We start from the raw sequence: 125,111 nt of genomic DNA on the forward strand, positions 1-125,111 counted from the left end.
CATTAAAAATTATTAGAAGTGAAAGTGCAGAAGTGTTATCATCAAAATGTACTTAAGTATCAAAGTGAAAGTACGCTTCATCTGAAATGACCTAATTCAGACCATATTACATTATATTATAGCATTAAGTGATTACTATGACTGATACATTAACATGTAAGCAGACATTTAATGTTTTAGCTGTAAGGTGGAGCTAATGTTAACAACATTTATATATTGTTGTGTGGTTAAATCTATAATAATTAATTATATTTTATAATATATTATATATATGATATATTTGGGAGTTTTAACAACCTGATGAGGAATTTATAATAGCGACACACAGATTACCCTCTTTTAAAAGCTGATTCAGATATATTTAGATTAAATTAGATTCAACTTTATTGTCTTTGAATAAGTTTAAGTACTTAACAACAAGATGCACTTGGCATCTAACCAGAGTGCAATTAAGGCATATAGTGCTGACATGCAGGATAACTATTTTGAATTAGTATCTAAATTGTAGTTTTGTGTTTTAGATTGACAGCATGTAAAGAAGTATAAATTAAAGAAAATCCAGCTATATAAACTAAACTTGTTGACAGATGTTGAGGTTGCTCTGGGGTAATCTGCACTCATGACATCAATATTTCTAAAAAGTCCTGGCTTTGGCCCAGGTCAGAGTGACCTATTAGGGGGCCCTGGAAAAGAAATATAATGGCAGGCCCTTGTTGACAACCACAGATTTATTTATACTATGTACCTCTGAGTGCAATACAAACTAAAAATAACAAAGGATAATGCTAGTCTTGTTACAGCCCCCCCACCACCCCCCACCCGCTTTAGTGCTGGCAGTACAATGGGAATGACTTATCTGGCAGATTTGATCCTCTCTGTGCTATTTTTCATAATATCAGTGACTACACAGGTAACTTGTAATCTTGCACCAATTTTTTAATCTACACAGTTAATGCCCTGTCATGCAATTGAAGCTAACGTTATTGTTAACGTTAGCATACAGCCATTAGCTAATGTTACTTTGTTAAGTTTGATGTTAACGCTATAACACACAAGACTACCTGAAAAGTAACAACACTACATTGAACATTTTGCTCATATTAAAGTATAAAAATATGCAAAAAGTAACATGTAACATTTCAGTTTGGTAATTCACCCTTTCCTGGAAGTAGCTTTAGTAGTTGGATACATGTTGCAGAATGAAAATGATACTTTCTCTCTGAAATGTAGTTAAGTAGTGTAGAGTATAGAGTAGCAAAACATAGAAATCCCTTCAACCCTACACAGCGAATACCACGAGATTTCATTGTGTGAGATCTTGAAAATGGCGGGAGCTGCTCCACTGAAGGCACCACCAGACATGTTGCACAAAAGCTTTGTGAGAAAATGACAACACAATGTATGTTTACCTGAGGCATTAGTGATGTTTACATTACAGATGGTATGTTCGTAGCCACCTCATTCACACTGACTGCCTGGTGATTCCATTTAAAATCTAAAGTTGTTTACACTGCACTAAAGAAAGCATTTATCTGGCCACTCAATACAGACTGACTGTAGAGTCTATAGAATTACACCATGCTATGTTGACTTCTGTAGTGTATTAGTGTGTACACTAATGTAACTGCTTTGGGGTCAATTCTTAATGTAAATAATATTTTTAATAATGCACCAGGTAGAGGACTCTGCACAATTTACAGCATTAGTTCTCTTTCATATCCAAGCAAAATTGGTATTATTACTGAAATATCCCAAATTCAATTTGATATTTAATCGATATCAAATCAAGAATCGAATCAGTACCTTGTGAATTGGAATCGAATCGATTCAGGAAATTCGAATCTAACTGTACTTGAGTAAACATACTTTCCACCATTGTCAAATGCTTGATAAATCACAGTATACATACACACTATATCTTATAAAACAGGTGTAAGAACAGAGGACATCCAAGTATGAACACATATGACTATCAGGTTAAAGCTAAATCAAATATAATTTTCTATTTGGATAGATCCAGCAGTTATCTAATTGTTTAATCAATGAATGTGCAGCACTGCTGGCTGTAATGTTTGGATCAATACAAATTGATTTACATGTGTCTGCAGAGAAACACATCCTCCTCGCCACTCGTCTCCCTCCCTTCACATTATTTAGAGGACAAGCTGTAAAGCTCATTTTCAGGCCTTTGTCCCTCATGCCCTCCTGTTTCTATAAATTGTATAAGACCATTTAATCTCCCTTAGATGAGAAACCATTTACTTTGCACCGTCCTTCAATAAAAATTAAAAGCTCTCATAAAAACAGGAATGAGAGTGGAACGCCCTCGACTAAATCAAAGAGTGCTGTTCGTTTAAAAGCAGAGCCAGAACGCTTCATGGCCCTCTTTTATTCTGACATTTGTAGATTACTTGAAGTGTTACAAAGAAAATAAAATGCTGATGAGAGCTTGCCATCATAAAGGTTACTGATCTGTAAATGCAGCTCTCCATCTTCCCTCATAATAGATGTAAAATTGTAAACATGCTGAGAGATGTCCTGCAGCTCCTTTAGGATTGTATAAACATTAATCATAGAATCACTCGGCCATGATGAATCATAAGTACTTGATCAAACTGATCTCTGAGAGGGAATAAGAAACTCATCATTGCTGTCTCATAACACAGACTGTCATTTACCGTACACAAGAGGCTAATTTTAATCTCAAGAAAGTGACTTTATCATCATTTATCAGCATAAATACATGTGCAGCCTATTGGAGAGGTGAAAGGTATGACATTCATTTCATGTGTTGCTGACCAAAGAAACTCAATAAGTGCAATACCTCCTTTACAAATACAATATATATAATATTTATGTTTAGCATTAGCATTAGCATCTTGGTTGAGCATGTTAGCATGCGCCTCGAGGTGATGCTAGAGGAGGAGTCACAGGATTACTAAAGCCATTAGAATTCAACAACTGGGGACAATGAATGTGTGTACAGAATCCATCCATTAGTTGTTAAGATATTTCAGTACAGAGGATTTACCACTTTTCTGTGTTCACTATGTTGATTATCTTTGAGTCAGGTAATATATGATTGAATCCCGGCCAAATCCTACATATGGGGGACCCTGGTATGAGAGTGGGGTTTTGATTACCTACCTCATGTGAATTAGTGCTCCATAGTGGAAAGTATCATGTATATTTCTGGGCTGTACTGCGTATTGTCTCACGTTGAATCTTTGTACATCATAAGCATTGCTGGATGGTACTGTGTAGTTTTGTGTACTTTTACAAAGGATTTATGCAGTGTGTGGACATTGTCTGACTTGTTGATTTCTTTATTAGTGTGCGTATACATGTTGTGCACACACTGCAAACCAGTTTCCATTTAAATGTAATAATGTGTTATCACATGACCCAACTTCAGTCATGTGATGACATCTGAATTACTTCCATTTGCTGAAGAAAGCAGCTCTGGAGAAAGATGAAAAATGAACCTTGAGTTATTATATTGGTGTTACTAGCCTTTGATATGTGAGGCTTTGTTACTTTTTCTGCTTTATATATATATATATATATATATATATCTTTACAAATTAAATATTTGGGGGTTTTGAACTGTTGGTCAGACGAAAGATTCAACTCTCATCTTAATCTCAGATAATGTCCACCTGTCAGGTTTTGTCAAAATGTACTGCCAAGACCTGAGGCAAGCGCATAATAAAGACCTGGCAACTTCTGACTGCGTGAGTAGAAACTGTACATCACCTAGAAAAAGACAGAGCGCAATTAACATGTTTTTGGGAAACAGTAAATCTTTCTTAAGCAAACGCTGTACTTGAACTCACGGGAAAGGCCAAAATTCCACACAGCGAGAGAGTGAATACTTGGTGAAGTAAATCACATGTCAGACCTTTAACCTGTGCTTGACAGATATAAATCTGATGCTGTCAATCTGACTTTTTCTTGTTAAATTTACCATTGAAATCTTAAGGGATTATGGTCTTCTAATCATCTTGTGCAGGGTATCCTAAAATTCTCTTGGGATGGACAGAGCAGGCACACACCTGGGTGGGAGAAGCCTGATAAGAACTGGCTTACCCCTTTCCGCCCTGTTACATTTAGAGGGTCGGGAGTTCACGCCCCACTCTTCAACTCTTCAGGCAGGGCTTTGAACTCCTGACCCACTAGTGGGGGTGAGGGGGTGGGACTCCATGCACAGTAGCTGCATTTACAAATGCATGCTGACTTTCCGCCAGCAAAGCGGAATCGAGAGGAGTCTGATAACATCTCGCTTTAGAAGGAGCTGCTCAGCCTGCCTTTTGTATTTATGGGCAAGTCTCATGGTTACCCCCGACCATAAATCATGTTAATTGGTTTACTGATAAAATGTCTGTCAGGCCCCATTCACATTGTTCTGTGGCACCCCCAGTTACTGTTTAATCTTTGTCCTGCAATAGTTCATCTGTTTAACTGACTGTAGGGGAGGAGGAGTAGGAAAAGGGAGTTATCCTCCATATCACAGCACTGCACAGTGTGATGCAAATTTGCAATGATAAATGACATGACTTTCACTTTTAAACAATTGACAACAGAGGTTAACAAATCTGCAGATCACCTTTTGAGGTCATCAGATAGACCCTCCCCCCCCCCCCCCCGATTAAAATCAATTTCTTGAAACAAAAACAAGCCTCTAATTGCTATTCGTCATGCACATCTCATCAGTATATTGACTGATTGTTCTGTGATTTCTTCAAAGATGGCAATATTTCTTTCTTCGGGGTGGTGGTGACAAATAGAAATCGTCTGAAAAGATGCCTGGGTTAGACTTCTCAGTAAATGGTATTGACTTTCTGGCAAGGACATTGAAGCCCACAGGACTAAACTGTCCCTCGTCAACAGATAGACCACACACAGACTCTCATTTACCTGTCAGATTAACATTAAGAGTGACTCCGCTCCAGGCCATATGGCAAGAAACCAGGAACAGTACTGTGAGACAGAACTATTTGTCTCAGAAAATGTCAAAGGCCGTTAATATACGAAAATCTAGACAAATTAGCAAGCAAGGCCTGCAAAGGGAGGCAACTCTTTTTCTCTTATGGAATAAGAAAAACCACAAGTACACAAGTAGACGTCAATTCAGACCCTACTGTGAAACTTTTCTTAACTTTATTAAATGCAAGTGGTGAATAAGAAAACCAGCTGTGCCAATAGTTCATCGTTGCAGATAATTATACACAAGTTACTTTCCAAATGGACCGCTGAGGCAATGCAATGCAATCCACTCTTATTTGGCTGGCGTTGATCTTTGCATGATTAATGGTTTGAAAGGATCCAGAAAAAAGGTCAAATGCGGAGTTGGGGATGGAGCAGCTATGCAGGGTAATTAAGACAAACATGATTAATAACCCTAAGCTGCCACTGTGTTCTGTAAACAAGATGCAGCCAGATGGGATGCATATTTTGAATATTGTACATTAGTTTTCCAGAACATAAGGGCACACAGCTATCAACGCATTTTTTAAATAAGCATAATATTTATGTTGTTATAACACTGTAATAGCTCATGATGTATGATGAGAATGCATTAACGTAACAAACTTTATCCCTCATTGAGGCTCCACCATCCATCTAAAATAGTGTTACATCAATGACTACAGTAATGGAATAGAAAAGTCATTGGTTTTAATTGCTCCTAAGCTTTATTGTCTCTAAAATACAAGCCGTTGATAACACGAGTACAGTATAATAGCTCCATCATGGAGACTTTTAAGACAAGCTGTGATTACAGTCCTGACTGAGAGGGGTAAAGTCTCCCACTCTTATTCAATCCATTATCTCCCCTACTCTGCTCTCTCTCTGCCCACCAGTGTGACTGACAGTATAGAAGGATCAGGTCCAGCTTCTGGGGAAAGCAGGGAGACAGGTGTCAAAATGGTCCAGCAAGCAAATCTAACCCTCACTAATCAGCCCTGTTGTTCCTCTACAATCCATGTCTAGTCCGCAGCTCTCATTCCGTATGAAAAACAATTACGCCGGTTTGAAGTTGAGCGCGCACTAACTCACCTGTCTCTTCTGATAAGTGTAAAGATGGAGCAGAGGGAGGGAGTTGGAGGAGGGGGTGGATGGGGACGTATGAGAAGTAGGGAAGGGATGTAGTGTGCAACATCAAATGTGTTTGGATATATCACTTCTCAGCCCTCCCAGATCAGCGGGACTACATCTAAAGATCTGACCGATACTTGATTAACAGGTCATGTTTTTAAATTGGAAGACACAACGTTGAAAAAAATCAATCCACGAGAAGTTAGAAAACATGAAACCAAGAAGATGCAAATGATCTGATTACAGAACAGATCTGAGCTCATTAGCATCATCGAGGACCTTATATTGTCTGTCCCATTTGTCTGCAGGATTTCAATTAAATTATGTACAAATTTAGGGAAGAAGTCAAGAAAGGAGGGTTCATTTTTGCTTGATGTTAAGAGAGGCTTGCTGAAAATGGCAAGGTATTGGATTATCAAACATTTTCACTATTTTCTCTTTATGTATCGTGCTTAGTTTGTGGATTTGCAAATCAAAAACATGTAGATTACAACATTAGACTTAAAATTAGACTTACTATTTTGTAGTTAAGACCTACTTCAAACAAATAAAATCATTTCAATTACTTTATTTAAAATAACTTTAATCAAATTTAACCTGGATGTCTTAAAACATTCATCTTTCAGAGAGATTTAGATATAGACCTAGATATCCAGATGTCTTTTAATCATATTTCTTGATAATTGGATTGAGTGTCTATTTGAGTGTATTTTGATGCAGATAAAGATCCAGATGCAGATTAAAATGAACTATTATCTGAATCATTATCTAGTTTATCTATTAAATATATATTGGACTGCAGCCTTGGCGGACATGTTCGCTCTTGGATATAATATAAAGTACCATTTTCATAATGTACAAAAAAGAAAACAAGAGGTTAATTAACTATCAATATCATAGAGCTATTCCCTTTACTTCAAAGGGTAGTTATGCCAAGCAGGAGGAGGAGGATATGGGAACTTCAAAGAAACTAGGATGGACAAGGCACCACACACTCATGTATTGAAATAATAGCTGACAAAGATCCTCAGCATTTGTGTCAGTGTAATGCTCAGTGGCACCAAAAGCAGCGCCACTACCAGAGCCTCTGGTTTAATTCGTGGTGATGGGCCTGGGACTCTCTGCGGGCCGAGGAGGCCCACTGATGCGGTCGGCAGTCGGCCCTAATGCACCGGCTTGATGGGAGATGAGCGAGGGGGAGCGATCGCAGCCAATGGGCACTTGCTGAAGTAAGACCACAGTGACAGTTAGCAGCTGTGAGAACTTTCATTCTCACTCACCAGGAGTCAGGGCTAAGTAAGAACATTTGAGAGGTTTGACAGAGGGGTGTCGCAGGGCCGTGATTAAATGACAACTATGTGCCGACCTCTACAAGTGGCTGCGGGTAGGTACGAAGGAGTTTGACCGGTCAGGAGGACGGTGATGTCATTTCGGTGACTCTTTGATTCACCATTCAAGAGTTTGGTTTGGATCCAGCTAACTCCGTTTTTAGTTTGACTGCAGCAGCAACACCAGCCCTATAACAGCGTCTGTCACTGAGTCACTGACTGACTGAGTGATGAGGTTACACCAGAGTTACGCATAAGCCAGCTGAAGTCTGTCAAAACTAAGTATCCAAGAATGCATTTCACACCAGCCAAAAACGTCAATTTCCCCACGTGTCTCTTGTCTTTAATGTGTTCATGGTAAATAAAATAAAATAGTAACGCATCAACAGTCTAAAACCCAAAGATATAAAATGTCACAGCTATGAGTAGGTGACAAATGTTGGTCATATTTATTTGATGAAGGCCCCAAATGATTAATTGATCAATGTTGTTGCCAACTAAGTTTCCTTCTCAACACTATAGGGGTGGGCTATGGGGTTGAAATCATTATTACAATATTAGATGTTTTCCAGCTTAAGACTCCTTTAAAATTGTGCCTGTTGAACATCTTATGACAAGGGCAACGGAACAAGAAATATGTGGGACTATTTGGTTCTTTCACAGAGTTTTTGATCCAACTCACTGGTGAGCAAGAACTTTGTAAAATTCATCTATAAAATAATCAAACTGATGTTCAAACATCAGTTTCAAAAGCTATGCTCCAGTTTGGCATTATGACACAAAATTCTTCATAACTTTTAAACAAAAACTTGAATAACAAAGTTGTTTAACCGCTTCCTCTGAATCACTAATTTGTAGAATGGTTACATGATGAGATTTATATCATCACAATATAATTCCACTGAAAGTTGATCATATTTAGTTATCATCCACCCAATTCAACACTACTTATGGTATACTATTATAAAACAGTGACAAATTGCAATTGACTCCACTTCAGTGTGTGCAATCCAACCCTCCAGGAAAAAGAGCAATAAAAAAGCCACAATTCCCGGCGTGGGATGGCTTCACTTTCAGGGTCAGTAGACTTTCCAAAGTAACAAGCCGAGCATATGCCGCAGCGGTTCCCCTTATGTCCCAAGAAAGACCCAATTAATTCATCAATCTGTACACCTCTGTCACTGCCTAGTGCATTTTAGCCCCTTGCCAGCAGAGCTCCATCCATTACTGGCCAGGTTGTTCAGCTCTCCCCCCAGTCTGCCTGCCAAACAGCCAGCCAGGGTGGCTGCTGGGTAATTACACATTGCCTTGACAACGCACATGATTGTTTTCCTAGCAGTATATTACTTCATTAGTACTTCCCAATATGCCGTATTTTTTAAATGTCACTTTTTTTCACCCAACTCAGTCCAATCTCGACTTGTCTGTATATCATAACAATCATTAATAACTGTCAGTCGTCGGCATCAGTTCAGCACTCAGGCTGCCTCATTAGCATGGCCCAGCATTTGTTCTGCAGAGAGGCTGATTATTTTCTACAACAAGCCAGGCCAATTACTTTAGTGAAATGGTATCACATAAATCAAAACTTAACAAGGTGGCAAATTTGAAGTTATCAGATTCCAAGAGACACCATAACTAATATGTCACTGTCACAAGTGCTCTCTGCAGGTATGCCGCCGCCATACCAAATATATCATCCCAGAGGATCTCAGAGGCTTTCTCTGGGAAATTACCATATTCAGAAAAGTGGGAGCACAAGTGGTAGGAAAATGTAAACGGTAAAGTTCAAGCAGGCTGGCTTTGGGCAGTGGAGAGACTGAAGTGGATAGAAAGAGACTGATCCTGCTGTAATGTCTTTTCAGTTCATCTTGGGCAATACAACATGTCGGCTTTCTCTTGGAGCTCAGACCTCTGCTTTTACTCTTTACATGATGATGTTCATCCATCACATCATGACAGCTGCATCAAACCAACAACAAACATGCAAACCCAGCAATCTAAAATATGCTGACGCCACGCGCAGACTCATAAATACAGACCACTTTAGCTCCGCACTGAGTGGCTTTTTTTCTCTGTTTAAACTAGATTTTCCATCTACTGGGAATTCCCACAACCCAGAACGTGTGATAAAGTACACTTCTGTCCGTTAGCCAGTGACACGAGAGCGATTGCAGAAGCTGTGTAAATGGGTTTCTGTTTGTTTGCCCTTGTTTCTTCTCCCTCCTCTCACAGAAGCTACAGTATGTGCTGCACAATGACTGGGCTTCACTCGCTGTTAGTTAGAGAGGGATTACCTCTCACTAAAACATTCACCTCATCTTGATGTTATTTGCTCCATTTGTTTTCCACTGTCTGCAGCACCACTTCTGCTCGTTTCTCATTTTTAAGTGAGGATTGAGGACAGATGGATGCAAACTCCAAGTTTCTGATCTTTAGCAGAAGTTATGGAGGGTTATCTTTGGCTGTATATCTCTGCTCTGGCAGCGCTCCCCTGGTGATGAAGGATTAACCACCGCAGCTGTCTCTTCCCCAGGATGATGCAGTGCACTGCTCCCCGACACGACAGCATCACTTAATCTTAATGTCCGCTTCTCCAGAGCGGCCGCACAGGACAAAGCCAATCAGCATCACATGCCATGGGGATGGACCTACAGCTTGGCCCTGGAGTTTCTCACCCTCGCAGGCCTATTCATCAATTTCAGCCACACCAATCCCAGAGTTCTCCCCTCGCAAACCACAGCTGAGCCGGCCAGTGATGTATAGGACGAGGGATGGGGTGTTGGGGGGGGGCTGGCATGCGCAAGAGAACACTTATCAGATTGCACATTATGCACTGCTTTGTGTTCCTGAGGAGAAAAAAAAGAGGGAAGAGAAGTAATGAATGCACTCAGCCTTCCTTCCAGCCCAGACCACCTATTTGCTGTGTTTAAAGAGATATCTGCTCAATAGTGCTCTAGCATTAAGGATGGGGTAGATCTAGAATAGTGATCACTGTTCATTTAGATAAATTGCACTCAAAGAATCCATTTGTAAAGATTTGAATTCAGCTGAAAGCAGAAGGGGGGAATCTTCATTTGTTCAGCATCCTCCCAGTAACCATTACTGGATGTACAGGACGTGCATGCATAGCTATACAGGGAGAGGCATCCCATAATCCCATACAGATTGCAGTCTTCAAGATATGATAGAACACACAAAGGCCATATGCAAGACACATGTTAATCATTCACTTGAAAGGAAGAACATGCTCCTTTTCAGGTCAGCATGTAATTCTGTTAAAACCAGAATATAAATCAAGAAGTCAGCGCACGGATTGGATGCATGCAAAGTGAAGCAGATGTAAAACATTCAGAACAGATCATTCAGAAGACACATCCATCCAGTATCAAAGAACAAAGTAAGAATAGATACAGCAAATCCTTTAAAGTCAAAGAAATTTGATCGAGAGGCGATAATTTAAAAAAAAAAGTGATATCTCTGGCGTATCGTGACCTAAGCTCATAATGTAAAATTATGCTAAACAATACCATGATGATAGCCTTCCTGTAGCAACGCGAGTGCTTTGCCAACACCAGCCATCAACCCCCATTCTGAACCCGATAATAAAGAGATGACACTTTTATGATACCATAATTAACAGTGCTCTAGGATGAAATTAAATCAATATGCCCATCTAATATCATTTTCTCTAGTTATGCAAATCAAACATTCAAAGCCCTTGGAAAGTGATATGAATTGCTTTCACATTTCAGTTCACACATATCATATCAGACCTCTTGGGTTTGATGACATGGAGGATGGGGGGAGACTTAACGATGTGAGGACTGCGCTGAGGAGGGAGAAGAGAGCGGCACTGACTGCTGATTAGCTCGCAGAGACAACTGGATGATAATGTGCAAACCGAGCGCTTAGATTAAAACAATTCTGCTTATATCCAAGATAAAATAGTACATCAAACTAAAGAGAAGAAGAGAGGATGTTGCAGAATGATAAACATCAAGATTAAACACCTCTGCTGCAGAGTAACCAAACCCCTTCCATACCATAATTACATAAATTATAACTTTAATTCCCCAGAACACATGCTAGCACCTTTTTAGCATGCCTGTATCTCTGCAGTGGGAGGTGAGGTGAAAGTATACGGCCTTTCCCTTTATGGATATGAAACAAAAGGGAGGCTGTGATGGCTGGGCGCAGACAAGGCGAGCTGCGGTGGAGGGGGGAGCCTAATGGCCGTGATTAATGACAATGGGCCAGAGGAGAGCTGGGACACAGGCGCTACATATATCATCCCTTCTCATCAGTCTATGCACCTCTGTGGCCTCTTCTCTGCAAAGCAGCACACTACAGTAAGAAAAAAAACAAAAAAAACCCCCAGCTCATCTGCTCTCAGTCAGCGTGTACCACAGAGAAGCTTCCCGTACGATTCTTTATGGGCCTCGTAGATGATAGCTGAGCAGGGAAATGACATGTAGAATAAGATATAATGAGTAAAGGGGAGACGGCTGTGTGTGTGATCACTCATGTTTTTCATGAACTGAATACTTCCTGTGCTTAAGTCACATTTCCAAGGTCTAATCTTCCATATGGAGAGAGATGAGTTATTGGCTATTTATGAATAGAAGTGATGATGAATGGTGCTGCATTTATCTGCATAAGTAACTCCAAGGGCTGGCACGAAGGTTCAGGCGGCTATAATAAACATAGTTTGCACTCAGGGGCAGCTCTTTATTTATGAGGCTCTGTGAATAGACATTATGTGGCCATCATAAGTTCCTCCCGTTCCCTTGAGGGGAGGACAGGAAATAGCTTCTATATATGCAATAGTTTTAGAGCTTAAACTACTCTGACCAGGCTCCACACCATCACTGTAATCAACTCTACACAGGCTTTAGTTATGACCAATTAATGGACTACATTCTTATGGGAATTATAACACTCTCAGGGACTTGCGGTTTTAATTAGGAGGCACCTTGTTGGATCCTAGTTAATGCCTTCAACTTACTGAAAACATGGCAAATTAATCCCTAATCAACTCTACAGGCAGATTTAGTCATTATGAAACTGCTTTAAGCATAAAGGGGTTGAAAATATCCCATATGTAAACGGTTTAATCGTTATTCTATGATTGGAGCCACATGTCCACATCCTGAACACCCAGTGCAGGGCCAAAACAAGGTCAGCTTCTTCCTGACCTCCACTTCTCTTCTTTTATAACATGGCACACCAAGCTAGGAGCTGTCTTATGTGAATGATTTATGACTAAATAATCCTTTACCCAAAATCTCAACTTTACAACATGCACCAAAGTGAGCAGTTATTGTATCAATTAATGTACACAAACATGACAAACATGTTGTGTTTCCTACATGCTCTCAATACAGCATATTACATCTGAGGGATTAATACCTACATGAAAATCAATACTAATACCAATACCAATTACTTGATATAATAAAAGGAAATTGTAAATCTACAGCATCCAGGCTCCTCGGCTTTCTAGCACTTTATTACCAGGTAATCGAGTAGTGACGTTAGAATTTGTTAAAACTGTGCATGGGTGTTGGCTCACTGTAGAAACTCAATGTTTCCTCCGGGCTTTGTTGCATTTATTAACAAGTTTGAGTAATTCCACTTTTATAGTCAACTGCTGCAGATTTAAACCCCAAATCGCATCATTCCGACTTTACAATGAAAGTGAAACGGACATTTTCTTCATCAACACAGCAGTAATTCTATCAGAAAAAAACATTGTTCACGTTAGCTTTCAAACAGTACATTTTCCTGCAATTCATTCTGGAGGTTTTGCAGTCTAGGACTACATTATCAAATATTACAGTGAGGGTGAAGTGCTGTACTGTAACGCTCCCAGGAGAAATTGATTTGCATCTACAATTTTTTTCCTGAGAGCAAATTGTTTAAGAAAAGACTGCTTTAAAACTGTTCTCCTCAGCAATCCTTTCTAATTCTCAATTCGAATTCTTGTTTAATTTTGGAAAATGAAGTAAAAGATAGTCATTAATCATGTTTCTAAACAGTTTGCTACTGCCAATAGTCAGAATTACCCCCCACCCCCCTTTTCCTTCTTGTGTTTATTGCTTATTATTAAATGCCTGATGCACAAATAGGGGATCATGTGAGAAAACAAGGCGTCTTTTGTCTTACCAACTGTTTTCACATATTTTCCACGGGTGCTGCATATAATTAATATCTCAGCAGTGCCGGGGGTTGTCATTTTTCAAATGGTTTCCCTGGAAATGTTCTACACCTCTTAATGGCCCTGCTAATGCTGTAGCTGTCATGTCTTGGACAGCTGCACTTTTACAAGACAAACTCAGCTGTGCCACGGGCCTCTCTGTGGACTTACTCACTCAAAGGCTTAGAGGCTGGTGCTGCCAGCTGGTGATAGTACACATAACATTTGATTAATCTTCACCTTGTGTCCATGACTGGCGAGTCACCTTCCAATAGTGCCCCTTGTGAATCAATATTTTTTTGCTATTTTGTGATGGATGACAGATCGGCTAAATGGCCCCAAACACAAATGAAACCAGATGACCACTTATAGGTGGCCCCAAGTGTGTCTGAACAGCAAGGTGAGAAGATTTAGATAAAGTAGTTTAGGCATTTAAAATGACCAATAAAATATGTTATTGTATTGAGAATCAAATTGAGTATATTTACATAACATTTGTGAATATGCAATACAAACAAACACATTACACTTAAAAGCAGTGGTTCCCAACCTGAAGGGCAAGACTCATAAGGGGTTACTACATAGGTCAGAGGGGTCGCAAGATAATTAATAATAACAATAAGCCACCAAAAGCCATTAAAACAGGACATATAGGGCCCCATCTTGTGGTCGGTGCACAGCGGATGGCGGGCGTGGCACATGTGTCTTTGTTAGTTTCCCCCTGCGCAGTTGTCATTTTCTCACCCTGCGCCCACGTTGTCCAAATAGCAAATACACTTGCACCAGTCTGTGCACCTATGAGCGTGTTGGTCTCAAAATGAGGTGTGGTCAGGCGCATTGGTGACGCATTGCTATTTTGAGGTAGAGGAAAGTGATTGTGCTAGCCTACTGACCAGTCCAGTCCTAGATAGGTGGGCGCACAGCAGCACACCAGGGGCCCCATTTTAACGATCTATTGCGCATGGCAAGTCCGACCCTTTCAGACCATGCGCCTGGTGCAATGACAATTGTTTCTGCCGTTGAAATAGCAAAAGTGGATTTGGATACGCCCCAAAGGCACTTACACCACGCGCTTCACGCCATGTGCTATAGATCGTTAAAATAGGGCCCATAATGTTTACCTGTGGTGTTCACCTATTAAAACAATTTACAATATACACATTGCACATTGCTCAAAGGCTATGCACATTCACAGAGAGTATTTTCGAACACACATTTTACTCGTAACATTTTATGTATTCAGCCAAAGATTCAAAACTGCTTTTATTACTGCCGAGCAACTAAAGACGAGCAACATATTCTTAGCCAACGGAAACAGATCAAACATCAAAGCTCACAACAATACTAAAAAAAAATACAATAAAGGCAGTAAAAGTGCAAAAACAATGATTTTAACATTGATTTAGTACCATTATATCCTTTAAAACTGACTTGCTTTCTAACCATCCTCTTTGAATCAGCAGTAACTGATATATTTGTCCTTTTTGCGTGAAACCCTGAGGAAAGCTCAGCTAACATTCCTCCATCAGAGAACAGAAAATACAAAGATCACTGAAGTCAAGATATGCCAGTCGTGATAAGTAAATCACCATGATGTGTGATATAATCACTGGAGAAGCACAAGTGCTGCTGTTTTCTTCATTTTAAACACTATCTCTCTATTCCTTTCCTGAAAGCAGATATTGTTGACTGTGAGATGGTTATCATAATTCAAGAGAGTTCAGCTCAAGTTCAGGACAAACACTTCATACGCTTGTTACTTCCTAACAAGATGACACAGCACAGATAAAACCACTGTTTGGACATGTGGATCATGCATACAGTGTGTATAGACAGTGGTGAGGCGGTGGCAATAAAGGCTCCATTGTAACACCCAAGTCTTGCTCAGGGTTAGAAAACCATGTAATAGTGTTTATCATAGATGAAGGAGTGTGTGGTCACAGGACATAGGGGGCAATATGACAACAAGTTTGCAAAAAGGACATGACCTGAAAAACCTTGAAAATGTCCCTCTAGAGGTTTGAGCTGATGTCTACAAACTGCAAGATGGAGTTGGTTTATGTCTCCATCTTTGTTTGAAGCACAGCATGATGGTGGCCCTTCAACCCCATTTTCCAGAAGCTTAGACCTGGTTGTTTGATGAGGGCTTATCCCTCAGCTGACATATTATCGTTGGACAGGCCTCTGGCTGCGCCAAAAGAACAAGCTACGCAAAGGATTAGCCTGCACACTCGTGCTAATGCAGTCAAACTGTCAGAGAGATCAAAGCCACTCACTCCAGATTAAGACCAATTAAAGTAGGTGGCCCTACACAAATTAATAGCTGGAGCACTCACCTGTTAAAAGGAGGAATAACAGCGAGGGCCTTTGTTCTCTCAGTTGAAGTGAGAAAACACCTAGATGGCTGTTGTCAGTTATGCGTTACGGCAAGCAGTCAGCAAACAGAATCATTTGTTTCGCAAGGTTATGTAAAAGTGAGCATTTAACACTTACACCCAAATGAACTTTCATTATTAGAAGTGAGCCAATATGTCCAAACGCTAACATGACAGTTATGATTGCTGCCTTTAATAGAGCAATTTAAAATAATTGACACTTTGCTTTAAGGCCACCTCCCAATTAATAGACTTTGATTGGACTTTCAGAGCACTGTACATTCTGTTACATGGCACGCTGCACAGTTTAGAGCAGCAGCCAAAAATTATCTAAATCTAGGCTACAATTAAGACGTCTTATTTCCTCCTTAAAGGGTTGGTTCCTCCAAATCACACAAACAAAACATATCACTTAGCTCTAGTGGTATCTAGATATGCAGATAGATTCACCAGCCATGTTTTGAGGTATCAGCCTCTGAGATTTCTGCCACCCCCACAATACAATGAAAGTCAATCAAAATTTGTTTGTGGTTTAAAAACTGAACTTTGGGAAACTCAACAGCAACACTGTTTTCCAGGAGCAATGTTTGGTTATTTTTGGGTAATCTGCAGACTCGTTGAAAACACTTTTCACTTGAACAGTCTCCTATCAGAGAAATAGTCCCTACTGTAGAAAGGTACAGTCGACTGAGGCTGCCGTTGTGCTGAAGGGGTTAATAGTCTCAGTTATTACAATAATGCGAACATCTCAGACTGAGGCATCTGAACCACAGCTGGTCAGATAGGCTGCGGGTCATCTGAGGGCCAACGGAGGCTCTGCTGATCAAGGCCTCTGGTCTTGACAGGGGATGAATGATGACTGCAGAGTAAATGCCAAAACTATAAATTTCATCCCACAGTGACCCAAAGCTCCTCTAAAGTTTATTTACATTTTCACATAGCATCTACCCTCCAACGTCAATGCCAAAGTATCTCAAGGTAGGGTGAATTAGTGATTGCAGCGTGTGCGCTCTAAAACACACATTGCCAGGAAAATACATTTCGCTCCAACATGTCTGTTGTGAACACCGCTGAGGAGCACACTGAAAGGATCTTTCATTAGCTTGTCTTTTCTTGTTACTCGCTCTAAATCTCGCTTTCTACTGGATCCAGAAGAGCTGAGTAGAAACGGGTGATGTGTCAAAACCTCTCTTTAAATACAGCGTTGTCCCGTCAATTACAAACGTTAATGAGCAAATTTTGGTTTCTTTTTTTTTTTTTTTAATCTGAAGCCAGACACATTTTTATATGTGGAAAATAAATAAATAAGCTCAGCACCCCATGGTTAACTTTCCAATGGGCTTCATAGAGAGGTCTATTTGATGTGGATGCCTAGAGTCAACTGTGTTTGGACAGTCATGGGGTGGAGCTGCCAGGCTTTTAACTGCTCCAGAGAACACAACCCACCACAGAGAAGCACATAGGAGTCCCTCTGTCCTGAGGCTGGACACTAACTATCAACTGAGAGAATGAGAGAGAGAACCACAGAGGGATTTATTCCGGCACAGGCCTGGAGGCTAACATAGCAGAGCTGCTAAAACAGTGAAACTGCCCTGAAGACGTTTGTGGCAGATTCTAAAAAAGCAATTCATTAAGTCTGCTCTGCAAAGCTGCAAGAGATGAATATTACATCTTTTATTCAAAACGTTTCATTTCCCAACACTTGTCAACTGCAGGTGATGTGACGCGGGCAACAAAAGCAGATGTTGTGAACTAAAAAATGATTTCAACTCAGATATGTCAAAGCAGGGAAATGTATACTAAGATATATATTCAAAGGGGGTGGAAAGAAGTCATTGCTCCTGTTTTGTGGTGTGGGAGGCATGCAATGCCTAATTTGAGAGAACGAACGTGCTTAAGTTATTACTGCAGGAAGTCAATCTGTCAAAGGCGGGCTGTTTTGGCATGTTGCATACCGCTGCTGAGATCATAGAGTCAGATTCTGCTTGCAATTACTGCTGAAGGACCTTGGATGCAGGCAGGCGGCCATTAATCCTGCTTCTGGCCCTGGACGCTTTGACATGTCAAAATTCCCACTATCCTCCGTGCCACAGCTCTGGGAAAAATGCACCACAGCAGCCAAACCACACCAATGGAGTAATTGATGCCATCATTAATGTAATTATGTTCACTTAAGTCAGCAGTGCTTCATGACTAACTTTGTACTGTAATGTATGGCAGGTTACGGGGTAGAGAACATCAGTGAAATGTACTTTATTAACAGTTAAGTTACTGCAGCTGACGATGAAAAATCTGTGATGATCTTAAGCAGATGACCAAAGTTTTCAAAGCCTCTACTTAAAGTAATTTTGACCCTAATTTATTGCATTCATAATATGTAATTCACCAATGGAACTGCTAAGATCTAGGGATCAGACTACACAAATTTTGCCAGATTTTGACAAATTTACAGCATTTATGGGCCTTGTAGTGTGACAAGAACAGCAATGTGGCATCTGGGAAGTCCGACAACATCTCAACGAAAAGTCTAGCATGTCCGAATTTTTTATATTTTCCTGGCTGGTTTGACATATCCTATGGCATGTTCCTTGATGTTGACCAATAGAATGACAGCTCTCTGGTGCACATATGTAAACACACAGAATGTCAAAGCTGCTCTCAGCAGCCACATTCACAGTGGGGAGAGCAGTGGCTCATCTCTGTCGCCTCCACAGGCTGATTCAGGCAGGAAAACCTCCCATCAGTCCTCAGTGACCATTTTCTTGATTTAAGTTAACGGTTGCTGATGACTGACAGTAGGTTTTCCTGCCTGAATCAGCCTATGGAGGAGGCGGAGATGAACCTGTGCTCTCCTTGCTGTCTGAGACACTAAATTCGGCTCAGCTACACTGAAAACCCACTGGAGAACAGCTTTGACTTTTTATGTCTGTGTTTACATATGTGTGCCAGACAGCACTTCAGTTACAGTGATTGCGAAATCACCCGCTATTAAAACATATCTTTGTATCTTCATTTACCAGAATATATAATCCCCTTCACGCAATGTTCTGTTTACATACAGTAAACCTGATAGCTTTATCAGGTTCTTGACATGTTAACACACTTGTTATCACAAGTTCTCTTTGAAGATACTGTACTGTCCTCTTTGTGAAAGCCAGGAATAGGTCTACAATCATTTTTTCTTTCTTTTCTTTTTCTTAGAACGTCTGTAGCCATGACTGGCAGTATCTTGAACCTCCTCTCCGACAACCTATGAATGCAAGAAACCTCATGCACGGTCATGACCTATGATTGGTTAGGGTCATACTTGTAGTATTTCCAGCCTCTCGACCAAGACATGGCTAATATAGGCACTATGATTGCCTCATCTGACAAGGTGATCATTGTCAAAAGAATAATATATTGTCGTCTGATCGCAGCATAAAACAAAGTCCAATGGAACAATAAAAACGAGCTGTCAGATATTCATAGGGATTGTTAGCAACACCTGAAATGACATAATAATCGTTCATTGCACAGAAAAACTGCACACACAACGCTATAGTACTGTAGTTTAGAACCAAGTAGTAGGCCTGTACAATGTGATGGATGTTAACAGTCAGTTTGATAAAGACTGGCCATGGTTTTCTCTTCCAAATATGTTTGGCCAACCTTGGAATTTGGAAAAAAAGGAAATACGATGCATCTAAAAATATATATTTTACCATACAACAATTTAAAAATGCACTATTACAAGTTAAAATAGTCATTTAAGAAGAAGTATTAACAGCTAAATATATAAAAGTATAAATAAGTAAGAAAAACGCACTATACATAATGGTCACATAAATCTAAAATTATACATAAAAAAAAAAGATTATCTTTATTATCTAAAAAAGGTGCTACTGACAAAAATATTGGAAGGTCAAAAATACAAAAAGAAATGTATTGTGATAGATGTAGAAGTGTAAAATGAAAATAATACAGTAAAATACTGTAATAGTATGTAAGTACAGTAGTTGAGCTAATATACTCACTTACTTCACTTACTTTCCACCACTGCAGCAGTAAGTGTATAGCACTGCTCAGTGTATTCATGGTCCTTCCAGTTGACATCCATATATGCAACAACAATAGAGTCCCTTACAAACCTCTATTCACTCTTTGTTCCTGTCACAAAACCATCTTGTTTACCATACAAAGAATGTGGTTTCATCTGAGTGAAAGCAGCGCAGACAAGCTGGAGAAAAAAAAGAGCTTCAAAGGAAGAGATTCATCACCATGTGTCGCCCCTCCCACCCACGCTACACCTACACATCGCTGTGATCAGGTCATTTAGCTGTTTAATGTGGTATGACATTTTATCCCCACCTTAAGCATCTTGAAGCAGTGTGTTATGAACAGTGTAATTTGAGTGTCAGCAAAAGCCTCTAGAGTTTCTTTTACCCCCTGGTTTAGTCTAACAAATAATAAAAAAAGGAAGTAAATGTTTCACACACTTTGAAATTAGCTCTCAAGTTAATTTCACAAAAACAGTAACACTGGGAATTTACAATGATAAAAGAAAGCAGCATGTTGATGAATAACATAAATGAACCTGTATAAAACGTTGGCAAGTTTAAATCCACTTGACATTCCATGGACTGTGGCATTAAACATTTTGTCACGCATCCAAATATCTGCATAGAGGCTCATGTTATACCCAAGCATCTGTGTCCGATCTGAATAACTAGCATGACTCCCATGCAGATGGTCACAGGATGTGACCATCTCGTATCGCCTGTTCCCATCCATCTACCAGTAAATAGCTCCTTTGACACCCTGTTCTCGCTTTTTGTCCAATGTGCCTCACATGATTGGCGCCATTTTGAAAATACCACAAGGAAGAAGAGATGAGCATTTCTTTAAGCAGTCTTTTTTTTCTGGAAAGTTGCAAAACATCACACCACACGCATGGTACATCCCACAAGAACTTTTGACCTGTTTGCGGCAGACCGTGAGTCATGAGTTAGTCCTCTTGATATCACTCCTTTGAAATCTTAATGTCCAACTGCCCTTCTTCATGGCCCCTGCTGCAGCTAAATCAGATTTATAACTACTGTCAAAGGCAGGGATGACAGATAAATTAATCTTCCCTTCACAAGTTTACATCTCGGGCATCTGGACCGCTGATCTTGCCCTAACAAACGCAGAGGTCTCAGCGAGCTGTCTTTTAATGTTGATGTGTTCATGGCTTGAGATAAATGGCTCTGTCATATGAATCTATTTATACAGTCGTTATATGGCAGTGCCACCAGATCCAGGACATTGCACTTCCACGAGACGAGCACCAGCATCTGTTAGTCGAAGTCAGCAGCAGATGACACTTCTTTGGATTTGGAGCACTGTTAAATGCAATGTGTGTCAGTTACTGTGTTGTTAAAAAAAAACACCTGGAGAATAAAAACAACGTAGACATTTTCTTTCCTTCAACAAACAGTGTATGTACTAGAGAGCACTACTAGAATGCACAATTCTCTATTCTACTAAAGTAAATGCTTAGAATTTTTTTTAATCGGAATCTGGATACAGAACTGCATCAATATACACAGTGATAGAAATTCAAGCTGATTGGCGAATGACGGACAGGATTTTTACATACTGTACATACTGTCTGGGAATGTAAGGACTTTGTAAAAGGTTAATGTGCAAAACTTATTTTAGACCCATGACCACATTTAAATATAGACTTAAATTCTTGCTGTAGCGACATGTGATTGCTGTTGTAAATTGTGATTATTGCATGAATTATGCCAATCTATGTCAAATGGGCCACACATACAATATATTCGCATGAATGTAAAAAAATGAATGTAAAAAAAATAAACTTAATTCAGGCTGATCCAAAAATCGTATGTACCATATTTGGTTGAAATATGTGACATATGGGTGAAAAAAGGGCTTTGACAGAAAAAGGGAAAAAAGGTCTGTCTTGGTGAAAGCTGGCGGTTCCTCCACTTGTAGATTTACTTTTATTCAATTCAAAATTATTTATACTGTACTTAAAGATACATCTTTATCTATGCTGTTGTCATCAAATCCCATGATAAGACCAAAACTAACAATGCCTGAGTCTTTCTCTCAACATTTTCCGACTTCCCCAGTTTGTCTATGGCATCCAGCCCCAAGCCCATAGGGTTATTTTACATGCAGCTCAGTAATTTCCTAAACAGCTGGGCTCTGTTGTGTTTAGTAAACTTTACTCAAGCTGGTGTAAATTGTGCATTTGTTGGCAGGTTAATTCACATTTGTTGCCCTGATGAGTATTTACAGCAGCAGCAGGACGGTGTATGTGGAATTGACTTATAATAAACTACAGTGCCCATGTTCGTCATACTGAAGGAACGTGTGAACCACTGCAACAGTGTAACTCACAGATTTGCTTATGTTTGTTTGTTGTTGTTGTTTTTTCAGGCCTATGGCACAGAAGAATAAGACATATCAGATTTTGGTTAAAAAGAGCATGCTTATTAACCCTTGTAGGTCACACCAAGAAAGTGCCATTTAAAAAATAATTTCTTTGCTTTTCCTAACTTTTTGAGGCCATGATAACATAAAACATGATTTTTTTTTGTTTTGCAAACCTCTACAGACCTTATTTGTTCAAAACTTTAAAAAAAAACATTTTAGAGACTCATTCTGTTCATGCAAAAGATAAAAAAATGAAACTCAACTTCAAAAGTGTCTCCAGCAGGATCTCTTACATCAGCAGTGATATGTGTTATTCTTCGTTCATACACTAGCACAACCTTTATCTAGCAACCATAACGCAATCTGATGGTCTTTTTGTGCATTACATACCTCATACAAGTTGTAAACAGATTTTCATTTCGACCAGATATCATGACACAAAGTGACCTCTACCAAACGGTTGAGCAGACCTACAAAGGGTTAAAATGAACTCATTACTGATTTAGCTTTTCTTGATGGAATTTGATGATTTCATGAATCTCTGTTTACTGCTTTTTAAGATATTTCTGGATATCCACACGCATACACATTCAACGCCCACATACTGGCTGATGAACATGTCACTATCAAACTATTTTGTAGAGAATAGCAGAGTAAAGTTATTTAAAAAAAAACAGCTGATGGACAGGACCACCAACACTGCAGAACTCAAGCTTGTCATTGTCGGGCCCACCCTCCTCAGTACCTACCACACCTCCTCACCCCATCACATGAAACACAGCCACCACCCTCCACTGCCTCTGCAACAAAAGATGCTTTGAGGTCATGCTCTTCTTCTTTGTGCCCACCGCAGCGCGTGAACAGAGAGAGAACAGAACCACTCGGGACAAGGAGGACTTAAGAGGAGCTTATAAAGAAAATATGTCCATCACAAGAGAAAACACATGCCATGATTGAAGAGCCGCTGGGGTGATGTTTAAATAAACTGGCTTTTTAAAAATGTGTAATATTCTGAGTAACTCTTCCCCGGTCTAGACTTTGGCTGTCCTCATCAAACAGGGTAACGGTCTTCATTGATGATAATATGCCTGAGCTTTAAGCTGCACCCCCTTTTTATATTCATCGCCCCCAAAATCCTCTGTGGGGGTTTAAAACTTCAAACACTACCTCATGAAAAAGTCAGGAGGTGTCAGACATGTGTTCCCCCTCCTTGCCCCCATCCCCACTGGCTTCCCAACACCAAAGGCCAGAATTGATTTTGTGTGAAGCAGGACCAGCTCCACCCCCGTCAGGGATCACCTGCCTAACCCCTGCCTGTGGCTCTGATACAGCACTAACAATTAGGAAAAGACAATAAAATATTGACGAGGTATCAGCGATTTTCAGAATAAATATTGTTAATTACATATCACATATAGCAACTTTCAGTGCACGTTTCTTTCGATGTGATTTCCTGTCAGAACATCTGAAGGAAGTTAAATTGTCACGGTTGCATTTTTTGCTTTAATTCAACATGGATGATCCTTGTGTATGAGCTCATAAAGTGAGGTTTATGGAAGATTGAGGACAGATTATCTAAGGTAAGAGCACTGTCCTGTGACTGAGCGGGCTTTAAAGTTAGCCCAGCTGTACATAACAAAATGCGGTATGAAAGGTCATACAAGAGCCAACAGAGATAAAAGTCTGAGGTGGCTTTCTTGTCTTGTGATCCATTTACGATCCCCTTTAAATTAAACATTCCTTCCTGTTTGTCTGCATGTGCTCATCCTTGCAGGTAACAGCAACAAAGAGCAGGTCAATTTCTGATTTTCATCTCTGATCTTTGTGTTTTTGATTTTTGAAAACATTTATCTGAACCAGTAATTTGAGTCTAGTTGGATAGTCTAGTTTTTTTTTATCTCACTAGTCAAAGGTTGATACGCATTTACAAATCCAGATTCTCTACATGAGTGTTCACATTCGCTGAGAGAGACTGTAATGATTTATTTTTAAAGGAAAATAATAGCTGTGCTTCGGCAACCATTTCTTTCTGTTATGATAGTATTCTACTCAATGAAGTAATTGTTGATCTTGGAACAATGGGTCAACCCCCGCCCAAAGAAAAAAAAAAGCTGTCAGACATTTCAAAAAAGGTTGTAAACATGCCAACAGCTTAGTCAGATTATCTAAACCACTTTATTTGAAGGGAAAACACATAGACTCTAAATAAAGACTTTATATAAAGAAACTACTATAAAAAGATGTACATATAGCGAGGTGTGGTGTAACCCATTGGTTTGCATTGGAGCCAGTTTGAATTGCAGTTTATGGTTGGTATCGCCATATTTTTCGTTTAAAAGCCAGAACCTTGCAAATAAGGAGGGCAGGAAACACGACCTGCTACCTCGAACCAAAGCAACCACTGGCTTACTGGGAACATTAAGTGGAGCATATTAGGGCTAAGGTTAGCTAGTTCAGCTAAATTGTGCTGACAAGGCAGGTATTGTAGTCACATAAAACTACACTTAGTGAAATATTGAGACAATAGTTCAACTCAGTGCAAATCCCAGTGCTGGAAAGGACAGCATCAAAATCACTTAATATCAATATCAGTTTAATTACACACTGTATTTAGAATATTTTCACCGCTTTAAAATCAGATTGCCCTTTCCTTTGGCACTACACAACCACAGAACTTCAATATTCCTGCACATGCCATCATCATACGTTTGGGTCAGAAAGTGATGCTGTGTAATAAAGTGCACGGCATGGTTAGGAATATGGAAAATCTCTGGCTGAGAAAATGTAGCCCCGAAATTGGTGTCTGACAGCAAGGTAAAGTGGTGAAATATAAATATAGCTTACACTTAAAATAATATTGATTTTTTGTTATGTGGGCCTTTTATTTAGGTGGCTAGCATACATTTTGCTGCTGACCCATCCACAGAAGTACATTACTCGGCTTACGTGCCGGAACATGTCAGCTTCTCCAAACTACAAGCGTGCCAACCCAAATCTACTGGAGGTAATACTTTGACCAAGGATAAATACCTTATACATCCCCACTTCAAAAAATCTGAATTATCCCTTTAAGGTACTTCAGCATTGGCTTCAGCTTCAAGTTGTGGTAGTTGCTACTTGGAAAAAAATCACTGGTGTTTGCCAGGTATGACTGAAGTCAGCACTAGTAAACCGAGTGTGTGAGTGACACCCAGCCCATAAACACAATACAAAATCAAAGCTAAATATAAAAACCTAATGACAAACTAATGTTTAATTATGTGTTTAAGTGCTCAGACCTCAGTTTATGTACTATAATAAAGCACCTATAAAAACACAGTCTAATGCAGCTGATTCCATTAAGTGCTAATACCTGTTAATGGATTTGACAGACTTTCATTTTTCCAAGTGCCTACTGTGGACATGTGTCATTTCCGTCACTCAGCAACAGTGTAATATTTGTCCACAGTAAATGACTTATTGAAGCAGTGCTCGAAGGGCAGCGTATGAAAAGACAGGAGCAGACTGGAAAACAAGCAGCTATGAATGTGTTTTGGAACAGAGGTTTTTAAGAGCCTGGCGTCTACGTGTAAGACACGACTTCCTTATTTTTAACAGTGGGCACTTCAACCACTGGCTTGATGTCAACCTCCCAGTCTAATGGACAGCCACAACGCTGACAGGCCGTAGATCAGGGGGACTATAGAAAGCCATTAGTCCAGGGATACACAATAAAAAAGCGGTAATGGTCTCATAAAGCCTGCAACACCACAGCAGACATTCTGATTCTGTCTATTAAAGGCTGCATGGAGCCTCAGATGAGTGAAAATAAGGAAGCCATTTTTCTTCTGTGCATTGTTGCCTGGGGTCTCGTGCTTCTGATCAATGTAAAGTAAGATGCACTCTGCTGAGAGCTATTTATTTACACTGTACCCCAGCTGAGTGAATATCAGAGGAGAATGCTGTGATTATGAAGTGGTTCTATTGAGCTACATGTTATAGACGCCTCATTGATTTACAGCAAGCAGCTTATAAATGCCAGATGTGCTTGGAGTGCTGGTTATAAAATCAAGAACAGTTTACATTAGTTGTTATAGTGAGTGCAATCTGGGCCTCCGAGCCGAGTTAAAGTCATATCATACACAAATATATTCTCCCTCTTACTCTAGTGGTGTCTAGCATGCTATATTAATAAAAGTGTTAAATAAATGTTATTAAAAATAGAAACGAGTGTGCTGAATAAACCAATGATCTTATAGATTTATGTTATGACCGCCAATTTCATTTATTTCAACTTACAAAACAAGAAATCATGTTTTTTCAATCAGTTTGGCACCGCAGATGGCATTAAATACTGCAGTACCCATGAGTCTCAGCAGCTGTTGCTATGGAGAAGAAGCCTGTCAGAGGTGTGAATCCAAGCAGTAAGAAATTCAAAATGCTTCACTGTTGCAGTTGTGAACAAAACATGGCGTCATAGTTACTGAATTCATCCAAAGCTAACCCAGAATTAGTTTTCTTAATATTTAGCTTCTACCTGCTGTTAGCAGGACATGAAACTGAGTTTTAAGTTCAGTGATTGGATGTTTTTTGCTGAAAAGCACCATGGGAGTCGTAGTTAAATTAGTCTACACATTTTTAAATTAGACTTTTCATCAAAGAAACAGATATTTTTCTAACACATTATTTTGTACTGGTGATTCAACCAGAAGTTTCATGTCTATCCAAAACCTTATTTTCAGTACCAAGCATGCTGGAAATAGCTCTTCCTTTAATGTTCTGTCAATACAGATACTATTAGCACCTCCACTGTGTTAGGTATGGAGGTAAATGTATATCTTTAAGCCTAAGCAAATAAAACAAAAACTGCCGGCATGCCTAAATAATTACAGGTACATGAAAAAATATGTTTTGTATACATTTTTGTATAAATGTTTTTGTATAAAGTTTTGTATAAATGTTTTGTATAAATTTTTGTATAAATTTGAGTGAACCAAACCTTTATGTATATATTTACCCAATATAATGATTGAGCGTCTCCCAGCAAAATTGATGAATGGATAATATGACTAATTAATTTGGTACATGTGGAGCTACAGATGTTAAATGTTTGGAATATCATGGCTGGAAGCTCATGATAGCTTTCTATGTAATAAATCTAAATTACCAGAAAGAATCTTCATGAAACAATGCCAACTTGTTTCAGCTATTCAAAACCTGAAGTGTTACCACCTAAAATTTCACCAAATCAAATGTCTCCGCTCAGGGTATCCTGAGTGACATTTCAACAGGCTGTTCCTAACTTACAGCGAGATTGAACTCGCCTGAAGACAATGACAAGCTCCTCTCTGTCTAATGTCACTTCCCATTTCCAGGCCGACTGCTATCTGCTACTGGCTTCTGCCAATAATAGCTCATCAAAACAACACAACCCTTCTTGGCACCAAAATAAAGGCAGCAGTCCACGTCTGTGCCACTCAGTTGTCAATTAAGAGTCCTCTTCACACTGACACTTGTGACTTAAAAGAAACAGTCGAGAATGTGATGAATTTGAGCCGACAGATGAGAAGGCAGTACGCTGCGTTGCAGTACCATAATGCGCTTGAGATATGGATAACAACTGACACCACTGGCAGGTCTTATGAAGTTTGATTTCATTTGTCAGGCCTCTTCTACTTTGTCTTTTAGCTCACTCGCTCCCTCTCTCCTCAATCATTGTGGTAATAGCTCATTCTGATAGCCTGAAGACACTCATGCTCACTTCCATTTAAAATGCAAAGCCACAAATATAGTAGGTGCTGCTATGGGCTACACATCAAGATGGCATCATGTGTTTGGTCTAATGTTTTACTGCAAATGTGTATGCAAATGTATAAAAAAAGAAGTCAAATGGATGTCCACGAGGTGTTCTGATGTCTGAAATTCACACAGTTTTGTAACATGAAAACACATACAGATGAACGCTTATCACATAAACCACAAACGACAGAGAAATAACCATCAACCTCAGTATTTGATCACTAAGTAGACAAATGGAGCAGTAAGTGTCCAAGCCTGTCTCTGCGAATACCTTGCATGCTTGTCTCCAGCCGACCACATGACGCTAATTCCTGACTGAAGCGCTCCTCCTGCGTATCCCTAATCCTGCCTGTGAAATGTGACAAGATCATTCTTTAGGCCTACTTTAGTCTGAATAATCTGCCCATCACAGACATTCATCCCAACCTGCACAGTGCTTCCAATGTCATAACACGCTACCTGTACATTTTCACCCCAGCTTAGGCTCCATAAATTAAATCTAGACAAGTAAATGTGAGGGATCAGCATTTGGAGCTGCATGTGTGAGGATGTGGAGAATGTTGATTTTACACGGACCGCTACAAAAAAAAAACAAATGTACGTTGTGTGGCATCTTACTGACTTTGAGGTTCAGTTCTTAGATGAATCAAGTAATTATCAATGGCTAAAATGGTTGAAATGATTAGATTAATCGATTAGTGGAGTGACAGGAAGTTATGATCATTTCCAGCTACTCTTATGTGAGGATTTTTTCTGTGTTGGTCAGACAAAACACCTTGATTAGCATTAGCATGGTGATTAGCATCTTACATAAACTTCTGTCACGATTCATCAAATAATCGAAAATACAAAACATTTATCGATAATGAAAATAATCATTAAATGGAGCCCAGATTGTGATCAAAACTAGCTAAATGAAGTCACGTGCCACACATTAATGTCTTCAAGCGTGGAGATGACGGCAGTGTCTCTTTTTTGCTAAAGCCACCAGACGAGTACAGTACAGTAGGTCTTACAGGAGCTTCGTGAAGTTTCCACAAAGTTCTAAGCCAGTAATGTGGCAGCTGTCAGGTTGAATTGAGCCATTAGTTCCAGTGCTAACGGGGAGGATAGGTGAAGTTAACTCCTCTCTACAGCATGACTACAACCCGTCAGGATCCTCACCTACCTGATGGCAAGTGGACGACAGCATATAATCTCCATAGGCTTTACTTGCTACTCCTGACCAACTTTAACTAATTGAGGAGACAAAGTGAAAAAGACCCTTCACCGCTGTGATCTTGGCTGCACCTCGACTTTTCTAACTCTCTCTGTCATGCTGCGCCTCCATCGTCTGACTTCCGGCGAGATAGTGTAAGTTCTTCATGTCAGCTCCGAGTTGAGCTCTTGCAAATGATGTCAGTGCTACAATATTTGACACAGACGGGGGAAAAAAGATCTTGGGTGTAGTCAAGGGGAATGGGTATGACTTCTAAGTATCTGAAATGTCCTGTCTTAAACACATAATATCCGTAATACTTCCTGACACTTTCTCCTATAACCTCTTATTCTCTGCCAGCTTCTGTGGGGCCTTTTTTTCCTCTCAGGGCACAGAAGAAAAGCAGTCTATTTTCTTGTCATATTTGGTTGAAAGGCGACTCTCAACTTGGAGTCTAATTTCCTGCACTTTAAAGACAGTCCACATGCAAGGTGCATTACCATGCTATCAAGGTGATGGGAGCAATTTCAAGCTGTCAGTCAGTCATGGAAATATCAGAGACTTGATGTCTACTGCAACCTGTCAAAGGCTCCTGTGAAGTGTCGGAGAGTGTAATTTGAGTCTTATTCACTCAACACCATTTACTTGTCAGCATAGCTCTCTGTTTTACTCTGGATGGTAGTTCATAATGAGAGGGCGATATAATATATATATATATATATATATACACATATACATATACATATATATATATATATATATATATACATAGACTTAAATGTAGAGGTCAAACTGTGGCAGGCTTTTAAAAAAAATATATGAGGAGAAAAAGAACATGTACAGTTACAGTTATAACATTAATAGTGCAGTTATATTCTAAATGCCTCACCCACGTATAAAACTGCTGCATCTCATATGATCACACAGTTCTTGCTTCACAGACAGCAGTTAGTTAAGGCTGTTAATTTCCCGATAGACGCACCACTCTGGGTGACACACTGGGGCTGTACTTAACCATTATTAATGTGACAGGCCTCAGTGCAAAGCAAATCAATTAAACAGGAGCAATCACCATAGTTCTGGATAACGGCCCTTTAAAACTGTTTTCATGTGACAAAGAGGTCCTCGATCCAGGCCTCTGCGCCAGGACCTGACAGGTCAAGAAAGCGGCATGAAACAATAGCACCTTCTAACCATCATCTCCCCTTTTTACCTGTCAGATCCAGTCGGCCTGTCTGGCTGCCGACGTGGCGTGCCCTGCGCCGGCTGCCACAAGGTGAATTTTCGTGTCATGTCGAGGGAATTTCTTATTCCATTTGCTCAGCATTACAATGCTGCATTTATCGACCATATCCTTTTTTGAAAGCTATATGTCAAGGGCTTTTCCACCTGAATTTTTCATTTTTTTTCTAATAGTTTCTGTTACAGGTCCTTTGGGATGTTTTTAATGTACATGTGCAAGTCAAAAGAGAGCAGAATATTCAGACTGGAGCAGTGACTTACCCCCATGCTTCTGTTCCACTACTGCCTGCAACATCCAGTGCCTGAAAAGGAAAAGCCAATGGCACAAAAAATGTCACTTCATCATTAGGTCAGATATCTTACACTGGAACAAATACTGACATAAGTGCTCCAAATTTGATGGTTCTTTAAAGTGATGTGACCTACACTATGATATGCATTTGTTTAATAAGCCCTGTATTAACCATCCTACTTGCAGGACTGAATTATACAGTACAAATTATACAATTATGCATTATACAATACAGTCACAACAGCAGCTCTTGCCACTGTGACTTTAATTGCCATTATTTTAAAATTTTAATCAACTCCAATGATGAATTGTGAAGTTGTCTAAAGCACACATAGCTATAACAAGGTGTAGTTTGGGCTTGCCCAGTATTTTATTTATCAGTTTGTTTTGTTTTTCTGTCAAGAACACTGAGAGCAATAAGAACAACATATGGCCAACTATTTGACTAAAGAAATACAATAAAAGTTTTTTAATGATTGTTATTGAAAATGAGTCTTATAAACACATTTATACATTTTTATTTATTTATTTTAACTGAATAAAAATATGTGTGGTGGATGAAAAGGTTATATTTTGCATCTTGGCAAGAAAGTTTGCATGTTGCACTTCATTTGCAAAAGTGAGTTTTGAGCTCTAAGGAACTTTGAATGGAAAAAAAAACTCTTATTAAAATGCAAATTATTTAATGTTATATATCCTATACATAGATGCCTGTTTTCTGTATAATCATAGACTTAAAGTACCCAGTCCTGCTTGTAAACGCGTGTATTTGCGCCGTCTCTGGATGATTCATAAACGTGTCCCTGTGTGAAATACTAGCAGGAGATTTCAAGCTTTCTGTTTAAAAGTAATGAATAACGGCGACGAAAAAATGTGCAGCCATTTAAGGATAAAGCCGAGAATTTGGTGTCTGCTGCCGCGAGCCATCCATCACGTCCACAATAAAGGAGTTTTTGCCTGACGGTCGAAATTTATGGTCGCCCTTCTCTGCCCTAATAACTCAAAGCGCTGTGTCAGAGCCTGACAGCCGTTGCCGAAAACAGCACCCCTGTTATCAATCAAAAAACACTTGCATATGTTTAACTTTCGCCTGATCAGCAAGACATTTATAGGCTATTGAGTAATAAGATAAGTGGGTCTATTTCAATGGGAAGAAATGTGGAAGCTTTAATGATTAATGGCAGCCACAAGAGGGCTTTTTAAAGCGCTCTTGGAATAAAAAAAATATATTTTTTGGCTTGAATGTGGCAGAATATTTTTAATTTCAGAGACAAAAACACTTGGAAAATCACATGCTATTAAATAGATGCATGTAGCAGAATCGAGACTGTGTGAAAATGCCTTCGAGCTTATCTTAAATTAAACAGTCTTTGAATTATAAGACCGGGCACAGTTTAACAGGCCTAAATGATGATGCGGCAGTGCGTGAGGGACACACATGCCTTCTTCTCTCTACTTTTCATGGATTCGTTTTACAGTGGTTGACCTGAATCTGACTGAGGAGAGGCGAGAGGACAGCTGACAGATAACTGGCGTCCGGGACAGAGAACTGACAGATGACAGGCTGTGTGATTGAGAGGAGTAAGTTGCAGAAAATGTGAGACATGCCGATGGATATCGATACACGTTGGAGGGAATATCTGACCAGACATTTTTTCTTTGTTTTCGAGCTAAAAGTTATCAATTAATGAGTCATGTGATCCAAAGACTCTTATGCCATCTCTTAAGCATTAAGATGGGTATTATTCATATGAAAAGGATATGAAATTCATGTAAACGTTTAATAATTTGACCTTATGTTTCAATTTACTAAATATCGTAAATCGTAAATATCGTTGAGAAATTGTGTTGATTAAAATGTGTCTAATGTCACCTTTACGTAGCCAAAACCTATTCATCTTCACACCGTAGTTATCCTGATCCACCTACTCTGAAACCACACAGGACGGGGCGGCGCATGCGTCAAAGTGCCAATTACGCAAGGGCGCATATGAAAACTCAAAATTAAAAGCGCTCGGAGTGGGTGAAATGTGAAATACACACCAGTGTGATGAGGAAACGTCACATTCCCTCAACCCTGCGATCACCTCGGGGTCTCTTTTTGATTGGGAGGCGGCAAAAGGCTGTGATCTGCGGACTAACTCAGATGCTGCTACAGAGGAGGCGGAGTGATCCCTCCTGCCCTACGAATCACGTATACCGAGTCTGCTCTCGGACCTGCAACCACACTGTCAGAGCGACGGCGGGGATGAAGCAACACGGCTGTGATACGCACGGATCCTGCTCACACACTCTGCGTCTCTTTTGAGGATTTAACATTATTGCTTTTTATCTCTGGCAAAGGCTACAACTGTCTGACGTCTTCAGTGTTTTTGGCTTTCTTTACCCTACACATGTATTTGTCAACCATTTCTACGAGAATTGGGTCATGATCACATCGCCCACGGTCTCTGTCCTGAGAAATAGCACGAATCCAGCGTGGGAGAGCGTCTCCTCGGGGGAGAAGGGCGCAGTGAAGATCAGCCAGCTAGCCGTCCACAACTCCGTTTCTCCCGCAGACCCTTCTCGCCAAGCCAGTCGTCTTCCCATAAAGGTTTTGAAAATGCTCACGGCCCGGGCAGGACACATTTTGCACCCGGAGTACCTCCAGCCTTTACCGTCCACCCCGATCGGTCCCATTGAGGTAAGCATGAAACATTTTTATTTAAACAAAGTGTCTCCCTCGGAAATCACTGGACTTCCAGTCCGCTATATCATCGCTTGAATTTTATGGACAAATTGGGCCAATAACTCCTGACAAACAAGATGTAATTTAGAATAATAAATAAATTATTTGATAGATGACGGAAGAACCCTGAATACTCTCCTTATGACCTAGACCTGATTTACGAGTTGATTTCTAAACATTACGGTTGATCATTTTTTTCTCCACATTCAAATATTGTCGAATTTGAACTCACTTTTAAAATGAATAACCTTGTTGTTGCAAATTGATGCCTGAGTGTGTGATGCGGTTTCGGACATGTAGCAGTTTGACAATCTTATCTTCTATCTCATGTAAAACAGCTGTGTGTATGTTCGCCCTCACATACCCATTGTGCTGAGTTGTTTTAAGTTTCATCCCGAGATAAGTTAATGCGCAATGCGTAAAATACGCGGAACGGTCATATGTGCGTATTTATTATCAAATATGATGTGTACAAGTGCTTTTATGGACGTAATTAATTGTGTTTTGTCCTATTTCACAGCTGGATGCCAAGAAAAGTCCACTGGCTCTATTGGCTCAAACGTGCTCACAGATTGGAAAACCGGACCCGCCGTCCTCCTCCAAACTGTCCTCTGTGACCTCAAATGGATCTAGTGACAAGGAGACCAAATCCGGTCCGCTGAAAATGAGCGACATCGGGGCCGACGACAAATCGAGCTTCAAACCTTACTCTAAATCGTCGGAGAAGAAGGACTCGAGCAGCAGCCTCAGTGGAGATAAAACCAGTTTCCGAGTGCCTAGCGCCACCTGCCAGCCATTCACCCCCAGGACAGGCAGCCCCAGCTCCTGCACCTCCGTTTCTCCACTGCCGTCTGAATGCAAGGCGGGGGACAAGGAGGAGACGAAGGAGTCTGATAGCAATAAAAGCAGTACAACAGAGAGTAACGGCAGCCATAGGATAAGTGGAATTACCTCTGATGGCAGCCAACACCAGGAGACCACATCTGGATCCAAGACTGTTACATCAGACTCACCATGTGTAACCTCATCGTCCTCCTCCGTCCTCGGCTCTGGACTGGTAGCCCCTGTTTCCCCCTATAAACCTGGTCACACAGTTTTCCCCTTGCCACCTGCTGGTATGTCCTATCCTGGGAGTTTAGCGGGTGCCTATGCAGGTTATCCGCAGCCGTTCCTCCCTCATGGAATGACCCTTGACCCCACCAAATCCAGCAGTCAGCTTTTGAGCGCACAGTTCGCTGCTGCCAGCTCACTGGGATGCAGTAAAGCAGGGACGAGTCCACTAGCTGGAGCGTCCCCGCCGTCCCTTATGTCTGCTAGTCTGTGTAGAGACCCCTACTGTCTGAGTTACCACTGCACAAGCCATTTGTCCGGTGCATCCAGCGCCAACTGCGCACATGACTCTGCGGCTGCTGTTGCGGCCGCCACGGCGCTTAAATCTGGATACCCGCTTATGTACCAGGCACACCCGTTACACGGCGTGCACTCCTCAGCCCCGTCCTTTGGCGGGCATCCATTGTATCCTTACGGGTTTATACTGCCCAATGACCCCCTGCCGCACGTTTGTAACTGGGTGTCTGCTAATGGACCTTGCGACAAGCGCTTTTCCTCCTCCGAGGAGCTGCTCAGCCACTTGCGGACTCACACGGCCTTTGCGGGTACGGAGAAGTTGATATCTGGGTACCCGGGGTCGTCTTCTCTCGCCAACGCCGCTGCCGCCGCTGCTATGGCTTGTCACATGCATATGCCTCCTAATGGCAGCCCTGGCAGCCCCGGCACGCTGGCCCTCAGGGGCCCTCATCACCCACTCGGACTGAGCAGCCGCTATCACCCGTATTCAAAGAGCCCCCTGCCCACTCCCGGAGCCCCAGTGCCGGTGCCTGCAGCCACCGGGCCATATTACTCCCCGTACGCCTTGTATGGACAAAGACTGACAACAGCATCGGCCTTAGGATACCAGTAGAGACAAAGAATTATACATTTATAAAAGGAGATTTAGGCCCAATGAGTTTTATATTGTACTTCATGCAGGGACTGGATCCATGTGGGGATCAGTGTATTTATTTGCGATAGCTTCAAGCGTGACTAAAAATAAAAAATAATTATAATATAACTTTCAACAGACTCTATTGCATTATTTTACACAGGAGAGGTTTTGCAGGTCTATCCTGCTGTGCATCGAACATTGTTTTTCTGCTGATGTAAATTGGACTTTTTTCCCAACCACTAAGCAATAACATGGATTTGATTCTTTATGCTGAATCGACTGTTAAGCCTTGCAAAAGTTATTTTAATTATTCCTCACGCAGACGAGTTACAGGGCCGCCTGTGCTGAGTGATTTGACAGAATGATGGACGTGGAAAATCAGTCAAAGCAGCTTCTTTGAGAATTGTCATTGATTTATTTTGTGGGGCTGCTGTGGCCTCATGCAACATGAAGCCCGTTTTTATCCCAATGGCGTTTTTAAAACTTGAGGCAGCTCTGAGTTGCTCACAGTGATCTATTTTCTAACAGAACTTTTTTTTTTTTTTAAATACACATTTACTATTTATTGTACATAAAGTGAGCCTCAGTCAGGCCAAAAAACCTTTTAGTTTTAAAGGAGAGGAATTTATCTCATTGCCTAAACCATTTTTATTTTTTTCATTTTGTTTCAAGATGTTTATGTGGTTGTGTAATGGGGTTATTTAACTGAAAATATATTACTAGTTTATTAAATCAATCATTATTTTGTGTAAGAGGCTGTGGCAACACTAACACATTTAAAGAGTATATAATTTAGTTGTGAACAGTCATGGTGAAATTTAACTAATTTCCCTTAAATCACTCTGGTTTCCTGTTTTGATGTTGCCATGATAAGGCTGACTATGGGGTTTTTCAAGTGTACAGATGGAGACCAAATAACCGAATTACAAAATCACTTCATGTTTTTATTCTGTTTAGGTTTTATATTTCATACCAGATAATATCTTGAACATATGTGGCTTCAATAAGCATGTATGTTTTTGTTTTATTAACTTACGGTGGCAAGTAGCTAAACCCACTATGGTAGATTATCCTGTGAAGGCCTTGGTGCTTTAGCTACAGTAGCTACAGTTTGTGCAGTGTGTGTGTGTGTGTGTGTGTGTGTGTGTGTGTGTGTGTGTGTGTGTGTGTGTGTGTACGCAGATGCAGTATCTCTTGGCCCCATCAGAACATGCTGAATCTTCTCAATCATGGATTATCGTTTCATTAACAAAGACAAATGAGCTACTGATATCAGCGAGGAGCTCTCTAAACAAAGATTTACGATGACACTACATGTGGGACGTTTCCACAGCTTTTGTGATTGCTGTAATGAAGCCATAAAGCAGAGAGCATGAAATAAAACAAGGCCTAACTATTTAATCAGCCCCTTAAAACAAATAAACTAAATCAAGCCAACAGTGTCATTATCCGTCCGTAGTAAATCAGGCTGCTCTCCAGCAATAAAAATCACCATCATTAACGGTCAGATGTCATATTCATCAAACAAACCCATCTTTCATGCAGATTAGTCCAAAACGTAGCTCAGTGATATATGCTAATAAAGCCCCTAACCCACAATTTAGCAGTGCATCCAGTCTACCATGAAGCCAGCCAGCGGATCATATGTGATGCCTCTTTTTTTTCATTCATGAACAGCACATCGATGTGATGTGAACAAATGGATCTTGGAACGTAATTCCTCAACTTTTAATTTGATGCATGACACTGCTGTGTAAACGCACGCATCCTCATACGTCTGTGCGGATGAACCAGTCAGTAAATTATTCAGTAGATTACATTTTATTGGATCAGCCCATGCATTACTTTGAATTTAGTAATAGATTTAAAATCTGTGAACCAAATGTTTGGAAAATTATAATAAGCAAGTCTTGGATTTTACAGTGTTAAGTTATTTCTTGTGTGGAAACTTAATCATGCTTTTTTATTCATTAACAGTATATTACTACGTGAAGGATTTTATAATATATTAGCTATATTATTATATTATATAGTTTTTTAGCTTTTTTTTAAAACTGGAAGTCTCATTAAAATCAAGAACTCTATTTCAAGGGAAAAATCTGAGAAAATGACCAACACATAAAATCACAATTAGTCTCATGAAACGGTCATTACACACAGACTTTTCTCAAAATATTTAAAAGAATATCAGTGAGTAAAGTCACACAGATGAGTAAGTGTCTCTAAAGTTAAAATATGTTGCAATTTGTCAAGCAGAAAGTTGCATAATACTGGAAAAGAGTTTTCCCAATGCGGTTCAGTTTTGGTAATCTGCTGTCTTTAGCTTTGAATTCAACTATTATGACAAAAATTTACTTAAATATTTTTTTTCCTTATTAAAAAAAATCTATATGCTGCTGTGGTAAATGATATTAATAATCATAATCAGCCATAAATAATATTGTATTAGTGGAATGCATAATGTTTGGGGGGGGGGGGGTTTGTTGCAGTTTTCAACATTAGTGTTGTTGAACAATCTGCTACCTAACCAGTATTCATGATAATATTTATATTCTATCAGTTACATCATCATTTTGATCATGGATCAACAATTTAAGATTATATATTTAGTCTTTTCTGGATTTAGAAAAAGTCTTAACATATTAAGGAGCTCTAAAGGTCATCGGGGGCAGATGCTGCATCATATGGATCCACGTATAGGTGCATCTGTTTATTACATTAACTGGTTGAGTGGACTTCACATCCATCCATCCAAAAACAGTAAAGTCTATCAATTTCTTTCAAGTGACAGATGATGTCTTCCCCACATGCTGGAATCTAAAATACTGTCAGGACACGAGGCACTGGATGGCTTTGTGACTCCAGGTTGAATCACAGAGACGGCCCCACCTGCTCTGCTTTGAACTGCAGCATGAGCAAGACTCGTGGCCTTTCACCTGAGGGGGGGGAGGCGGATCAGCACAGCGCGGCCCAACGCAGACACATGTTGTAAATTGCGTGCTGTGTGTGCGTTACGGCCTGCGTGCACGTCACTCCCTCACAGCTGTTCGCCATGTGTTGCACTGTCTATGGTGTGTTATGGTTGAAGGTGGTGGGCATCATCACAGCCATGCCGAGCTGATGTTCCTCGGAAATTGACTTTTCGCACATTCATCAATCAACCGGCTTTCAAACACTTGCCATAAATGTTGTAACTATATAATGAATTTAACACCCTTTTGTCATAAATATTAATGATCCAATCAAGGGATTTCCCTGTCGTTACGTAAACGTTTGCTGCTTTGAACAAAAAATTCCTCACTGCTTATGTGATCTGGAGAGGCAGGCGGATCTCTGTTTACAGACGCAAAGGAAAAACCAATGACCTTTTGCATGTTCAATCAGCTGAGAAGTGTGTCTTCCATCATCCCAAGAAACACGGAGGTTTATTTTTGCAGGAGAAAGGCTTTTGCTTCTCCAAACAAGTCCCATATTTATCATCACTCCATCATTTCCTCCCTTTGACAAGCAAAGTAAACGGCAGGAATACAAAGTTAAAGCTGGGGTTTTTTACTGAGCCGTTGACCTTTGGAGCTTGTCCTCTCCTATTAACTTTAGTGAGGCATCATAAAATGAAGCTTGGTATACAGAGATTATCTTAATGTGGACAACTGTGTGTGTATGTGTGTGTGTGTGTGTATTTCCTGTATACTCACGATGAAGTGTGCCTTTTTGGACTTATGAGCTAGCCGATTGGAAAGGGAGAGAAGGGGAATTTTTCCCTTGTAGACAGTCTGTCAACACACAAAGCAAAGGAAAGAGCAACAGTGAGTTAAACAGTGGGCCCTTGTCTTTCAGCACTCAACATTCCCTATAATTTACACACCACTGACAAGGGCCATATTTAAGTCTGTCATAGGCGGAAAACTTTTTGTCTCCAAACGTCTTGCTCACAGTTAGTCGGCTTCTGCTAGGGTCCGGGTGATTAATGACTTATAGCTTTATTGTGTAGAGGTGGCTAATTAACTACAGGCTGACTGAAGAGAAACACTATGAAAAACTCCTCTGATAACCCCAACTTTTTCCCCCCCTGCCTCCCAGTCTTGGCATGTGGAAGCTCTTATTGACAAATTTGCAAGAAGCAGACTAACGTTGAGTAAGATGAATGGCCTCGGCGAACAGTAAACAGCCTTTAATTTAACAGTGTTTAAATGTATGACACACTGGCATTGTGCTTCCTCGCCGTTCGTGCTCTCTGGCTGAAAAACGCAGCCAAAGTTCCCCCTGCTGTTGGTTTAAAATTAGGCTTGGCATTTTCATGGAGGGAGTTTCTGGGTGCGCGGGCTGGAAAACGTGTTCATTGCCTCTTTAGGTTTTTGGCAGTCCCTCCAGACTGACAACCTGAAACAAAGACTATCAGTTACTTTAACAAAATACGCTTAAACACGTTGAGTGGGCAGCCAATGTGAAGGAGATCTGATACAGTCATAAATATAAAAGAATTATTTTGCAGAGCCAGCAGAGGAGGAAGACAAAGAAAACATTATGTTGCACACAAACTAACAATAAACCAAAGCCACACAAGCTGCTCCTTAAGGTCAGTGGCTCGCTGTGGCAGACACGCGACTGGCCAGCAAATGTGCAGCCATCCCCTCCACTTTATCTCCCCCATCCTATTATTAGGTTTGTTAACATACTGTATTGCCGTGTTTGCAGTCATGTCGACAGGCTAACTTAATCAAGTTACTATCGAACTCGTGTGCTTCGCCCAGCGCGACAGTTTTAGTGCCAGAATTATTGCCTTGACCTATGAGAGGAAATTAGCTGTGGACACAACTTGGTGAATTTTCTTTGTGGTAAGAATTTTTTTTTTACCAGAACAATGACAATGATGGAAAATAGCAAGAAAAAAAAAGAAAAAAAAATTCCTTCAATAACGTTACAAATGAAAAATTGCACGTGGACCCAAAGTGGTGCAAAATGCATAATGCCAGCTGGCAGACCATTACAGGTGATGGACATACCTAAGTCAAATATAACAGACTGCTGTTCATTAATATACAGGAGGGCCTGCAGAATCAAGCCTGCCATCTGGTTAAATCGACAGAGTAATCTACAGCTCGTGATTAGGGCTGAGGAGCAGAGTTTCTCTTTAATCTTTTTCAGCTTTCAGAAAAAAAAATTCCATCTGCACCATGTGGCACATCATTTTTCTTCAAGACAAATGGACTGTTTTTGTATGATCCAAAATTAAATCAGCACAAAACAATCAATCTTGTAAAAGGCCTGGGAAAAGAATTGAGATTTGGATTCGGTTTTCCCTCCTCGTCTTTAGCGTCTCACCTCTCACTTTTCTTGCCTGACTGGCTTTGCAGCCATCAGCATTCTTCCCATGATGCTCTCTGTACAGCACTATCACATGGCCAATACTGAGCCCTGAACTAATAATGAATATGAAAATTGGGCTTAATATAGTGATCCCTCTTCAGCTTCGTTCCCTGTGGCCCTCCACAACAGATGGTGACCTGTGAAAGTCTGTGACACCAGAACCAAAATCCACACAGGCATAAAAGAGGACAAAATACTTCAAGTCACCCTGACTGCAAATTAGTGAGATGACACAACTGTCAGGTGCCAGCCTCCTCTGACAGTTGCCCCCTCCCCATTACAGGAGCAGCCATGCTTTCACTGCACGACAAAAGGGAAATGGGTGCATGTTTTTTTATAGGAGACCTGTCTGTCAGCTGGCTCTCAAGTCATAACAAATCACCAGCACTCAGCTGAGGCTGAACATTCAGGGCATCAGGAGGAAGACGGATGACCTGCAGGCCTTTGAAGTGCTCTGGCAGTTCAGATGGCTCAGCGGCGCTGACAGAGAAATATACACAACAGAGCAACCAATAATGAGAACATTAAACATTCCAGCCACCTGACAGGCTGACAAAAACAGCCTGGCCCCACATCAATCATCCGCTGAGACATAACCTTGACAATTAGTCCCATCTGATACTCCCTGTAACCCCTGGGCTTGCACTGCAGTGTGATTCCACTTAAGAAGGAGAAAGCCAAAGAGCTTAATCTAATTCCTTAATTCTGATTGATAAAGACGTAGTAGCAACAGAGACCACAATATATCGGTTCGACACATGATGGATTCAGAATCAGTTGGCGAGCTCTTTGTAGAGTAATGACTCTCTGAGGATAGATCTGAAAATAGAAAAATGCACATACTGTAGTTCAATTATTTTCCTGGCTGCCTCTGAAGATGTTGCGACTAAGAACACAAAAAAATGTATCCAGCATATGTTTATGGCTCTGCCTGCCCAAATATGTGTTTTAATGACGCCCCACAGGCATTTGGAAGCTATATGAATACTTGTAGCAGAGCCAAAGTTTCAATTTAACTCAAGGCATAGATTCAACATGAATAGTCCTTTAATGCACGTCTAACAAGGTTACATATCTTACATCTGTATCTGTGTAAACATGTGCTAAATGTCAAGCCTGCTATTAAAAAGCTCTATAAATTTTGCTCACTCAAAGACTTAATATCATTAAGGTTATGAAAAATAGTCATTCCAGTGCTTTTTTTTGCAAGCGTACTCCTCATTAGCCATATACAGAGCATTTTTCAGTCTTGCCCACAATTTACACTCTAAATCCAAGGCAGTTGACCCTCTGAAAAAAAGCAAGGGGCCATGTTGTCATGGCCCCTTGCTCCAACTATGTAGTTACCATATGACAAATGAGCCATGTGAAATGACATTTCCCTTTTGCCTTCACACCTGTAGAGAAAAAGCAAAGCATAAGACAGATGGATGGATGGCACAACCTCAAAACTACTGTATCTCCTACTCGTTTGGCAAAATGGAGAGAGCCAGGACAATGACTGTTTACAAAAACTACCTGAGATGGAGCTGCGGAGTTCCAAGCCCTGAGGATGATAAATGACTTTGCTAACCCTGTGGGACTGCAGACCCAAATGAGGACAGAGCTAATTGCCGTGCGAAATACTTTGGCATGAATGGAAAGAAAAGGCAGGCAAGCTGCGGCCAAAAAAGGGCCCAGTTGCTGCTCTGAACTCCTAGTTGGCTTTTGCTTACAAGAGTTCACTTGGTGTCCATAAATCATGGACTGCTTACAGCTGAAACTGCCCTTAGTCATCAACATGCAATAGACTGAGTGACAGATTCCATCCTGACTACATTAGCCCCTGGTTCAAACGAGGCTCCTTTTTTTAACTCTCCTACCATCTTGAACCTCACAGGAAATGAAAACCAGATGGCTGAGGATTGCTGTGCACAACATAAAACTGGGCTCATATAGGAGAAAAAGACACAAAAGAGTAAAAAAAAAAAAGAGTATACTTTGTTGGATGAATTGACAGGGGTCAATTTGAGGTATCCTGGGTTTTTGATATCCTTCAAATACTGCTTCAGATATGGTTTTATCCTGAGGCTATGATCTGTAGCACATTACTCATTTTCAACTGACAGGAGAACTGAAATGTGGTTTGACCCTGTCTTACACCCACACAGGTGAGCACAAGTGTAAACGCTACAGCCATTCTCTATGTGTGTGATTTCTGAACTCCAAATGATCCTGAATGTCTTACTTTAATGAGAAGAAATGTTTACAGATGTTTTAATTGAATCAGGGTTAAGGTTCTGTACTCAAATAATAGTCCATCCAGAATTATAGACAGCAATGGGATGATGTGCCAGGTTTTTTTTCCATAAACAGTGCAGCTGATTTATGAGTTTTCAAAGCACACTACATGTTTTTGGACAACATGACGGTCAATGGCACAGAGGAATGCGCTATTTCAGACTGTGGCTACCGAGGAAATACTTCTGGTCTTTTCATGGGATTTGTTGACAATAAGACAAATTATCACCAGATTTAAAGTATCTTAAATCCTGGAAAGTCATCTTAAGTGTAGTTTTGTCTTGTTTTTAATCGCAGTCACATTCAATCATGATTTTAAAATGTTAGTTAAACCAAATTATCTAGAAGATACATGAAACTATTTTAATTTCCACTAAAGATTTAGACCCTCTGTCAAAACTGTTCATTGTTTCTGAGCAAAAAAAGTGTTGCGGTTATTCTTTTAAAAATGTGTATCCAAACCAAATTCCATTCACCACCATTGTATTGGAGTTGAGGTAGAAACCCCAACAACAGATATATCGAAATATGTACAAAAAAAATGTTTTTTTTCTCTCAACAAATCTCATGTGCAGACAAGCCAGACCAACAATGAATTATTCCTGCTTTAATGTATTGTGTGTGTATCAGAAACCCGATATATCTTATTCCTCTATGCCGTAGACATCCAGAAAACTATTAAAAACAGGTAAATGAGCCACACCATTGCCCTAGGTGACATGCTCCATGGCCCCGAAGATTATGGCAATGTTAATTTGCTTAAAAACGGCTCCAAAGACTAATAACAGCATTCACGTTTTCAATCTCCAGAGAGTAGTTCCTTGTAAAGCAAACACTACTGAGCATATGCAGAAATACAGTTCCGTCTACAGAGCTTTGCAAGCCTGCTGTGCTACATATCACAACCTCTTCCCTTTATACTAGTTCATTGAGAAATGACCAATGTAGCACAAAGTTAGCAACTGCTGATGTGTTTTATAGTTCTTGGACAACAATAGTGATCTACGGCACAGAGGAATAACACTGATATAAATCAGGCTTAGAATACACACACAATACTTGCATCAATTCATTGTTGGTTTGGCTCTGCACATGAGATGTGTTTATAACAAGAAAAATATCTTGTAATCAGGGAATTGCATCAGATCTCCAGTCTGTGTGTCAATACGTCTAATATGGAAGTGGGTCAGAGCAGACCAGCTATCAGCTCTAATCATGTGCTGTGTCAGGTATGTCTCCTGGGATCTGCTCCAAATATGTTTAATTCCTTTTAATTAGACCTAAACCTAATAAGTAGAGCTTATAGCTGATAAATGTTTGCTCATGAGCCTAAGTACAAGCATGATTAGACCTTTAAAGTGTTCCTTTTATAATCTATAATGGAAAGGCCACGAAGCACGTTATACTCAGCTGGTTAAGTAAACATCAAAGTAAAATTACAAAGAGCCTCATGCGGACACGGAGAGCTGCTTTACAACAACAAATGGTTGCAATGTACTGGAGCACAATTTACAGCTCAAAGTCAGCCTTTGTTTTTAATAACTTTGATTTATATACATTTATGTGCATATAGATTCCTTATGCAAGCTGTAGTCAATTATATTTGTACTTTTTTGCCACCATCAGACCTATGAAATATCCCCACCTGCCCTTCATGCCATAACATTTGTGTTTTTATTTTATGAGGAAAGCTGGTGGTGACTCATTTTAATTCAATTGCATGAACTGGAGGCACAATCTGTTTTTCATGTTCACTGGCTCCAGCTGAAAACACCTGCCCTGTTCTCACAGCTAATATATTAAGTAGTAAGTGGTTGAGCAGATGTTGTGGGGTCAGCAGGGAGTCCAGGGCCTATAGAGCGCTCAATATTTATTAGACCGGATCAGAAGGCAATGACATGAGCCGTCTTCTCTCTTGATAAATCACGTTTTACATACAGGTAAAAGCCAGAGCATGCTCTAACATCCTAGAAACACCTTTCCAATTTGTCAGCCTCTAAATCGTAACAAGGGCCTGATCAGCAGGTATTTCTAACTCTAGAAATGCATCGCCAATCAGGAAGAAACCTCCTGGAATAAAAAACAGTAAACTTGCAACTTTCTCACTGGAAAGTGTAACACGCTGGAATCTTTTATTTGTGTTTGCTTTGCAATCATTCACAGAGATCAAAGCCCCATGCTTAGGGCCTCGGTGTCAGCGCAAGACATCGATGACATCTCCCATTCACACCGAGTCTTCTCCTCACATCTCATATGCGCTCAGTCGTCACATCCCACAACAAAGAGAGACGCCCCGAGTTATCATCCATCAAACCGAGCCTTTTATGGCCCATCAAAAGACAATGAACTGCCAGAGTGAAAGAAGTGTTTGCAACATGAAGTGACAGCGAATACTCCAGACGCAGATTAAACAGTGTTAGAAATGAGAGAGCTACATAATGTTTGGGTAATTTGTGAGAATTAGACGTTATGATTCATCTTTATGAAGGGAAGGAGGCTCAGATATAGGCACACCACAGGTCCCTGCTCTGATATTTCAGGCAACTCAATTTACTTTGGTTTTGAAGTGTAAGCTTCATACGGTTAAAGAGTGGAACACTGTTTTCAAACATCGTCAAATATCTTTAACGCCTCACTTCTAAGGTATGAGCAACATTTTAAGATATAAAACAGACCTTCTAGGCTTATTTCCCCACAAAGGTTCCCATTTATTTCATCTACCATCAAAGACAAGGAGGCTAAAGAATAAACAGAGCTACTGGCAGTACACTACATCATTGTGTACAATGGAAGACTTGCAACATAAACCATCAACGGGTCTTTGTATGTTATCTCCCATGGATTATTCCTCTCAAGTCAACCATCAAGCACTGCGGGTATGCGCAGTTGTGGTGTGCGCCACCACGTGTAGTGTACATTTTGCTGAAGCGTTAAGCGGAGGCTGAGTGAAACAGGACACCAGCCTGATTATACTGTATCCTGTGTGTTTCTGATTTATTGTGACAGAAGAAACTCCCTGCAGAACCATGTCGTCAGCGAAACGCTGCTGAGAACACTCAAAATTACTAAATATACAACCACATATCTACTAATGTTGAACGGAAACAGACTGCTCATGTTAGGTTTGAAAACTAACAGCTGCATTTCTTTTTTCTCAAATCCACTCGTGCTTAAAGGGGTAATCCTCAAATTTTAGCCACTAATGAGGAATTTAATGGTTTTGGTTCTGTTCTGCAGGATAATGCAAAATGAATGGGCAGCAATGAACCAAGGTACAAGTGATTAGTATACTAGTGCATACAGTACTGTATACATTACATACTATACAGTTAGTATTTAGTAGGGAATTGGGACACAGCAGATGTCCACAAATAGCACAATCACAAACCAAGTCTTTTAGACTATGTACTAACTTTTCGGATATTTTTACCAGTGTGATTGATCGCACTACATAAACCTGCCTATAATTGGTAAGTACTATGGTGTTGGAATCAAAGATCACGCATTAAAAGGTCATTGATGGTCATTTGAATCCTGAAACGGCCCTTGAACAGCTCTCTCAGAGAATTAATGAGGGGGTTGAGCTGTGACTGTGTGTGGTGTTGTTTGTCTTTAGTGATTCACAGCAGTCAGTCTTCAGTCCAGTCAGGTGTAAAGATGCTGCAGGCAGAGCAACACTTGAAAAATCTGTGAGAACTGCTTCTTTGTGTAACCCCACTACATATGGACATTGAACAGGACCATCTTATTGCAGATGAGGGTGATCGAGCAGGGTCAGATGGGGTCCTAGTAACTCTGGGCCTTGTTGTTCTTGTTTGTATCTAAGGAGTCATGTAACACACGGCTGTCAGAGCCAGCCAGGACTCTGGACAGAGGGATTACGCTCCACAGCAACTGCATGTGATCCTCCCTTGTGTTGTACACTGGAACATCTTGATAATTGCTTATCATCACATCATCTCGCTGCACATGACATTACACACAGCTCGGTGTGCTGTTTTAGGGACACTAGTGAACATTTCTGCACATATTGTTTCTTGTTAAACAATTCTTCACTGTAAAAATTACATTTAAATTGTTCAGACACTGCAGTAAATTATCCCTAATACTATCTTGGTTTGTGATCTCCTTATGGAATAATTGAAAATATACTTAATTAACACTCTCATTAAAAGCTTCCCAGAATAATTGCAATTGTTACTTTTTTTTCTGTCACCCGTTGCATGTAATTTTTGTAATATAGGTTTGTCGAGGGGCGAAAAAACTGTTCATAGCGGTATCACCTGAACACAGCACTTTGAGCATGAAGGGAGGCATTATTCAGAATAAATGGATTATCTGGAAAACCAGCATAAATGACTCAATAAAACTGTTAAGCAGCCAGCCAGCGGTAGCCAACATGATTAATCACAGGCGTTCCAAGACTGGATTTATTTTGTCTTTTATTTCTCCTTTAATGACTAGCTGCGAACACCACTCTTAATATATCGCCCATGTTTCTAGATTACCGGTGACTAATGAGGATTCAAAATGGCCGTTATCTACATTAATGTCTTTTTATTTGAAAAGTCAATACTGCCCGTGTGTGTGAGGAATATTCTAGTGAGAGCAACATGCAGTGATCCGTTATAAGACTCCCAATTAAAAGGGTTTTGGAACACGTTAAGGTACTTTTATGAGTACAAGGTTTTGTCGTTACATTTGTATTTATTCATTTTTTACCTCTACTAATATTCTTTATCCAAATAACAGCACAATTTTGCTACGCTATTTATTAACTGGATCTACTCAGCAGTATATTTACTATCCCTCAGCTGAATTATTAAAGGTGCAGTGTGTAGGATTTAGTGACATCTAGTGGTGAGGTCGCAGATTGCAACAAACTGAGTACCCCTCCCCTTCCCCTTTCAAGCATGTGGAAGAACCTACAGTGAAAGGCTCTATAGAGTCAGTGTTTGATTTGTCTGTTCTGAGACACTGCACAGTTCAATGTGAATGGCTCAAGTGATATACTTAGAAACGTGCGTTTTTTTATCATTTCAGCCTTTAAAGAACCGGTGTGTGATATTTAGTGGCATCTAGTACAGATCTATCGTGTCATATTCTATTTCTGCCAAGTTCATTCCAGTAGAATTCTACATACTGCACCTTTAAGGGCTTCAAGATATTGTCACCTATTTTCTCCACAGAGGATCAATGTTCTGCATTTGTGGGATAAATGAAGCTATACTTTACATATAGCTGTTTTCAAAGTGGTTTTAGCCCATAGAGGCACAGTATATTCTTAGTGCTAGGACTCTCAGAAGGCCTTGTGTTGAGGCAGGAGATATAGCTCAATTTAATGAAAGAGTCCGGCTCTGTAATGACCCCCGTGATTCATATATTCGTAAAGGAAATCAATCCCACATCAGCTAAGTGCAGAAACAGGATCTTCTACAGCCTTAAATCTTGGCATTGGGTAATATACACTAAACTGTGGGTTACATTAAACCGGAACATGTCATTGATGTGCAGAATAAGACAGATGAAGTTCATTACAGAGCTGAAAACAGGTATAAAGACAAAACATTGACTCCAATAACAGGCTTTAGAGAGAATGTAAAATGCAGGCCCAAGGCAGTGCTTTGTCAGACTGGACTGTTGTGCCACCAGACTGTTGTTCTTTCCATCTATGATTTAACACAGCAGAGCATGGCTAGATGGCACCCGGGAGAGGACTTGATTTTCATGTTTGCCAATCTTCTTTTATACCTGCCCGTGGTGATCATAAATACACTTTTATGCCTCCCGGAGAAATGCTTAAAGAAGCAGTTTGTCCCAAGTCTTGTATGGACTCGCGTGGCAATATTCTTGATTGATGACCACAGCAAAGTTTAGAAGATGCCCCAGAGAGTTTTTCAATCTCGTTTGTTTGGGAGTTTTACATTTGAGCATAATTCCCACTTGGCTGTATTTATGTGGGTTTTGGACTTCTCTATTCAGTCTTTAGTTCCCACAGTTCACTAATGAGGGAGAGCACCACCAGTGGTCATGGTCATCTCAAAGTGTTTTTTGTTGGGGGGTTGGGCCAAAAACAGGAGGATACCTTTAACATGCTTGGCTAGTGGATGGTGGGCTCTTGGTCAATTAACCCTTTTCAGGATCATTGATGGGTTAAGGCTGCATTTAAGATTCAGTCATGGTCAGGTGAAAATTAAAGAAGGCTGCAACTAACAATTATTTAATCTATATATTCTTTTAAAATCTCAAAAATAATGAGAAATCCTGCTGTCACTGCTAAACCTTAAGATGGTTTTGTCTGATCTTGTCAAAAAAAGATTTCAGCAACTTGCTGTGAAATTGTGACAAAGGTGGAAACTTCTGCATTTGGAAAGTTAACCAGCATTATTAGGTAATGTTTAGTGTTTGTACTGATCTGTTGCAAAAGACTGATAAATAAACTAAATGTTTCAGCACCAGTGAAAACCTTTTAATTCCAACTTCTGGTAAATGTTCATGTCCTCATATCTACTGAAAGATTTAAGGCTCTCTTTTGGAGAGTTTGAGAAAATTCTTGGGTTCATAAAATGTTTGATGGACCATTTGACTTGATACATGAGACTCAAGGCAGTATTTTTAACTCTGAAAAAGCTAACACTATTACTAAACTCACTTTGGAGATGAAACAAGAGTTTGAATGGATAAAAACTCTAAATCATAATCAAATTGAGTTCAGTTTGCATTAATGGCACTAAACATGGTAGTATAGTCTTTTTGTAATGTCTTTAAAATGACTACTGCTGAAAAAAGAATATTTTTATAAAAGAAGAATCATTATTGTCAGTTAGTGTCATCTTGCCACCTTCATAATCCCTTTTCAGTAGGCACTGACAAACTGGGAGGTCTGTCCACATGACAAAATGACCCTTGGCCAAAATAAAACCCAGCTGGCTATTCATAGAGAAGCGTCTCTTTAGCTTCTTCTGGGATTGATATATGGTAGCAGCATGACAGAGCAAAGCCGTACCACCCAGCAGCTCTAAACTATCATAAATACCTCCCATCAAAGAGAAGGGTGGGTCAGTGGTGCAAAACGTATCCTTATTATCATTAATCATCTTTCAGTGGAACAGTATTATGATAGTATGATCATGTTGTGTAATCATAAGTAAGTTACTAAGTAAGTTTGTTGTACTTGTAACAAACTAACAGCTCATTGCTTTACGAATCAAATGTATTACTTTATGTGTGACTAGCAGACTTTTCCCCTGTGATTTACATTGTTTCTTATTAACACAACATTAACAAGTTTGATTTCAAGCATATGACTAAGCCCCTGTTCCACATGAAGTATAACCTCTTCATGCATCAAACATCACATTGAGTTACTAATGGCACTTCATTAACAACTTAGGCCTTGATGTCACCGCCTTATTCTTATGCCAAATATACATTGATTAGGCATTGACGCAAACAGGGCTATTTTAATACATGGGATTAAATTCATTAATTGCTGTCATCACATCAATCCAAAGCCAAGCTGAAGGAGATGACACCCAGACAGAATTAACATCTCTCAACAAATACTGCAAGAATAATGTTATTTCTAAAGTAAGTGAACAGCTGTCAAAGAGAAAGAGTTTAAAGAAGACATATATTGAAATATAAGAAATATATTGTAGGTTATTAGCAGACAGAAAAAAATAGAGACAAATGTTGCAGTGTCTGATCGAAAGTACTGCTGTAACTCTTTTCCTGGACACAGATATTTCCATGATTGAGATGTAATTGACATAATTAACAGTTTAAACTAAGAATATACTGAGCTCATAACAGATGGAGAAAAGGTGGCTGGTGAAGTTCGTTAAACTGGCTCATTACTTCTAAAAATAGGGATGTCATAACTTTTTAACTGGATCGCCAGCTTCTTACAATGAGCAATGGGGTCCTACATGGACATACAATTTTTTTGCCAAAGTTTGTACAGTTTTGGTTATTTAATGTGAAAGATTTCTGTATGTGTTTTCATCTGTGGTCTTCTCGGTGGTTTGAATTGGGTGACGTTCAGTTGGAGAAAGTTCATATTCTTCTGTACACAAATGAGGTTTTAGCAACATTTAAATCTTAACAGTTGGTGGGTAATTTGCCTCTGTTGCTAGCAAACTATCAAATCTGATCAAACCACACCCACACATCAAGAAAAACAGGAGATTTAAAGTCAGGATTTGAGGCTCTAACAGCTTCTCTACACAGTTCTTCTGTGATTAATGGAAATATAGACACATAAGACACAAAAGTCTGTTGGCTGATCCGGAGTAGAAACTGACAGTGGTGCTCAGAGTAAAATGAATAAGCCTGAATCAGAGTGAATATGGTCCACATGGTTACCGAGATAGATACACTGTAATGTAGCATTTAGAGTCGCATTACAGCGCCTTATGCTTTCCCAGTCAATAACAAGATGATTGGTTGGCAGTGGCATGTCTAGTTAGCGGGACATTGTCGCGCTTGACATTTATCATAGCTCCAGGGTCATGAACTTGAAGCTAAACAGCAACTGAATCATTAAATGTGAATGGCTGCAGCTTTGCCATCTCTGAGGCACTGACATAAGTGTTTTCATGCTGAAACGAGTGACTAACTTCCGCTAAGCTAAACACGTCTTTGTTCAAACTGGGACATTATGCGCTAAGAGGGACATACACTCCTGGGGATGGTGAAACAATGGTCGCTTTAACAAGCGGATTATGTGTTGCGTTTGATATTAATACCAATTACTATTATAGATGGAAGTCATCCTGTAAATCAAATCATGTGTTTTGTCTAGAGAAGCCAAAAAGGGACAATGCTTCTTATTAAGACTGGATAATATCTGTACATCCAGTGCTGGCCTATACTCTGTTCTTGTGCTGGAATTGATAATAATTGAATAGCCATTGTGCTATATCCAAGAACAATTTGTAAAGAGACTGAATTGACTATATAAAACAATAAAACAATTCTATTAGCATCATCTGTCATGTTTTGTGATTTTGCATTGGAAAACATTTGCACTGTGAATGGAAATTAAACAAGAAGCAGACTCAGTTATCAGATACATTAATTCAGAGTGCAGAATCTGTAGCTCAATAAAAAACAATCCAAAAAGCTCTATTTCCACTCTTAAGCTTAAAGCAAATAGGATGCAAAAAAAATGCACTGGCCCTCTCTGTTAAAAAAATCAATAGCTAGAGGACAAAGAACCTATAGCCATCACTTAATTCTCTTATCTGTGTGATTTAAGGGACAAGGATGATGTTAAATAACTGTAAATCCTTATCTTTGACTTTGTGGGTGGTTTATGGCAGTTTCAACAGCAGTTCAGAGACAGAATGTCCATACCTTCTGCCGGATACACAATTTATAGCTTTATTACTCTTTGTCTAAAAGAGCAGAGAAACATATAATTGAAAGGAAGAGATAGCAGGCAGCGGATGGAAGAACTGGAGAGGGGGCACGCAGGAACTGAGAATCATCATTGCTAGAGACATATCATGGAGACAGTTTTATGGCTAAGGAGCCGGCCCTCTGTTTTTTGGGGCTCGTTTTTATGAAACGAGCAAGATCCAATTTTCTGATTCATCTGCAAACGGTCCCGATTGAGTTTAGTATTCTGACGCCGGGTTTCAAACTGGCCTGCACAAGCGTAGAGGTCACTGAGAGGGCTCGACGAGTTGAAGTCATGAGTTTGCGCTCACACTGTCACAGGCGGCCCGCTCATATTTTTGCCCTCAGTGACAACCAGCCTATTGTTCCTCCCGATAAGGCTTCAGTGTGCACAGTAATGGGAATTAAGAAGGTTATAAGTCATGGAGAAATTGGGTGACAGCAGATCAATAGATAGTGGTGGAGCCTGAGGGACCATTAGTGAAGAGGACCCCTTTGTTTGTTCACTGCTAGGGAGAGTTGGTGGACGTTCGGTCTTGAATTAACTGTCGAAACTAAGAACACATTGAGCTCAAAAGAGGAGAAGGTGCTTGGTGACATGAATTCATTACCTTGACCCATGCGTTTCTGAAAACAGTGAGATGTCATTATGAGGTCACATCAAACCTCCTTGTTCTTTGTTTAAATACAATCTGTTGTATTTGGGCCACATTGCTACTATCTGAGTTGTAAATGTGATTGTTTAATTAATATGTCTAGTATTTCATCCATTTTATATTATTTTCTTATTTTCATTGTCTTACTTACCTGTAAGAAAGTGATCTACCCAAACAGATAGTTATGGTCCGCAAAATAACAGAGGTGGATAGATTTTTCCAGAAACAATGTCCCAGTTACTCTGGATAACCCACAAAACACTCTGTGTAGTTTTCTTTGTGACTATTTCTTTCTTTCCATCTACAGCATCATCTGTGGATTATCCAGAGTAATCAGGTCACTGATTCTGGAAAGAGGTATTACTGATTAATGCTTTTAAATTAAACTTCTTAAACTGCAAGCACTATAAACAAAATTCCATTCACCATTATTATACTGGATTTCAGGCAGGAGTCTAAGAATCAAGATGTGAAATCGCAAAACCTGGATGAATAAAAGCAAAACTATTTGCATAGCTAAACATCACTTGCATGTTTTTTGTAATTTGGGTGAACCAACCCTTTGATAATTTAATCTTTTTGTCTATAAAATGCATCCAGCACATTTCCCAAAGGATAAAATGTCTTCAAATTGTTTAGTTTGTCTGACCAACAGCCACAAATCTGTTCAACTTACAATGAAAGCAGTGCACATTCAAGATGGACACTGTGGTTATACTACAGTGTATGTTTCAACCACTAAGCCATAATTAGAACATTTCCTTGAAATATGACTTAAACAATAATCAATCAGCAAATTTCATTTTCTGTTCAACTAATCTTTTTACTAATCATTTAAACAATAAAACCAATTCAGTGATTAATTAAGAAAAATCTGTCTGCTTTGCTAGCAGTGTTTTTTTCCTTTGTCTACAGGATAGAGAGGGACAGAGAGCATGTGTGGCATATGTTTTCATTGACTGTGGGAAAAGTGTACAGTGCGATTACAGAGGCCCTGCAGCCTTACGCTGGAGCGAGAGGATGGAAATGCATTAGCCCTAATCTTTACAGTGTTCAAAATGATTAGCCAGAACATGTGACAACTCCGATAAAACAGATTCCCCCATTAAGTTCTTAAGGCAAATGCATATTGTGGCCATCACTCCGAGACATTCCCACTTAAATGCACAGATAATTTGTTGTTGCATTGCATTATTCCTGCCCCATAACCAGACCCCAGCCGAGTGAGCAATGTGCAAATGATAACTAAAGATATTAATTAGTATATCACGATGGCAGCACATGCATTTTCACTATTAATAAATTCCAAGCCAACGGGTTGTGATTTAATTATGAATTATGTAAATGGTTGCCATGAATCATTTAGGTCTATGCATTTTATTAGTTAAATGGGAGAGCAGAATGTGGGCATATCACTATGATGAGGATTTACACACTCGAGTGATGACAGCAGAACTACAAGAATATGTAGTGACTAGATCACAACTTCATGTAGGGCCACTGCTAATGGCAGAAAACATTTCACATTGATGAATAATTGATCAGAAATGTTGTTTAATGGCTATTAAAGGGTCACATTTGTAGGTCTTAGGTTTTAAGAGTTATTTCGTGTATACATTAAGATTCTAGCACTACATAATGCATTACTACAACAAAACCATTCACATCATGGCTAACATACATTTAACTTTCATGTAGTGCAATGCTACAGGAGGAAAACAATAAGATATGATGGAGAAATTGTGAAAAATCTGTTAATTATTGTATCAACTGCAAGTCAATTACAAGCAAAAATACTAAAATGTGAATATCCCTGGTTTTTAGACTGTTGGTTGGATAAAACACAAACTCAAGTCGTAAAACAAGTAGTTTCTGGGAACTTGTTATTGGTTTTTCACTAGCCTGGATTCAGTTCTCCAAATCGCTACTCATGTCTGACTTTTCTAGTGATTCCAATAATTCAGGTGTGGTGCTTATTAATGACCGTTTTTCCCCAGTTGGAGAAACAATCAACCAGTTAAAGGTCTGTTGGCAGGACTGAGACTTAGGACGTCTTTTTTCATGAGCTAGACAAAAAAAAAAATGGCCAGAAAATTGTGACAAGCATGGATTAAAAAGGTGCAGCTATACAGGTTTTTGCATGTGTCTTTGATTGTTGTGAAAAACGTTGTTACAACTGCTCCAATTCATCACTCGCTGCTGGTTGGTTCAGCCAAAAATAAACCCAAACAACTCAACTTCTCAACAAAAATTGTCTAGCGCTAATATGATGTCAGGCTAAATCAATTAATTTAATTAAATGGCAATTCAGTCTGATTATCAGTCTAATTTTTCACTACCTTTTGACATTATTTAGGCTAAATGGCTAATTGACTATAAACTATATCAATAGATTAATAAATAAAGATTAGTTTCAGGCCTAAACCAATATAAGGGAAAAGAAATAATCTGTCAATCATTTGTCTGATAGGTGCTAGTATTATGTAACAGCATAAAAGATGGAAAGATGATGGGAAAACTGAACACTGGGTGACACTTGGTTAACTGGACATTTTTTTCTATCATTTTGCAGTGAATGTATAACAAAGTGTAGTTATCTACATCATTTTTTTTTACCACTTTTCTTCTTGTCAAGTTGATGTAGTGCCAAGAACAAGGAGTATATTTGGTTTGAAGAGGGCTGTCAAATCAAACTGTCAGGCTGCACTTTTTGATGGAGTCTTATCGCTCGCTCATCTGTCAGTCAAAGAGAAGGACTGCTGCCAAAGTCAAATTCGAGAGTTGAGAGCAGCAGACTTACATGACATTTCATTGTCTGGGAGAGTAGAGAAGTAGACGAGCAGAGTTCAGGTCTGAAATTCTTCTGGTTTAAAATTTTCAAAGTGTGTTTGCTTAGTAATAAAATACAGTCACGAGTGACAAGGGTGAAGTTTATAGGTCTCTTAAATCCTAACAGTTCTCTGAAATGCTATGTGGAGAGAGGTAATAAATTCATAAAGCTTCCTGTAATCTGAGATAAAAACAGAATATTTCCTCATCACATACAGTACAATGAAGGCCAACACATTTCACAGCACATAAATCATCCCAGCATGTGACATCATAAAACACGTCTTCTCATAGACAGTAGACTAGAGTCAGGCCGGCCTATAAAATTCAATCATCACAACAGTGTCAGACATTGTTCTGGCATACCAGAAAATTCCCCGACCCAGGGAGTGTGTCTCTCTGCTGGATTGTTATGGTGTTTACTCACACATGAGGCTTACCCCGAGGCGAGCTCCACACCTCAGTAGCCCAGCTGTTAGTGTCCCAGCTCCCTGGAGGAATACTCTATCCTCCCCTGCTGTCCGGACCCCGTCAGTAACCACTGGCTGTCTGGAAACTAGAGATCAGTGAGCAGAGAGAGCATCAAATAGCAGCTATCCAACAAGTAGAACAGGTAGAAAGAGGTATAATAGTCATGTTAATGGACACCACCCTCAGTATATTCTCATAGTCAAAACAGGAAGTTGCAATATCACTGTGATTCACATAGACAGGACTTGTTGCCAGTGTTTGTTTTTGATACTGTTTAGTCATTATTAGTGTCATACACTCTATTGACATTATAGTCTGGTATGCGGCAAGAACCCAAGAACTTGTTTATGCTTAATAGCACCTTGTAGTGGATACATTTCTATCTGTGTGTCCTTTATTCACTAGACGAATGATGAAAGAAAAATAAATGTAGAAGTGCAAACAATACTCATGCCACAGATCCACATAAGACACAATTTTCCCACAATCCTTTGTGTACACTGGGGAACAGAAATTCTTCATTTTTTCATTTTATACTTTCAAAGTTAAAACTTGTTATATAAGTATTTGATTAAAATTCACACATAAAAGTTTAAGAAGTGAAGAAAAGTGAAACCCTTCTTGATACAAATGCTTCTTTGCTCTTACATACATTTTTAAATATTTCAAGGGTGCATTTTAAAGATTTTAAGGAATGTTCATCTGTCAATCATCAGGTTTATTTTTTGCTTACCACTTAAAATAAATAATACATCACTAATACATGGCATCATTGTTTTCTAAGCACAAACATCTCTCAAATTCTGCTTTGCTGTCATTTGGATTGAAGGACTGCAGCCATGTCTGTTGAATATACTGAAAGTTTGCAGACACTTCCTTACATTACTGAGTGTTTTGAATAAACCTACAGTGCAGAACCTTTACATATAAATGAGCGTCTGGTACATTCAATCTGTTGCCAAACTAGTTTATACAATGCTGATTAAGCATATCCAGCTTAAACAAGTTAAATCTCTCTGTATTTCATACAGAACAACAGAGTTATTAAATCCAATGTTGGCGGTGACATTCCTGCACTGGCCGGATGAATGCATACTGTGCATGCTCTATTGGCAGATAACTTCAGGTTAACCCTCTGCTAACTTGAATAGGGACAAAAAAAAAATGTAATCATGCTGCTCTCCTAGACTTTCCCAATGTTATCAGACTGAATGGATCCAATTCTAATAGTGAAACAAGTCATTTTACAGGGGCTGTGTGACATCCAAAAAAATGTATCCACTGCTTTACAACTGCAACAGCGATACAATCGACTACAGGAGAGCCTATGACGTAATCACAAGTTGACAGTGTTTTGTAATTATTCTCACAGCCAGGAGGGGGAGACAAAAGTCCCGCACTCAGCTTTAAGCCCTCTTGGTTTGTCAAATTATCATCTTTATATTGTCAGAATACTGAATGAAAACTAAAGCTTAATTGTAACATGTTATGCTTTTCACAAAAAGTGCCCAGTGTCAGACAATGAGAAACATTTCCAGTATGGCACAATACATGCTCTCCTTGATTGATTGGCTGATAATCCCCCTAATGTCAAATGTGTACAGCAGTTATCTCAGCCCTCTGGTCCATTAGGTGATCTACTTCTGACCTCCTGTTCATGTATCTCACACAGATTTAACCAAGCAACATCCCTCACCATGGCAGTAGTAAGTCCTTTAGGCAATTGTAAACACTGCCATATTAAACACACAACCACACACACACACACAGATACCCACGCACGCGCACACACAGTGTCTCTGGGTGTGTGGAGGTGATGTGGCCATGCCAGAACAAAGTATGAATTTAACACAATGTACACAACAAAACAAAAATAAAGAATATGGTAAGAAAACAGCATATGGTATATAAAGTCAGAGAAGATTTACTTTATAGGCTACTTGAATACATCCTCCTGTAGACAAACATGTACCTAATAGAATGAAGATATATTTTTGTAAGTAAATTCAGTTTGTCTTGCAGTGGAAAGTTTTAGCGTCACTCTGTGTATGCAACTGCATCTATTATATAAAACGTACTAAAATTACTATTGAATTATCAAAATAGTTGGCAATTCATTTTTTGTACGGTGACTAACCAAGTAATTGTTGCATCTCTGAAAAACACGATTATAAATGACCGGCACTTGTACGCTTTTGGTTTGGAAATAATTTAAGTCTGTCTCTAAAACAATAGTCAGTGACATCTAGACTGAAATAGTTTTTGGTTCCCCAATTCTCACTGGTCATCAAATACATTTCTAATGCACTTCAAATGTATCTTTATAGTAGGAAAATCCCTCTTTATGATTTCTGGGCAGTGTTATGGTGCAGAGCAGGTGGGATAATAACATAAAGCAGTAATTGTGTACTGTTTAGAATGTTTTACTAAGCTTCATTACAATGACAACACTGCCCCTCTCTGTATGAACACTTGCATTACAGACTCTCAGCAGATTTAATTTGTTCTGTTATCCAAGAAGGAAGAGTCCCGTGATTACTTCACCATATGTAGAATTTACAATAAGTTTATATAATCAAATATACTTACTTATACTTAAGTACAGTCTTTTGACAATTTTGAGGATAACTCTACATGCAAATTTCTATTTTATGTCAAGTTACACCTGCACACCACATACTTACACTTCTCACACGGCAGAAAATATTGTAATTTTTACTCCACTTTATTTATCTGAGAGCTGTAGTTAGCAATTACTTTGCAGATTTCATGTGTAAAAACATTATCAGTCTATAATGACAATTACTTGTGGACTAAACTGCCTATTGTGCCTAACATTATATAAAGTTTTTCCACCTCGACCAAATACAACAGGAGAAGGCTGTTTGTAAAGCATTTGTAATAATAATCCTATTATGTAACATATAAAATATTATAACACTGAATAGGGGAAGTTCTGTTTAATACTGTAATCTTTGTTGATATGGTACATTTTGCTGATAATACTCGATAAGACTTCTATTAAGGAAAGCATAAAGTTCTGCATCTGTAGCCTACAGAAGTACAAGATTTGAATTCTTCCACCACTGTTCAGTTGCCCCATAAAACCATTTTTTGTAATAATTCCTGACGCCTCCCAAAAAACAAGAGCTAAGCACTAGTGGGCGTCCGTTTTATAGCCCTATCATGGGGGCTGCAGTGGGTCATATGACAGTCATTATCTTTACATGACTGCACACATTTTAAGCATCGTTTGAGCAGGAATTCATCCAGTCGCCCTCCCTGACCCACCAGACCAATCATCAAGAAACTCAAGTACGTGGTGAGATGCTTTATTAATGCAACATTTTATAGCTTTATGGATTTCATACGACAGCGATGTGACACATATTATTTCTGCATGATTTGGGCAGCGAAGTGCATATAATATTAAATCGAAACGTATTTAACCATTTGATCGGCGTGTTGGGTGTTTTAAATAGGTCGTGTTTCACATTTCCTTGTAGCATCGCTGCTAAACACAAAGACAGTCACATGATAGTTTCGTAAACTTCTAGTCTGCTGAGGTGATCGTAGCAGAAGTGTTTGTTGGCCGTGTCGCTTCAAGCACCGCTACAGTGCTCTTCTATTCGTAGCATTACGGTAGCGCGCTTAGCAAACACGGAAACGTTCAAAGTGGGGTCAATGCTTTTCAATCAAATGGTAGTGTAAGGTGCTTTCTTCATAATGACTTTTCGAAATATTTCCAAAGAGGCCCTGGCCGGATCCCTTACCCTAGGAGTGATTTTTATCGCAGGTTACGTCTTCGGTAAGAGCGCAGGCGTTCATGGCTTTGAGATTTGATTGTAAAGCTTTATAAGGTCGCTACTACAGAGGGCAGTGTGACTGAGCAGACTCGTGTTAGTTTAATCCAAATACTGATTTCTCAAAGAGGAAAAAGCTCAACACGGTCTCTAAGCTTTATATGGAGATCTGTCCCAGGTGTAGACTCTGATTTATATGGTCTTGTATCCTCCAAGATTTAAAGTTAGTTTTGTTTTTTATAGTAACATTTGATAATTCAACATGTGTTGCTTGCTTGTGTAGGACAATACCATACTGTCATTATCAGTTGCTGTGCTTTAAATCACAATAATGTGAACTAACTAAACATTCATAGAAAAATCACACCTTAGATTTTGAATGAATATTAAAGACTGAAGTGAATGTGACACAGATTTAGATTGATTTGTTGAGCCTTTTTTCAGCAGGAATTGCATAATACAGCAGCTCAGTCCTGAGATTACCAGAGTATTACGTGGTTTCAGTGACTCAGTAGACTAAGAAAACACTATTGAAGGAATTAACAAATATATTTAGTAATAGTCAAAATAAAATAAAACAATTTGATCATGTCAGTGTTATTTTTTTTATACCTCATAGAGTGTTATATAATGTAAACACACTGGCTAATATTTACATAGTCATGTTTACATAGATAAAAATGTTGAAACTGCCGAGTACAAAGACCTCTAATTCTCATTTAATTTCCACTTCTACTACATGCAGGCCTCTACTGACGCACATAAACACAAAACTGCAAATCCTTTGAAATCCACATTAATATCAGTTATGTATAAACAGAAAGACAAATCTGGTTTCTACTAATGTCACATGAGTCTGTGGTCCAGATTTGGGTTGCTCTCAGGATGTTAAGCTATATTGTCTTACAATTCCTAGTATTCATTCCTTTATCTGGATCTGTTGCTGCCGGTACAATAATTAAATTGCTCCAAGAAACCATTACAGTTTTATCTGATCTATATCAATAAATACATGAACTAGACCAGATTTAGATTTAATCTGGATGGTACTGCTGGTCCCATGATGTCATGATGCTCTCATGATCTTTGTAATTGTTTCATTGTTAATTTTCGCCCTCAGGGAAAAAGAAGTCTTCCAGAATGAGTATCATCAAAAGTCACTGTGGGCAAGACCCACTGATGCAGTACGTCCTCAATCATTCCATGAGGGAGCATCCAGTCCTGAAAGAACTCAGACTGGTAAGCATGCTCTGGCACAATAAAGCAACAGATATCATAGGAAGTAATCATGTCTCACAGTGTAATGTGTGCCACTTAAGCAACTGGTTTCCGCTCATTGCTTTCAGAGGACAATGGAACACTCTTGGAACATCATGATGGTCGCCTGTGAGCAGTCGCAGTTCATGGCCAATCTGGCAAAACTAATCAAAACCAAGAAGGCATTAGAGATTGGTAATGTTGGATTTTAATATCATATCTCTGAAGCACTTTTGTCACAGTTGTTACTCCTGACAATCCTTTTCCTATTAAGACACTCAGTAACTTAAAATGCACTCTAGTTACTTAGCTAATAAAAATTGTATTTTAACATGCAGCAGGTCAGTAAACAGACTATTCTCCAAAAGAAATTGTTCTGAAACATGGCAACTTTCAAGTGTGTTTTTTGGGGGGGGGGGTTTTGGCAAATCATTTGGACTGACATCAAGGAAACAGGCCCTGTAGTGAAACATCACTGATTTTTATTATCGTGCGAATGAGTCTAAATTTTACAAATAGGTTGGTCAACCATTCAGTTATTTGTTTTTGAGTCAAAAACTGCCAAACGTTGTTATATTTCAGCATCTGAATATTTTTCTGCTTTCTTCTGTTTTATAACAGAGTAAAGTAAATATGTTCAGGGTGTAGTCTCTTGATCAAACAGAGCAAGCAATTTAAAAACACTGAATTTTCTGATATGCTGATTAAGTGATTAACCAATTTATCACAAATAACTAATCAACAGATTGAGTTGAATATAAATATGTTTCATTTTACAATTGAAATGACAAATAAATTTAAACTTGAATTTGCATCACTGCTTGCCACAACACTATCACAAGTGCTGGCACATGTGAAAAGACGATTATTACATGTATGCAGTATGTGGCTGAGAAATATCTCTCAAGGTGAAATCTAGCCAAGGAAATCAAGTGTCTCTAATCCCCTACCCTGATCACAGAAACCAAGTTTCTTATACACATTATGAAGTTTAAGAATTCTAATGGCTGCAGAGAGTTGACAGTAATCCAATTACCTAACTGCATGTAAACACACAGTGAGCAAAAACAGAATGATATTTGAAAAAAAAAAAAAAAAAAAAAAAAAAGAAGACAAATTTCTCTGTCTGTTTTCATCTTTTGAGTTGATCTCAGTGCCTTCTCATTGCATTTGCAGGTGTATATACAGGTTACAACACTTTGAGCATGGCGCTGGCTTTGCCCGATGATGGTGTCGTGGTGGCATGTGATATCACAGATGACTACCCCAGCATTGGCAAACCCTTCTGGAAAGAGGTACAGTTTACATGTGTGTTTTATTATTAGTCAACTCACTATATGTATTACCTTGGGGTTCAGTATAAGTTGTGTAATATTCCTGTATTATTCCCACACTGCAAAGTGCTGATCATTGCAGAGGATTTTCATGCACCACAGGTAATAGACGTACTGTAGTCTGTGCATCTGCATGTGGAGCAGACTTAATGTCTGTTCGTCTTTTGTCTGATAAAAGACGACTACTGTACCAGTCTGGCAAAGGAGGCAGCACACTGAAAAACAACACTGCCACTGCAATCCATAAATAATTTAAATAATTAATCGACATCTGATTTTGATCCATTATTGCTGGGTTATTGTAACCATTATGTTTGGATAACTGACTTAAAAACAGGATAAATAGATTATCATGCATGCAAATATACTCATATACTGCTATGCATGCCTGGTGGGATAAATAAATATTCAACATGTTTTTCCGTTAACATATTTCCAGTGCACATGCAATTAAAACCAAACATTAGTATTAATTCAATAAGGCAGCACATCTTAAGGAAATCATAACAGTGCTATCTATAAGAAAATGTTATTTGCATTAAATGGGGGAAAAGTATTGAACATGCTAACTGAAGTATTTACCTGGTGGTGAAGCCTTTGTTTGCAATGACAGTTTCAAGACATTTTCTGTATGAAGACACAGGTCTCTCACAGTGTCCAGGGGGGATTTTGGCCCATTTATCTCAGCAGACAGTCTTCAAACATTGAAGTTTCCAGGGAGGCCGCTTGTCAATCTTTATCTTCAGCTCCTTCCACAGATTTTCTGTTGAAATCAAGTCAGGTGATTGACTGGGTCATTCCTACACATATTGTGGATCATTGTCCTGTTGGAAGGTCAATCCGTGTCTCATTCTCATTGTTCTGATGGATGACAACAAATTCTTCTCAAAAAATATCCTGATACATGACTCCATTCATCTTCCCTTCAACATTTGAATTCTGCCAGTACCAAGAGAAGAGAAACAACCCCGTACCATAATGCTTTCATATCTTCACTGTAGGTTTGGGGGTTTTAGGGTTATGTGCAGAGCCAATTCTCCTCTAATCATGATGTGTAGTGTCATTGCCAAAAACTCTCTAAATAATTCTGACAGCAAATTTGTGTGTATCACTTTTACACACAGCTCCAAGTTGTCTCTATACTAGATTTCTCCCCATTTCTTCCGTCATATGTCGAACATTAAGTAACAATAGCAATAAGTATTTTCTTCAGTAAGTCTTGTGGAGTGATTTTGTATAGAAACTGTGGCGGTGGAGTGCATTGCCTATTGTTTTCTCTGTGACAATTGTACTTGCTTCTCTCCGAGAAGATCTTGGGTTACTCTTCTGACTGTTTTTCTCACTGTTTGGTCAGTTGATGGTGGAGTGAAGCTTCTTCCTCTTACAAAGGCCCCAGTCATGCTTCTGGGAATGTTTAGTCAGTAACCTTTAAGCCAATCATATGTTGCTCAACAATCTTCTTGTGGAGTCCTTGGGGGATCTCTTAGCCTCTACTCATCACAAAATGCTTCTTGTGTAACAGCTTGGTAACAAACCATGCATTCACAGATGGTTAATCCTGTTTTAAAGAGTGGAAGTACTAACAGCCACACCCACTGACCCTGCTGATACTTTTCAGCAGAGGTAAGAAGACTAATGAGTGGAATCACCTGGTTCAGTGATTTTTCTTACTGTGTTCAATACTTTTTTCCTGAGTCATTCCAATTTAATGTACATAATAATATGCCGTATTGCCTTATTAAGTTAATACCAATGTCTGCTTTTAATTCCATAGGAATAGCTGCACTGAAAATATGTCTATATGTTGAATAATTATTTCCCCCACTGTATATGTATGTATTTTTCTCATCCTGTTTCTTTTTGTTTATAGGCTGGAGTTGAGAAGAAAATTGATCTGCGCATACAGCCAGCGTTGAAAACTCTGGGTACAGTAATACATCTGGTTTCATGATTAAAATTTGACAGGACATAGTCTATATCAACATTATGTTGTTAGTTCAAAACCAAAAATCTGATACATGCCACTAGGGGTCACTGTATCTCAACTTTATGATAAACCTGCTGCATACATGGTTTAACTGAGGTTAAAGGTCATAGAGTTCATCATAAGGGCGGATTTCTGACGCTTAAATCATTAAACTAAAGATAAATCTTTCACCATATTCTGTAATGAAAAGTCATAGCAACCGTGTATTAAATAGTATATCAGCACAAGTTGTCCCTGCATGCACAATGACATGTCTGTCAGGTGACACATGGGATTTGATCGTCACCACAATACTGTTAAAATATCAATATCGAGGTATATGGTAAGAAATATTGTGATATATCTGATTTTGTCTACATCACGCAACCCTAGTTCAAATGTTTTTAATTACCACTCCACACAGCTATCGTTATCGCATGCAGCTGCGTTTAAAACCTCTTCTACAAGGTCCAGTCAGCATTCACAACCAAGCTAATGAGCTCAGACGCAGAGAGAGACACAGCCGAACTATTCACCTGACACAAAACGGCGACTAATGTTATAATGTTACATCCAAAGTGTTGGTACCTGGATAGGTCAGGTGGCCCACCAAAGACATCCAGTTGCTCGTCTTCTCTTTGTCCTTCGACAGTGATATAACAGTGTTGACTTTGTCTAAATTTACTGAATACAACGTAGTTTTTTAGCATTTGAAGTCTCGGTCTTGAGTCTTATTGAATCAAAGTTCCCCCGCAAACCCAATAGAACGGTGATGTCACGTGAACCAATGGTTAAGCAGTCATTAGGATCACGTGGCCCTGTGCGAACTAAAATGTATTTAAATATAACTTATAATTTTTTTTTACTATCTTGAGTTTACAGAGTTAGTTGAAGGCCTACCAACGTATTACCAATAAATTTAATTAAAGTTCATTTTTAAAAAATCATGATGTTAGAGGAGGATATTGAGGATATTTGCTCTTCGAATGCAGTACAAATATCTAAGTTTGAAAGTGATTATACTTACTTAATCAGCCATTTAGAAGATGTGCAGAGCAGATGAGATTCTTATCCAGCAATGTGAATGTTGTTGACCTTCTGGAGATGCACAGTACACTGTGTTGGTGATGCTGCATAACCTTTAGTGTAATTTACTTGTCTCCTCTTGTTGCTTTCAGATGATCTCCTTGCTGCTGGCGAAGCTGAAACATTTGACTTTGCCTTCATTGATGCAGACAAAGTCAACTATGACAACTACTTTGAGAAGTGTCTGCAGCTGTTAAGGAAAGGAGGCGTCATTGCAATTGACAATGTGAGGGCTTTAACCCTGGACATATTTTTTTTTATTTCAAGTTCTTGTAATTTGATATTTTACACATTAATGCAGTCATCACTTGAAGCACATGCAATTCTAAATCCTTGCTTGTGTACCTGCAGGTGCTGTGGGGTGGTAAAGTTACGAATCCTTCCCCTGATGACGCTGACACCGTTGCCATTGACAAGCTTAACAAGAAGTTGCACAGAGATGTTCGGATCAATCTGAGCATGTTAACTGTGGGAGACGGGCTGACACTGGCTATTAAACTATAAAAAAGGTGCTTAATAAGTGCAATAACTCGTGATGCTTGGGAAAAGGGTGGCAACACTGGGTCACTGTTACCTGAAGGTCAATTATAAACATGGTGTATGTTATGGAAACTAAAAGTTCTACCAATACAGGTTAATGTGGGAATAATGGAACTGTACTGTATCTTTCTGCAATAATAGCTCATTTCCAGTTACAAGACAAATTGCAACATTTGGGTGAAATTTGATTAAAAAAACTAAACTTATTTGTTTTTGTATTTCATCGTTATTTAACCAAACTATTTTTATTCTATTCTCCATGACGTCCAATTACAAATAATACTCCTATTCCAGGCAAAAACAAAGGTTGACTTCAAGACTTTATTGCAAAGGTTGACACACGCCAAACAAGTTCCTGATAAGTGTTACAGTCCTCAAATGGGAAGAAGAAAGGTGGATGATTCAGTCAGATATTCTTTCACTCAAGTCACACTGAGAAAAAATAAAATCCATCTAGCAACCTAGAAGCAGGTATTTAAGGTAGGAGTCTGAAACTCATCACACAGCATAATTAAGCTTTTCCACAAAGATAAGTGAAGACAAGCCAAGAGAGTTGGAGTAATCCTCCCAACTGGCAGAAACATCACTTCCAAAATATAAATAAAATGTGCAATTAAAACAGGAGGAAGAGCTTAAATAAAGGTATACTCTACTGTGCAAAATAACAGCTTAGATTTACATTCTACATCATCACACTTTAGCAAGATAACAAGGTTTTGTGATTTTGGAACCATTCCTGGATTGTCGAACTGAAGAAGCCAACATTCAACATGGTTTTACCTAAGCAGGATAAATAGGCAGAAGGAGCAAATGATTTATTAATATGTCTGACTGAAGTTGTCTATCTATTGTAGCTACAACAAAGGGAGGCTGGTGGAGGAAAGGTTTCCATCCTAGTAGTGCTCGAGAACTGGGGGTTTTTTGTTGTTTTTTGGCTTCATTTCTTTACAACATCTGCTGCTGACCAGACAGGAAGAATCAGTGCTAGATTCAACTGATATTCCTCTTCTAGTGAAATGGTGAATCAGATACTCATGCCTCCAACTCCAGCCCAAGACCAAGTTTGTGACCACCGGCATTGATATTCTTTCCATCCACCAGTGCCGACAGGGATAGTTTCATGCCTATAATGAAAAATGCAATACATTTTTAAAAAATTACTGGAAATTAAGTCAATGTTGTGTTGAGTTGTATCATTAAGAAGTAATGGTTGTTACCAGGCCGCAGAGTCTGGGTGTATCCAATTCCTACCAAGCTGGCGTTATTCACCTTAGCCTGAAGAAAAGGCATTCGATAATTTGACATGAAAGCACTCACAGAAAGTAAACCTTAACCAAGTCTGTACACATCTCCAAAAGTGTTGTTTTAATTATAGAAATGGATCAGAAAGAATTATTCAGAAATGTCAATCTGCATCTAGATCTAAATCTGCATCAAAGTGCATGGTCAAGGAATTAAAGATGGCTCTCCTAACCCTATCTTTTTGAGCTATCCTTCTAACAAGCAAATAAAAACAACATAATCTCTTTATAGCAGAAGTAAAAAGACACTTACCGATATGGAGGCACTGGAGTCTAACTGGTATTTAGCACCAATTCCAAAGCGAGTGCCGTTGCTGCCTGCTGTCCAGGCAAGATTCACAGCAGTCTCCAGTTGGTCGTTGACCTTCTGGTAAATGGATCCACCAAACTCTGAACCATCATTTCTGAAAAAAAGATAATCGGCAACTTCACGTCAATTTTCTTTTATCACTTGCGGAGGGGAAATAGTTTTACAGTATTGGTTTAATTCTGTAGTTAAATGATAGTGACCATTTTTATTAAGTCAGCTGTCCATATGAACACTGACAGAGGTTTTTCTGGCTGGAATCACTCCTCTTCATACTGACCATTAAAAGATCCCCTTCAAATGTGCTTTCAGTGTAAGTGATGGAGGCCAAAATCCATATTATGTCCAGACAGTCACTTTGTGAAAAAATACATTTAAAGGTTTACCTGAAGCTTTTATGAGGCTTCAGCAGACTGAGTTAGTAATTTGAAGTGCACATCTGCCACATTCACAGTCTTTTTAGCATCAAATTCCTTCTATGTGTTTCCATGTTGAACTGCGGTAAAAGTATTGTAACAAAGAGAGGGAATTTGGCACTGCAATTACAAACATGTATAGATATCTACTTGATCCGACTAATTTCGAATTGCATTTTAAAAGCTTTGTAGCAGATAAACCTTTAAATACATATTTCGCACAGAAGGAGACTTGTGAATTTTGGCCCCCATCACTTACATTATAAGTACATTCAGACAGGATACTTTAATGGTTAGTTTGAACAGGAGGGATGATTACTGCAAGAAAACACAATTTCAATGTTCATCTGGGCACCTGATTATTGTTTTAAGTCAGATGTGAGACATAGTGAACGTATCCTTTAAGGTATCCATGCTGCTTGGTTTAAATATCTGTTTATGTCAAAACGTACACATTGGTGTGAAGCTGGAAGTCTCCAGTCTTGTAGCCAACAGCAAAGTTGCTCTGGGACATCTTGGATTTGGCTGTGTCAAAGGTCATCTGGTAGCCAGCCAGCCATCCCTCATAACCAGCCACTGCTGCTGCGTGGATGGTAGGACCAGCAAAATCTAAATCTACATCGACACCAGCGTTAACATATTCCCTTTTATAAGCTGTCTTGACTTTGCCACTCTTCTTGCTGTGAAAAAAGGAGAAAATTAAAATGAGAATGTATTTTTAGATTAATTATTTTAGAGCACTCATTTTGTAAGTGATATTGTTTTCTGTAGCATACCCAGTATTTGGTGAAAATGTAGTGTCAAAAGTAAGTTTCAGCCCTTTAGTGATCTAAAGAAGAAAACAATTCCGTCACGCACACTTAGTATGGTGCTGTGTCACTGGCAGGATAATCAGCAGCATGACATGAGTTTTTTTTTAAAATTTTTTATTTACCTGATCCTCGACACAGACTTCTGTCCCAAGTGTGTTTTCTGTGGTCCACTTCTCTGTGAACGTCAGGCCATACTCAGACCACTTGTACTTAGTTTCCAGAGTTCCAGTGACCTTGCTGGTGTCTACATTGGATGAGCCGGATGTCTTAAATTCCTAAATGACAACAATACAGCAGGTTGATGAAGTTCATCCACTATGTAAAAGATATTTTGATAAACTACAATGAGCTGATAGTATCTGCTATTTTGTGCTGTATATTTACAGCTAATATTAACAACTAAACTCACCACTCCACTTGCAGACTTTGTCTTCACATCAAGCTTAACCAGCCCAAAACCTGCAAGGATAGTAACAGTGAGAAACTAAATACTGGGCTGGATAATGCCTTTGAGACCTCCATCCTGTCCTCTGAGGATGAATAAAAACACACTTATAAAACTGCCTTTTAACTTGCTTCCAGTTACCATATCCCTTATTGAAGATGTCCTTTGCTGATTTTCCAAGGTCTGTGTATGTTGGTGGAATTGCCATTATGCCTGTCACAAAAATAAAAATTCAGAGTGTAAATCATGATATAAGGACATATCTTGAAGGACCAGTGTAGAAGATTTAGTTGCATCTAGTGGAATGGATGTGGCAAAAATTTAATATAATATTCATAAACACATTTTCATTAATATATCATCACCTTAAAATAAGAATGAGTCTTTTCATTACTTTAGATTGGGCCCTTTATATCTACAGACAGAGCGGATCCTCTTCCATGGAGGTCACCATGTTGCACCACCATGTTTCTACAGTAGCTCAGAACGGACACACCAAACGCTGCTGACTATACAGGAGGGATCAATGCTAGATGCTACTAAATCTTACAGACTGGTCCTTTAAAGGTTAAAGATTATCATACTAAAAAAATGCATGTTTCAAAATGTATCACTAGCCGATTAAAAGTAAATATGTGTCAAGAAAATATGCATCTGTAAACTGGTGAAGATTTTAAAAGGACAAAATCAGAAGTTCACATCAAGTCAATAAATTTGTATGTCTGGTTCTAGATCAACAACAAAGATATAATGGTAAAAGAAAAAACAAGACTGCATTTCCACACAAGAATTGTATTCCTTGCAGTGTGAATTAGACTTTAAACCAAGATATAGAATAAAACTTTACGGTACAGTTAAACAGTTGGGCGAACTGACTGCAATATTTGCTAATATTCCCAACACTTATTAACCAGTTATTATGTGTGGTCACTGGCACACTTAAGTTACACGGTCTCCATTACTATCGGTTTCTGCTGGCACGTCTCCTCACGGTCAAGGTTAACTGTTAGACGTCGGAAGCAAGAGATTGAGACACCACTGTCTGCTTAACAGTAACAGGAACATTATGAGTCCAGGGCAAATGAATCGGTGACATTTAAGTGCTGAACGTGCGACAGCATACATTGAAAAAACACTTCTAATGTGAGTCTTTACAATTATTATTATGATTATTATTCGCTATGCATATAGTTGACAAAGCGTTTATAGACTGGATTATTTAAACCTGGAGGGCTTTTTTCTACGAAATATACACATACGCAGTTAAGAATAGTCCTTTTTTTGTTTTCTGTTTAGTTTTTTTATTCATTCAAACAGGCGTGAACTTTGACCATGACATAAGTAATATTACACAGTAACTGCTGCATTATTTTTGAGGGAGTTTGAACACACGAGGGTGGTATGGGGCGTTTTTTCTAAGCTAGCAAATGAGACGTTTGATAGCCATTTTTACTCGCTGACATTCCAATAAAATTCACAGTTGACAATCTCCATAATTACACGGTTTACTACTTACCGAGGATTGTTGTTGTAAGTGGTGTTGTTGTCAACTTGTGATAGAGGTAAAGCGGTGAGTAAAGCAGTAGAGACCGGTGTAGGACGATATGGAGGAGACACCGCGAAAACACCCTCCTGACCTCGACGCCGCAGGACCTCCAAGACCGTATAGCTGTTTATTTCGTGCCCGTCTAAAATCGGAGCGAGAGAATAATTTCGTTACTCTCCGTCGATTAAGTGAAGTTTTTATTATACTGTTTAATAAGAAAGTAGATTATTTAAACTTTACGCTTGTCATTCGCCAAAGGCAATATTTTTGTGCTAAATTCGTGCGAGTATACACCGGCAACTGGAAGATCTCTAAATCACCATGGTAACCAGTGTGTTAATATGACGTTTTACTTGTGCGTGCCTTTAGAGAGAAAAGGTAAAACTCTCTTTAGTTTTACTTTTAGATCTCATTGATATAATACATCCATGAAAATGAATAAATACATAAATACAGCCATGGAAAAAAACTTCCATGAAATAAATAAATACATCCTTTAAAAAATATAAATAAAAAATACATCCATGAATGAAGGACTTTGAGAGTTTTTGGGTTCTTTTTTTTTTTTTTTTAAATCCAAAGATAATTTGTATTTTATTTTATTTTTTTAAACTTTACTTCACATTTCAATTTACAAAACTCCTTGGAGGAACATTTAACTTGCATATGAAACATTACAAGCCTACAACCCATAAAAGTATATCCATTTAAGCTTGTGGACTCATTGTATACATCTCGACAAACAACATTTGCAATTAGTAACAGGACAAGATAACATGACAAAAATAAAAGTAATGAACAAAATAAAAGTACATAATCATAGGGGAAAATATATAAAAATATCAATATTTGTAGCATTACAAACCTTTTCATTTTGCTATGTAAATCTCATATCCACGAAGCCAAAATATTAAAAACAACCCCCTTATTTAAGTTATTTAAAATTGAAATGAAATATAATTTGAGTGACTACAATATATAAAAAATAAAAGTTTATCTGTCATTAAAATCTATTCAGAATGTGTTAATTGAAGATGTCTGTCATTTACTTTTTATTTATTTAGTTATCTTTTTTCTTTCTGTCAGTTGAAATTATTATACATTATTTATACCTTTTTTATTTTTCTATCTTTTATTTATGAACTGGAATGAAAAAATACATCCATGAAAAAATATATATACAATGAGTTTATCTATCTTTCCAACCCTCCGAATGGGAGGAGAGGAGTCAATGTGCAGCAATAGCTATATGTTCAGTGATATCATACACTAAGAGAATCAAGCTCTGTGATACATTTCTGTGTGACTAATCTGTTAAAAATAAATAAATATTATTATTATCATATTTGATACATTTGTTGATTTGCATATACTTAAAAACATATAACCTGCAGGAACTTCAGGGTAATTTTATGGTAATTTCCCCTTAAGAGTCAAATGAACAGCCCAGGATGGTCCTGTCTAATGTGATGGACACTGGGGTTGGTTCAATATTGGAAAATAAGACTGTTGTTAAAATATAACAAATTTATAAGTTTATATGAACTATAGCTTTGACTTTTGTTTATTTCTGTCATTTTTTAATTTTTTTAAATTGTCTATAGTAGAATGTCTGCTCAGCATCAGTGGTTTGTGATTTTACATTAGCTTCCCATGTTGACAATGCTGCACAGTATCCATGTATCTATAACATACATCAACATACATCAAATATTTGGTTGTGCATTTAGTGAAAAAGAGATCATAAACTGGTCTTTGATTTCAGCTCTTTAATGATGGAAATGACCGAATGAGACATGAAACATGTATAAAGGGAGGAGCATAACAACACAACAGCATCTCTCAGTGAACAGATGTGTCGTAACCTGTAAACTCCATTTTGAATATTGTGTTTCTAACATGCTGCAATGACCAAATCAATAACAACATCTCTACTACAGTGGCAGGTTTCAGTCAATGAAATGTAGAGGCCAATCTGAAATCAACATTACACTTAAAAAGCACATTGTGTTTAAAACAAATAGATAGTTATGAGCAACTGTAAACATATTTCTCTATGTGCATGTTGCTGTAACTTTCTATATAGAATATAAAAATACCTATTAACATTTACAAAATGAAATAAATTAATATAAACAAATACATACAAATTTAAGGATCCTTTTAAGAACTATTACTACACATGAAATTCAAAGAATTAATAAGAGGGAGAGCTCAAATTGTCTGTCAGTCTGGTCATTTACAATGTATGATGATTAAAAAAGCACTATACAACTATCCAACAGTAAACATGGTAAATCTGGAACATTTCTACACAGACGGAGCTATTGTAACACTGAACATAATTGGCAAATGGAATTATATTTAAGACAACTGGAAAAAAATCATTCCATGTTTTTGGCAGATAAACAAATTTTTTTTTTATACGTCATTTTCTTGACTGGGTCTAGAATGGAAAAGGCAGATTGTGTGAACTATATAAATAAATGAGTCAAGGTCATTTATCATACAATGAGCCATAATTTTCTCTGTCAGCATTTAGTAATACTGTCCAAGTATAAGCGTAAACTCTCTCGGAATGCAAACAAGTACTCTGCTTCTCAACATGATGAACATTTTTTTATCGTACAGACAAAAGCAACATTGAAATGTAGATCCTTTACATATTGCTTTACCAGTGGTCCATAGGGAGATGTATTTAGTTGAAGAAATGATCAGGTGTGTTAATTGAACAGGAAATGAAAAAACTGCTGTCAAGGATTATGTGCACTGCTGCCTGAGAATTGTGTTGATGTGGCTTCCTTTTATCAAACACTTGCAATTTTATGTTGGGAAGTACTAAAAAAATGCAGTTAATGCTACATAAAACCCTTCGGACTAAATGAATTGATGGAGGCTTTGAAGAAACTCTGTGGGTTTTGTGGATTTTATGTAATCCGACTTAAAATGGTGTCAGGAGAAGCAGGCGAGGAGCTAAGTCCCAAAATATGAGAAGGTATGGCTCTGTGTATTGCATTAGGCCTCGGTGCTCACAAGATCACAAGAGTCGTCTTTGTTGATGAGAATCTCACACACACACTCACACACAGACACACACACACGCGGCCTCAAGTTGGCAACTTGACAAAGCAGACAAAAACAGCACGGCTAAAAAGTGTCTGACAGTACCAATGCCGTTCATTATCCAATCAGCCTCCGCATCATGGTGGGTCTAGTGAAGGGCCAGCAATACTCGTTGGGAACGGGCCCATTCACGTTGCACTCAAAGAAAGAGAACATGGGGAACCAGATGCGAGCTCGCCGGCTCTGCTGGTAAGCCCGAGTGTTGGCTAGAGTGTGGTAGTACAGGAAGAGTCTGGTAGTGATGTAGAACGCTATGAACACATCGATGGAATAGTGCTCATGTGCAGCCAGGATGAAGAAGATGCCAAAGAGATTAAGCACCCAGGACAACGTGTGAATGAAGTTCCAGCTTCTTGGGGTGTCTGTGAAATAAGAAACAGCATTTAAATTTTAGCAAATTGTTTTTTAATTAATTTTTTAATTTTCTACTTTTTGCTACACTCCTCTGAAATGTAACATATTCCTGAATGGAAGGACTATTTTTGTCCGGTGCAGACTAAAGGTCATCTAGCTTTTAAATTTCAGTTGTAGTACCAAAGAAAAACACTGGGTGGAAACAAAGGGACAATGTTTCAAAATTTGATCACATTAATTGTTCCTCCACCTCTGACTTTTCTGATTTTGTACTTCAAACCTCCTGGGTCTTAGCTTTTAATGAGTGGCCATAATTTCTCATGAATGAATGTGGATACACCTGCTATCCACTGTGACATTTTAAACATTATTGAAGTCTTTGAATGAATGAATGAATAAACGACTTAATGAATGAATGAATGAGTGAATGAATTAAATCTTTACTGCCCCTAGGGGAATTTGCTTTGCCCAAAAAGAGCACAAAACAAACATCTAAACGTCAACAGCCATACATGACAAAAATAATGTGTAAGCTTGTTTGCTCATCAACTGTCAGAATTGTGTATTTTCTGTTTATCTTTTTGTGAATCAATAAAAAGTAAAAAGATTAACTTAAAAAACGAATGTAGTTTGCCAGTTTGCAACATTGAGGGAGAGGCTGATTAGAGAATCCCTAAATGAAATTATTAAACCATTAATTATCATAAATACATAAACTGAAGAGCATAACATTCAGGGCTTCAATTTGTTGTTGGTTATCCCAAAGCCATTTCACCTTAATATTAATAGTTTTAATGGGTTTCGAGGTTAAAAATAAAGTAATTCTGTTCCCTTCTGAATGTAAAATAAAAATGCAAAAGGTGTCAATAGTCAAATTATAGCATGTCAAGAGAAGTTACTCACACTCTGTGACAAAGAAGTTGAGTAAGGTAAGAACCACAGTGTGACCGCTGAACATGTAGTCACCACACGTATGCACTCCTGTCAGTGTCATCCCAAAGCCACTCCAGATGGCCACAGCTCGCTGCAGTTTGGCCCACATGTCACCGTACATCTAGAAGAGAGAAGAGAGAAGAAGTCAAACTGATCTTTCAAAAGGGGGAGCGATGTAGTGTTTAAGATATGATGAACTCAAAATAGATCAATATGTCACCTTTCCTGAGCACTGCAGGTGCTGTCCTGGCACAGACAGGGAGGTGACAAACATGGTGATGCAGCGCAGCATAAATACCGTCCCCATGAGGCTGCACATGCGCCGCAAAAGGATGGACCTACAAATCATAAGACACATAAATGTCAACCCGGTGTTTCCAGGGTCATAAGTTTAACAACACAACGTTCATATCAGACAGCACAATTTCTGAACTGTCAACAATACACTGATGTAAAAGATAGTCAGGACTCTACCTGTGTTTATGCAGTAGCAGAACCAGCAGCCAGATGTTACAGAGTATCACTCCACATGCTTCTGCCATGGCAAAGGCCCATGGTATTCTAGGGACACTGATGAAAAGAGGACATAAAGGGATTTAGTGCTGAAATAACTTATCAGTGAATGGATTAGTCAATCCTCAGACAATTAATTGAAAACTATTTTGATCACCTACAAAAGGTTCAAGTCATTTGTCAAGAAAAATCTCAAAACATTTGCTGGTTCCAGCTTCTGCTGCCTTTCTTTATTTAATATTTTTCTACACCGAATATTTTTTGGAATATTGTTTGAACTAAACATGCTATTTAAATGCATCACTGTAAGCTCTTTTTCATATTTGCTGATTTCTCTTCCAGTAACAAAGTATCTTAATACAATAGCAAAATAGGCTGTAAACAAATATCACAAGATAGAAGCAAATTCTGTGAGATCCATAATTAGTCTGAATAAACTACCTCAGCAGCATTTCCCTGAAATTTGTTCTCCCAAAGCACAAAGAAATTCCATGAGCAGCTCAAAGCTGGTCCTACACTACAGGTCACTCTACAAAGTGGGTCACTTTAAAAGAAAAAAAAAAAACTCTCAAAAGATATCTTTGAACCAAAGGTAGCCCATCAGGAATATGGGAGGACAATAATAGAAACATGGTACAAGGAAGTAGGGCAGTTATAATGTCCACCATCTGGTGTGATATTCTGAAAGTTGATAAAAAAAATAAATACATCTTTTGTTTCACTCTCTCTTTCGCATTTCTCTGTTGACTCATTTTTTGGTTATTTTCTGTGGCACATGTCAGAAAAATAATGCTTAAGAGTGTCTCAAAAATCTTAATATGAGCTCCAACACACTCACCTGTCTAAGAAAATATCTGGCAGTGGAGGGTACATGCGCATGTCAGGCACCCTCTCATGCACTATGACCATGACGAAGGACGTGAACCCAAATACAAACACCACATAGATGGAGCTCAACACTGTTTTCCAGTACTCTGGATCGAGGCGCCTTGTCTGCTGCTTGTACTTCCCATTAGTGTACTGATGATACTCCTCTCCCACTGGTGCTGTGTCAGTACTGTCACAGTCTCTGCTTGGGTCCCCATTACACAGCCAGTCCAAACTGCCTCCGGAGCCTGTAGGCGAGTGGCCATCAAAGGGAAGACCAAGCTCCTCCAACACATCCATGTTCTGTTTCTGGAGTTTGCGGATCGACACCATTAGCCGCTTGATGTCCCCCAGCACCTTGAGCTCCAGAGGTGGTGAGCGGAGGTCATACTCGCTGAGGGCGAGTAAACTGGTGCCATCCAGTCTATGCTTGTAACACAAAAGGTCCACATAGTCACAGAAGCCCTCTTCCTTTAGCCACTTGGCCACATGTTTGGGCGTCCAGCGACGGACACTCAGTTGGGTCATTTCCTCCCCAATAAGAAGGCTGGGGAAAAGAAATAGAAAAATTATAAGTGTGCCTCCAACAACAGACTTCTCCTCTACTTACAGTATCAGTTCCCTGTAGTCTTTCTTGTCCCTTTATTTCCACTGAATCAGCAAAACTAATTCCAAACGAACCACACAAGACTACCACAAAGTTAGTGACACACAGTATTATCCCTGAGATACACAAACAAGCTTATTCATACCTTGAGCAACTGTACGAGGTAAACAAGAATTAACAAAGAGAAGTTTACACAGTGGGAACCACACCCTAAAAATTGTAGGCGAAGGAGCAAATATGCAATATTCCTCTGACCAGTCAGTGACTTTAAGACTTCTGTACTTGTAACGGATGACTTTGTTTTACTCCCATCTAATCTAATTATTAGATTAGGCTCTCCTACACACTGACTAAGTTAAATTAGATTTATCCCACTACTGTGTCACTGACAAAACCTTGTCTCTAAGGTCTACTCCCTAGATTGTCACTGTACTCATACAATGCAGGCATTTATTCCGTTTAATGACTTAATGGCACTGTGGTTTATAAAACAAACAGAAGCTCATAAAAGACGGTCTATTAAACCCATCCTTCTGCAAGAACACGCGTCACTTGGCGGTCAGTAAGATGAGGCCAGCAGATAAAACCACTGCTAACTTAACTAATTCAAAGCCTCTTGAGTTAAGTAGACAACCTGCTGGGTGACTGTGTACCATTCACATGCCTGCGGTTGACATGATACCAAACAACAGCATCTTCACCTCTTGCACAACAACGCTAGGGGCTAATTCAGCTCTAGCTAGCATCAGCTAACAAGCCGTGTCCTAGCTTGATCAATTACTGTGCCTTACGCTCACTCACCCGGGCCGAGATGTAACAGGAGACGATATGGAAACTTATTTGGAAGACCAGCTAGCTGTATGGCATCTCACAAGAATCTGAAGAAGTTGCATTACTGTCTGCTGAAATAACAGAGGGCTTGTTGGGAATCATTTCGCCCTGTCTTCGCGCTGGTTAGCATTACTGTTGATAACACAAGGCAGTAATGTGCAGACAAGCTGCGCAATAACATTCAGATAATGGATTGATCCTACTTTGGCAACAGTGACACTCTCTGGTGAAAAGCAGGAACTGCAGCACCTTCGTTAATCAGTGTTGTGATTGTAATGTGAAAAGCAATTTTTGGAGCAGTTTATGATCACAAAATGATCGTGCTGGGATATACTGTAAATTGCACTTTTTCAGTATGTTTTTGAGCCAGACTTATGTCTTTAACATCATTCTATTATTATTATTGTTTGTTCTACTCTACTCTGGCATTTCTGGCATTTTGCATTTCCCAAATATAAGACAGAAGTATGACAAAAATCATAGAAAGTTTGTCCACAATTGTTGTTTTCCAATGAGGGCTTCTCTAGGGGAAAAAAATAAGACATTTGATCAAGTTAATAATTAAAAATGAAGCAGTCTTGTCTTTCCAAAACAGTGAAATACTTTTTATTTGCAAAATAAGTGATAAGTATCCGTCTTGTCTTTAATTTAAGTTAAAAATGGATGTGGAAATTAATAAAAAATTATTTTCACTTAATAAAGATAGCATGACTCGAGGTGACAAGTGTTTAGAATATGGGTCACTGATGTAATTTTAGAGCAGGGACACCTGTCCTTGTCAGTACGGGTTGTAGTAAAGCCTCAAGTTTGAATATAAATGTTGGAAGAAGAAATCATACAATGGATAGTTTCAGAGTAGCGTTTTGTTGTGAGGGCTATTTTAAAGGTTAATACTATCAACTATGAATAATCCGCAGGAAGGTAGTGCTGTTTCCCCTGCAACTCCTTCTGTGAAAGATTTGGTGAAGGTTTTGTATGGAGGAAAAAGGTTTGGTAATCATGTGGATGAAGTCTGGCCTAACCTGTTCATTGGTGACATGTAAGTCTCAACAGGTTATAGCATAAAATTAGAACCACAATTTGACGTATTTGTACTCTGTAATATTTTTCTGAATGATTTCTTTTATGCACAGGTCAGTAGCCAATGATCGCTACAGTCTGTGGAAGCTAGGAATCACTCATGTTCTGAATGCAGCTCATGGGAGGATGTACTGTCAGGGGAGTCATGACTTCTACGGATCTGCTGTGGATTATTATGGAGTGCCTGCAGATGACTCACCGTCCTTTGACCTCTCTCGCTATTTCTTCCCCTCTGCTGAATATATTCAGAATGCACTTGACACGGCTGGTGGTAAATACCCATCATGTTGCTTTAATGTCAATCATTTTTATGTCAGACTGTGCAGGTTTCTCCTCAAGTCATTCATCTTATTCAGAGTAAAATCCCAGTATCACTTTATGCTGCAGGCTCATTGTAATCTTCCCCTTCTTCTTCCTCACTAGCACGGATTTTTGTCCACTGTGCAGTCGGAGTGAGCAGATCTGCCTCCCTTGTCCTGGCCTATCTAATGATCCACCACCATTACACTCTACTAGAGGCCATCAATAAAGTCAAAGAGCACAGGTGGATTTTCCCAAACAGAGGATTCCTCAAACAGCTTCGGGCTTTGGATGTGAAACTGCGCAAAACATCATGAACGCCAATCATATTTAATCCTCAACACTGATATTCTAACTTACAGAGCCTCAAATGCCTTTTTTCCTCAAGACAAATGAAGGATTCAGTGCCTGCCAGTGGAGGGAGACACTGTACTTTCACTTCAATCACTTTGTTTCAAGAGCTCTATTGAAACCAGGGTCTTTTCCTTGACTCTGGTGCTGCATTTGATGTGAGTCATGCTGCCTTTTCACTAGATATTGACCTTAATATTAGTAGGAGGTTGGTGTAATCAGCATAGACCTCAGACAGAATTAATTTAAAACCTAATATGAGACAGATTGACTTGTATTATTGTAAGAAAAAGTACATCCATTATGCTGTGTTACAGTTAAAGTCTTTGGTTATCTTATATGAATACAAAATCAAACATTACCCTTTCAATTTAAATTCAATTTCTGTTGTAACTTTAATTAAAAATACACAAACGTAATATTTAACTTTCAAATAATTACATTTAATTCATTCCATATTGAGACATCATGTTAAACTCTCCTGTTTAGCATTCATGTACAATCAATAGATGGTTTATAACACACTGTACCCACTTTAGTTGTAAGCAGTGTTCAGGACATTTTAAAGTGTTAATTCATGTTATTGTCACCAACTATAACTCATTATGTGAAGCATCCACAACTCGTACATTAAGAGAGAATGTATGAATGCTTGATAACATAACAGTTAAGCACATATAGCAACATGTCCATTAACAGTTTTAAACTTGCCTGTAAATGATTTGTGTATGTGTTGTGGCAGTTAATAAATACTTTATAATATGCTGAAAGGATTTGTTTATGTGTGTAATATCAAATCATTAGACAGGATTACAGCTATGTTATCTTGTAAATTTTATTATAATGACAGTACAATGTTTTAGAAATCACTAATTAGTTTTCTATATACTACCTATAAAAACTAAAAAGGTTGGGTTAAATTCAAGTGTTACTTTTACTCTTGTTGGCTCTTGATAATTAACCTTCAGTCCACATGAGTCAAATGTACAGTAATGCAAAAGTTTTCACAAATCTCTTTTTTAAACCCATGCATTTTACACAGGTGGTGATGGTTTCATTGTCAACTCAAGGACAAGGCAACTCTTGCCAACATGTGTTGTGGATCCAGTGGACTAAGGTCAAGTTTATATCATAGAGTCAAGTGCTGGAAACCACATTCATGATTACATGATTTGAAACCCAAAAATCTGCCATGGCTTTTCTGTGGTCAAGGTGATCATTCAACATGTCAATCCTCAGATTACCACTATGTTTTATATATTGTAAAAAAAAAAAAATCTTTCAGTCATCTTCAGAGATCATTAATGACTAAAAATATCTTCTAACTTACTAAACTTTGTCCTGACACATGCATGGATACATGTTCATCAGCTGGTATCAATCATACATCACATGCTATGTTTATCAATAAGGAGAAGCAGCACTTAAAATAATCAATCAATAACTGTCTCCAGGTCATCAACACAATATTTCAAGACATACAGCGTCCACATTTTACATACATATCCATGATCCTGAACAAGGAGGAAAAGTCATTAAATTTCATGGTGTAAAAGAGAGGTTAATTACATTTTTCTTCTATTTAAAAGCTAAAATGGATGTAATTGACCTGTAACCTAGAATGAGGGTTAAAAGAGATATTTTATGCAGTGTTAAGACTATTTGATGTCATGTGAAGCTTAATTTTTCTCTCTTCATCCAATTTGCCCTCAGAAAATATTCATGTCAGAAAAATAAAGAAAACATATTAAGCTGTTACAGTATTTTTGTTCCATAAAAGCTGCATTACAGTGGACTTTCTGTGATCAACGCACTTAAACATTTGTCTGTAATCATACCCAATTATCTCTGCTTTATGGAATGATTCATTTCTGTTTGAGGCTTATTAAATTAGAGTCCCACAGTGGTGTGAAAGGCAGAGTGTGGGCTGCAGTGTATTTGTTGTTCTGCCCTCTGCTCGAGTAAGACTACACGCTAGGTTAAGCACTAAATTGGGTAACTGTCCAGTGACTGCAGATAAACACCTGCTCGTACAGATCATCCTGAGCGGGCGTAAACGGGAACTACTTTACTACAATAAACATTTGGAAGAGTAATCGATCCAAGACGTTAGGATTTGGACTTACAATGTCAGCCCTGAAAGGAAAGAGAAAAGAATATCTGACTGTGAAGGATTTACAGAAGGTTTTGGACTCATGCAAACTACACCTCAGTCAAGTTGATGAGGTCTGGCCAAACATATACATTGGGAATTTGTAAGTATAAATTCATCTTAAATTTAAACCATCCTAAATGAGTTGTGGTGCTTGTGGTGAAGTGTGTTATGTTTAACAGTTTCCCAAGGACATATTCTTTTACATAACTCCTGCAAGTTAATATTCTGACATGAAAATATTGTGCTGTGATATATAGAGTTCACATAAGTCTTGAATCTCTTTCTATCTCTTTATCTTACTAGGGCAGTAGCCCAAAACAAGGCTGCCTTGCTGAAATTAGGTATAACTCATGTATTAAACGCTGCTCACTCCAAGCAAGGCAGCATAGGGAACCAAAGCTTTTATGGCAACGACTTTGTGTATTGTGGCATTCCAGCAGATGACTCCACACACTTTGATCTGGATGTTTACTTCAAGCCTGCAGCTGATTTCATTCATAAAGCTCTCAAGTCACCTGATGGTAAGACTCCTCAAGACTTCTTTTTCACATTAATTATCATACCTAACCCTCTGTATAGTGAATTAGTTTTAATTATATTATTAAGTAGCTTTGAAGATTGAGCATTTGTTTAATCCCTGCACATTGCATCTTTGATTTCACTACATAAACCCATATGCTCAAATTCTCCCCTCATGTCATCCTTTCAATGTCACCTGTGTCCACAGTGTACCACAGCTTGTAATGGTATGTAAGTGTATTTTCAGCCAGCAGTAATAATAAAGGTCTTACCTTGCAGAATTTAAGTCTATAATGTGACCATGGCTCCTTTCAGAGAAGCTATCAAGCAGAGGACGAGTTGGGATTAAAGAGACAGGCAGGCCCAGTCTGCAAAGGGACCTTAAATGAACAAAGGCGATGAATTGTGGGCTCTATTTTTAGCTCACAGCAGGAAAAAAGAAAGGCCACAGCGTGTGGCGAGCAGTCATGTATGATATTAATAAGACTGAGGCCTCTCACTAATCCTTCCCTTACATCCCTCTCTGCCTTCATCTCGTCTGTTCTTCAGGGAAAGTTCTGGTGCACTGCATCATGGGAATGAGCCGGTCATCGACCTTGGTGTTAGCGTACCTCATGATCTACCATCACCTCCCGCTCAAACAGGCTTTGCAGAAATTGATCCACAAGAGAGCCATCTACCCCAACAGGAATTTCCTGGCTTTGCTGTTGGATCTGGATCTTCAGATGACAAGAAAAAAGAAAAGATCCTGTCAGATCCTGTAATGGAGAGAAGTTTACAGTTTTTAACCACACAGATGTGGATGATGATGCTGATGACGATACTGCTTGGTCTGTTGGTCCAATACTCTTAACCAGGGGGAAATATACTGGACAAACACTGACATGATTATGTTTACATGTTAACATGTTACATGCTAATAGGAAGTTACTAACCAGTTGTTCCTAACATGCATGTGAGCCTATAATTTTAGGTTTGTGAACATGCTAACAGGCTAATATTCACCGCAAGCACAGATGAGGCTGATAAAGTACGAATTAGAAAGTACAGAAAGAACAGCTGAGGCTGACAAGCTGGCCACAGTACAGATAATAAACCTTTGATTTAGGTAACATTAGTGGTGGAAGAAATATTCAGCTCCTTTACTTGAGTGAATTCAAAATACCACTGATGTAAAAGCACATAGGATACGTATTATCAGTTGTATATATATATGTTGTATTGCAGTACACAGGAGTAGCTTGGTCCCTATGACCAAGCTATCATATCATTAAATCATTATATCATTAGATTATTAATACTGAGGCATCAGTGTGTGCAGCATGTTACTGTTGTAGCTGCTGTAGGTGGAGCTAGTTTGAACTGCTTAATATACAGTACGATTGTTAAATCCAATGGTTCCCAACCTAGGGATCAGGCCCCTCCAAAGGGTCACCACATAAATCTGAGGGATTGTGAGATTAAATAATGTGGGAGGTTAAGTGAGAAAAATCACTATTTGGTTGAGGTGTTAACAACTCATAGACATTTAATATGCAACTCCTATACACTGCCTTTTGTAAGATGTCAAAATTCACAAAAAGGTTGGAAGGCACTGCATTCATCTTAAACAATGTGTGGTATTTTAAAAATGTGTAATATTATCCATTGTGTCAGATCTTCATCTGAATTGTAGTGGAGTGAAAGTTAAGTAGCATCAAATGAAAATACTCAAGTAAGTACCTCAAAATTGTGTGTGAAGACAATACTTGAGTAAATGTACTTGTTTACTTTCCACCACGTGGGTTACATGACCTTTTCTCTGGTGCTACTATCAGGCTAAACAATTTTGTTGTTTTCTGTCTAATACTTTACATCCTGTGTGATAGCTACAGTTTATTTACATATTTAATCTTGTTGTTTTTTTGGATGATTTAGTAAGTAGTAGTAAGGATGTCTTACCATAAATGCACAGTTTGAACACAAACTTAATGTGAAGTGAAATCGGGGGGCTAGACTGAAAAGCTAATGATGATGAGATATTCACATGTTATGACTACCTATATTTTGAATTCTGATTTTTACCTCTTATTCTTGTAAAATAGCTTCAGCATCTCACTTTGTATTACAGCAAGATGGACCAAATGTCACATGAAAAATGTTTTTCAAAGCATCATGTTTTGGTAAATTTGTAAGTGTCTCAGAAACGACAGACGATGTTTCTGTTTCTGAAAATCAACATTCAAACTCAAGATGGGAATCAATCTACAGCATCTGACTTTTTTATCAAGTAAGATCAACCCGTCTGTGTTCACAGTATGAAATCCCTTTGGTGTATCTGCCAAGACATCTGAGCTGATCACCGCTGTACATCAAAAGATTTCAGGTGTTTTGATTGCACACAAAATCATAAAAATATATGGTATGTCAAACACACACGCATGCATCTTATGTAGAGTTTGACAGCAGTGATTTATCTGAAAGTTTCTCACAGACACACAAACACTCACAAGCATGGGTATCTTCACAAGAAACATTTAATACAATGAAACTGTTAATTGTGGAAATGTATGATATAGAAACAGCTGTAAAAGAAAAATCTGCATTCATTTGTCACAATTTGAATTGCCGGAGTCAGAAGTTCAATTTCAGTATTTGTTTTTCTTCTGTGGATATTATATTTGTCATGATAAAGAGAAATATTGAGTATTTTTATATGTGTTCATCTTTCCACTCTTCTCAACGTGCTATTTTTATGATTTAGTCAAGACCATATTGCAATTTCAAGTGTTATAAATTGCAAGGTCTTCAATTTGTCTTATATTAGATTATATGCATTCATTGAGGAAATGATTAATATATTAACTAAAGAAGATCAGCAACTCCTAATCAAACATCCAGGTTTAATTTAAACACATTTCATTGTAGAGAAGAACCTTCATCTAAAAACTGTGTCAGATTTAAGGTTGAGTACAGCAGCACTGATTCAATTCTCCCACTATTGAAAAAGCTGTGTGTCCTGTCTTCTCTCCTGTGCTGTGCTGGTAGCTCGGGTAACCTTTAAGGAATGCAGAGGATGATGCCAGAATTATTTTGGGCTGAGATTCAGATGTTAAAATAGCAAAAAAGGTTGCAGGGTAGATTACCAAGGAGAACGCAGACAGTTGTGCTGTCGACCTACATGTAGCTCTTGTGCAGAGACTTTGAAACGCAACATTTCCAGCCAAGGCAAGTGTCTACTAACAATATAACGAATTTGCTTCAGATTGAGGTCCATGTTGGAAAATACTCAGTATGTAGAGTATATTTGTATGGATTGATTGTACTGTTTGTCTTTATTTGCAAGGTAAACATGTTTATGAAGCACTTTTATAAATTAGTATGTACTATGATGATACTACATTGCCTGATGGATCACCACACTTGCTTCTTTTATTAATTTGCCCTCAAATTCAGACGAACCACATCCGAAAGCCTAAAGAGGGAAGTGTAATTCATAAAACCACCAAGAAGAGGCCTGGAGGAGGTAAAAAAAAAAAGCCATTTTTATTTGCCCTCTATGTTAACCGTGGGCACTTTCCCATACATAGCATCTTTAATTACACAGAAGTAGAGCAGGAAGGACAGGTTAGCCTAAGGGGGGAGGCTATGAAAGCAGCACTGCAGCTCAGCATGTGCACCAGGGAAATCAGTTCTCTGCTCCGACTGTGGGAGGGAGGGAAGGGTTGTACTTATAGATCAATGAGGAAAAAGAAGAGCCTCCAGGTACTGTGGGCACATGTTGTACTTGTGCAGAGACACACTTTGCTCTGCCTTCAAGATTCACATACTCACATGCATCAAACATATGTTAGGTCAAATGCAGCTTTTCTTGCAAACACATGCTCTGAATGACACTCATGCAGGCAGGCATGCATTCATGTGTGGAACCATGCACATGCAGAGATGAATAAAGCCATCATAATGTTTGAGGGAACCTCCATATGCCATGGCAGCTTAACAAAAGGTCACTGAAACAGATTTGGTCTCAATGACTCATCCCTGTGGACACGACAATAGGTCTCCAAACCTGAGTGCCACATTATGTCTCCACACACCAGCAGAATGCAAATAAGAGGTAGCGCTGCCATCGGTTTCTTTACTCTAACAATGCATACACATCACTTGTATGTCCCCAGCCTGGAGCAGAATCACACAGCTGCCTAAATGGATGCTAATGTATACAGTATGCATAGTATAAGTCTTTCTAAAGCCCAGTGTGTAAATTGTAAATGCACAGGTTAGACTTGCCTGCAGGAAATGAAAAGCTGATGTTTATAGGCCTTGAATACCAATTTTCTGTATCTCGTGAGATAAATAAATCTACCAAGAGCTACTGAACTGTGCATAAAATAATGAGAGCATCATAAGGTCATCCTACAATTATGTATCTTGTGGTCCTTTACCACTATGAAGTGTATTTATTGGCATAATAATAGACTATATTTAGAGCCTATAGGCCTGTATAGCTAATGTTCTAATTAGCAGTCCTCACTTTAATCCCACATTGTATTTCTCTCTCAGTGTTACCTAAGATGATGCCCTCACTTCAATAAAACCTATTAGTGACCATCAATAGAGGTATTTGGCATTCATAGGAACACCAGATGCCTGTACCTGTATCTGCATATCTTTTCTTGGACTACAGAGGAGCAAATTAAACGGGAAACTAACATTTCCACCCTTTTTGATGACTTCTCAGCACATAGTGTGGTCCATAAAAGCACTGCTTAAGCAGTTAAACTTGAATATCAAACGTTGTGGGTTTTGTTTGTTTGTTTTGTTTTGTTTTGTTTTGTTTTTTTATGTGACAGATTGTAAAAGCACAAGTGGAGGATCCAGACATGCCCAGAGGCCTCAGCTGCTTAGCAAGCCCTGAGGGGGCAAATGGCAGGTATGAGACACCCCCGGCTTCAGAGCTCCAGAGGCTGATGTGGACAAAGAAAGGGTCCAGCAACCATCTGGATGAAGTCCATCCCAGGATCTATATAGGAGACATGTGAGACTAGAGGAATAAAATAAACGTTCACACACATTTCAGGAACATTTTGCATTAAGGCATACTATTACTGTCATCAGCGAAAGATAAAAAGCTATGAAATAATTGATACACAATAATTTACTAATACCTAAACAACCTATATTAAACCTTTTATATAATTAATAGATTTGACATTTTGGACATTGAGACGAACCCAAAGAGAATCACCACCCAATTCATCATTTTAATGTCTTTCAGCTTTGTTTTGGTTTTCTTGCCTACAGTAGCTGCAACTTTGTTTTGATTCAGTCTTTTTGACTCATGTTTCTTTAGCAAAAACACTGAACAGTTAGCAATATGCCACCTGCCCAGCCAGGCACCAAACGAGAGGCAGACAAAGCTAGCGAGGTGGCCAGAAATATCTGATACTATATCAACATTCAAAACATTATGTCAGTATTGTCTTACAGCTTCTATTATATTTAACAATACAATACAAAATGCTTCTAGAAGATACAGAGGTGGGTCAAATGAAACACAACACTGATATTTTTATTTGCCCAGGTTCTGCTTGAAATTTCTGCCCACATAAAAAAGATGAAGTTAATTGTGTTTATGTTGCTTGTAGCATTTTCAACACTCCCTTGACATGTTTTTTAATTGTTTGCAATTTGGGTGAACAGAGCTGTAAGAGTCTATCTAAAAAAAAACAAAGTAGGTCACTGTATGTTGACAGAGGATGAACTGTACACCAATAAAAGGGATCATTCACCTCAATGTGGATCCACAGCTTGGCAAACACAAACACATTTGAACAGTTTCATGACATAATACCAGTAATCCTTTATATATAAGTGGTGCAGTTGTATCTCCAATACCATATGTATTATATGTTTACAACCATACAGTGTGCTCATAGATATGATAAACCCCTCTTTCGCTCATCTGCATTGACGCATAATGATGCTTCTTGTCTGTAGGTATGCAGCCAAAGACAAGAGGACACTCCAGGCTCACCACATCACCCATGTACTTAACGCCGCTGATGGGAAGTTCAATGTCAACACAGGGCCCAGCTTCTACCGAGACACAAAAATCACTTATCATGGAGTGGAAGCTTTTGACATGCCATCCTTTAACTTGAGTCCCTTCTTTTACCCAGCGGCCAATTTCATCAAGAATGCTTTGAGCTCGCCCACAGGTGAGCGGCTCTCACTGTGCTCAAGGTATTTCTCATCATTTTTACACATTAACTTGGGGAAGACATCTTTTTTCTGGAAGGCAAGGTACAGAAACATTTGTCAGTCAATTCCCATTACAGCAGCCCCCAGTTGTATTAGTCATTAAAATGCAAATCAAACACTAAACATAATATCAAGCTAATATCTTTCCCCCACGGTAATCTTCTCATAAGCTCAGACCTTGGCCAGGAAAATTGGTTTTAAATGGATTGCCCTGGTAATTTGTAAGCAACACTTTTATTGGACATGGAAATTACACAATTATGGTTGTGGCCTGTGCCTACCCGGCCTGTTATGCAAAGTGAAGTCGGTATCTGACATGACAGTAATAAGATGAGGCCTCCTCCTTCACATGCTGGCTGATCGGGGGCTCCAGTGTGTGGCAGGGCCTACAGTAATCCCCAGCAGAAATACACAGACGCCAAGACAGTTCAATTACGCGCTCCTCTGCGCCCTAATCCTCAGGCCTGATAAGGAACCAGGGATTACCGTGTGTAGAAACATTTGTTGCAACATTGTTGAAAACTTTTTAGTCGGGAGTTAGAAGCACTTCTCTCTGTGATGTGCACGGCTTTTAATCCACAGCGAAGTAACAAATTAGACAGTTAGAATAAAGTTCGCCACAATAATCCAGTTGTCGCATGGTTGAGCTCTTGAATTTGAGTTTTTTTCTTCCCGCCCATATGTAGGTAAAATGTTCGTCCACTGTGCAATGGGTCTCAGTCGCTCATCCAGTTTGGTCCTGGCCTACCTAATGATCCACGAGAACATGACGCTAGTGGATGCCCTTAAAGCTGTTAGTCCCAACAGGAACATCTGTCCTAACTCGGGGTTCCTGGAGCAGCTCAGAGAGCTGGACAAACAGCTGCACTACCAGGGATCATCGACAAGCACCAACCTTAATGGACGGATTTGAACTGAAAACAATCAGTCTATAAATTTGGATTTGCTGCTTTCTATGAGTATCTGAGTTTGAAGTAGATATCACAAAAACAAAATATATGTAAAAACATTTTTTAATTGTCTTTTCTTTGTAAGATATTTTCCACTTCTTGTGAAAAAAATTGTATAAATGTATAAATACATTAAAAGATAAGGCTGGAATTATTCCTTTAATCGTTTTATTGTTATTAAGAATACTAATAGACCAAAAACAACACTTAATAAGGTCATGTTTGTGTAAGAACATGTCTGTCATCACCCAAAGTGATATATAAAATAAAAATATATAAAAGAGCCATGATGTTGCAGTGACGTATTTCTTCTTAACACAACTAGCATAAAGACCTATGTTGAGCTATGTTGAGTTAGATAAGATGCCGCTCCTGTGTCTGTATTCTTAATATGAAGCTACAGGCAGGTGATGGTTAGCATAGTTTAACATAGAATAAAGTCACGAAGCAGGAGGGAAACAGCTAGGCCCCGGCAGGTAAAGCAAACAAATGAATATGTTAAAAATGTCATTTGTTTAATCTGTACACAAAACAGAAATGTAAAAATGATAAGATTTGTGTAACTATCTCTTGGTTGTGTGCAGTGATTTCCTGGAGTCATGTCTACGGAGTATCTATGGATGCAATAACTAAAGTGGGCAAAATCTCAATTAATGATCACGTTTACTGGTATACATACTATGCTATTGACTATATGCTTTATAGGGAGAAGTCAAGGAAGTCACTGCACTCAGTCAAGAAATAGTTACTGTACGCAAATCCCCAGAACACTACAAGTTAACATGTTTACAAGTCGATTTATGCTAAAATTAAACAAAATCTATCGAGTTCATCAATAAAATTTAGAGGTGCTGGTCAGTGAATTCTTTTTAACTTTGACTCATTTCCTCTTACTTCCAGTGTTTATGCTCTCTCAACTCTTGCATAGCTAAACAAAGCAATACAGGAAGAAAAGCAAAGAAACAAGTTTTCCCAAAACAAAGTGCTCAGAAAAAAATGGAAATTTGAGCATATCACATTCCATGACAACTGGCAAACTCCATTTGCTGGGGAAGATCATGTGACGTGATCAAAAGCTCCAAAATAGCTACTAAATGGACCCCGAGGTGACATCGGTTTGTTAACATTTAGTTGTCTCAGCAGTGTGAACACTATGTTATGCTTGTGAAAAAGCCGTTTCTGAGAATAATCTACAGTGTTGATCATAATTAATGAAGGTGTCACATAACAATATTGGCTGTCTTATGTTTTTTTCTTGGTTTGAATGATCATATCAGTCACTGGCACAGAGACAATACATGTTACATTCAGAATAAATTCATTTTGTTGTTAAAAAATAAAAAGATAAAATAATAGCAGCCTTATATTCCCTCCATCAGGTACAAATTGTGGTTTGAACAGGCAGCCTGACGTAATTCTTCACAATGTTTTGAATCACTTAGACTTTTCTAAACTGTAAACACTGCTATGGCTCTGTAATCCAAGTTGTCACAACACGAGCAGGCTGGCTTCTGTCAAAGTCATCTGAGGAATAAATAGTCCATGCTGCTCCTGCCCAGACTCTGGCATCCTCAGCTGTCTAGTTCCAGCAGGGCTCAGCCTCTAAACCACACTTCCATCCAGCTCAGATGGAAAACAGGGCAAGCTGCATCAATAAGGTTAGAGTTTACTACAGTTCCTCTACAAAATGCCTGCAGGAAGAAAAACTAACAGGACAGCAGTAACGACTTCTCAAATTTTCCTTTCAGGAGAATCAAGTATTCAGGAAAAGTTATCTGTTATCTAAGTGTTTTAATTTTATACTTTGTGATAATTACATGACACCACTTGAGTGAAGACTGCAGATATGAGCCCAGAGGAGGAGCCAGAGTATCAGACACCACCCACCTGCGATCTGCTCAGCCTTCTGCTGAAGAACAGACGCCCCACTGGAGCTGTCAATGAGGTTTGGCCCAACCTCTACATCGGAAACGCGTAAGTGACATTCTCACTTCAGGGCTCAGCTGCAATATGGTGATTTGAATGTGAAACTGTTGCTGCAAACACATACTGTATTTGGCCAACTAGTGGTACAAATGTGAAATCTGTACATTTGAGTCACCAGTGATGCATTGGCAAACACACAGTATGATTACAGAGATGGCCATAAGTGAAAAAAAAACATGACATTCCTTGTATCATCCCTTGTGTTATTTACAGGGCTACAGCTCAGGATAAAACCCTGTTAGTGAATCTGGGAATAACACATGTGGTGAATGCTGCAGATGGCCCCCAGCGCATTAATACTGGACCACATTTCTACAAAGACACCAACATACTGTATCATGGCGTAGAAGCACCAGACTGTAAACATTTTGACTTGAGCCCATTCTTCACTGAGACGGCTGATTTCATCCACAGTGCTCTGAATCAGAAAGGTAAAGTCACAGACCCAAGTAAAGGGGATTGGGGTGTAATGATATGACAGTAGACCTATGTATCATCTTCTGAAGTCTGAAGGATTAGAACAAAAATGTGTTTATGTGTTGTCTGCATACATTAAATACAAAAGGGAGTCCCATGCATGAAAAAGCTGACACGTCTATAGTCTCACACAATGTCCTTAGCTTTGTGGAGGACTGTCTGGAGACTCTAGCTAAATGTTGTTTGTTTTTCATCATGAGGAGATTCAGGCAGTTTTTATATACTTCATCAATTTACTTTTTCATTCAGCACACAATATTTTTGGAATTCTTCTCTAAGACCTATTAGTTAAACAAATTCAGTATGAATTATGCAAGTTTTTTGTATATTTTACACTTCAGAAGGAATAAATAAAGTTTTTACAGTCACATATGTTTTCATTCCATCTTTGTTATAAATAACAAATTATATTTTCACACAGTTGGAAAAGCACAGGCATAAATAAAAATTTAATGATGGCTGAATTCCATTTAGTTGCCTTGGTTTCAGGGTCTTGATATTGTTGCTTGAATACAAGCCACTATAATGTTATAAATATTTTCCTCTTTATAAGAAGTAAAAAAGAAAGTCAAATTCTGATGGCTATGCAAACCTTTCAGCTGACATTTGAGGTGATTCTGTCTCTTGTTCTGTGTAGGTAAAGTGCTCGTACACTGTGCACGAGGAATCAGCCGCTCAGCAACTCTCGTGCTGGCCTTCCTCATGATCAAAGAAAGACGAACCCTTGTGGATGCTCTTGAGGCTGTTCGTAAACACAGAAACATTCTCCCAAATGTTGGATTTTTGAACCAACTCTGTATTCTGGACTCATTCTTGGCCCTACAGAGGAGGACGACGTAATATCAGCAAGTAGAGATGACAGCGATGGTAAACTATTTCTTCCAGTATCAATATTTTTTAATAAAAATCAAAGAAAACACCAATGATTTTGTCTGTTTTAGTCTGATTAAGACAAATCACATGTTTATATCACAGCTTTTGTGTTTTTCAGTTTTTGGATGTATTATTCTACCTTCCAGGAAGCAATCAGTTTCCATTCATTTCTGTACAGTATGAACATCAGCTGTGTAATACATCCCATCACAAAGTCTCATCATTGCTGTGTGATAATTCAGTGCAGAGAGCAGATTCATTTGAAATATCTGCTCTGTATTCACATGACATAAAACATGCACATGCAGACTTGGTGTTCACTGTAATGTAATTGCACTGCTGGAGCAAGATTGAAGCGTCTGTTAAAGATGTTGATGATGTTGAGACTTGACTTCCTGAAGACTTCCTGCAACAACTGGACAGCAACAGCTTTTTAATATTTATACATTTATATTTTAGATATTATGCCTGTGTATTAAAATGATTGTAAAAAAAACAACAACAAAAACAAAACATTATTAACTGCTTTGAAAGGAAAATATTCAAATGCTGTTAGATTTTAATGGTCAGCATCACAACACTTGAAAGTCTTACATCTTGACTTGCAATTTGTTTATGAAGGCCTAGGATTTTGACACATATGGAAAGACTAGACTAACTCTTACAGACATGAGACTTAGCTTGGATTGGTCTAAAATGACTCAACAAGGACTTATCTTAAATTACTGAATAACTAACTTGGACTCGTCTCCTGTGACTTGAAACAGCTGCAAACTGGTTTTCATATTGTACTGATATTATTTGACACAAACCTCTAAATCATTTAAAAATCTAAAAGTGACCATTTGAAAACAGTCAGTTAAAATGTAAAGTCTAATGTACGTGTTTATAATTACAGTTTTTCTCTGAAAACTTTTAACAGTATTAAGCATTAACAGTTATTTTTGAAGCACCATAATTCTAGCAAAACTATAAACATTGGTCTCTCTGGGATGGAGTGTGGAGTCATGCAAAGATAGACTATAGTTTCAAAGATAGTGCCTTTAGCAATTAGAAAAAAACTGTAACAAACATATAGAAAAACACTGCTATAGCCATTTCATTTACAGCACAATCAATATCACACAGACCATTAAAACAAATGGAGCACAACTGACAAAATCCCTGCTGTACTCAAACAAAACAAAGACAGTGTATGCCTATAAATAAACAATGTGTAATTTATTTATTCACATTTCTCAAAATACTGTCTTAACTGCTGCAGTCCAGCGTTGTACAGTTACAACTGTGATGTCTAAAGAGGCTTGATACAAGATGACAAAAATATGGCAGCGTGGTTCTGAGCGTGTATACAGATTCAGGTCAGACTTTGAAAAGAGATGAAACGTTGAAGCTATCTTAATAAGAGATGCTCTCTAGAGCACACTGGGAGACAGAGAGAGAGAGAGAGAGAGAGAGAGAGAGAGAGAGAGAGAGAGAGAGAGAGAGAGAGAGAGAGAGAGAGAGAGAGAGAGAGAGAGAGAGAGAGAGAGAGAGAGAGAGAGAGAGAGATGCTGCCAAACTAAAAGGAATTGGATATCACAGGTTTAATGATTTCACTGTCAGAATGAATGATGGCAGAGTATGAAGATATGAGGGAAAAATAAAGGAGTCTGATGGTGTGAAAACTCTGTCTGACATGTTAGCAGCTTCATCCAGCCATTCTGCAATACAGTCATCATCACACTCTCACTTTGGGGGCTCACATTTAGATCACTGAATGGACCATGCATATCATATCATGGGGAATCAAAGACATGTGCCATCTTGTAAAAAAAAACCTCATCTGTCTAACAGTCTGACACATTTCAGTTATCTTTTGGCCCCCCGAGAGGCTCCAGAAGATGCAGAACATCCTTAACGGGTGTTGTGAGGCAGCGCTTACACGGTTTCTCCCAGCGTCTCAAAGATATGCAGAAAGGCTAAGAGAGACTGACACAATTTCAAGGAGTCGCTCATACAGCTGAGAAAAAGCTCAGAGTGCCCTGTTCACTCCAGTGAATACGGGTATCCTTTGGCAAGTGCAAAGTTTGGATAAGCACGGCTTCCTGCCAGCAGCAGAGATTAAAGTTGTGTGTTTAGAAGTGGATGGCAGGGACTTGCTGGGTGGAAGTTTTCCCCACAGGCAGGGAACGTGGCAGCTAAGGTCAGGGGGCCGCCATATCACAGCCCTAAAAATATCCTCTGCATTTGATGCCCGTCACAGAGCGGTTACACAATCTGTGCCCTGACTTGAGCCTGCCAGAATTAAACCTCACCATGTTCTGCCTTTAAGGACCGCTTCACAAGTTGGCAGAATGGTGAAAACAAAATTGTCGAGCAGGGAAATGAAGGACTTCAATCTTTCGGTGAGTTGTGTTGGAGATGCATGAGAAAAACAAGAAACAAAACAATGCTTTTTCATGATTGTATAGGGCAGAAAAATGCAAAGGGAAAGAAAAGCAAGCGTGGTATTTCTTTTTCTCCCTTAAGCCAATAAATCATGTGTGAAAGGAAGCCACAGTGAGAAAATGGCTTCTCACAAGTCAAAGACTGGCACCAAGATAAATGTTACAAAGGCAGTGGAGGAATCCAGTCCAGTGGAGGAATATGTCACACCTGGGGGCTATGAGCTGGAGAAAATCCTCAACCGTGGGAGTGTGGCTTACACCCATGTCAACGAGGTCTGGCCTAACACCTACATCGGGGACGAGTAAGTGAAAAAGCATTAAATTACTAAAACGAATAAATTAATAGAGGATTAAAAGAATATTCACACTGGCTTCTTGCAGGGAGACTGCAAAGGACAAACATAATCTGAAGAGGTTGGGGATTACTCACATCTTGAATGCAGCAGAAGGGACATGGAATAACGTGGACACCGGAGCTGGTTACTATAGTGACATGGACATCGTCTATTATGGTGTGGTAGCAGAGGACGTTCAGACGTTTGACCTCAGCCAGTATTTTGTCTCTGCTTCCCGGTTTATTGAAGAAACACTAAGCAACCCTCAGAGTAAGATGACACAAAGGGTCATTTCAGCCAAATTACAGAAAAAACACTAAACAATAATAATAATAATAATAATAATGATAATAATGATGGTAATAATAATAAAAAAAATAATAATAAGAATAAGAATAATAATAACAACTTTATTTGTATGGTACCTTTCATACAAGAATTGCAGCTCAAAGTGCGTTACAATAAAAGCAATTACATGCACCAGGTGCTTCAAATGAAAAGAACATAAAATGAACATAAAAGCATGTAAAAAAAAAAAAAAAAAAAAAGAATATAAAAATAAAATAAAACCCACTTGATAACAGAAATAGAAATAAGAAATACATAGAAATATATAGAATGTGTGCTTTAGTGGTGGTAATTTGAAATTTCCCAATCCATAAATCTGTTCCTCAGTCTCTGAAGCCATAAGCAAACAGAAACTCTCTTCCCCCTACAGATACAGACTCACCACCCATCTTGATTTGTGCTTAATTTATTTGCTTTGAGCCCTACAAATTAATTTCTATTTGGCGTCCTCATAATGGTTTGGCAGCAGAATTAAAAAATGTAGATATCTCTGGGTTACATACCACTAGTAAGAAAGTGCAAAAATGTATAATTTGAACGAACTGACCCTTTAAATAATTAATAAATGTACCAACTTCCTGATTGTGTTATTTGTGCATCTCCAGATAAACTGCTGGTGCATTGTGTGATGGGAAGGAGTCGGTCTGCCACGCTTTTCCTCGCCTACCTCATGATCTGTGAGAACATGACAGTGGTCGACGCCATCGAGCACGTGAAAAAACGCAGGCGGATCATCCCCAACTGGGGCTTCCTGAAACAGCTGAGAGATTTGGACATGGAGCTCCAGGAGAAAAGAAACAACGCTACAGAGCAAAGCTGATTATAAGACTTAATGGGCAAGTTGACTCAGGTCAAGCCTCAAGTCATTCAAGACAAGTTCAATTCAGGTTATACTGTAGGTTATTAGTCCAAGTCTAGCCTCAAGTACATCAAGAAGCCTGTTGTTGGATCTCAGGACTATCAAAACAAATCTCAAGTCAAGTCTTTAGGTATTTAAGACAAGTCCAAATCAAGTCACTACGCATTTCAGACAAGTTAAGTGACAACTCATTTGAGAGTCACGTTACAAGTAATTACAGGTAGTCCAAGTCAGCTCTCAAGTCGTCCGATTCAAATTCAGGTTGGGTCTCATCATGTCTTATCATAGCAAGTTGCAGGTCAAATCTGAAGTCAAGTCTCATGTCACTGGAGACAAGTCTGAGTCAAATCTGGATAAATCTAAAGCCAGGAAGTACATCATTGGAGACCAAGTCACAAGAAACTCAGGACAAGTCTCAGTCAAGACACAGCAAGTAATGTGAGACAAATCCAAGTCAAGCTGCAAGAGGTCAGAGTCTATCAGAGCAAATGTAATGAATCCTTGAGTCTTTTTGTTTTTATTATCATTATTATTATTATTATTATGGAGCATATTTGCCTTTAATGGACAGTTAGTGGCAGAGAGGCTGAGAGAGAAATGGGTATCACATGCAACAAAGGTCCCTTGCTGGACTTCAAGCAGGTATGGTATATGTATAGGTATGGATATGGTATTTAGTTGCAGATATAAGGCATGTGCTGTAACAATTTATCAAACATTTTAAGGGAAATGCATTTCACTGGTCTAAATAAAGAAATTGCCACAGGTATCCAAATGCTATTAGTATTAAAATGTTACAGCTTTTCAAATTCCTCCCTTTAAAGTTGTGTCAATAGTGTTGTTGGTTGTTTTTGCATCATTTAGATCAAGACCTTTTTTTCTATTAAATATTAAAGGTGTGTAAAACCTGCCTGTTTCTTGCTGATTAGTGCTCTAGAATTTTACCCATGATCAAAACTGAAGTCATGTCGAGCTTTTAGGGGGTGAAATCTCAATTAAATCAAGTCTATGAGCAGCCAAGTTAAATGTTATTTCCTCACTTCTTAATTTTTTATCTTAAAATACTTTTCTGCAGAGACTCCTGGATTACCACCGATTTCAAATCTGTCATTACATTCCCGTTCTTACGATACGTCTAAGGCTAGTCTTTTTTTTTAATTAAAAGGAGAACAAGCATGTACATGGTCAATCATAATTTATTCTTATGCTAAAATGTACAGCATTTTAAGTGACTGACAAAAGGAGAAAAGTCATAAATACAAGAATGTCATTCTGTCCGATTTTTGTGCACATAGCCAGGTATTTCCCCCCTATTCTCACCAGCAACTCTGTACAGGTACAAAGGCTACAAAAGAGCAATATAAACAAAAACACAAGTACAAGTTGCGAATTACATGCAATTCATTAGCTTAGTTTGGTCTATTCACAGGCTCTATTCTTCTACACTTCGGTAAAATATAAATCCAACATTTTATAAAGATAGAAAACAAATCTACAGATGGAATGAAAACGTAGCTTTAAAGGCATTATGTAAAATATCAACTTTGGACTAAATTTATATTTTCTTTATTGTTATTCATTGTTATAATCATTTAGTTCTTTTAAATTCTGCCACACTTCTGGACATTTCGAAATGTTTTAGAATTTTCAGGGTACAAACACTGAGATATGCTTTGTTATTTTGACAGAAATCAGTCTGCTTTATTAAACAGAAAGCTGCCTCAAGGAGATCTGTTACAAAAGACTTCAGAATTATACATACATAGCAATAAAACCTCTCAAACTGAACAGAAAACAGGACTAAGTTTACATTTTTTTTACATTATTAGAATTAACAAAATATAGTTTCATCTTTCTCCCTGTGGAGGGAAACCTAATAAAGGCCAGATATCTTTAAAATGGCTTGCTATTAAGCACAACACTTGTACAGTACTACTCAATGCACTGTCACTAACAGAGACTGAAGCATGCTAGTTTTCACTTTACAAAATAAGTACAATAATTTAAATATACAAAGGCATGAGTATAGTACAAACTAATTGTCAGCACTGTTAGACAGGTACACTGAACAGGTTCAAACAGCCACTAACTCCACTTGTAGCAGGCACATTAAATGGCTTCATTTGAGGCTGCTACACGACTGCAAGACCACTGATGAAATCTCTACATCTGAGCTCTGAACCCGCCTGCTGCAAAGACACATCAGAGACACTAACACTAATTAAATAGATTTTCATCATAATGATGTAAGGCTTCCCATCTGGAGGAACAAAAATACTTTTTTTTTTTTTAAACATTAGCTTCAAAGTTTACTCATTGATGAAAAATTTTGCATTCTTTCCAAGTGCTGCTGCTGGTTTTTAAGTAATAAACAATAACAAAAAGACACCAAAAAGAAAAAACAAGGCCAGATCAGTGCATCTTTGAACAGCAAAATGCACGTGAGAAGAACCAGCTCAGTCCTGCGGAGAGTTACCGCCTGATGAAAGGCCCTTTCAGGGACTGCTTGGACATGCCTGTGTTCATGTAACCATGGTGACCAGCTGGAGTGTACACCATGTTGCCATGTGGTGGAGCCTGCATGGGCTGCTGGGGGTATGGCTGTGTTCCCATCATGCCCATCTGCATAGAGTACTGGGGTGACTGGTTCATATAGGCGTGGTTGCCATGGTAGCCACTGTTCATCATAGGCTGGCTCATGCTGTAGCCATTCATGGCATTGAGGGAGGGCATGTTCATGGAGTTGACATTGTAGGCTGGTGCCGGCATGATGTTCACGCTCATGTTCATGCGCGGCATGGTGGCCAACGTCCTGGATGGTGCCTGCATGGCCACAGTCTGTGGCGGCCGGGCATACATCTGCTGCTGGTGGTGTGACAGCGGGGCAGACTTGGAGCGTGCTGAGATATGACTCTTTGAGGCCATTTGGGGCTGGATGCGCTGAGAAGGCGGGATGCCCATGTTGCGCTGCAGCATCATGGGTGGTGGAGAGCTGAGATTTGGGGGTGGGGTCATGGTGGCCTGCACCTGTGGGTTGGAGACTCGATGTGGGGTCTGGGATAAGGATACCAGGCTGGAGTGCTGCGATGACAATGAAGGGGTGTTTGCATAAGATGTGATGGGGTGTGAGGCCGAGTGGTTGAAAGGCAGCGAGTGAGGGTGGTCGATGAACGTGTTGGTGAACTGCTGCAGTTTGGCCAGACTGAGGCCAGATGACTGAGAGTAGTGCCCGCTGCCATATTCCCCCTGGTGGTTGATTCTCTCGTAGAGGGTGAAGTTTGGGTTGCCAGACTCAGGGATGTCTGCCAGCTGCATGGTGGTGGTGAAGTTAGGGGGTATGGCGCACTGTGCCATTGACTGCTGCTGGCTGTGCTGACTGTGTTGATTGTGAAGACTATGCTGAGCGTGCTGATTGTGCTGGCTGAGCTGATTGTGCTGCAGGTGGTGATTGTGGTGGTGACTATGCTGGTTGTGGGGATTGTGTTGACTGTGCTGGCTTAGCTGATTGTGTGGACCGTGCTGATTGTGTTGGCTGTGCTGATTGTGTGGGCCATGCCTGCTGTGGGAATTGTGTTGACTGTGTTGGCTGTGCTGGCTGCGCTGGTTGTGTTGACTGTGCTGGCTATGCTGACTGTTACTAGGAGGCCTCTCCACCACCACGCAGCCCTGGGGCGACTTGACGTTGCAGTGCGGCGGCGAACTCAGGCTGTTCTGCTGAATCATCCCGCAGCTCCCGGGGTTGACGGCAGCCATTTGCTGGCTCACGGCACAGCTGCTCTGGGCCAGGCCACTAGGGGGGATGCTGCCATAGGAGCAGCTGTTCTGGGAGGGGCCTGCCCCACAGATGCTGCCTCCCATGGTGGAATCGTAGCTGCTGGGATTCTCGTAGTTCTCCGTGGTGCTCTCAATGCTGCCCAGATCGCTGAACCCGCTGTCCACCACCTGCTGCGAATGATCTGACACTGATGGCACATCCATCATGGGGCTGGTCTCCATGTTGTGGAGAGAGGGCACTGAGATTGCACTATGATCAGGGCTGATCTGAGTGTAGCCGCTCTCCAAAATGGAGACAGCCGGGCTGTTAACGGAGCGGACAGACTGGCTGGGATGGGACTGCGCAGACGAAAGGGGACTGCTGTGGTCTGACTGGGGGCAGTCATCCAGCGGGGTGAGCTGGGGGCTTTGGGCCATGTGGGCGTAGGTCTGCAGGCTCCTGCAGGCCTCCTGGCTCTCTACACAGTCCTGGAAAACATTCTCCTGCTCACTCTCTTGTGTCAGCGACTGAACAGCTTGCGCTGTCTCTGAGTCAATCTCTGTGCAGATTGGGGGATCCTCCCTCAGCACGGGACTGAGTGTTGGCCTCTCTGCAGGCTGAGGAGGCACGTGATCCGGACAAGGACTAGGTGTACTCTCTTCCTCTGACTCAGAGTCTACAGCGTTATCAGAGTCTACAGCTGCTACTGAAGCGACTGCTACTGCTGCAGGTGGTGGTGTTGCTACTGTCTTTTCTGTCACTGCATCCTCAATGCTTTCTGCAGCAGTAGCGGGTTCCTCTTCACTACACGGTACTGTAGAAACCTGCTGACTCAACTCAGAGTCATTGTCTTCTTTTGGATCTAAAAAAGGTGGGTTGCCTTCGGGTATTTCTTTTGAACTCTGTTGCAACTCTGTTTTGCTGCTCTCAGGCTCTGCTGTCTTGCTGTGACTGTCATCTTCATCATCTGCATCCTGGTCCTCTATTTGAGTTCTCTGCTCCTCCTCCTCATCTTCCTCATTGTCATTCTCCAATGATACAGCACCCACTGTACTGTGTTCCACTTCTTTGGCTGGGGAGTCCTGCTCTTGTTCACTCTCGTGCTGGTCTTCTTCAGGTGGTTCCGGGGAATCACATCTGTCCTCGTGCTGAGGGGACATGGCCACAGGAGAGGCGGCAGGTGAACACACTGGAGAAGCCAGCGGTGATCCCTCAGGGGAGCTTGACTTCTGGGATCGATGGTCAGCAGGACTTGGGGGCTCAGAGGGGAGCCTCTCTAGCATTTTATCTGGACTAGGCGGGTGTCTGGCTGCTTTGCTGCCCTCGTCTGCACTGACAATGTCGTGGTCTGGTTCCTCTTTCACTTCCTCAGTCTGAATATGGTGCTGTTCTGCCTCCATAGGAGTTTCAGGGGGCGTGTAGAGGTTGAGCTTGAAGCCCATTTTTCGCTCGTTCTTTAGCCTCCATTTGGGGGGACCCCGTTTCACTCCCTTGGGCCACCCTTTCTTCCGTTTCATTGGACGAGGTCTGCTGGGTCTCTTAGAAAGGACATCAGCTCCTACAGATAAAAAAAAACAACAAACATTTTACTGTCTTGCCAGAGAAACAGTACAATCTGCTATAAAAATATTTTATGAGAAATTATTCACTATAGAATATTTTTACGACAGTCCAAATACCTTCATTCCAGTGTTCAAGATTGTCTTTGTGTGCATTTTTCTCGAGTCTCGGGCGACCTCTCCGACGTTTCACAGGTGTAATCTGTGCCTTGTCCTCTTCCTCCTCCTCCTCCTCCTCTTCTTCTTCCATCTCACCCACTCTGCAGGTGCGCTCCAGCAGGGGCATTGGGCGCTCATCCTCTGAGTTGTCAAATGGCTCATTCAGCACCTCTGTCGTCTCAGAGATGGTTTCTGTTGTTACGCTGCTGTTTATTCTCTTTCTTTTACGTCCTCTCTTCTTCAGCACAATTGTTCTCTGAAACCCAAAAAAAAGAGATGAACCAATAAAAATAGAATAAAACCTCCATCAGAGAAGACTGGTTTTGTAAAGAATGAAAACTAGGGCACTAGGTGGATGACCTCCATTAGGATACAGCAGAAATTCATTCAGGCTTTTGTGCTAAATGTAAAATGTTAATACCACACTGTGAAACTAAATGTTTGAGCAATGCAGCCTGGTGTGGAAAACCGCAAATGAGACAGGCAGAGTAAGCAGAAACTACAGTCTATATTTTAATTCTCCAGTTGTTTTCCAACGGCTGCCTACGACTCAACCACTCTCCTCTCCGAAATTCTTCACAAGAAGAATGTGAAATCAATACTGTAACTAATGCACTAAATAAACTCCAACAGCCACTGCTGTTCCTTTCTGGATTTCATACAAAATTTGTTGAAAAGGTCTCCCTTACATCATGCAGCCGGCTGTAATATTATCTCAAGCACAAGGGGGCAGTGCCATATAGACAGAACAGATGTGAGAAGCACAGAGGAGGGCAGTAAATTAACCATGACCATTGACAATAGTACAAGGTTTAGCCTGCACAGTCTCGACACCAGCAGTGAAAACACAATCTATTATCTACAGCTGCAGGCACACAGGGAGGCTCCAGATGACAAGAGGAAGCCACTGAACCCTCCACTGAATTCATGAATATTTATCAAACCTTTCCATCTCACCCGAGTACACAACATGGTCCCTAATGAAGGAAATATCTAATGATATACATTCAATTCCACTATCTCCTAGGATAAAACTCCAGATAATCAATGTGATATTCCCACTTGGGAAAAATAGCTGACTTGTGATGATGCAAAAAGAACATAATTCACATCAATAAACAAAAGTCACCTTTCTTTTGGCTGCAAGCATTGCATGGGCTTTTGTCAGGATGGGTGGTGAGCCATCGGAGTCATCATCGTCGTCGTCATCGGCTTCATCATCGCTCAAGTCGTCTGACTGCTGGATGCGCCTGGTCCAGGACGGTGTGGGCCGGCGTTCGTAGGTTCTGTAGGGAACCTTGCAATGGACCTTGGTGAGAGGTTGCCTGCTACTGTGAGTCATCATGTAGCCCTCTCTCTCCTCCTTCTCCCAGCAACTGGCCTGCTCCTTCAGCCGCTCAGCCTGGTAATTAAACAGACAAGACGCATTATCTCTGGGAAAGGCACACGCACGACTACAACATCTGAGCAATGAGGCTAATGGGAAAACAAGAGATTGGAATTAACATCATGACAAATGAATCACTGCAGGTTTCTCCTGATAATAAGAGCAACGTCCTGATTGGATGTTGGCACATCATGTAGAAAACATTTCCTTTAAGCAACCGTGGAAAGATTGCATTTCATGGATGTAAGTGGTGAACTGATTTAGGGCAATTTTGCGCAACATTAGATGCCTGCTGACAGTGAGAATGCTCTGCCTGTTAATGGACTCTATTTGAACTCTCCAGCTAATCAAGCAAACCTTCAGCATTGCAGGAAATGTAAACAAATAACCAGTGTCTCTCGATTGATCAGGAAAACCTACATCCATCTCTGCCTCCCTCTCTTCCTCCGACAGGACTGCGTTGAGTGTCGTGGAGGGTGTCCAGCGCAGGGCATCAGGGTCCACCTCGTTCTGACGTGGGCTAGCCCTCAGCCTCTCCATGTGCCTCTGAATCAATCGCTCTCTTCTGATCAACACAATCCTGGGTCACAGAGAGAAAAGCCTATGAGTTAATATCCAAAACAAAGTGAAGCACGAGCCACAGTAGACAGAGGGTGATGTGTGGTTAAATACGAGCACAAAGACGTGCTCTTTGGGACAGCAGGTGCTCCGTGTCCTTGGGGGTGCTTAATCTGACTTACTTCTGTCAATATTCAGCGGCATTAATGGATATGCTGTTAAAAATACCCGCTGGCCTGGATAAGTCAGACAGCACACAGAAGCGGCAGCACAGGCTGAAGGAGACTGCGGCTCAGAAACTGACCTGCCATCCTGTCTGTCAATCATGCCGAGCTGCTGGAGAGTAGCGGCGATGTCATGTGGACACATCCCAGTGGCCCTGCTTATTCCTTTAACACTGATGTGTTTATCTGGGTGCTTATAAAGGTACTCCAGTATGACACTTTTCCAATATGCCAGGTAGGATAAGCGACCCAGATCTGACAGCGGCTTCTCCGGGGAGCCAGCTTGTCCTTCTTGCCTGGTGAGAAGGTAACCTAAAAAGACACGATTCAAACAAAAACAAAATGCTTTAGTCAAGCCAGAGGCTGCTGCTGGGTTATTTCAGATTGCATTTCAATCCCCGCACCCCCCTCCCTCATGGATTACATATTCATGTAAGGATGTGACACTGAACCCTAGTTGGGATTTCACCTTCAAATAGTATAAAGAGAAGCGAGGCAATCAGTTCTCCTCTCCTTCAACCTCTGTCAGAAGCTATGATACATGCTGGCAAGGGCAACAAAGGAGGTTGAAAGAGGGAGTAAAGAGGAAACAAAGCGACAGAGCGCAACAAAAAAGCAGCTGGGTGTCATTGCTCACAAGAGACTGCACTTAGAAGAGATAACGAACAAGAAAAAAATCTAATACTAATATGTATCTGTGTGTAATTAGTTTTATAGCGGCCCTGTCAAGGGTCATCCATTATGAGCGGCATGAAATTAATTAATGCCTTTTAATGTGCACCCACTACCGAGAACCAAACAAGCAAATCTAATCACCAAACAGTGAACACATAATATTCCAGTAATCATGAAAATATTCATTACTAAAGCTAAGAAGAGGAGCTGGTGATAACAAACACTTAGCAATGAATATTCAAATAAATTAATTGAAAAAAAGAAAGAAAAAAAAGTCATATTTCATTTCATGTCATTTTACAAGTATATTATCATTAATAAACCAAAACAAAAGAGCTATTCCACCTCTTTTGAATTATGATTTGAAAGGGAACATTTCTCACACAGACTCCCACTAATGCCATGCTCTCAGAGCTACCTGAGACAAAGTGTTCCTCTAATACAATCCAATATAACAGAAAATCTTAATCTAAACAACTTCCAGCTCCAAAGCTACATTTTCCAATAAAGCCTTCAAAGAGCTCAGAACTCAGCTGTGTTCAATCTCCCTTAATCCCTGTCTTTGTTATCAGCACACTCTCAATATCACAGATCCTCTCGCATCTCTGTGTCTCAATGGCTCCCAAAGTGAACAGGAAATCAAATGCTCCATTACCGCTCGCCCTCCCTGCACTCACTCCTTTTCCTTCTCTTCATCACACACTAACTCGGGGAGGAGACAACTCTTGAAAAATAATAAAAAAAGCTGTAATGATAAAAAAAACTGCCTGCCTAAACACAGAAATCCACTCAAGGCAGAAACTGTCTTCATAAGTGGGCCGCCAGGCTTTAAATATTGTATGTGTTGTGTTGCATTTACTGGACTAAAACATAAAAGCAGCATCTACACCTCAACTCGAGTCAAAGAGAGAGAAGTGTTTTTTTCTCTACAGAAAAAAGCTCTTCAGGCGATGCTTAGGTAAAATACTATTGGCCATGAAATAATGTATGCAGAGAGAATGTAATGTTTCTCAGTCCTAATCTTCTGTGATTGCCTAAGCACTGTACACCAATGCTCTTGATTTGACCACTTCAAAAGCCTTAACCAAATAACAGCACCTTGCCACAAGCTATAAGTTCACCCCTTTATCTGAAATTGTTTGTAAAGACCAAGAAAAAAAAGAAAAAAAAACTCAGTTCAGTGGTCTAAAAAAGCATTAAGGAACTTACTGAAATCAATAAGGAACCTTCCAAATCCTTGCCTTTGGTACTGAGGCATAATCATTATGCAGGAGACATTGTACTTCTGCTGGCAAAGCTTTTCCTGAGGGAAGGAGAAACAGATCAAGTATGTCAGAGCTCTGCTGAAGCTGGCAATTTACTGCACCTGCCATTGTCCTTGTCTGAAGCTGTGCACGTGTCCATGCACGCCACACACACACTCATACAATAAAAAGTATTGCTCTGTGTGTGAATTAAGGCTGCAGCTAACGATTACTTACATCACTGGTTAATCTCTCGATTTCTTGATTTTTCAATAAATTATTTAGTCTTTACAATGTCAGACAATAGTGAAAAAATACTGAGTTAAAAAGGTCTTGCTTGCTTAGTCTGACAATAAGTACAAAAAACAAACATATTTAAATTACAATCATAGCAAACTGAAAAAAACACAGAATCCTTATGTTTGAGAAACTGGAGTAACTCAAAGTTGACCATTTGTGCTTGAGTAATCGATTATTTGACTCATCATTTAAGCACTGTTGCGAATAAGTAACATCTACTTTACAAAAATGGACAAATTAGTGTAAAGTCCGTCTGTATCAGTATCACCATTCAAATATGATGTGCGGTATTCCTTCATTTCCCATATAATCACTCTGTAATTCTTACCTTGGAGAAATAGCCCACAAGATGACAGCCTTTCTCATCATTCTTTGTAAGTATGTAGAAGAGGAAAGGCTCCACATCATAATACAAGGTCTTGTGATCCAGGAAAAGCTTGGCTAACAGGCAGAGGTTTTGGCAGAATAGTTTGCTGACATTTCCATCAACCTAAACACGGAATAAAAGGAGCAAGAGGACACTGTTCAAACAGTCTCATTTTTTTTCCCTCCTCCTCCCAGAACCCATTCAGTGGAATCTCATGCAGCATACAGTTATTGCTTTATTGCTGTAAAAGGAAGCTGACCTCAAAGACGGAAAGGTCGTCCTTTCTGTAGATTTCATTGGCTGGCGGGTGGAACCAGCCACACTTCTTTGTGTGTCTCTGGAGAATGTTTTTGCTTCTCATGTACTTCAGACAGAACTCGCACAGATAAAGCTTTTGTAATCTAAAAAAGACAAAAGGAAGAAAGCTGTGGTTTATACTCAGGCATCTGATATTTTTTGAAGGACATTGACATAAAATTCTTCTCAAATGATAAAGTAATAACATAACCTGGCATTATTTGTTGTGCAAAAATCAACGTTACCTTGAATATTCAGGCGGGTAAGGTGACGAGTACCAGGTCTGAATCTCATTCTTCCCAAATTCAATGACTGCAGGGCATCGCATGGAGTCTGTGTTCATCAGAGGTCCAGTTCTCTGAGAAAAGATTGAACAAAGGCAAAAGGAGATATATATATAAATATTACCTGACCAAAATAATATGTAAATAATCGGATCTTAAATACTTGTGTAACATATCTTTAAACATAGAGTGGAAGTCGCTGCTGACATGTGGGTTAGCTGGTTCACTAGCTTTCAAGTGTTAAATGTGTTTTTATCATAAAATGATCATAAAATCTGAAATGTTCCTGTGTTTTCTGTCTTTACTCTAAATATATTTATGGCTACCACTGCTGTGAGTGAGTAACATTTAAGGACAGATAGAAGATTATATACATTATTTGGTTAGCATAGAATGACTACAGCTCCCATGAGTCTTAGCCATAACGTGCTACTAAAGACCTCATGGGAGCTGTAGTTGTTGAGGGCTAAAAAAAGAAACGTTATTTTATGTTGTTTAAAATATTTAAGACTCTGATGTTACTAAGCAGCACAATTGTAGATCTCCATCTGTGGGAAAATACATAATGTGGATGAGGATAGTGGAATAAAGGATAGTTCAAGGAGAGGTGGGACTGCTATATGAAATTCTATTTTAGCAGTATCTTTAAGAAATGTGGTTTATTGTGATGAACATGAGTTTAGATTTATACTGTGTTGTGTTGAAAATCTAAGAGTACATATGACAAACCGAGATAAGAAACCTTTCAATGTATTAATTTTATCCTTGACCTAGCTCTTTTGTTTCATTCTACATGAGTAAACATTGTAGAGCATCTCTTTAAAATACTTATGGCTGCTAGCAAGGAAGCCATCACACATAATTGACTGTCCCTACTACCAGTGTTGTGCCTGAACGTTCATATTTTGTGAACTGAACGTACTGTATTTCTGCCTGATGAACGTTATTGTGAACGTGTTCGTTCTGGCGTTTGTGAACGGCACTCTCTCAGTTTAACTTCGTTCAAGAGAGTGCCAGATTTCCATAGAGCCTTCCAGGCGAAACCCCGGCTAAAACACGCTGTAAACAGGCCTTAATATGTAGCGGATAAAACACCCAAACTGGCAACACCAGCCACCACAGAGTGGCACCGCCGCATGCATCATCAAAACACGAAGCATGGAGGCAAAAACACATGAAGGCAGCAGAACTTAGTTCAAAATTTTGAATTATGAACTGAATTAGTTCATTTTAAAATTTGTTAACTGAACTTTGAACTAGTTCATGTAGAAAGTGAATTTTCCCAACACTGACTACTACATATGTGATTGAAAGACCCTGTTCTTGTAATAATATTGTTATTGTTGCCAATGTCAACCCACCAGTTTAACTTAGAAGTCACAGTAGAAGTCAAATAGAAATTCCAGGTAGTGTTCAAGATGTTTATGCATGTGCACAGTTTCCTCACCTGCGCAGCGAGTTCCTGGACACGTGTGAACATCTCAACGTCCTCCTCCGTGACGTGGTCTCTGGACATGGCCGCAAAGTCAGTTTGGGCCTCCTGCTTCACTCGCAGCTCCCCATTGTGGCCTGTTACAGGCACAATAACACAACATCAACACATCAGATAGCAAATCAACACTAGCCTGTTTGAAGCAGCCGTGGCTGAATAATCTCATAAATGCATTCTATGCAAATGTGCTTATACTGTGAGTACTGCTGCTGAGCCTGTTTGAGGCTGTGTCTCAGAGGAATTTCATAATATATCATCTTTGCATGTTTATATGAAAATCCCTAATGTAATGAAGTGAAACTAAATCACTCTAATTGCGTAACCGCTTTCATGTGCTTAGTCATCCACCAAGACAGTTTCCCATGAATTAAGAAGCAGATGCAGTGAAGGGAGCGAGTGTCGACATGAAAAGCAACTGATGTTGGAAAGCAGGCAGTAATTCTTATGAAAGACATCAACACCATGACTTAACCATCAAAACAAAAACCCATTACAAGTGGAAGTGATGTGTCATTAACATATTTATGGAAATGTTCTGCTGGGTAAGTAGTGTTTGTGCAATGTATTGTTTGGAACTGCTTGAAATATATCCATTTGTTTTTCCGATGTGTTTTCTTTTTCCAACTCTAACTTCCTGAAGACAGTGAAATGCAAGGGTTACTGCCCTTCTGGCTATAATCATCATGTCAGCTCTGAGTCAGCTTGGGTGGATGAATCACTGGGTTGTATGTGTCTAATGACCGCTGGAAGTGAGGTTGAGTGGAGACAGTGATTTCAAGAGTGAGGGTGTGATGAGGAAGAGCGCTGATGGGACTACAGCCTCTACTAGGTAGTGATCACAATGTACGCACTACTGCAGAGGGTAAAGGACAGAGCAAGGAGCAACATGAGGGAGTTAGTGGGCCATGCACTATGACAAAAGCCAACGGGCGAGAGGATGGAAGCCACGTAAACTCCGCAGCCAAGTCAAAACGCAACGAAACTGGGTTAAGAAACTAAAATAATTCAAATTAGACAGAAGATTAGTAGACTGTTAGGATGTTGAGGGTGTCTTCTCAAAGAAAAGATTAGCTCTAGTCTGGAAAAAAATAACTGCGAGTGTCAAGCTTTAAAAAAATAAAGAAGAAGCTTAAAGGTGTGGAGACGCAGGTCTTGGCTGGCGTTTCGAGCCTTGCTTACCATGATTATTCTCAGGCTTAATTCTTCCGTCTGTCATGTCTCCCTTTCCTGGTGAGAGGGCTCCCTTCTGAGGGCTCACTTTATACCTCAGCCTGCCTAGCGTCCTGTGCTTTTTAAGGAAGGGGTTACGTTTGAAATGACTGACCATCTTAAACGGGTGTCCTCTGGGTCGGCCCGGCCCAGCAGATGTGGAGTGTAACCTATTTCTATTAAACTCGCTCTTTCCAAGGCGCTGGGGCCCCGTTTTGGACGCAAGGGGTGAATCCTGCTTATGGTGCATGCGCTTAGGTGGCGCGTAGCAAGGTAGTCTCTTTTTCCGCGACTGTCCCTGAGTAGTAAAAATGTGTGAGAGTCCGTCAAATAGTCCCTTAAGTTGGCTGCTATTGCAGAGACTACTCAGGGAAGGAACACTAGACTGGCTGGAAGAGCTCTGGGGCGAGTTAGCAGAGGTGGAGCTGCTGGACACCTGCGAGGGTGGGCTAAGTCCCGGCAACGTGGGAGCGGGAAGAAGTGCAGAGGACGAGGGGGTTATCTTTTGAGTGGCGTGAGCAGCAAAGGCAAACGGCTCTGGTGGCTTGGACAGTTTGGGCGGACCCTTGTCCCTAGAGCTGAACTGTTTGGCGGGCGAGTCTACGGCTACAACTCGCGAGCGACGGCCCACGGGGGAAGGGGTAAAGAATTTGGAAAGCCCATCAATAAGCCCTTTGGTTTTCTTGTTAACGGTGAGTGTAGCTGGGGTGGAGGTGGGCGTGAGGGGGGGAGTGGTGGTGGGGGTGGAAGTGGTGAATTGGGTGGCGTCGACCGCACAACGGGGGTCTGCAACAGCCAATCTGTCTCTGGCGTCCTTCACAGATGCAGCATGACCAGATGAAGGTGTGGAACAGACGGTAATCTTTTGAACCCTACCAGGTGACCCCCTTCCTCCAAGTGCTACCATGGAGCCATCACCACTGGTTACAGACCTGCAAAGAGACAAGAAAATGTAACTAGCATCTCAACGCACGACACATCTTTAAATTATTATCTATTCATTCATGAGAAAACACTGTTTGCTTGTTGTGCTCTTATTCTCTGTGAAAGCATTTTGTAACTTTGTTAAAGGATAATTCCAGTTTATTATAACTTGGGTCTTATTTTTGTGGGTTTTGACCATTATTTATATCTGTTATAATAACACTGTACTCCGCAAAGTAATTGCTGAGAACTCTGGAATACGCAACATTACTCACAACCACAGCAAGTACAGCAAGTAGGTCAAAGTTGAACCAGAGGCAATATGAATTTCCCTTTAACAAATTGAAACTGCTAATATTGAAATTAGCGCACACTTACATTCTTTGCTTGAGCTTATTTCTGGGCCTTCCGATTGGCTTTGCATATCGACGTTTGATCTGATCGGCTTTCTTGTGCAGCAGTTTCTTCCCATTCTCCTTCGGTCTGCATACTTGGCAGATCCAGGTTCCTGGAGGGTGTCCAAACACAGAGAGTACCGTTTGGTTGGGTTCATCAATTCAGAGGACATACAGTACATTCATTTGAAACATTTCCTTTAATACCAAGAGCTGGCCAGCATCCCACCAGCTCACAATGACAATCAATTACTCAGCACAAAGCGAAAATCCATAAGAAAAACATTGGGTCAATTCTCTGTCCAGTGAAATAGACTTCGTGTCAGCTTGTTGAGCAAAGCTATGTGACTTGTATGAATTGCCTGCCAAATGTCCTACTACAGTACGTGCACCATCATTACAAGCCTCGCTGTAGGGTCACTACTGTAATCCAGAGATAGCAAATCTCCCCAGGGATGCTGGAATAATTTGATATGCATGCAAAGCTCCTAATAAGCCACCGCTGCCTCTCTGTATGCTGAGTGACAGCCCCAAACGGCTGTCTGTGAAGAAAAAGGCTTTGAATTGACAGCAGAGAGGGAAACAGAGAAGCCAGACAGTGTAAACACCTCACCTTTTGGCATTCTTGAAAGCGGCGGGTCGCAGCATTCCATGTGAAAGCCCCGATCACATGAATCGCAAAATAGCATCTCATCCTGAAAGGGAAGAGCAGGCATGTGTAAGGGATGTCCCTGTTGCATACATGTAAAAAAAAAAAACACCCACACCATTTAAAGTCGTTTGCAAAAATAAACCCAATTGTGCACAAGAGGCGCTTTACAAATCTGAGGGAAAACCAACAAATCCTCAGAGATGCACAAAATGGGATCTACCTCCGAGCCATCAACACTGAAAATGGTGCGTGTTAACATGTATGCGACATTATACTTACAGCGTTTTTCCCCTGTATTCGACAGGAGCTGCAGGTTTTGCATTCAATACACTGCCACCGTAATCTCTTCACATTTGAGGTTAATTCGGGGGAAAACTTCAGACATGATGGATGCCCTTAAGAAGTAATCAAAAATGCAAATTAGCATGACATATTTTTACCAGCGTTGACTGTGTCACAGAGTTAGGAGACGACGCTTTCCATTTAATCACACAGTCAGGTTAAATATTAACACATTACATCATCCAAAACAATAGTAGGCCTGTATGTCCGCAACACTTCTTTTCCCCTCTGCCACAAGTTGTGTCTAAAAACAGTATGATCGAACATCTGAGCCGCTAATTACAGATAATTTGATCTTAATGAGGCAGAAACAGTAGCAGCACTCATTCTAATGGAAGCCGATCCATGAAAGTCATGTAAAAGCTTGCCTTCTCCCTCACCCGGCTCCCTCTCATGGTTGTAAAACAGCTGTTTTACAGTGAGAGCACAATTTGTGTACACTACGAGCGGTTAATGAAAACCACCTCGACGCTACTTAGTCAAATTTGAGCTATAAAAATGTCACCAGGAGAACAATTCCTTACGGCATTTAAAATAATTGTTCAAACATAAATGACTCCTTAGCAGAGGTAATTTTATGGGGGGTTAGCAGTTTTGTCTGGAACAAAAGAACAGTAAAGGAAATGCCACCAATCTGCAGCGGGAAAATGGTTGATCTTTGATCCTCTGTGCCTGGTGTGCTATATAAGAAGATTCTGAATTGAGCGAAAATTACTTGGGTGATTTCAGATTCTAATGGCCACTTATGGAGCATCTGCCCTTCTTGAGCCCAGTGAGAGTTGCAAGCAATTTGGATCCCTTCAAACCACTCAATTTCAACATTGTTCTTCCAATAAATCCCTTAAAGGGAAGTGGAAAAATATGGAGCAAGCATATGACATCTGCCTAGCGGATGCTGAGAACTGCTGATACCAGAGTTTGGAGATGTGATGATTTACTGTTTCTTGCGAGGTGACAGAAATTTATTAGCCATCACAGATTGTCCTATATCCTTTAAACTCTTATGTTGCTTAAAAATATCTCCGGTTGTATTCAGTGATTGCAGGCTATGTTGCAAATCAAATATGTTGCATATAAACATTAGGTCAACTTAATGTCCAAAAAATGTACTATAGCACTCAGTAACTATGGCAATAATGTAATTACATACATAGCTTGATAATGAAATTAAGCAACATATCATGACAGAACATTTAATACATGTTAGTCATGTATATGTTCTACTTTAAAGTTAGAATTTTTCATGGCTAGACAATAAGGAAGTATTATTGCTTATTATTACTTTACTGAAATGTTCATTTTTGGTATGTTGTTATGAAATGTTGAGCTCCAAATGAATGCTTAATTGTCAGTGTTGCAAAAGTAACTAAATGAGGAAGTGAAATTATTGTTTTACACAGTACTGACAACTATTCTTATCAATACTGTGCAAATGATCTCCTCTTATACACTCCCACTGTTGCCTGTTCATCTTGCCAACATGCTAACAGTTCTGTCCAGACTACAACATGTTACGGCTTGTGACAACTTACCACTGCTCCCACAGTCTGCACAGGACAGCAGCTCTTCTGGCCGCTTGTCCCGATTTGACTCTTTCGTTCCAAGACAGAAACTGCATATTGGGATGGGGTCGACCCGGAGCTGGGTGGAAACACAAACAGAGACAAACTGTTTAAAAAACAGAAACGGGCACAGGCTGCGTGTGTAGTGCTTGAGAGACTGTTTGTTTTCGGACATTTTATCTTGTCAAGATTTGTAGATTGCTGTATACACACTCGGCTGGTTAAAGCAAGAAGGTGAAACCTGCTTGTGGATGAAGTGAAACAGCTGCAGAGACACAAACCGAAAGCACGAGCTGAGAGAATGAAAACAAAAAAAAAAAGTAGAGTTCTCACAGACTAGAACTGAATAATAAATGAATCTCGTCCTTGGAGATACGCTGCATTTCAGATCCACCTCCTTTATCCATTACATCTGAATGGGAGAGTGATCTTAGTAATCATAGTTTAAGGGCTTAATCCAATTCTTAAAGCTTGCACTCCAGTCTGAAAGGATTAACCAGCATGTAATCAAATTACCTCAATAATAAAACATGCTCTCATTGTTACCGCCATGATCCACCGTAAATGTTGCAAGTCTCAGAACAAACACTCATTTAAAGGCTTACGGTAAAGTTCAGAAGAAGTAAAATATGAGCTCAAGATTTAAGAGGATTTCCCCATTGATCACTAAGAATGAAGAGAGGCTGACTCCAGGGAAACTGGGAAATACTCGACTTGTCATCTATTTAAACAGCAGCCAATCTAAACCCAACCAATATTAGCCTGAAATTATGGCCACACTCAACTCAAGATTGTGGCGATGCCTTTCATACGGTGTCCCTTTAAATATGAGATCATTTAAGCGGGCCTCTAGAGGAGCATCAAACAAGCTGCTGCCTCTGTCCCTGCTTGAGAGGAAGTTCTTAACGGAAAATAACACTCACAGGGTGTGACCATAAATAACCTACCTCATCATCAGTTTACACACTAAGGCCTTGTCAATTGACTGGAGCTTTGGAGGGCACTCTGGGGAGGCACATAATTAGTTTCTATGATTCAGATCAGCATCCTCACCTCAACCAAATTTGCAACCTCCATATCTCTATTGATGCTAACCTTCTCCTGACCTGCAGTTGAATGAAAGGGGTATCTTGGGGTTTTTCATCCTTCCATCCTTCAGCACACATATGACAGGACCATGCTTTCAACTTGTCACACTATCTAAATGATTCCCAGGAGGAAAATGCAGCAAGGGATACAGTGGGAATTCGGTCACTGGTCCTGGCTGTTGCATCAATTAGATGTTACGGCGAGGGGAAAGCAGTTTACTGCCACATCAATGATTACTCTATTTTCCAACCTGCCAGGTCAATATTTGAAAACGGGCACTGACATTAGAAGCTGACTGCTGCTCACACAGCTGTGATTACGGTTCAAAAACAGTGAAATAAACTGCTGCTGCACCTGTAGGATACAACAGTGAGGCTCTGAGCTAATCAGTGATTTTGTATCATCTCATGTTAAAGAAAATAAAATGCATTTTGCTCATATTTAGTGAGCTCTATAACTAATAACAACCTGCTGTTCATATTACAAACAAACATAACTGCTGCTGAAACAATTAGTCCATTGGTTAAAACATTTTCTGCTGCTATATTACTGTACAACGTTTATCACACTAAATGTGACAGTTTGTTTTATATTCCTAAACTGAATGTTGATCAGACTACAGAACCAAAAGATAAGACCTTTGATTTCTACAACATGCGATAGTATACACAGACTAAACTATTTATCGAAAAAAAGATCACACACATGACCCCGGTTTGTTTTGATAATTGGACTACACAATGTCTGACAAATAAGGGCTTATCAAAAGTTCAGATCACATTCACTCGGAGCAGAGATAAACAGAGAAATATTAACTGTTGTCCTTGATCACAAGCCATTTTCCTTCAAAGAGATGCAGCCAAAGGCGTTTAAAACCAAGGCCTTGGAGTTGTTAAGAGTTAAGAAGTATTTCTTCTTTGTGTATAAAATTTGCATGTGTGCCATTAGGGATGGTGTTTAATAGCATTTTGTTAGATTTAACTTTCAACAGCTGCAGTAACTAAAGGCTAAAAGAAGTACAACTCAGACGTGTTTAACTTCCTTTTGTTAGCAGAGAAAGCAGGAACATTACTGTTTTTACTGGCTTCCCAATTAATGTTCACAGCCTGCACCTACATGAAAATGAGATGCGTAATGGTGTAATGAAATGTTCATTAAACGTATCTGACATGATCAATTAACAGCTGTAGCCTCCTGTACTTCACAAGCTACTTACTCATGAGTCTGAACTATTAAAACCATCAGATTAAAAAAGTTGATACGATATGAATCAACGTTTAACTGGGAGACCCTTAAAACTGATATGAGATGATGGGCTAGATTATTTCTGTACAGACGCTACTCTGTTGGTCTCTGCTGAACCACAGGAACACACCATGCACAGTGGTGTTAGAAAAAAAAAGAAAAAAGAAAAAAGTGGTGTGTGTTTTCAGTCACAGATAATCTTTTGTTGAATACAGACACCAGCTGCAGAGAGCATTTTAACAACAGAATAGCCAAACTTTTCATTTTTAGCCGTTACAGAATTAACATTAATTAGCTACAGCTGCTCTTATGTGCTGCCGGTGATCACTTTAAGCAGCGACTGAGACAGCTGGCTAAAAATGAGAAGCCTGCACCCTGCATACTTTCCATCGCTCCTCGCTAATACAAAGAGCGAGAAGTGATAAAAGGTTTGATAAGATATTTGTTAGCATCAAAGCTCAACTAATCTAGGAGTTTTTTTTTTCTGACTGGAAACCAGATCCAAGATGAAGCTGGCTACTGGAACCCATCCAGCTGACGTGTTTTGTTATACTGCATGAAGAGAAAAACTGAAGCATTGAGACTTTAAAACTTAAGTTGTGGATCAACAAAATGTCTGTGCTAATGTGCAGCCTGTGCATAGTGCTGATGATATGCTCAGAGCTGACAGACCATTTTTTTTTTAAACTAAAAATTATCTTAATAAGTCTCCTTCTCCTCCTCCTCCTCCTCCTCCTCCTCTCTTCATAGCATAGTCTCCAATGGCTTGAGCTATGAAGTCTAATCCAGGAACTGGAGAATTAATTTCCATCAGGAATATTCTCAGGCCTGGTGATTAAAACCAATAGCTATTTGCAATCTAACACAGCACAAAAATGCTGAAAAACAGAGAAACAAACACAGCTGAAGAGATGCTGATGATTTTCTTGGGGATTCTAAATTAAGTACATTACAGGAAATTATGCTGCTTCAAAAGAGCATGCTGTCCTGAGTGAGGGGGTGGGGTCCTATTAGACTGCTGGTAGAGCAAGCGAGCGAGAGAGAGAGAGCGAGAGAGAGAGAGCTCAAGTGGTTGCATAACACAGCAAGAAAAAAAAAAACTCTCATTCCTTGCCTTTGTTCCTGCCAGAGTCTCTTCAGAATGTAATAAACTCTAAACCAAGACTGCTCTTTTTTACCTCAAAGTATCTGTTATTCTCAACACGCACACAGTCACACACACACACACACACACACACACACACACAGTCACACACACACACTAGTTGTGCTTAAGGAACAGAGCAGGCAGAGATGTCTCATCCTTTGAAGTGAACGGTAAACCTGGACCGGGCTAGGTGATGTCATCAGGCCGGGAGCAATAGGTTGAAATGTTCCAAATGGAAAACAGCAGGCCTTCCTCAGCTATGAGAACCATCACAGGACACTGTGTCTCTAAACAGTTCTCAGTTTCACTCTTGGCCTGACCACAGACACAGTCACAGTTGTGGCTGCAGCATCAAGGTGTCGCTTCCTGATTATTCACTGTGAAACTGGTGGGGAGCAGGGTGACATCTCTATAGACTGATGCTGCTCGCCACTTCAGCTGCATAACTTGTGCATAAACTATTAGACCGCAGCTCATCTTGATGAGCCTCGACACATGATCTGCAGAAAGCATTTACAACAAACTACCTAGATGACTGTATGCTGTACGTCGGGGGCCACACAAAGAAAAACTACTTTCCATGTAACGCTCTCCCGCGCAGTCTTAAAATTGCAAAGCAAGTACAAAAGTGCTGTCATTTTACAGACATTTGTTTGCAGGGTGTGTTAAAGCTAAGCACCAGTAAAAAGAGACACAATCTCTGCAAAGCTATAAACCACCCCTGAGGTGCCAAAAGCAGCGGAAACAATGCAACCTGGAAGTTTGTTTATATGGTTTCTTTTCCTCTCTGGGGCATCACAGTTAGCACAAAGGTCATAACAGCTGCATGAAGTCTGAGAATATTCTGTCCTAACACACACATACTTCAGCTCCAGTTTCCCAGCCATATTTTGTAAAGACTAGTTTGTGCTCTTGTCTTTGTAAATTACAGATAAAATATCACAATTCTGTTCACTAATGCTTTTGCTACTCACAAGACAGCCAGCCACATCCCTTAAGGTCATTAGGCTAGAGTTACATAACTTGTGGGAAGCCTACAGCAGACTGCCTACCACACACTGTCAGCATGACTTTCTGGTTATCCAAGATCTCTTATTATGGAGACCAAGACCAACACAACCCCAAAGGGACGCTCTCTAGATTTGCGTTGTTTCTGACCTGCCAAACTAGAGTCCCAAAGATTAAGACCACAATCGTAAAATTCCCATTAAGCACATTCTACTCAGTGGTAGCCCAAAATGTTACCCTTGCTCCTTGGAATAAGAAATTTCCCAAAAAAGATGCAAAAAAAACTCCTTAATACATGCAAAACAAAGCTTTAGTACATGTTATAGCTGAGTGAGAATCTTCAAATCCATGACACATTGATAACTAAGATGATTTCGGTCATTATAGGACGCCCCTTTCGGGTTAGCAGCAACATAAAACACAGCAAAGGTGAGGGTGATATAGGGATCAGCATGAGGTGAAGGAGTGAAAATGTAGAGGCCAAGGTGTGTGTACCTGGTCTCGCTCATGGGGGAGGAGTGTCACTGATGACAGGACCAAGGGGGAAGCACTTGGACACCTGGAGCCCCTTCCCTCTGCACTGCCATGGCTGAGCTTATACCGCGGGCCATTTTTCAACAACCTGCCGTTGTTAACCGACCGCTTGGCCGCCAGCCGTAACCGCTGCCGGAAAGCAGGGTTATCAACAATGTTTGAGAGGTCATCCTGGTTCCTCAGATACCTCTCGATGTTCTTTAGTGAGGAGCCGTGTGTATCATCCAGGCCCTCAATGGCCCTCTTAAGTATCTTATTCCAATCAATATGGCGAAGATCGCTTGAATTCCATATAGATTCCTTTGATGGCACAGACACGTTTGCAGGCGGGATTGATCCAACTCTCCCGGGATTTCCTGGGTCCTTGTAGGAGGCGCTCCCCTTATTTGTAACCTTGAGAATAGAGCCATCATGAACACTTAATTCCAACTGCTCAAGGACGGTCTTCTTGTCCAGTCCATGTGACGTGGCCACCGCATGACAAATTCTCTCCTCCGATGGCCTCTGCTTTTGCCTTTTGATTTTCTGTATTGCTTCAAGAATCCACTCCGTGTACAGAGGGTTTGCAAGTTTTACCATGGTTGAACAATTACACTCACAAAAATGTTATCCATACAGATTCCTCCTTTCTGCTGCTGAACACTGGGTACATCCACATCCTTGATAAGGTCAAAAAGTTATGTTCCACTCCGCCATCCACATACTTTTCCTCAATCCTGGGTATCAGACATTGAACTTGAGGAAAAAGTTGGCACTAATAAATTCCACAATTGTAGTTACCACCTGACCTGGAGCTGTGTTAACTGAAATCCCAGATCAAATCTAAAAGAAGAAGAAGAAAAAAAGAAAAAACAAAAAGGTCAAATACATTTGCAATTCACAAACTGTCTCCTGTTAATTGCTATTTCCTCATATACACATTCTACAAACTATCTTATAGCACATTGTATGTAAAGGCTAAGCCAGAGGCATGTAGCAAGAACTTTAAAGATGTGCTAAAACATGAGACACAGATGGATTATAACAGATGCAGGAGCTGTCATGGCTGCTAAAGAAATTAGAGTGACTTAATCCATAGTCTGACACCATATTCCACACAGCCAACCAGATGTCCATTTCAAAAAGAGACTATTTTGTCAAAGTAGCTAATAACTTTTCACACTATGACAGTTTAAGCTTAGCTAGAAACTTCCACCGACTTCTGGAAAAAAAAGTCTGAACTCTCTCCTCGGTAGTTTTTTTTATGGTTTCAGATTCATTTTCAACATTAAAAAAAAAAACGAAAAAAAAAAAACACGAAACAATCTTACAAGTTAACATTATTTCTGCAGCACGTAAGTTACAAAGTGTCAGTTTAACATTGCGGTTTTAAAAAAAGGTTTTACTCACATAAAAAGAGCACAAAAAAGGAGATTGAACTGTAATGACAGATGTATATAATCAACGATCACTTCCTGACAGCTGCCGTGAGACGTTTTAAAAAGGCCAGTCTGCAAATCACCACCGCGCCGTTTAACGAAGAAAACAAACCGGTAATAACTACGTGACAAACCTAGAGTTGTGTTTCCGCTGAGTTGAGCAGATAAATGACAGTGTTGCCAGCATTACTGATGTCACCTAAACAGTCGCCATTTTGTTACAATGTTGTAGTTTACATGAATCCGACATGACGCTGATTACAATCCAATGGAGTCTCATTAAACCTTACCTACACTAATGTGCCCTCCCTAGCAACTTCAATATTGGCTGTAAAGACAAGATCCGATTTCTGGTTTGATAAAGCACATGTCAATCTTTATGTATGAGCTCACTCCGAGAGGCACGGCACTGGCTGTATGATCTGTCACTTCACTCAATTGACCCGCCTCTTAAGGTGCCTTCAGTGATGAATTGATATAATTTACCTCCAGCAGTCATAATATCTTAACTTACAGCTGTACCCGCAGCGACAAGATATTATTAAGTCACACGTACACTATTACAGGCATAAACTGGCTGAGTTATAATTAAATTAGATAAATATTTAACCTCATTTGCAAAGCGTTTAACACCGGCCCACCTTAATTAGATTCCTCCTTGAAACAGTTGGTTACACTTGAAAGTGATTTGGATCATTTTAGACTTTAATTGGCTGTTTGTTAAATCTATCATTTGTTTGCATTATAACGAAGCAAAGGCCGATTTAAAGTGAAACACGTCTAATTTTTTTTAAACATATATTTTCTCCCAGGTAGCATATTCAAGACTCATGCAGGCTAAAATGTGTGAAAGCTATCGCCTTTCCCTCCTCTTTATCTTCCTCCCCTTTTCATTCTTTCCCCCCCGAGAGAGGAGCCGTAATTCTCCTGATATTTAACATTTAAACTATGTGACGTTAAATTGTTGGTGATGAATAAAGCTTGCGCTGAGCTAAAAAAGTATGGCTTTTTTTCTTCTTCTGTACGCTTCACGTCTGCCAGCGGTATTATTAACGTCCTGTGTTGCGCTGTGCGATGATGGCATGACCTCTTTATCACCATTAACTATCAAATATCTCCAATGAGGAAAAATAGTGAGCCCTGGAGGGGAAAAAAGATGTTCAAGGGGGAATACAAGTTAACACGACTGCTGGGAGAGTAGCTCCTCCGTCACTGCTTCTCAATTATGTATCGCTATAGTTTTTTTAGCTCCCATTTCTCAGCTCAGCGCCGCTCTCGTTTTCCATATTATATTAGGAAATGATACACAGCCTTCTTGGGTTTCTTCTTCTTTTTTTTAACACCGTTTTTCTAGATGTTACACAAGCCCGACCCGACCTATCTTAATCTGCCACCGCCGTGGGCGAAAAAGGCACAAGAAATTAACGCCAAGTTTCATGCAAGAATGGACATATAACTAAGAATGAAAGAAAGAGGCAAAAAAAAGAGGGCACAGGCTACCGTAAATATTTGCTGGTAGTTTACCTCTTCAAGTTTTTCCCCCCCTCGGATACTCCTCTTCATTATCGGGGAAACGTCGAAGGATAAAATGTGCAGCGACATATCCGAGCGATTTCGTGGGATTTGATCTCTTAAAACGAAGGCTGAAAAGCTTGCGCCGAGACATGGAGAGGACCTGATAACAACTAATTGAAAGGTTAATCTACATAGCAGCCTGTGACAAAGTGGTACCCTCCCCCTTCTTCTTCTTCCACTGTAGACATCCCTACTTCAGTGTAGTGGAGCGGACCGTCGCCCCTTTAGTGCGCTCCTACAATGATATTGTCAATTTCACTTTTTTCCCCCTCCATCAACGTGTCCAGTGATGAGCCAAGGGGAGCATTTTGACAATTCATGTTTTTTTTTTTTTTTTTGGAGGTTTAGTCTCGGCAGGATGCTTAACATTTTTATGTCATAACACCCCTACTAACATGAATCCCCTATGGCCATTTTAAACTTACACTGATGTGTAGCAGATATGAGCTCAAATGTGATTGATTTCGACATAAACACATACACACTGACATTTATTGAAAAAATGATCTATTTCCTGTTCTGGCCAATATTAGTCAGGGCAGTGTGGGGTATTACACACTAACAGCCTAATCTGCTAATTAACTTCACCATGCCCAAGGAAGAGCAATAGTTGTTAGCAATAATGTAGATCATTAAATCTTCAGTCTTTAGATTTGCGCTCCCCTCGCTCATTCACCAACTCTTTAGCAGCATTAGAAATGCCAGAAAGCTCATTTTTCATGCAGTAATACAGATGTAATTAGAGAGATAATTGGCAACTTCCCATTAGTTTATAAACACATACTCTACGGGCAGATTTTAAAAAAAGATCTCAAATGAAAACATTTAACCCTTTTAAAAAGTCATATTTGATGTGTAATTTGATTAGCATTTATGCAATTCATGTGTTATTAGTCTTGTCATTTTTTCATTATGCCATACCTTCATCAGACCTTGATGACCTTGTTCATGTTTTCTGTTTACCTGTATGACCCATTTTCAGTGTTTATATCATTCAGTCCTTGCCATTTATTTAAATCTACTTACTGATAATTCATTTTGAATATGTGCTAATAAAATGTTATGATGTATAGGTGATGTAAAATTTAGCCAAAGCAGGTGAAATATGAATACAGGGTGTTCAGATTTGATGCGTTGAAGAGGACTGGTGTCATGATGGAGACGCTGACCAAACCTGCTTGTGTCTGGTTATAATGAATGCCACCCTGGGCCCCAGCAGGTCCTCCACTGCTGCATGGGTCCAGGGATAATTTGAATTGGAGCATGTGCCATTGCAATCTACCCATCCCCCTCCCCAATCCCTGCCAACTGCCACACTGGTGTTCACAAACACTGCTGCCCATCTGCGGGGCAAAACACTGGCCAGGGCCCCAGTCACTCCTTTGGCTGCATTCAAAAAAAAAAAAAAAAAAATTCTGGTCGTGAACCCACTTTTGTAGGCAAATATATCACAAAGTCAAGCCTTTCCTCTCACAGCGTCAAAGTTGTTAACAGGGCATTTCACGCAAAACAGTAAATAAAAAGAGTTGTTGTAGATGAGTGCGACAAAATAACATTGGCATTAAACATTTTCAAACTGCCTGTGGCTCACTAGAGAGAATAGTATTTTAAATTGTAAATTAAATGCACAGATTTGATGTGTTTTTTTCCCGTCCTGCACTCATTGAGCAAAGCAAAAGTTTTCCAGGAAAAGTGAGAAAAGTATGTTTAGTAGTTTCCTTATTGTGGCAGGCATTCTCATTACTTAATCATGGCTCCCTCTTTTTGTGTTTGTGTTTTGCCATCTGTCATCTTGAGAAGCAAATGAACCAGCTGCCATAGAGTGTGATCTTGCCCAATCAGAAATGTGGTCCTTTTCAAAGCGCATCTGTGTGAAACCTTAAAAAATGCTGATGAAAAAAAGTGTCTCAAAGTTGTTAATAACATTTTGGCTTGAGAATGTTTTCACCTAGATGCCCCTGATTAGCATAAATGCATAATCTATGCCTCATTACAGGAAACAGAGCTCTCATGCATGGAGTGTAAAAACCAGATTCCTCGTGACATTTTCAGAGAAAACAAAAGAAAATATGATGTAACAGGTTGTTCTAGGGGAACAAAAATGTTAT

General features: G+C 39.6%; 9 protein-coding genes across 15 annotated transcripts; 6 read left to right on the forward strand and 3 right to left on the reverse strand.

Moving 5' to 3' along the window:
* The first annotated feature begins 33,186 nt into the window (after positions 1 to 33,186).
* Positions 33,187 to 35,755, forward strand: LOC128381343 (zinc finger protein 503-like). Its single transcript, XM_053341338.1, has 2 exons — positions 33,187 to 33,620; positions 34,186 to 35,755. Exons 1-2 carry the CDS (start codon positions 33,366 to 33,368, stop codon positions 35,623 to 35,625), a joined length of 1,695 nt encoding a protein of 564 aa, XP_053197313.1. The 5' UTR covers positions 33,187 to 33,365; the 3' UTR covers positions 35,626 to 35,755.
* A 24,115-nt stretch (positions 35,756 to 59,870) lies between these two features.
* LOC128381514 (catechol O-methyltransferase domain-containing protein 1-like) lies at positions 59,871 to 66,849 on the forward strand. 2 transcript variants are annotated; one of them, XM_053341540.1, is made up of 7 exons: positions 59,871 to 59,979; positions 61,581 to 61,699; positions 61,807 to 61,912; positions 62,894 to 63,012; positions 64,922 to 64,976; positions 66,196 to 66,329; positions 66,455 to 66,849. In XM_053341540.1, exons 2-7 carry the CDS (start codon positions 61,601 to 61,603, stop codon positions 66,605 to 66,607), a joined length of 666 nt encoding a protein of 221 aa, XP_053197515.1. In that variant the 5' UTR covers positions 59,871 to 59,979; positions 61,581 to 61,600; the 3' UTR covers positions 66,608 to 66,849. The 2 variants fall into 2 exon arrangements, with proteins under 2 accessions (XP_053197515.1, XP_053197514.1); XM_053341539.1 differs by lacking the exon at positions 59,871 to 59,979 and adding an exon at positions 60,316 to 60,465.
* Positions 66,850 to 66,945: 96 nt separating this feature from the next.
* On the reverse strand, positions 66,946 to 71,562 carry LOC128381422 (voltage-dependent anion-selective channel protein 2-like). The gene is made up of 9 exons (XM_053341435.1): positions 71,441 to 71,562; positions 70,066 to 70,137; positions 69,889 to 69,938; positions 69,602 to 69,754; positions 69,444 to 69,496; positions 69,120 to 69,347; positions 68,198 to 68,348; positions 67,861 to 67,918; positions 66,946 to 67,767 (listed from the first exon to the last, which is right to left on the reverse strand). The coding sequence occupies exons 2-9, from the start codon at positions 70,130 to 70,132 to the stop codon at positions 67,676 to 67,678; spliced, it is 852 nt and encodes a 283-aa protein (XP_053197410.1). The 5' UTR covers positions 70,133 to 70,137; positions 71,441 to 71,562; the 3' UTR covers positions 66,946 to 67,675.
* A 1,678-nt stretch (positions 71,563 to 73,240) lies between these two features.
* LOC128381356 (sphingomyelin synthase-related protein 1-like) lies at positions 73,241 to 83,613 on the reverse strand. 4 transcript variants are annotated; one of them, XM_053341355.1, is made up of 6 exons: positions 83,376 to 83,613; positions 77,232 to 77,807; positions 76,355 to 76,450; positions 76,101 to 76,218; positions 75,851 to 76,001; positions 73,241 to 74,955 (listed from the first exon to the last, which is right to left on the reverse strand). In XM_053341355.1, the coding sequence occupies exons 2-6, from the start codon at positions 77,786 to 77,788 to the stop codon at positions 74,651 to 74,653; spliced, it is 1,227 nt and encodes a 408-aa protein (XP_053197330.1). In that variant the 5' UTR covers positions 77,789 to 77,807; positions 83,376 to 83,613; the 3' UTR covers positions 73,241 to 74,650. The 4 variants fall into 4 exon arrangements, with proteins under 4 accessions (XP_053197330.1, XP_053197331.1, XP_053197332.1 ...); XM_053341356.1 differs by lacking the exon at positions 83,376 to 83,613 and adding an exon at positions 78,669 to 78,791; XM_053341357.1 differs by lacking the exon at positions 83,376 to 83,613 and adding an exon at positions 78,659 to 78,707.
* On the forward strand, positions 79,601 to 80,483 carry LOC128381359 (dual specificity protein phosphatase 13-like). The gene is made up of 3 exons (XM_053341362.1): positions 79,601 to 79,737; positions 79,832 to 80,049; positions 80,202 to 80,483. Exons 1-3 carry the CDS (start codon positions 79,601 to 79,603, stop codon positions 80,393 to 80,395), a joined length of 549 nt encoding a protein of 182 aa, XP_053197337.1. The 3' UTR covers positions 80,396 to 80,483.
* On the forward strand, positions 82,557 to 83,867 carry LOC128381358 (dual specificity protein phosphatase 13-like). The gene is made up of 3 exons (XM_053341361.1): positions 82,557 to 82,684; positions 82,888 to 83,105; positions 83,653 to 83,867. The coding sequence occupies exons 1-3, from the start codon at positions 82,557 to 82,559 to the stop codon at positions 83,865 to 83,867; spliced, it is 561 nt and encodes a 186-aa protein (XP_053197336.1).
* A 2,724-nt stretch (positions 83,868 to 86,591) lies between these two features.
* On the forward strand, positions 86,592 to 90,384 carry LOC128381357 (dual specificity phosphatase 29-like). Its single transcript, XM_053341360.1, has 4 exons — positions 86,592 to 86,608; positions 87,936 to 88,120; positions 89,083 to 89,303; positions 90,033 to 90,384. The coding sequence occupies exons 2-4, from the start codon at positions 87,966 to 87,968 to the stop codon at positions 90,257 to 90,259; spliced, it is 603 nt and encodes a 200-aa protein (XP_053197335.1). The 5' UTR covers positions 86,592 to 86,608; positions 87,936 to 87,965; the 3' UTR covers positions 90,260 to 90,384.
* A 1,678-nt stretch (positions 90,385 to 92,062) lies between these two features.
* Positions 92,063 to 97,651, forward strand: LOC128381097 (dual specificity phosphatase 29-like). The gene is made up of 7 exons (XM_053341048.1): positions 92,063 to 92,270; positions 92,496 to 92,713; positions 93,397 to 93,595; positions 95,506 to 95,540; positions 96,144 to 96,363; positions 96,443 to 96,666; positions 97,350 to 97,651. Exons 1-7 carry the CDS (start codon positions 92,143 to 92,145, stop codon positions 97,562 to 97,564), a joined length of 1,239 nt encoding a protein of 412 aa, XP_053197023.1. The 5' UTR covers positions 92,063 to 92,142; the 3' UTR covers positions 97,565 to 97,651.
* A 1,132-nt stretch (positions 97,652 to 98,783) lies between these two features.
* On the reverse strand, positions 98,784 to 121,676 carry kat6b (K(lysine) acetyltransferase 6B). 3 transcript variants are annotated; one of them, XM_053340900.1, is made up of 17 exons: positions 121,563 to 121,676; positions 119,972 to 120,832; positions 114,958 to 115,066; positions 113,363 to 113,478; positions 113,045 to 113,126; positions 112,415 to 112,544; positions 111,083 to 112,044; positions 109,859 to 109,980; positions 108,373 to 108,485; positions 108,090 to 108,231; positions 107,792 to 107,953; positions 107,129 to 107,222; positions 105,325 to 105,556; positions 104,883 to 105,042; positions 104,205 to 104,477; positions 103,037 to 103,331; positions 98,784 to 102,915 (listed from the first exon to the last, which is right to left on the reverse strand). In XM_053340900.1, exons 2-17 carry the CDS (start codon positions 120,587 to 120,589, stop codon positions 100,076 to 100,078), a joined length of 6,450 nt encoding a protein of 2,149 aa, XP_053196875.1. In that variant the 5' UTR covers positions 120,590 to 120,832; positions 121,563 to 121,676; the 3' UTR covers positions 98,784 to 100,075. The 3 variants fall into 3 exon arrangements, with proteins under 3 accessions (XP_053196875.1, XP_053196876.1, XP_053196874.1); XM_053340901.1 differs by lacking the exon at positions 121,563 to 121,676 and adding an exon at positions 121,400 to 121,511 and having other exon boundaries at positions 111,989 to 112,044; XM_053340899.1 differs by lacking the exon at positions 121,563 to 121,676 and adding an exon at positions 121,400 to 121,511.
* Between the last annotated feature and the right edge of the window lie 3,435 nt (positions 121,677 to 125,111).

The sequence above is a fragment of the Scomber japonicus genome, chromosome 20, assembly GCF_027409825.1.
Source record: "Scomber japonicus isolate fScoJap1 chromosome 20, fScoJap1.pri, whole genome shotgun sequence".
NCBI classification, from domain to species: Eukaryota; Metazoa; Chordata; class Actinopteri; order Scombriformes; family Scombridae; genus Scomber; species Scomber japonicus.

Excerpts from the sequence above, each read along its gene's own strand:
- LOC128381343 (XM_053341338.1), top strand. The coding sequence starts at position 33,366 with ATGATCACATCGCCCACGGTCTCTGTCCTGAGAAATAGCACGAATCCA. Across the intron at positions 33,621-34,185 it reads CCCCGATCGGTCCCATTGAG|CTGGATGCCAAGAAAAGTCC; the intron begins GTAAGCATGAAA and ends CCTATTTCACAG.
- LOC128381514 (XM_053341539.1), top strand. The coding sequence starts at position 60,384 with ATGACTTTTCGAAATATTTCCAAAGAGGCCCTGGCCGGATCCCTTACC. Across the intron at positions 61,913-62,893 it reads CAAGAAGGCATTAGAGATTG|GTGTATATACAGGTTACAAC; the intron begins GTAATGTTGGAT and ends TTGCATTTGCAG. Across the intron at positions 66,330-66,454 it reads GCGTCATTGCAATTGACAAT|GTGCTGTGGGGTGGTAAAGT; the intron begins GTGAGGGCTTTA and ends GTGTACCTGCAG.
- LOC128381422 (XM_053341435.1), bottom strand. The coding sequence starts at position 70,132 with ATGGCAATTCCACCAACATACACAGACCTTGGAAAATCAGCAAAGGAC. Across the intron at positions 69,939-70,065 it reads CATCTTCAATAAGGGATATG|GTTTTGGGCTGGTTAAGCTT; the intron begins GTAACTGGAAGC and ends CTATCCTTGCAG. Across the intron at positions 69,755-69,888 it reads CAAAGTCTGCAAGTGGAGTG|GAATTTAAGACATCCGGCTC; the intron begins GTGAGTTTAGTT and ends GTTGTCATTTAG.
- LOC128381356 (XM_053341355.1), bottom strand. The coding sequence starts at position 77,788 with ATGACCCAACTGAGTGTCCGTCGCTGGACGCCCAAACATGTGGCCAAG. Across the intron at positions 76,451-77,231 it reads CCAGATATTTTCTTAGACAG|TGTCCCTAGAATACCATGGG; the intron begins GTGAGTGTGTTG and ends TCTTTTCATCAG. Across the intron at positions 76,219-76,354 it reads CTGCTACTGCATAAACACAG|GTCCATCCTTTTGCGGCGCA; the intron begins GTAGAGTCCTGA and ends TATGATTTGTAG.
- LOC128381359 (XM_053341362.1), top strand. The coding sequence starts at position 79,601 with ATGAATAATCCGCAGGAAGGTAGTGCTGTTTCCCCTGCAACTCCTTCT. Across the intron at positions 79,738-79,831 it reads AACCTGTTCATTGGTGACAT|GTCAGTAGCCAATGATCGCT; the intron begins GTAAGTCTCAAC and ends TTTTATGCACAG. Across the intron at positions 80,050-80,201 it reads TGCACTTGACACGGCTGGTG|CACGGATTTTTGTCCACTGT; the intron begins GTAAATACCCAT and ends CTTCCTCACTAG.
- LOC128381358 (XM_053341361.1), top strand. The coding sequence starts at position 82,557 with ATGTCAGCCCTGAAAGGAAAGAGAAAAGAATATCTGACTGTGAAGGAT. Across the intron at positions 82,685-82,887 it reads AACATATACATTGGGAATTT|GGCAGTAGCCCAAAACAAGG; the intron begins GTAAGTATAAAT and ends TTATCTTACTAG. Across the intron at positions 83,106-83,652 it reads AGCTCTCAAGTCACCTGATG|GGAAAGTTCTGGTGCACTGC; the intron begins GTAAGACTCCTC and ends TCTGTTCTTCAG.
- LOC128381357 (XM_053341360.1), top strand. The coding sequence starts at position 87,966 with ATGCCCAGAGGCCTCAGCTGCTTAGCAAGCCCTGAGGGGGCAAATGGC. Across the intron at positions 88,121-89,082 it reads AGGATCTATATAGGAGACAT|GTATGCAGCCAAAGACAAGA; the intron begins GTGAGACTAGAG and ends TCTTGTCTGTAG. Across the intron at positions 89,304-90,032 it reads TGCTTTGAGCTCGCCCACAG|GTAAAATGTTCGTCCACTGT; the intron begins GTGAGCGGCTCT and ends GCCCATATGTAG.
- LOC128381097 (XM_053341048.1), top strand. The coding sequence starts at position 92,143 with ATGAGCCCAGAGGAGGAGCCAGAGTATCAGACACCACCCACCTGCGAT. Across the intron at positions 93,596-95,505 it reads GCCCTACAGAGGAGGACGAC|GCTCCAGAAGATGCAGAACA; the intron begins GTAATATCAGCA and ends GCCCCCCGAGAG. Across the intron at positions 96,667-97,349 it reads AACACTAAGCAACCCTCAGA|ATAAACTGCTGGTGCATTGT; the intron begins GTAAGATGACAC and ends GTGCATCTCCAG.
- kat6b (XM_053340900.1), bottom strand. The coding sequence starts at position 120,589 with ATGGTAAAACTTGCAAACCCTCTGTACACGGAGTGGATTCTTGAAGCA. Across the intron at positions 115,067-119,971 it reads TCCCCCATGAGCGAGACCAG|CTCCGGGTCGACCCCATCCC; the intron begins GTACACACACCT and ends GTTTCCACCCAG. Across the intron at positions 107,223-107,791 it reads TTGTGGGCTATTTCTCCAAG|GAAAAGCTTTGCCAGCAGAA; the intron begins GTAAGAATTACA and ends TCCTTCCCTCAG.